General features: G+C 36.4%; 10 protein-coding genes across 10 annotated transcripts; 3 read left to right on the top strand and 7 right to left on the bottom strand.

Annotated features, from left to right (window-relative positions):
• Nucleotides 1-6,948: 6,948 nt before the first annotated feature.
• Nucleotides 6,949-8,616, bottom strand: LOC146138384 (uncharacterized). The gene is made up of 3 exons (XM_083394585.1): nt 8,391-8,616; nt 7,939-8,053; nt 6,949-7,064 (listed from the first exon to the last, which is right to left on the bottom strand). Exons 1-3 carry the CDS (start codon nt 8,614-8,616, stop codon nt 7,049-7,051), a joined length of 357 nt encoding a protein of 118 aa, XP_083250711.1. The 3' UTR covers nt 6,949-7,048.
• A 7,218-nt stretch (nt 8,617-15,834) lies between these two features.
• Nucleotides 15,835-19,580, bottom strand: LOC146138385 (uncharacterized). Its single transcript, XM_083394174.1, has 4 exons — nt 19,322-19,580; nt 17,209-17,323; nt 17,014-17,128; nt 15,835-16,324 (listed from the first exon to the last, which is right to left on the bottom strand). Exons 1-4 carry the CDS (start codon nt 19,539-19,541, stop codon nt 16,118-16,120), a joined length of 657 nt encoding a protein of 218 aa, XP_083250300.1. The 5' UTR covers nt 19,542-19,580; the 3' UTR covers nt 15,835-16,117.
• Nucleotides 19,581-24,953: 5,373 nt separating this feature from the next.
• LOC146138386 (arylsulfatase G-like) lies at nt 24,954-32,761 on the bottom strand. The gene is made up of 9 exons (XM_083393386.1): nt 32,673-32,761; nt 31,246-31,379; nt 30,565-30,752; nt 30,184-30,366; nt 29,429-29,627; nt 28,826-28,993; nt 27,100-27,379; nt 25,789-26,013; nt 24,954-25,372 (listed from the first exon to the last, which is right to left on the bottom strand). The coding sequence occupies exons 1-9, from the start codon at nt 32,751-32,753 to the stop codon at nt 25,223-25,225; spliced, it is 1,608 nt and encodes a 535-aa protein (XP_083249512.1). The 5' UTR covers nt 32,754-32,761; the 3' UTR covers nt 24,954-25,222.
• A 5,895-nt stretch (nt 32,762-38,656) lies between these two features.
• On the bottom strand, nt 38,657-47,669 carry LOC146138387 (arylsulfatase G-like). The gene is made up of 9 exons (XM_083393382.1): nt 47,262-47,669; nt 46,582-46,715; nt 45,949-46,136; nt 45,088-45,270; nt 43,604-43,802; nt 43,205-43,372; nt 41,427-41,706; nt 40,037-40,261; nt 38,657-38,868 (listed from the first exon to the last, which is right to left on the bottom strand). The coding sequence occupies exons 2-9, from the start codon at nt 46,680-46,682 to the stop codon at nt 38,698-38,700; spliced, it is 1,515 nt and encodes a 504-aa protein (XP_083249508.1). The 5' UTR covers nt 46,683-46,715; nt 47,262-47,669; the 3' UTR covers nt 38,657-38,697.
• Nucleotides 47,670-48,370: 701 nt separating this feature from the next.
• Nucleotides 48,371-50,174, top strand: LOC146138388 (KICSTOR complex protein kaptin-like). Its single transcript, XM_083393909.1, has one exon. It carries the CDS (start codon nt 48,478-48,480, stop codon nt 49,738-49,740), a length of 1,263 nt encoding a protein of 420 aa, XP_083250035.1. The 5' UTR covers nt 48,371-48,477; the 3' UTR covers nt 49,741-50,174.
• On the bottom strand, nt 49,824-54,297 carry LOC146138389 (SET domain-containing protein 4-like). The gene is made up of 8 exons (XM_083394586.1): nt 54,167-54,297; nt 52,491-52,604; nt 51,992-52,081; nt 51,190-51,556; nt 50,898-51,087; nt 50,668-50,786; nt 50,252-50,477; nt 49,824-49,847 (listed from the first exon to the last, which is right to left on the bottom strand). Exons 1-8 carry the CDS (start codon nt 54,216-54,218, stop codon nt 49,824-49,826), a joined length of 1,182 nt encoding a protein of 393 aa, XP_083250712.1. The 5' UTR covers nt 54,219-54,297.
• On the bottom strand, nt 54,268-55,025 carry LOC146138390 (succinate dehydrogenase cytochrome b560 subunit, mitochondrial-like). The gene has a single exon (XM_083393325.1). It carries the CDS (start codon nt 55,011-55,013, stop codon nt 54,486-54,488), a length of 528 nt encoding a protein of 175 aa, XP_083249451.1. The 5' UTR covers nt 55,014-55,025; the 3' UTR covers nt 54,268-54,485.
• Nucleotides 55,026-61,580: 6,555 nt separating this feature from the next.
• Nucleotides 61,581-97,879, top strand: LOC146138391 (complement C3-like). Its single transcript, XM_083394587.1, has 38 exons — nt 61,581-61,688; nt 63,253-63,406; nt 64,648-64,894; nt 66,533-66,603; nt 68,284-68,426; nt 69,380-69,520; nt 69,996-70,143; nt 70,775-70,969; nt 71,731-71,844; nt 73,361-73,504; nt 74,127-74,237; nt 74,861-75,014; nt 75,959-76,074; nt 76,724-76,934; nt 77,437-77,577; nt 78,377-78,572; nt 79,179-79,313; nt 79,706-79,808; nt 80,300-80,449; nt 80,756-80,926; nt 81,407-81,619; nt 82,173-82,285; nt 83,235-83,350; nt 83,563-83,684; nt 83,911-84,032; nt 84,751-84,844; nt 85,754-85,863; nt 86,674-86,761; nt 87,141-87,305; nt 87,774-87,879; nt 89,191-89,348; nt 90,594-90,746; nt 91,328-91,481; nt 91,968-92,143; nt 94,069-94,228; nt 94,855-95,055; nt 95,858-96,074; nt 96,976-97,879. The coding sequence occupies exons 1-38, from the start codon at nt 61,624-61,626 to the stop codon at nt 97,133-97,135; spliced, it is 5,538 nt and encodes a 1,845-aa protein (XP_083250713.1). The 5' UTR covers nt 61,581-61,623; the 3' UTR covers nt 97,136-97,879.
• A 1,827-nt stretch (nt 97,880-99,706) lies between these two features.
• On the bottom strand, nt 99,707-110,705 carry LOC146138392 (solute carrier family 2, facilitated glucose transporter member 5-like). Its single transcript, XM_083394054.1, has 11 exons — nt 110,617-110,705; nt 110,405-110,536; nt 109,908-110,039; nt 109,345-109,480; nt 108,082-108,203; nt 107,643-107,743; nt 105,837-105,984; nt 104,272-104,466; nt 102,609-102,756; nt 101,071-101,228; nt 99,707-99,937 (listed from the first exon to the last, which is right to left on the bottom strand). Exons 1-11 carry the CDS (start codon nt 110,671-110,673, stop codon nt 99,728-99,730), a joined length of 1,539 nt encoding a protein of 512 aa, XP_083250180.1. The 5' UTR covers nt 110,674-110,705; the 3' UTR covers nt 99,707-99,727.
• Nucleotides 110,706-115,754: 5,049 nt separating this feature from the next.
• Nucleotides 115,755-125,370, top strand: LOC146138393 (solute carrier family 2, facilitated glucose transporter member 5-like). Its single transcript, XM_083394588.1, has 11 exons — nt 115,755-115,811; nt 115,892-116,023; nt 117,673-117,804; nt 117,978-118,113; nt 118,750-118,871; nt 119,217-119,317; nt 120,432-120,579; nt 121,099-121,293; nt 122,162-122,309; nt 122,946-123,103; nt 125,167-125,370. The coding sequence occupies exons 1-11, from the start codon at nt 115,755-115,757 to the stop codon at nt 125,368-125,370; spliced, it is 1,533 nt and encodes a 510-aa protein (XP_083250714.1).
• Nucleotides 125,371-128,040: the final 2,670 nt, after the last annotated feature.

Genomic DNA, 128,040 nt, shown 5'->3' on the forward strand with positions numbered 1-128,040 from the left:
GACCTCTGGCGGGAAGGGACTAGAATGCAATAAGGCAGGTGGTCAAGTACTACCATTATTTCATTTATTTTTCCATATTTATTTCTCACTTGAAATTTAAAATTTAATAACTCAGTTTTGTTACTGTGAATTTCGTTACTATAGAAAAAAGTGGAGGTTTCCAGAACAGTGCCAAAAGTTCAGGCATATTATTACATTTTAGGCCGCTGGTCTACAATCCTTGCGTAGCGTTCAAACAATTACAAAAATCAACGCACATTGGGTTTAGATTAGGGGTTGGATATGTGGGTCAGATATTATTATTTAATAGTAAAGCTTGACCCACACAAACCAAACGCTAACCCGCATCCTTACCCAAATAACGGCGCTCTTTCAATATTGTACATGAAAAGTTATGCAAAAAAAAAATAATAATAACACCGCATACCACAACGCATATTGTTTGGGTTAGGGTACGGGTTTGCGTTTGGGTGAGGGTGGGTCAAGTAATATTATGTTTATTATTAATAATAACTTGACCCACCCTCAACCAAACGCTAACCCGCACCCTAATCCAAACAATATGCATTGTGGTATGCGGTATTATTATTTTTATTTTTTGCATAACTTTTTACGTACAATAGTGAAAGAGCGCCCAAATAACATACGTTGCGGTATGTCGTATTTTGTAGACCTTTTATGTGCTAAATCACAAAGCCTTAAACATTCAGCAATTAAAATAGATTAAGGTTTATACACATTTTAGGTAATAAATCCAAGGGAAATAACTTGTTTTGCCCTCTCAATAAAATGTCAACAAACCAAACTAGTAAGTAGTAACTACACGTAATGATATTTAAACACGTGACAAAAGTACTGACCGTATCGGGCACTCATGTGTGACGCAGTATAAGATAACTTAGATAATTAGCCTTTAATTAGGGCTACCATATTTTTAGCACCCAAAAAGAGGACATTTGTTTGCCGGAAAGTAAAACGAAAGTAGAATTGTTACGTTTGAGTTTGATGATGTTTTACATTTCCATGATAGTTACAGGCAAAATACAAAAACAAAGAAAATAAAAGGTTTCAAAAACAACAAATCAAATTATTTTTCAGATTCAACCCATGAATACTTTCCGTTAACCTTAACTTTTGCCAATAAGGAATGATTATTTTTAACAAGATCGCGAAATTATTTACCCGAAATATCTTTGAAATTATATACAACTATAGCAACCACTTCGTTAATTGTTGTTTTGCTACAATTAATTTTTGTTTTAATCGCTGTGTCGTAACGGAAGGTTTCGGTAAAATTCCGCTGCCTAGATTTATTGCACCCGCATTACAATGTATGCGTTATTTTTGCAGCCAATGTGCAAACGAAACATTGTTGACACCAATTTTATGCGTCAGATCAGTTTTGAAGCAACGTTACATCCGTTTCATAGAAATAACATGTGTTTTTAAAGCGCCGTCCAGCGCCGTCGTGCAAGCAAAGTTTATGTTTTCACAGAAGCCATCTCGAGGTCCAAGAACACCACCCTTGATCAGACGAATTTCAGGATCCAGATCGCCCAAAAGATCTAGATCACCACCAAGCAGAAGATCACCACCAAGGAGAAGATATCCATCGGAAACAAGAAGCACTTACAGAGGAAATAGCCACGAACGTTCTCCTGAGTACGAAGATTCTTACGAACTGTATTTCCCGCCAGCTCCAAGACCTTCGTGGCGAATTCACGTGCCGTTCTGTGCAGGCACATCAAGAGAGCAAATTGCTTCCGATCGTCTACTTGAAAATCAGGAATTGTGCCCTTTTGTCGATTCGTATTTCAAGGCTCGTGCAATAACTACTCAACAGATCAGACTACAGGCTAAAGATCGATTTTCGCAGGGCCATGACTAAGTCCATGAAAAGTGTTTACGATACCACCAAACATGTAGAAACTGGCCTTGTTTTCGCTTAGCCTATGTATTTTAAGGAAAATAAGCCGCGGGCCAGATTAAATTGCTTGGCGGGCGGCCCGCGGGTCATAGACTATGTTGCCCAGGTCTGGTGCTCGAAACTGACCCAACTAGTTTCTTTGCACCATTGTAGCTACATCAAAGAAAAAATGCGTTCAACATTTGAATTATGAGCCAAAATGCTTAAGTAAAATTACACGATTTTTAACAGTTTTTTTTTTTCTGGCGCAATGTTTGCAACAATGTTTGCAATAACAATTAAGAATAAGGTAGGACTGCTAGGGTAAATTGTTGAAAATCCTTTTTTAAACCAGCAATTATGCATGTTTCATGGCTATAGTAGTTTTTTTGAAATAAATACGTCTCGCCTAAAAGTTTTGTTAAAAGTACAAACAACTAACTCGAAATGCAAAAAAAGAGGACATTTGGGCATTTTTGAGCGTCATCTGAGGACCGTTCACTTTTTACGAAAAAAGTGAACAAATCCTCCTAAAAGAGGACATATGGTAGGCCTACTTTATTAGTTAGTTATAATTTCTTTGGTTGAAAGAGTTCTTAATTTGAATTAAAACTGTTTGGTTGGTTTTTCATTTGTTTATAACAATGATGTACAAAATACGGGATCACTGTGACGCACCCTTGTTTACTTGCGAAACCCACCATAACGAACTAATTATTATCTTAACGCCCTCTAAAAAAGTCCATAAAACAGACATATGCAAAAAACGGACCGTGGCTCTATTTTTTAAGTACTTTTTCGGTTCAACGGCAAACATAACCAAAGAAATACCAATATATCGAGAATTGTTAATATATTTTTTCTGTACTCAATGCGTCACGTCAACTATGCAAATAGTTATGTGTATTATTTTTAAGAAATTTAAAATACCCACCTGTTTTGTCCGATTTTTGCAAAGCAACAATTCTGTATTAAAACCAGGGAGTCGAACCGTTTGACATTTTGGGTTCTGTTTTAACGATCCGGTTCAGTTCCGGTTTCGGTTTCGAGAAATTTAAAAGTTTCGGGTCAGTTCAAGTTCGACCATCGTATCAAAACCGGTTCAAAAAGTTCCTGTTCGGATATAATATAAGTTGCGTTAAATCTAAAAATGTGTGTCAAAAAATGTAGAGAACAATCTTTGAATTGTAAGTCATTTAATCTAAGTTACGTGACGTATTAAAAAAACAGCAACTCATTATTAAAATATTATAAAAATAAAAAAATCCACGTTTTATTCAATCAATACCCCTTTTTTATAACATTTCGAACATGGCATTAATTTACACTGTAAAATAAAAGTTGTGACGTCATGCTGGAGTGAACCGCTTTTGTGTACAGGTTTGGGGTTCGAGTTCTTTCAAACTGTTCGGTTCAGTTCCGGTTCGGCTCCTTAAAATCTTTACAAAAAACAGATTCGGTTACGGTTCGGAAATAATTGACCCAAAACCGGTTCATAAAGTTCCGTTTCGAACCCGGTTCGACTTCCTGATTAAAACCTATTTGTATTGTCCGATAGTCGAATTGCTGAGGAATTGTTCGCTAGGATAATTTAGGTTGCGCCAATAATGTCCTTTTTGTGAGTGGCAGTTCGATGTAGCCCTAGTAATTTGCACTACAATATGACTCAAACACTACTTGAGGCGGCTAAGCTTTCTTCGCTCGTCATCCAGCGGACAAACCTATATAACGTCCCAACTGGTTTCAAAAGCGAAATTTGATAATCGAGTATTCAATTCCGACATTTTGCAGTCACTAGAACGTACCTAGGCCTACTGATCCGAATTAAATGAAAACAATCTTGGTAGGGTTGTTCTAAATCAGCAGTTCACGAACGTTTACGACTAGCTGATCCCTTAATTTCTTATGAAAGACCCTGATGAAACCTAATGGAAGTCCGTGGTGGTTTTTAAACAGGACAAAATGAAAATATCACGTTAGGATAATTACACCAATACGAAAAGCAGTACATATACAATTGCCTTTGTGGTATTTTTTAGACTTATAGTCAGCATAAAAACTCAAGTAAGGTCTGTAACTATCTTGTAACATTTCTTATGCATTGATTAATGATTAAACAAAATTGGTGTTAAACATATTTCTAAATCGACAAAATCAAACGGGGCATAACTTGTCTCTAAAACTATTCGTTGAGGCTCTGTATGTTGTGATAAACCGTTTGTAGGTTGGGGTTAATGACGCGGAGTCGGTTTAAACGACCCGAGTGGTCAACTCAGTCCAAAAATAGGGCGAGACCGTATAGACCAACTCAAGCCAATACTTCCTAACTTGTCGAATCCAGTATTTGGCGCCATCTCCACGTTGGTTAAGCATTCATCCACTGAAAAGCCTTAGCGGATACTGAAACAGTCATTGAATTGCTGCAAATAACAAGAATTGTAGGAAAGGTCGATTAGCGAACACTGCCTTAGCCATTAAACTTTGTACGTTACAGTAGGCTCATGTGTAGGTTAACAGCAATGTTAAATATTTAGCACATAAGTGAAACAAATTATGAAATAATCCCGACAAGTAACATGTTTACAAATATCAAAATATGTTTCATAAAATTGATATTCTTGTTATTTTTTATTGCTATCTTTTCGTAAATCACTTAAAATTAGTCTACCCAAACATAATTTCTATCACTTGTAGAATAGAACATTGCGATAAAACACACGTCTTTGGCTCCAGTCTTGCATATATTATTTTGTTTAGCATAATAGCTTATTGTAACCATGACGAGGTCAACAGAAGGGTAAAAAATAGTTACGATTTCGTCATAAATGGTAAAATGTTTTGAACTGCTACGGCAGAGTTGTTCAACGATTTTTCTCTTGAATTTTTGTTTGGAAGACTTTTTTGACGTCACGAAATTACGTCATAAAACAATTGATCTGAAAAAATCTGTGCCAATCTGGAAATATTAATAGTCTATTTAAAAGAAATTGAACTGTGTACCCTTATAAGTTCCAACACCACAGATTGCATAGCGTCTTTCAGAAAATTTTCTCAAAACATTTCTCAATTTCTTAATTTCGCGCAGGAAAAAAAATTGTATTTGCATGGTTAGCTGACTCCTGACTGCATAGTTTTTTGGGGGCTTAGCCTATAGTGGCCCTACAATGACATAATGGGTAAAAATCGTTCTTAGCAACACTCTTTAAAAAATACAATAGGCCTACAAAGTGAATATATTATACGGCTTTCCCGCAGCCGACAATACATAAAACTGAAACAATACAAAATAGCACGCGGCCCACTAAAAAGACCCAGATGTTTGACCACTGGAAACAAAGTTGTTTTGCGTTAAAAGTTACCAAACAATATAGTAAGAAGGGCTTCGACTGGTTTTCCCCATATATTTGACCCTGTTGGAGGGTAAAAATTAACATTAAGCTGAGGAACACATATTTCTTTTAACAGATTTTCCTAGCTCTTGGCCAAGTACACATTGACTATAGAATAGCGTTTTAGTGGATATGTTTTAAAGCTGTAATCTTTATATCATAAGATTGACAACCATATGAATTAAGCTATAAATTAAAAACATGCGAGCTCTGTGTTTCGGGATAATTATTAGGAACCATAAGGAAATGACAACATATATTTATGTGCCTGTGTTAAGGCGATTGCAAGAATTTTGCAGTGATCCTTCATAATATATTGACACATGTTGCAGTAAAACGTTTACGACACATACAACCTTTAGCTCAAATGGATCGTACTATAGCAGGGGTTCTTATACTGGGGTCCATGGACCCCTTGGTGTCCGTGAATTAGTTTTAGGGGATCCATGAAGGCCTAATTGAAATATTAGTGTATAATTAAAAAGTAATCATTTTTTTCAAAGAGAGCAGTTTAATTAAAAAACAAACGGTTTTGCGGTGACTGTATTAAAACTTTATTTCACTTTTACAGTTTTTAGAACGAAATCAACTGATTTATGAAGTTTATTTGTAATGTGACGACAACTTATGACGTCATTTTTTGAAAATGTTTGCCTATCGTGGTCCACGTAAAACCAAAAAAATTTTAGGGGTCCGCGGTAAAAAAAGTTTAAGAACCCCTGTACTATAGCAATGGTGCTTAACCTATCGGTAGCGACATAAAATTAAGTCGCCCGTTGAATTGGTTAGGTCGCCGACTGCGGTACTTCACATAGTTAGATGTATTGAGATAAATCCTGAGCAAGATACACGTTTTTTTTTTACATTAAGGACATTAGGAAAGGAAAATAAGACAAGGCACATAATTATTTATACTCTTTGTCTTACAATCAGTTCACTTTAAACAAATAAAGGTAATTTTGACAGTTATACTTACGCATAATATTTGGGTCGCTGCGAAAAACGTTAAGAAAAACTCTACTATTATGATATTTTCTACGCGGTCAAACAAACATAACATTTATTTCTGAATACTATTCGTAAAATCGACGATATAACGGATTGGTAACATGATACTTGGTTATGTAGTCACCAAAAATAAGACGGCATAAATAGTGAAGGGCGTGACTTTAAAAATAGTGATATTAATGATGTCATAAATACGAAAAACGTAGCAGTTTACTTAAAAAAACATTTTAGTCCACGTGAAACAGGATCGGCATGGAATTTCTAGAGATGACGTCATAGATCATAAAACAAGCGGACTTAACTCTTTCCTTTCGAATATATATTTGATTGGCAATTCAGTTGTGCTTTTCCAGTTGTTCTCATTAATAAATTTTAGAAACGCAACCTAGATGACTGTCGTTTCAACCGTATTACATATTAGGGTTACAAAAATTAGTACCTTCCACTAATTAACGCAGTAAGGTTGTAACAGACAGGATCCGGTGCAATTGAATATCCTAAAACCAGTCAAATATTTCGATTGAGGTATACAAATTCGGTATAAAGCAATAGTTTCACAGTTTCACGCAAACAAAATTCCTCGTTGTTATTCCGTCCTTGTTCTTGTAACCAGAAATAACATACTCCTCAACCCTCTTCATTAAACCAATACTTTCCAGCCGCAGTAATTCTTCTTTTAGCCGGTCATCGTAGTCAGTTAAGTTGCGATTTTTTAAATTGAAGATGAAGTGTCCTCCCGGTTTGATCACTTCGAAGATTGGCTGCAGGGAAAAACATGTTTTATATTACTTACACTTATATTTTTTTGAAGACGACCCCAAATTGCAATCCATTTCCAGGTATTTCTTAAAGGCAACCAAAAAGGTCGCGTAGATCGACATCATCTTGATTAAGACGTTTCGATACGAGCTTGTATCATCATAAACTGAACATTAACTGAAGATAATGCTATAGCTCGTATCGAAACGTCTTAATCAAGATGGTGTCGAACTAGTCAACCTTTTTGGTTTGGCAAATTATTATCAAGCTACATTACAAATCCGTGTAGTGTACCCAGTTTTACTATATTTTAGTAAAGCAAATTTTATTAATAAATGGTACCGAATAACAAAAAAATGTATTTTAATGAAGAGATCACGCAATTTACTAGTTTTTTCTCAAAAAATCCTAAATATTTCAAAACTAAAAACATACAACTTTAAATTTAAAGTTTAAACTAACTACAGAACTTAGTAAATGAGATTTATTCGAATTAAGATACTGATGATGCCTTATAGCGAAATATATTTACCTTTCTATAACATACAAACAAACTGATTTTCGGTTTACTTAGTTCTGTACTTAGTTTAATCTTTATCATGTGCAACCAGAATCGTTTGTGTTCACCATTCGGATTCAGGCAGATTTTGTTATTCGAAAGAATACTTTGAACTTTAAATTTACTTCGAATACTTTCGGTGTTAGGTGGCTCTCAAAGAAGCACGCAATTGCAGTTACAGCGTCGTAAGATTGTTCAAATACTGGCAGTTTTCCGTCAATTTTGTGACAAATGATGCTTCTAAAATTAAGTTTTACATTATTTTCTGCATGAATTTGCACAACACTATATTTAACTTTTAGTTAGTCTATATCTACCTGAAATCAATAGGTTTTTTGCTCGCTTCGTAGAGCATGTGGATATTTGCATCCAATATGTCGATTATTCCTACAAAGCCCTGATCGCGTAACTGCAAGGCTACGTTTCCAGTACCTGCAAAGACAAAGAAATTGATAACTGCGTTAAGTCAACGCTGGGCAGGTAAATTAATTTAAACTAACTAAAAAAATAATTGAAACTGCCGGTTGAAGCACACGGCCCATTTAACCGAAAAAACGTGTTTACTGTTATAAACAACGCTAATATTTACGAAGAAAGTCAACATCGAAAATAAGAGAAACAAAATTTTTCATTATTCAATTATTATCGTACTTAATATCCGTGGGGAACATCGTCAAAAAAAAAGTAGAACAAAGGTCAGAGAGTCGATTAATCCTAATGAACGCCATCTTTTATCTTTTGTAATCATTTTTTTTTTGTAATTAAGCACCTCCACAGAGATCCAATATTGTTGTGGATTTATTGTTCAGGGCATATTTAAGGCAAGCCTTGGCTGCTTCCTTCGGCGGTATGAAGCCCAATATTTCATGTTGCTTGTCATACGAGGTGGAACGTGCACTGTAGTAAGCCTGTGCCTCAACAAATGTTCGACTATTAACGGTGTCGTCGGCTAACTGAAGTACATCGTTTACTTCGGTCGGCTGTGTCGCATTCATCACACAAGTTTTAGTAAATATGCAGGCAGATATAAGTTATCTGAAAAACATGAGAAAGTACACGCTAACAATATATACTTTGCTAATACTGTTTTTATTTGTAACTTTATGATTTCAGAAATATGCCTGAACTGTCTATATAGGTAACTAAAATACCAGACAAGGGCAAAGTACACATTAACTGCAGATCAATGTGCCAGCTCCACGACTTTCTAAACCACCAATCAATGGTCAATATATGAGGGACAACATAGTTCGACGCCCCAAGGGGCGTACAGAGCCTGATAAGGAAAGTATAAAGCAGATGCATATAACTGCGACGTTATTAATTCCTACTGACATAGGTATTTATAAGTGCCTCCCGCCTCCCGACAGGAAATTATAGAGAAGTCTACATATATATGTAAACTTTACGTAGGCTATAGGCTACGACATTACGAAAGACAACTTGCAAAACGATCAAACGCATGTAACGCCTGGTTATGATATGAAACTTCGATGACCACAAGGCACAATGGCATAAAAATACCTTCATTGACACGGGGATTACTAATTTGATCTACCATGTAGAAAATTACGACATTGTTAAGTCGTTTTTCTTAGGATAAATTCGGATAGTCGACCGACGACTTGTTTGTGTTGGGCGGTGGTAATAATAAATTGAATCGAAGTAAGCCTACTAAGCATTACAGGTATGGAAATTGAGGTGTGTAACACTATAACATTAGCAGGAAAGTTAATCGGCTATGCTCATATAAGAAACACATCTTTTTGAAATAAGAAACATTTCTTTCTTTTCTCTTCTTACATTCTTTAGTTTCAATAAGGATCACCCTGAATTTCGGTTTTTAGGCAAACTCTTGTGAAATTTAATGGTGAAAATAACGGCCCAAATAGACGTAAAAAGCGACATGCTTTGTCTATTTGGGCCGTTATTTTCACCATTAAACTTATGAACATGTCCGTTTATAGTGTTGTTGTAACATTCTTATTTAAAAAAAAGAATAGTAACTATTTGTTCCTACTGCATGTTTGGTACTTAAATAAATTAACCTGGGCCAGAACGTTCTTGTCTTTAAAGCCATTATTTTATGTTATAGGTCCTCGCGTTTAAAGAACGGTATCTTAGTTTCGTATAAATTTAGCAGCTTTACTAATAAATTCTTGCCCATAACCATTGCCTTTATTTAAAAAAACTTGGCTTTTTTTCTAGTTTTGTTCAAAAAAGAAAAAAAGGGAATATCGTGAACCAGTTTATCAATCGCGGTCTCCTTTTTTTTTATTATTTAAAGTCGTTAACTTATTTACTTACTAACAAAAATATGCGCCACGATTTCAGTCTTCAATTTTTCGAAAACCATTAACAGTTAACATGGCGCAGTAAAATTTAGTAGGCTGACGGTACCTAAATACCATTCAAGTTAAATCTATTGTCCTGGTTTATTGCATGGGTGGCAAAAATACAGCGCTCAACAACCATATCTTTGTAATCGTGTATTTTGTTAAGTATAAAGAGCCACACCTAACACATGGATTGAAACGAATGAACTCCGAAAAACTTACAAACACTGACCTTTAGCTAAACTTATAAACTTTAGTTTATTCCAAGTGATTTGTTAAGTCTCGTAATTTTTAAGTCAAGTCAAGTAGTTAAAAAAACAAAACATTAGCCTGACAAAGATTTCCGACAAAAAATTCCTGGCAGCCACATAAAAAAAAGCAGGAAAATTATGTTTGTGCATTTCTCCGCCTACCAAGTTCGTTGCTTCAATCCATAGTTCCGACCCTGACAAGCAGCTAGATTATTTGCTTCTAGACAGAAAATGCGCAAAACAAGAGCAATTCCAAGAGTTCTTACTATAGTGTTGTTGTATTAACCAAAGCCAATTACTAAAATGCAGTTAAGTCACAGTTTTAAAATGACTTGACTAAAGGTTTTTGGGCAAAATGACAGAACTCGCCTCAATTCGTTCGAATAAATGACTTAATTTGGTTGAAATAAAGTGATTTCATTAACGATTTGTTTGTAAAATTGGGTTAGTATCTTAATTTTTACGGATAATACAATTTGCTTGTTATGTGTTGCGTTTTTGTTTTTTTTAGTTGAGTGACTGCTCATCATCGGAAAAATCGAGGTTACCAATTTTACTATAGTTTAACGTTAGACAAGTATTTGACTTACAGTAACTTGCTGTTACTATAACTTGACTAGGACTTGACTATAGAGCAGTGTTTCGCAACCTTTTTTACACTAGTGCCCCCTTGGGCTCAATATTTTTTCAAATCGCCCCCCTCATCTTGTTTTACAGTAAAGTGTTATATTAATCGTTGTCTAACATCATATTGACTTCACTTTCGTTTCGATAAGCTGTCAGTCATATTTTAGGCTGTCTAACATACATTCACTATGGAAATTTATAGATACATTATTTCACCAGGTTACGTCATTACCAGAAAAATTTTAACTTTCTGCACCAAGAATTTAAATCAGGGGTCGGCAACCTTTTCTGGTCGCCAACCAAACTCAGAAAGGTCTCCGTTGGCCGCATTTTTTCATCCATAATACTAATCAAAAGTGTAATAAAGCTACCTTGAGGAAACGTGTTAACCTTAATAGATAGTGTAGTGTTTGGTAATGTTTTTAAGTCCGGGCGCACCTAGCGAGCGAAGCGAGCGCGATTTTTGGGGGGTATACCGGCATTTCTTTTAAATTTCCTGCTAGTTTTTATTATTACATAGCCAAAAAAAATGTTAAAAAATATATGTGTAATATTTTTTAAGACATTTTCCGTTTTTCCGTGACGCACTTGGTAGCCTTTCACGGCGCAACGGTAAAGAAGCGCTGATCTAGTCCAGAAACAGCTTAAAAATGTGTAAGCAAACTGGGCGTAGAAAGATCATTCGCGCGAAGCGCGAAAAATTTTCGACGTACTAAAGGTAAAATAGTCAAAAAGTATTTTAAATGAACTCATGTCTAGTTGTCAAAAGGGCGCGGATGGCCGAATCCGGCGACGACCCCTGCTTTAAATATGCAAACATTTTGCCGCGTATAAAACGGTGAAACGCAACAACAAACTTAAACATAAGAAAGCCAATTATTACGTAACAATGGTCGGAAAACTACTACAAGTTCGCAGTACGGAAGTTGCCATAAGATTAAAAGTTACCTACAATGCTGTTTGTCACTATTTTTATGTGAACCTTTTACAAAATTTTTCCATCAGTACTTTCATGTAACGCCCCCTTATGTGCGTTCAGCGCCCCCCAAATTAGAAAAAGACCAAAAACGCCTCCTTGTAACTCGCCAACGCCCACAAGGGGGCGGTACCGCCCACGCTGGGAACCTCTGCTATAGAGCAACAGATGACTGGGACTGGGAACTTGACTTGTTAATTATTCCAAAAGCGTGACGTTGGCTTAACTTATTTTAAAATGACCTTTTTCAGTATTGGTGCTAAGTAAAAAGGTAAATTGACATGCGAAATTTAAGCGAAGGCAAAGCACAACGCCTCTTTGATATTGCTTATTTTAGCACTACGGTTCTTTGATATTGCTTATTTTAGCACTACGGCTCTTTGATATTGCTTGTTTAAAATTTTGCTTAATTTATTTTAAAATGACTTTTTTCAGTATTGGTGCTAAGTAAAAAGGTAAATTAACAAGCGAAATTTAAACGAAGGCAAAGCACAACGCCTCTTTGATATTGCTTATTTTAGCACTACGGCTCTTTGATATTGCTTGTTTAAAATTTTGCTTAACTTTCTTTGCTTGTTTTTTCATACGATTGCTAGTGTACGAATAAAGTGCGATAGTAATGAAGTAAGGTTTTCCTTTTGTAAACAGTTGAAGTGATCTGTTTCAATTTCGTTGTGATGGGCGCCACTTAGCGAAAGTGTTAATAAGACTGCCGCAATCTATTTACCCTTTCCGTTTGCTGCTGTCTTTTGAAAGCTTCAAACTATGCTTGTGAAGTCTGAATTCAATTTTCTAATATATGGCGGTGAGCACTCACAGTGTTTAATAGGTGAATATATAATCTATTTTCTGTAGAAGGGGCACAGAAAACATGTGCGTTGGGACGTTTGTTTCTGTGACTTATTCCAAAGGTGAGTGTTTAAACATCAGTCGATCGCAATTAAACATAACTGGGTTTCACATGGTAGATCTAAACTCTTGCAAATCTTCCAGTCAAACTAATGCAAATATATCAGTTTTATCACCCGAAAAGATTAATTCCGATTTTATGTCACAAACAACAGAAAATTTAGACGTATTGCATCGATAACAATTATGCCTATACACTTTTCTATGGCAGCATTTTTTTATTCAACAGAATACCGCCACATAGATCCAAAATCTCTGTTGTTTCCTTATTCGGGGCATACTTAAGACAAGCCTTGGCCCCTTCTTTTGCTGGTATGAAGCCCAGTATTTCATGTTGCTCGTCGTAAGATGTTGAACGTGCACTGTAGTAAGTCTGTGATTCGCCAAACGTTTGCGAAGTTATGGTGTCGTGGGCCAATTGGACTATATCGTCGAGGTCGACCAGCTTTTCCATTTTTTGACACAAATTTTGTTGTAAATCTAGGTACATTTTATAGTCTCCCAATGTCGAAACCTTTACGCAAGAAACCTACGCTTACACAGTTTACTACCGGACACCAATGGCACGAAAAAAGTGCATGTGAGATGTCACGACTGTCGGTAGCACTGTTAAATCTATATGATATATAGCTATAGCCTATATCAGTGGCCCATATATAATTGTACAAAGAATGTGACAAATATTTCCACATATAATTATTTCCTTGTACGTGTTTAGATTTTGAATCCGACTAAATCACTGGAAAATTGGGCTATTTTTCAAATTTTTTTTACAATACTAAAATCTTTGCTTTTCAGAAAAAGGTCTGGTGATTTAACCAACAAACATGATTTGCTTTGAGTGCTTTTTTTCGAATATAATTTTATCCCAAAATCATATTCCTGCGATAAGTCTCTTATCAAGAAAAGTAAATACTTACTTTACATGAATGCATTTTTTAAATATTTGGTTTTCGACCTTTAAATGTAAACAAAAAATCTGCTCAGCTGTATTTAAATCATGGAGTCGAGCCGTTTCACTTTTCCGGTTCAGGTTCGGTTCGGGTTCAAGGATTTTTTTGGAATACGGTTCAGTTCCGGTTCGACCATTGTTAATTCATGACCGGTTCATAAGGTTCCGTTTTGAATTAAATTAAACTGGCGTTAAATATAAAATGTAATGAATAATGATTACATTTAACTCCCATTAAAGCTAAATTTCGTGACATATTAAAAACCAAGCAGCTCATTATTAAAATATCTGAAAAAATAAAAAGCACATTGTATTTAGTAAATAATTATTATTTTTTTAAATAAAATTTTGAACATGGCATAACGTGCATGACTCTGTAAAATACAGTTTGAGACTTCATTGAGTTTTTTACAGGTTCGGGTTCTTGAAGGTTTAAGTATTTTATTCGGTTCGGAAAAATCGCCCAAAACCGGCTGATAAAATTCAACAGGTTCGGTTCGACTCTATGATTTAAATTGCTATTTTTGTCGTTCGTTGAGTCTATTAAAACAACTATTAGTTTAAAGTTTAAACCATAGCCATTGGGTCAATAGTGAATTACCCTAACTAATACATACTGTGGAGCATAATGGTTGGAGGTTGTAGTAAGACGTAATAAGAATATCAAAGCCCATACAGAAGTAGGTATCATTTTGGACGTTTCGAATAACTCTTTATTCATTTTTTTTTTTTTTTTTTTTTTTTTTTTTTTTTTTTTTTTTTTTTTAAAAAATGAATAAAGAGTTATTCGAAACGTCCAAAATGATACCTACTTCTGTATGGGCTTTGATATTCTTAATACATACTGTCATTTCACAAAAACATATTGATAAATCCTTAATATCGAACAATGTGCGAATCTTTGTAGGATCAGTTCTACGGGCTTTAAGCCTACCTAATGACATAGTATGGCGTAAATTTGTGACGTCATTTTTGTAAATTTTATCCCCTTTAAGAAACAATACGCTTGATCGGCCAATGCAGTTAAACTAATTTTGTTAGAGGGTTCACTGCTTTTAGCCAAACCATCAAAAGCGTAGGCTACATCACGCTGAACAGTTTTGGAACCGCTGGTCTAAAGTATTTGATGCCTTTTGTCTCCAATAAATGTCCTGTCTCAGCTGTATTTATGCTACAATTGGGCATGTCCTACTGACCTGCTGCCATCATCTAATATTTGCGGCTTTGAACATTCAAACACACAAGACTATAGGCGCAATGATATTATCCTTCTACAATCTCTACAAGCGGAAATCTGCCGAACAGGACGGCAAGGTTTAAGTACATTTTCTTTGTCTTTTTAATATCAAATCGATTATTGATTATTGCTTAAGCAAAAATATTACTATTATTTTTTAAATCTGTCAGACCCCGAGATTTATTAAGATGCACGGTGTTAAAGAAATTTGTGCAGTGCTCATCCTTCGTTCTTTCAGTATTACACGGCGTCATTCAGTATCATTGTAATTAATAACCCAGTAAAACTGAGTTACCAAATATGAAGTATTATAAATATACACAATAATAATACCAATCGTATTTTAATTTCCAGAGAGGGGACAAGTGCCCCAACGACCTTTTAAGCTAAAAAGGGATCTTACAATAGCAGTGTTTCTCAAAATCTCTGCAGCGACATAAAATTGTGTCGCTTCCATTACAGAAAGGCGCCGAGTAGGAAGGAAATGACACCAGAGATGTTAGTTCTGGCCTGGCCGAAAGCCAGGGCGGCTTTCACAAAAAGAGTAAGTATAGCCTACAAATGTTGCACGATAATATGACAAAAATATTAGAATATAACAAAAATATGATTGCTACCGAAATCACAATTTTAAAAACACAACCTATAGGACTTACGTTTTAACCTTATTAAATATTAGGGTTAATCAGTAGCTTTTATTAATTAACGTAATAAAGCTATAACTAATGTGACTGAGAAGCACATCACAGATCCGCGCATAGTGTACCCAAGTATATTGTTTGGTTTTTTTGTCATTGTAGTCAGTCAAGTTGCGATTTTTTAAATTAAAAATAAAGTGTCCTTCCGATTTGATCACTTAAAAGATTGGCTGCAGGAAAAATCGTGTTTATGTCGCATATACTCATATTTTTTTGTGAAGACCACACACAATTCCAATTCATTTATTTTTTAAAGGCAATTTTACTGCATTTTAAGTAAAGCAAATTTTACTACTTATTTTGTCCTAATAATAGACATTCTTTGCAGGCTAACATTACGGTAAAAAAATAAAATGGTATAGCTAATGACAAAAACATTTTAATAATACGCGTTATAATCACGCAACTTAATGCGAATCATTTCAACCAGGGGTTTCTTGCTATATTTTTGTTCCGTTATGTTTGACGAAAGGTTTCAATTGTCCAGGTGGCTAAATTTCAATGGATTTTTTAAAGTTTTACACAAACAAAATTCCTCGTTGTCAATCCTTCCTTGTTCTGGTAACTAGAAATAACATACTCCTCAACTCTCTTCATGACACCAATACTTTCCAGCCGCAGTAATTCTTCCTTTAGCCGGTCATCGTAGTCGGTCAAATCGCAATTATCTAGGTTAAAAATAAAGTGTCCACCTGGTTTGATCACATCGAAGATTGGCTGCAGGAAAAATAGAAGTTTACTTACAGTTTTTCACTTTTAGTAAACACATTATATCCAAAAGTAAACAGATGCATTTCAGTATACGTGTTTTTAAATATTTCAAAAGTCTGGCAAAGTTAAAAAAATGTATAAGGTACCAAATTGTGCGATGTTTAAAATAAATGAAAAAGCATCTGTAACCTGAGGGCGCGGTAGCAGGATTTTCGTTTAAGGGCCATGGATTTTTTTAGACGAAAGGTCACGAAGTTACGATATAATGTGAAAAAATGACGTCAAAACGTGACGTCACTAAATTACATCCTAATGTGACGTCATAAAGAAGCAACATTGAAAATACCACACAATAAGTTATTTTTGCTAAAGTTAAAGGGCCTCCCTAGGAGGTGATATTTTCAATTTTTACACTATAAAAAATGGTCATGAAAAAACGCCTTATAATCGTTAAAGTTGCCTAAACTTTCATTTGCAATATTGTGATAAGACGCACGACGCCTTACGTTAGGGCTTTAGCGATTTTACAACATGGGCGAATGTATTAGAAACACGATTCAGATTCGAACAAATCGCAAAAAATGCATTTCAGTTAAAATAAGCAAAAAAATCCAGTAATGGGGGGGGGCCTTGGTCGTGTGACACCCCATCCCTGGTATAATAAATTGAAATCGGCCATAATAATAAAAATTTACTTGGAATATTGTTGGGGGAAGATGACTCTCGAAGAAGCACGCCATAGCAGTTACGGCGTCGTAGGATTGTTCAAAAACAGGAAGTTTCCCGTCAATTTTGTGACAAATGATACTCCTGTTATTAAAAAGTTTCAAGAGCAGAAATTATGTCTAAATCATGAAATAAATCACGAGAGTTAGTTAGGCTAAATCTACCTGAAATCAATAGGTTTCTTGCTGGCTTCATGAAGCATGTTCATGTTCGCATCTAAAATGTCAATTTTTCCTTCAAAGCCATTTTTGCGCAATTGCAATGCAACGTTTCCAGTTCCTGTACAAAAAGACTAACCTTGGTCGTTTTGTGTTATACCAAATTTGAGGTTATTTACAGGGTTGTGTAGCCTGTAACTTAGGTTCATAATGAATTTTAAAAACGTTTTAATCGATCCAACTAAGAAAGAATTAAAAAGTCAAAATTGCCGAAGGTTTTAGGCCTCGAATATAACAAAACAAAGGTTGTCAAACTGTCCGTCGTTTCACTTTTACAAGGGCGTCGCAGAATTATTCCGTTTCGTTTATCTTAGGGATGACCAAAAACGTCGATCGCGGTCGACCGGTCGAGCCTACCAGCTTGTATCAATATTCAATATGATTGTTTTATCATACCGGTTAAGGCAGGGGTCGGAAACCTATGGCTCGCAAGCCATATATGAATGACTCTCTTACTGACGCCCCATCCCAGGGAGAGCCGCATGCGGCTCTCCGGCATGTTTTTTGTGGCTTTCTAGTTGAATCGTAAATTCCAAAAAAAAGTTAAGGTTACCAAGAGTATAGCCTTTATGAACGCTTCTTTTTTTTACTTTTCTTTAATTAGGTCAGAATTTCGTTTATGACGTAACAATAGACAATGGACGTCCGAAGACTTAATTAACAAAAGACTGATTTTAATAAATAGTATGCGACTATGAGTGTCATTTCGCTATTACAGTTATTATTATTGAGTTGATTATCACAGTTTTGTTTTGTCATATTACAATTATGTTGGTATATGCCGCTGACTTTGCATTATTTACGGTTTTTGTATGGAAATAATTTTTAAGGCTCTCTGGTACTTGTATTTTCTGGAAATGGCCCTTCCATCGAATACATTTGCCCAGCCCTGCCCTATCCTATGGCACTTTTGATGATGAAATCTTGCTCGCAGATAAATCTAAGCTATATCATTTCTTATCATGACCAGTGGCGCTCGCAGAAAATTTTCAAAGGGGGAGGGGTCTATATTAATATTTTCACTTAATTTAACTTTACTACCTATGATGATAATACGTACAGACGACTTTATATCAGTAGAAATTGATATACAAATTACCATTGTTCCATAACCTTCCAAAGTAATACATATTATACTTATAAACAATAATAATATTCGCATTTTGAAATTTCAGAGGGGGACAAGTGAAATTACTAATTTTTGGCAACCTAAACAATTTTTGAAAAATATTACACGCCTCTCATAAAAAATACAACTAAAAATATTCGGATTTTATGGCCTCTTTTTATGGAAAACTAATTTTATGGAAACTAACCCTGGGGTCACAACTTCATATATGACGCCACAATGTAAAATAATGTAGGAGGTAAACTGGACGAGGTTCATCAACAAAATACCTAGTTTATATAGAAGGTTGGGGTCGTGCCTCCCTGAAATCTACCCAGAGGACGGGTTTACGTCATATATATTGACACATGACGTCACAATCAACAAAATTATAAAAGTAGGGGGTGAAACCGTTCTAAGTTTCATGCAAAGGTTACCCTGGGTTAAGGTCTGGCGGTTTCGTTATGTGGAAAAATGTTAACGTCATTTAGTAACTGTCGCAGACATGCACGAAATAACAATGACCAATTGTAACGTCCGGGCAAGCATAATGAACGTATTATGACGTAACAAATAGACCTCATCTTTGGCTTGAAATGTGGACTGACAGTAATTTGCCGTTATACAAAAAATAAGTAAAAGGGAACAAACATAAACTACACTTGAAATTACCGTTCATGGCGTTTAATAAGTGGAAATACAAATGTATTTCCTGTAGAAGGGGCGCAGAAAAAATGTTCATTGCGACGTTTGTTTATGTCACTTTATTATTAAATCGAAAGTATATCTCCAGATGTACATTTCAAATCTTTACTACGAGAAAACTACAGCGATTCATTCCGATTTTATGTTACAAACAAACAACTAAAAAAAAGTAAAATTTAGACACATTGCCTCGATAACAATTATGTAATCTTCTATAGCAGTAAAAAAAAATATAAAATAGAATACCGCCACATAGATCCAAAATCTCTGTTGTTTCCTTATTCGGGGCATACTTAAGACAAGCCTTGGCCCCTTCTTTTGCTGGTATGAAGCCCAGTATTTCATGTTGCTCGTCGTAAGATGTTGAACGTGCACTATAGTAAGTCTGTGATTCGCCAAACGTTTGCGAAGTTATGGTGTCGTGGGCCAATTGGACAATTTCGTCAAGGTCGACCAGCTTTTCCATTTTTGTCACAAAATTTGTTGTGAATATGCGTAAAAGTTAGACTCTGCAAAAAGTCGTATACGCTTTAAGACTGAAACGTAAGCCAAGATAGTCTACTACTACTGCTGGTGATCAATGGTACGGAAATAGTGCATCTTAAATGTCACGACGTTAGCAGGACTGTTAGAAATATCAGCGACATACAATTGTATGTAAAACTTCACCTAATATTCGCACACCTCAACTGTCTAATAGTAGACTATTTCCTTATTAGTATTTAGAGTTTTAAAACGTCTAAAACAGGGTTAAGTTATTTTCAAGATGACTTGACTGGAAATGGCTTATGATCTATTCAAAATGTTTAACTTACAAACAATTTTAAATTCTTTCTGTTTAGGAAAAATCTAGTTATTTACGGGACAATTTTTTTGGTTTACTCTTTTAAGAATTTTTTAGCCCAAAGTCATAAGCGTACGTTTTATCTGTCAAAAGTTTTACATATTTATTCTATAAAATGCATTTTACTAAGGGTCCTGCTTAATGACCTGATATGGTGTAACTTGGTGACGTCATTCTTGCAAATTTTATCCCCTTTAAACAAAACGCTTGATCGGCAACTTTTAACTGGTTTCGTTAGAGGGTTCACTGCTTTGAGCAAAAACATGAAAAGCGTAGCCTACACCGCACAAAAAAGTTTATGCACCACTGGTCTAAACTATTTGGATACCTTTTGTCTTTAATTTGGTGCCCTGTCTCAGCTGTATTTATGCTACAATTGAGCATGTCTTTATGCCATCCTCTCATATTTACGACTTTCGAACATTTAATGGCATAATTTAAGTGGGCCTGCAATAATATTAGCTTTCTGCCAAAAATTGGCATAATACGTATGGTTCTTTGTCTCGAGTTCTATTATTAAGACGAATATTGCCTAAGCAATAATAGGCCTATTAATATTATTAATTTTGAAACAGTCTAACGCCAAATTCCATAAGCTGCACGTACGTCACACGGTCTTGACGAAATTTCTGCAATGCTCATCCTTTGTTCGTTCTCATAGCATTACACGCCGCCATTCAGTATAAGCAAGTGAAAGTTGCCGTACGCTGACGGCTGAAAAAAAGGAAACAATGCGCCGCCGGCAAAAACGTTTCCTACTTCTAAGAACAAGCCTGCATAAGTGCATAACATATGGCCATCCTATGCAGCGCGCGTAAGGCGGTCGATGTGATAACATTTTTAAGTTAAAGCTTATATTTTATATGAGTGCGGACATTCTTGTGTATTGCGTGAACACTGAACAATGAACATATTTAATTGTAGAAAAAACAATCAAATAATTGCGCTTTTGCTGTTAGAATGGCTAAAATACACTTTAGGTATAACATTGGTCCTAAAAACGACGCGTTCCACTTTATATCTGCCAATTGTTAAATGTTAAAATCGTTCTAATTAGACTTAATAAACTTAAGAAATTGTAAGTTAAAAATACAAGATATAGTTCGAAAGGGAATAGAAAACAAATATACCGACGTGTTTGCCATTTTCAAAAATCCAAAAAAAGGTTACAATAGTTCTAATAAAAGTCCTGTGCTGCGGCAACTGTTTTGCGACTAAGTATTTAGTCATAGATCAAGCAACAAACTGCAACCACTCCTATAGCTTAGGAATAGCGCAAGGGTCTGAAACACGCGGCCCGCGAGAACATTTTGTGCGGCCCGCGTCGAAATTTTTGATTTCCAAGTATTTGACAATATTTAGGTGCCACATACCATTTTTTCAAATTTGAAATATTAAAATTTACACTAAAATTGCTCCAAAAATGAAACTGCTGATTAAACTTCACTATCACATCTCCTTCAAACGCTACCATTTATGCGGTAAAATATCAACTATTACGTCACATTGCTTATTCACATCCGAACAGTTGTCACAATAACGCTTTAAATTGCGCCAGTCAGGTGTTAGTGGAATTGGTCATTATTTAAATTAATTGTCGAGGTGTAGGCTAGCCTTGTATTGAATAAATTGCTATAGTTTAAAAAGCTGCAATGCTCATCCTTTGTTAGTTCTAACAGCATTACACGGCGCCATTCATTATAAGCAAGTGAAAGTTGCTGTACGCTGAAAAAAAGGAAACAATAGGACGCCGGCAAAAACGTTTCCTACTTCTAAGAACAAGCCTGCACAACATATGGCCATCCTTTCAATGCAGCCCGCGTGGCCGTCGATGTGATAACATTTTTAAGTTAATTGCTTATATTTTATATGAGTGCGGACATTCTTGTGTATTGCGTGAACAATGAACATGAACATATTTAATTATTATCGCATAACAGTTAAAGACTTATAATGACTATACGTGTATAACACTTTAACGAAAGACCAATTCAACGGATGTATTGCAGTGTGGTATTTTTTTCTCGCCATAGTACATACGAGTAGTCTGATGTGGTGGCTAAATCACAGTGAGCTTGTAAAAACATTGAAACGAAGCGGAAAAGGGTCACCAGGGTAGGTGCGTACCTGGTCAAGCCCCAAAAGCTATATTTTTGCCAAGTTTGTTTTAACAAAATAATTTTTGTTTAACTTTTTGTTTTTTTACTATGTTGTTGACTGCGAAAATTCTGTTAAATCAGACTATAAATTCCATTACTTCAAACAACATCTCTATATGTGCCTAATACGACATTTTCAAATTCTAAAGTTTCGACAGTTTAAACCAGGGAGTCGAACCGGAACCGAACCGGAACTTTATGAACCGGTTTTGGGTTAATTATTTCCGAACCGTAACCGAACCTGAACCGTTTTTTATAAGATTTTAAGGAGCCGAACCGGAACTGAACCGAATAATTTGAAAGTACCTTAACCGAACCCGAACCTGTAAATTAAAGCGGTTCGCTCCTGCATGACGTCACAACTTCTATATTACAGAGTCAAGTTACGCCATGTTCGAAATTTTATGAAAAAAATATGAATATTGAATAAAAAAATCGTTCATTTTTTTATTTTTTAGATATTTCAATATTGAGTTGCTGTTTTTTTAATAAGTCACGTAACTGAGATTAAATGACTTACAGTTTAAAGATTATTCTCTACATTTATCGACCCACATTTTGAGATTTAGCGCAAGTTATATTGTATCTGAACCGGAACTTTATGAACCGGTTTTAAAATAACGAAGGTTGAACCGGAGCTGAACCGGAACTTTTAAATTACTCCGAACCGAAACTGAACCGGATTCCGAAAAAATCCTTGAACCCGAACCGAACCTGAACCGGAAAAGTCAAACGGTTCAACTCCCTGGTTTAAACCAAATTGAAAGAAAAAACGCTGCGTAACCTTCGACTATCTTAAGCAGAAGTGTAGTACACATACCTAAAACGTTTATGTTTTGCACTGTACGAAAACGCTAGAATTCGTAGAAAAAGCCTTGACTTGTGCTAATAATTTATTGGTGCGAGAAGTTACACAGAGCGCCTCGCTTTTATAAAACTAAATCTTCATACTTTCAAAAAAAAATTCTTGAGCCAATTTGCTTAGTTAGTTTACAGATTTTTATATTTTTGATAACACTTACTATTCTTATTTCTAGGCTAAACTACAATACACAGATTCCTTTTGATGATGCGATTTATTGCATATGTATTTTTACTGTATCACATTGGTAATTGGTAGATAAGACGCTTAAACAAGTAAAGCCATTAACAAAGTAACATTTTACCGAAGATATGTACACGTTTTTTTGGATTGGAATTTTTTTGAAAAAACAGATTTTATTTTACGATGTGAAAATCTTTATTTTAACCCAGAGCTTATCTCAGTTTGGAAAGCGCAACGGGATTAGGGGTTACGAGTAAAAGGCTAACATCCATTTTACACCATTGTTACAACTTCACAAGTTTTTCTTTAAATTTAGATATTCAAAACACTAATACAAAAACACAATCCCAAATGAGTTGCACATTACCCAAAAATAGTGGGTAAAAGCAGAGAACGAAAAAGCTTGGGTTAATCACTTTGTAAGGGTCGCACAAAGTTGGAATGATTAAAATGCAGACCGAATAGTTTGGAATGCTTTGGATTAAATAGAATGGCAATAATCACATATTTTGGAAGAATCAGGTGCTTTTACTTTTATGCACTGTATCTACTGCAACTATACTGCACACAGAATATACAAATAGCAAAAAACATTCAACACAGTGACGATATTATGAAGACATTAGAGCGTTACCAGTTATTATGTAAAAAAACGTTTGTGCCAAGGACATATGATAAATTAGGCATAGAGTTAAAAACTGCATAGCAACTTGTAAAAAAAGAATACTATATGCCACATTTGCCATATAGCGTCACAACCCGCATAATCGAGCTATTTTTCGACAGCAATTTAATTCCAATTATGCCTGATATTTGCAGGTCATATTGAGAGAAAGCGACGAATTTATAAACATTGACAAAACACGGAATGGCTGAAATAAGTTTATCACAATATCAGAAATCTATCTTATAAAACAAAAAAGGACCAAATCAAAAGCAAGTAACCATTTTATTTCATTATTTTCTGGTTTTGAGAGTGTAAAGGGCAAAAACCTGTTTTTGGACTAAATGGCAGTGTTGTAATGACTTTTGACTTGACTTAAGTGCACTTAAGTCACTGATTTCAAACGACTTGACTTGACTTAAGTCATTTGGGAAAAATGACTTGACTTAAGTCTTTCGGACAAACGACTTGACTTGACTTAAGTCATTTAGACAAATGACTTGGGTTAAAATGAAGCGTTTTTTTTCAAATATTTTTTTTATAAAATTGAGCTATTTATCCAAATTTTAGCACATAAAACAAATTGCTTGCTATATGTTGCGTTTTTTCTCTTATTTTTTAGTTCAGTTATTGCTCATAATCATACAAATTTAAAACTTTTAATAGTTAAAAATTTTACTTTTTAACAAAGACATGACTTGAAATTGACTTGCTCTAATTATGACTTGACTGGGACTTGACTTGCGCAGCTGATGACTTAACTTGTTATTTATTCAAAAACACTTGACTTGGACTTAAGTTGTTTTACAAATGACTTGACTGGGACTTAAGTCAATTTAAAATGACTTGTTTACAACACTGCTTAGGGCATAGCGTTATTTTGGATCCGATTGCGAGTTTGAGCTGTGCTGGAGTATTAATTTAGATTATGAACGAAGTTTAACAAAATACACGAAATAGTTTCCAAGTTTAAAAATTGCTTTACTAAATCTTGCTGAAAGTGAGCTTTGATCTCGAATTTGCTCGAAACCTTTTTTTTTAAGATTTAGATCGCAATAAAAGTTTTTTTAGCAATTTCAACGAAAACATAGAAGCCAAAACTTAAAATCAACTACATATTAAGTAAATGACATTGATGATTGCAAAAAATATTGCGATTTACGTGAACATTTAACGAAAGAGAAGAATGTCGATTTTAACGATGGTCTTGCTTTTTTTATTTAAAAGGTATAGTTTTAGTTTAGTACAGTGAAAACTTTTTTTTCAATTGCATTTCACCTTTTATAAGTGAGATTTGGATAGATTTCAGTAACAATAACTGATGATGATATACGTGCGTATCGAAAATTATCAAGAAAACTAAATTACTGTGGAAAAACCTTACCCATCAGGTCAGCATGTAAGAATATAGGGCATTGGAGTGCAAAGCCTGGGGCTAATCGTCACGTTTGCACCGGCAGTAGAACACGTTTGGATCGCAGCACGCAAGAGCCGATGGGTCATGCGAGTAGTCGGCTGATGACGTATTGTCCGCCTTGACGTCATCAAGGAAGCTGGCGCGCAGAGCAACCGCGTCGCTGATAATCTGCACATTTTCAAACGGAAAAAAACGATCAAATAGTTGCGCTTTTGCTGTTAGAATGGCTAAAATACACTTTAGATATAACATTGGTCCTAAAAACGACGCGTTCCACTTTATATCTGCCAATGGTTAAACGTTAAAATCGTTCTAATTAGACTTAATAAACTTAAGAAATTGTAAGTTAAAAATACAAAGATATAGTTCGAAAGGGAATAGAAAACAAATATACCGATGTGCCATTTTCAAAACTCCGAAAAAAGTCTACAATACTTCTAATAAAAGTCCTGTGCTGCGGCAACTGTTTTGCGATTAAGTATTTAGTCATAGTTCAAGCAACAAACTACACCCACTCCTTTATTTAATTAGCCTAGGAATAGAGCATACCAACATAACAAAACCATACCATACCCTAACCTTACCTTTTCAAGGCCTGGAGTCATTGCTTTGGTGAGAAGAATGCTTTCGGCGGGGTCATTTTCAACGTTGAAGACAATTGGAGGGTCATGAACCACCAGGGGCGCCAGTGCACCCCCACAGTCGGGCCATGTGCCCCCGGTTTTCCAGTACACCTTGTATGGGCCCATTCTAACAGTGTCAATCTCCCCCACTATTCCAGTGTCGAAGCTGTTTGGGTGGAATAACTCCTGGTAACAAACACACGTAAGGAAAACCTGACATTTGGGTTAAGCAAAAAAATGGTTACATGTCATTCGAAAACCCCGCCTACTTAATATTATATATATATTGCTTATTTAGGCGGATAAACAATGTTTATTTTAACATTGCTCGTTAGGTTGTATCTTGTCAGATAAAAAACGAAAAAAACAAAAAAAATGTTTTATTTTGGACTCAACTTCCAAGTTTAAAGGTAAGTGTTATGGTTTACTTTAAACAACAGCCTTAAGCGTTCTAGAACAGCAACATTCAACTATGAGCTTATTATTACGTCAAGTCGTGTGTGTCCGAAGTGTTCACGCTTTACTGCGTTTACTTAGAGACTATTCCATCCCTATATTTTAAAGGTAGCGCAAAAACGCAATGGGCCACTTTCGACCTTGCCTAAACAGCATTAAGGCCGACTACAACTTGACAACACAGTTTTTTAGACAAAACTAAAACTCTATAGCGATGAAAATTAAAAAAAAACAAGGTGAAAAGCAGCGTTACCGGAGCGCACCTAAAATAACTGAGATTGAGGTGAAAACAGTCAACGGCCCTTTTCAGCAGCTCACACAGGAACGATACTGAAAAAAATACTTTATCATATCACTTTTTTTCATGATATTTGTCTGTGGTCCGAGGGTTGCATCCTGTTCTAACCCGCTCAATTCGGTAGTAAGCGTACTGTAATTATCACTGGCAGTTAAGGTTGTGTAAAACATTCCACTGCGACCAACAAAAAATCCTGAAGCGACTCTTTGTAAAAAAAAAAACAGACACCTTAAATGACAAGACATTGTTTTAATTTTTTGAAAATGTTTTGAATCATTTTCTAATTCTTTACAAAGAACCAACGAATTGATTTTCGCTTGAATTTATTGGCAGTTTTATTTGGTGATATATTTAATGATGAATTTTAAATCCTACTTTCTATAGCGATGAAACACATTACACATGGCGTAAGGCTGCTTCAAACACTTCGCATAGAAAAGTGAAACAATTGTGGTTAAAACAGTCGAAAGCCCTTTCAGCAGCTTACAAAAGAATGAAAAACCAAAAAAAAACTTTACCGTGTGCGCCGTTTTCGTTTCTCCGCGAAAAAACGGCACCAGGTCAATGCCGTCGTATTTTCGATTGGCAGGACGAGGGGCGCCGGCCGCCGACAGAAGGGTCGGGAACACGTCAAGAGCTGACGTCAGAGCGTCGCTGACGGTGCCGGGGGGGATGACCCCGGGCCAGGCGACCACCGTAGGTTCCCGGTGGCCCGCCTCCCACGTGGAACACTTGGCCGTGGTGCCGCCGCCGTAGGTGTCTTTAAGCCAGGAGCCGAGAAAAGGTCCTTGACTTCCCCTGGTTGAAAATTAATTGTATCCGTTAACGTTAAGGCATATTATATTTTGACAGATAACAATGTTTTTTTATAACGGAACTTAATTTATGAAAGTTTTTTTATTGCATTGTAGTCACTATATGGGCAAAATATTAAGTTTTGGCAACAACGTGGTATTTGTTTTACGTTTATTTTTTATATATTTATGCAATTCAATTTACACAACTGCTTTAAATGGCAGTTGTTTATAATGTTAAACATTTGGAAAATTATTTCATATTACAAAATATAAACACATGTTAGCAAATGTTGTGCGATTAAATGCTTCCACTGTACGGTATATTATGATTTAAACCTGCACCCACGTACCCCAAATAAAATAGAAGTTGAACATTTAATACAAAATATACTAGGATACGATTTTATAGATTTGTTAGTCTAGATTTTAAAACTAATATTCTAGAATTCCTTGGGATTCCAATTTAAACTTCCCTAATCACAAGTGGATGTTATAATCACTTTAAAACGAAATATTTCTCTGTGGTCGAGGGTAGCATCCTCTTCTAACCCGCTTAATTCGGTAGTGAGCCTACTCAAACTATCACTGGCGGTTAAGGCTGTGTAATAAGTTTTAGCGCGACCAACAAAAATCTTGACGCGACTCTTAAACAGAGAACTCGAAAGACAGCACGATGTGCGGGTTATGCTTTTGTTTAGGGGACCATAAAGCGTTGAAGACATAATATGTCATGCAATTACGTCAAAACGCGATGTCATATAACACAAAAGAAACGTTTTCCTTCATTCCAAGTCGAAACTCGAAAATATCGTGCGTGAATCTTGTTTTTTGAGGAATGTTTAATTTACAGCTCCGTTTTGCTTCTGTGCACTAATAAATGCAAATCATACATACAACAATACGTCGCTATAATAAGATTTTCAGATTTTCGCGACCCAAAGTAAACGGTCACGACCCTTTATTTGTGGACCTCTTGCGTAAAGGACGGTTAATAGACAAGTTCGAGTTAAAAAATAAAAAAAAACAAGAACGGAAATATATGACTGGGACTAGAGATTTTCGCTTCACATAGAAATAATGTGTTAAAAAACACGTGGAACATTTAGACGCAAAACTGACACCATATGGTGATCGAAACATACAGGCTAGCTCACATACAGACACTACGCAGAAAACTGTGACAAACAACAGAGCTGCGCAATTTGACTAGAACAATTGCAATCTGCTTTGGAGATCCATCGATGCATGTGGCGCTTCGAAACTGGGTTACTCAGGCATAAGCGTGCAAAGGCTGAAAAATAGACGTTTAATCCGCCAGATGTCTTACATGCGAGTTTTGCCGAAAGTGAAACCGTTGGTTAAATATCGCTTTTTGTGTGTACAAATACTTAAGTCCTTTGCTACGGTAAACCTTATCAAACATAACATCAAATTGCGAACATCTTACGCATATTGGCATTTTCCCGACCAAGGCCCATTGTCTCCGGTGAACCAAGTCAGTGTGTTGTCGTACAAACCGTTTGCTTTAAGGGTATCTATAACTCGACCCACTATATCGTCCATTTCATGCAAAGTATCGGCATAGACAGTTTTCACATCTGTGGAGTTCGAAAATCTGTAAAAAAACATCGAAAAAAAAAACTTATCTGGCTTTTTGTGTTAATTACCGAAGCCATGAGAAAATGATTAATATCATTATAATAGTAACGAGAAAACGCTGTTTTGCAAAAATAATGTCCAAATATAGGCGGTACAGTACAATACTGCTTTGGTTGAGTTTAAATAACTTGTCACATGTTATAGTTTACAAGTTGTGGATGGGGTAATCGGTTGGCACTATATAAAGACAAATTTTAATTTGCCGTGCTTCATCAAGTCAAAGTGACCCTATTTACAAAGTTAAAGATAAATATCATGATACAATCAGAAATAACAAAAAACTGTATAAATTAAACATCCACAGCTATATACATAATAGCAAACTATCTACAATGTTTTTGAAAAACCTTTTCACAAACATAACTCTGTTTAAAGTAATTTGACAAGTTACCTTTTAGCATGGGCCTGAGGCGCATGCATGTGGGCAAATGCAATGTAAAGAAGAAAGGGTTTTCCCGTTTTGGATGCCTGTTGGATAAACGACCCTGCTTTTTCAGCATAGTGGTCGCCAAGATTTACGAGATCAGCGGGTTGCTCTACAATTTCATAGTCCTCGTACAATGGTAAAGCAGAGTTGTAATTCCTGCATTCTGAAGCAAATACAGAAATATTTTTTTTTTGTATTCAATATGAGTATGCCTAGGTTTAAAAACTCAACATATACTTAAATACCGGATTGAGCCCAGACCTAATATGGTTATACCAATTTAACTATAAAATGCTTTTGTAAAGCTTAAATCGCACTTTTAAGCAATATTAGAATAATGACAAGTTATACATATAGGTTCCCAATTTCTGTTTAGAAATTTGATTTATAAATGATTTGATTCTACCCAAGTGATTTGTAAAACACACGCCAATTTAAAACAAACATATTCTGTTTATCTTGTTTTAGGTCAAAAACTAACCTGAATCCGACTTAGGCCAAATGTACAATTTTACTTAGTCCGGTGGCTGATATTCTACCTTACAGTCTCTATTTCACCCATTTTCAAGAAAATGCTATTTCACCTTTACAATTTACAGTTTGTGGCCTTTAGTTTCAAATTTTGTTACTGTGCACATAGGATAGGACTCAGGCTTGAGTGGTCCTACCAGTCAAGCCCTAGATATAAAAATCTTTACAACAAAAAGCCTCATACTTACTGACTGAGTCTTCCTTGTTGGTTTGAAAGGCCCTTGGAGTTTTGGGACATAATTTGCACTCAGGAAGATTCCAAGTAAAGACATCTACACAGCCCATATCATTACTGTATGGCAGCCCATAGTAGTAGTCAAAGCCCCTGGATCTTGGATGGAATTTGTGAGTCATGCCAAGATGCCATTTTCCTGAAAAATACCCATATTGCAAAATTGCAGAAAAATGAAAAAGATTAACAAAATTAAATAATAATTTACACGTAACAGACAACATACAAATTTTGCACAAAAGAACTATTTATTTTGAAAATTGTAATGTTACTAACTTTTTACATCCAACTAACATTAATTTATTAACACAAAAATACTTATTGCAACATCACAAACCAATCATCCCAGTTGTGTAGCCGTGGTCATGCAAAACTTCAGCAACTGTGGTTTCATTTAAAGGCAAACCTCCAACTGAATCAGGTTCAAAATTACTGATGACACCAGTACGTAGCCCGATTCGCCCAGTGAGCAACGAAGCACGACTCGGTGTACACACTGAAGCTCCAGCATGAAAATTTGTCAATCTGTAAAATCAGGTGTGTTGTAACATAACTGCTTACTTACAGGTTATAATATAAAATTTTATAATTGTAAATCAGAAAAAACTGATGTAGATGAAAAATCGTTTTATGAATATAATTATATATAACTTTAAAATTGGTACACAATGGCTGAATCATTGAATAAAACTAATTAGGTATCTCATTAATAATACCAAAAGGCAGATTTTGCAAATCTAGGCAACCATTGTTGCATTCGTGATTTATACCCATTAATCTCCTTTTATTTTGTTTTTTAATTTTAAAATGGTAACACACTGCTTGGAATTATGCAAGAAAGAGTGAGGGTCATAGTTTATGAAATATAATCACCAATATAACATTCAACATTAGGTATTTATATATAAGTACACTATCGGCTTTTACTAAGTCACTAGTAATTGTTTTTTTAAACATACACTGGATAACAGCAAGTCATGTATAAGTCAATACAAACAATAATGCTAGCAATAAAAACCTTAATCCATTTTCTGCAATTTTGTTCAGATTAGGTGTAACATTTTCATTTGGAATCCAGTTGGCTCCCAAATCACCCCAACCAATATCATCAGCAAAAAGCACAACAAAATTTGGTTTTGAAGCTTGCTTTTCCTGTGCATGAAATATCGAAAATATTTTTTCTATTTCTTTCCTAATATAAAGTGTTTAATTGTGTTTAACATTTAGCAGAAAAATATTCCTTGTTAACGTCAATCATGTTATACATTTGTTAGCAAAGAAAATGAAACTCAAATAAGACAATTATTAATTCCGACTTTAGAGTAATATTATTTAAAAATATATAGCAATATACACCATGGCCCACCTAAAACCCATAATAAAAAATGTCGGTGAAGTATAAGTTTTCTGAATATGTATTTTTCACTGCAGGTTCAATATCTGAAAGAGGTATTATTACTGTGGATTAATTGTAACTTTGAATAGTGCATGAGGTATATGATTTAACAGCTCAAAGTAACAAGGCTGTGAAGTTACCCTGTAAAGTTACAAAATTTGCATGGTTGTATTAATCTAACTTAAAGAATTGAATTGTTACCAGGGAGTCGAACCGTTTGACTTTTCCGGTTCAGGTTCGGTTCGGGTTCAAGGATTTTTTTGGAATTCGGTTCAGTTCCGGTTTCGGAGGAATTTAAAAGTTACGGTTCAGCTCCGGTTAAACCATCGTTATTTCAAAACCGGTTCATAAAGTTACGGTTCAGATACAATATAATTTGCGTTAAATCTCAAAATGTGAGTCGATAAATGTAGAGAATAATCTTTGAATTGTGAGTCATCTAATCCAAGTTATGTGACTTATAAAAAAACAGTTACCATATTGAAATATCTAAAAAATAAAAAAATAAACGATTTTTTCATTCAATATTCATATTTTTTTCATAAAATTTCGAACATGGCGTAACTTGACTCTGCAAAATTGAAGTTGTGACGTCATACAGGAGCGAACCGCCTTTATTGACAGGTTCAGTTTCGGTTCAGGTACTTTCAAATTATTCGGTTCAGTTCCAGCTCGGCTCCTTAAAATCTTATGAAATCCGGTTCAGGTTCGGTTACGGTTCGGAAAAAATTGACCCAAAACCGGTTCACAAAGTTCCGGTTCGGTTCCGGTTCGACTCCCTGATTGTTACTGCCAGGAATTGTAAAATTTGGCGTTTTTCTAACCAATGAACCAATTCTACAAGGATTTTCCACAAAATAAATGGCTGAAGCTAAATTACTATGCAAACTTTTACTTCGAGCATAAGCATCAGTTTGGGTGTCTGGCAATATGATAATTAATATTGCTGCGCAAGTGTATGCTTAATGCTGAGTACAGTGAGATTTAAGTTCATTTGTAAGTGGTAGTACAATAAAAAGAAAAACAAATAACCAAATTAATACCATTACTTTTTGGAATGTAAAAACTTGAGCAGCGTAAACGTGTCCATAAAGGATAATGAAAAAAGTAAAAACTTTTGTAAAAGCCATTTCAGTTTTAAGTTGTATAACGTAAAACTTGGTAAATAGTGCCAAATGAGCAGCGGCGCGGAACGGGATACACTTTGCGTACGGTATCGTACTATTTATTTTTATCGGGACTAAAAATATATTTACATTAGGCAATAAATGACTTATTTACGGATTGGCACGCTGATTTTTTTTAAAGTCAACAAGGGATTTCGGTTTATACAAAACCAAACCAAACAGATTATACTCTGATGTCTTTTCGTCTTTCTTGGTTTTCATTATTCACGGAACGCCAAAGAATTTTATAATTATTTCACGTGCAGAATATGATTGATTGATTCTCTCAGTAGTCAGTTCCCGATGTTTTAATGACTTTAAGTCAATGACTTGACTTAAGTCACTGTTTTGAAATGATTTGAATTGACTTACGTTATTTTGGTAAAATGACTTTATATTTATTCAAAAATACTTTACTTGGATTTGAGTTATTTCACAAACGACTTGACTAGGACGTCATTTTTAAATGACTTGTTTACAACACTGTGTGAGTGCAACACATCTCTTATAAACGTAGAGAAAACAAACAGTCAAGCACATATAATATAAAACAACACAGGAATGGGCTGAGAGCTTCATCAACTGCAACGCGATTAGGAGACAAACTTTTTTGTCGCGGCCCAAAGTACTCTTATCAGAGCTATTGAAGGCCCACTATGTAAAACAGTGACGGATTCGGATATTCGTTTGAGGGTGAAGTATTAAACGGCGCTTTGATGGACAAAATACTGTGACTGCCATCATAATGTAAAAGATACTGTAACACAAAAAATATACGCGCAAACACAAAAAATATACGCAAGAAATTTTGCGTTTACATATAGTTAAAGTTGGCCAAAAAACATAGTTCGACAGGTAAGCCTACTTAGGACCACATTTGGCACGTGGGTCTGAACCACGCTGAGACAATATAAAAAATTTAAGCCACATGTAATTTTAAAACATGGTGCAATTGATGTACGGCTATCACGCTGCCCACAACCACATAATAACACTAAGCTATTCAAAAGTAACTTGCGGCCCACTAAAAATGGCTCTGCGGCCCACATTTGGGCCGCGGCCCACAGTTTGCCGACCACTGGTGTAATGAATTGAGTCACTGTTTTTAATCGAGTTGACTTGACTGAAAATTTTTGAGCTAAATTTATTGATTTGACTTAATTTATACTAGATCTTGCAAGCCAATGACGGGCAACTGATGGCGGACTGCAACTTGACTAGAGTTATTTTAAATGGAAGACTTGACTTGGTCTTAAGTTAGTTTACGAATGACTTGTCTGGGACTTTAAATATTTTAAAATGACTTGTTTGTAGCAATTTTTTATCGTTGCTTGATGTGGTAGTGCTTCATAACCAACGGTGCCCTCGTTGCTTCAGATTAGCTTTGCAATCAAATCAGCAGTGATGTATACAAATCATTTTGAACTGATTTAAGTCCCAGTCAAGCTATTCGTAAAATTTCTCAAGTCAAAGTCAAATATTTTCGAATAATTTATAAGTCAAGTCCCAGTCAAGTCATCGGTTACTTAACTCAGGTTCCAGTCAAGTCATAGTTGAAGCAAGGCAGCTACAAGTAAAATCCTTGTCATAAAAGTAAAACGCTACTACAACTCATAAACTCGTCCGATTATGAGCAATATATAACTCAGATAAAAAACAACATTAAAGAATTATATGGCAAAAAGCAGATTGTTTCATGGGCAAAATTTAAGATAAATATTTCATTTTACCAAGAAAATTGCTTAATGAAAACACTATAACTCAAGTCATTTATCAAAGACTTAAGTCAAGTCAAGACATTTGCCAAAAAAAATGGAGTCAAGTCAAGTCATTTAAAACAATGATTACAATCGTTTTGGCAACCTGATTTCGGTCCTAACGCTATACTTATCTAGTGTCGTTCTAGGTAGGGTTGCAAGATCCGATCGAGCACACGGCTTGCTCACAATGCCACCAACCAACATTAGTGTGGCCACCATGAGGTATAGGGAACACAACGCTAGAGTGAGAGAAGTAAGTTGTCGCCTAACTTTGTTGGTTGTCAGTTTATTTTGTTATAGTTGTCAGTTAGAGTTTGTTATTGTTCATTAAGTTTAGTAGGCTGATTTAAATTACCTTCAAGCTGCCTCTCAAATTTGTATTTTAACGTTTCATGTGTATTTTAGTTTGAGTGATTATACGAGCTACACTCTGTCCAACTGAAAAGTCTTAATTTTGTCGTTTTCCTAATTGTTATCGTGTAAACTGTGTTCAATTTTGGTAAACGTCAGCAAGCTGGTTAAAAAAGCTCTGCGTTCTGCAGAACTTAAAATCTAAATCTATCACAGAAAAGGTTAAGGTTAACACTAACAATATGTAAGATAAATAGGTAAAGTGTCACAACTTGTTGTACGGTTATGAAAGTAGCTCGTCTGGTAGTTATTCTCGCTCTCCATCGTTTTGAATAGTTGTATACGTGAGCTAATCTTACGTATTTCAGTTGGACATTTTTGGCTAAAAACATATATTACCACATATGCGTTGACATATGTTGATATAAGAGATATAAGTTCTAACGATATGCAGTGAATCTGGTTAAGTTATATTTATACCGAGTCTTTGCGTTGTCATACTAATGACAACTGACTGCTTAGAGTTAAAATTGCCCCGTTTTTCAGATACTTTATACTGGTGATGTCCGATACCTGACATTTTAATGCGATACCCGATATTGTAAACAAAAAGTATCTGAACCGACACCAATAACGTCAATAGCCTACTATGCTCAAACAAGCAAAATAGATTACATGAAAACGTTCAAAGTTCATTTTTTCCCGGTTATTAAGCCAAATGTTCTTAAGCGAGAGGTTAATTACCATCAGTTGTCAGAACCTACTTTTTTTAAATAGAGAAATCAGGTGGCACTGTATAAAGACAAATTGTATTTGATTCTCGACAAGCTTTCGCACAACCGTGCTTCATCAGGTCAAAGTACTTTTTTTAAATAAATGTACCTTTCAAGATCGAATCCCTGCATTATATCACAAATCATGGCTAAATACCTATATTTATTCGGTATTTGATTGGCACCGATATTAACCTACAGTATCGGAAGAGTACCGATTACCACTTGGCATTGTGTTATGGGCCCCTATCCGATATTATCGGCCATCCCTTCTTTATAACAACAAATGCTGTAATTTAGAGGATAATGACTTTATCAATCTTTCTCCAGATAGCTCCAAAGGACCAAACCCTCTTTTTCAACCTCAAATACGGCTGGGGCTCGTTGTGCAAGCTTTTAGGGGTCCCGGTTCCTGACGAACCCTTTCCCCACCTCAACAAGAAGGGTGCTCTGGTGGATGAAACGGTCGAGAATACACCGACGTTTATTCAAATCGCAAAGCTATGTCAGATGGGTCGCAAAGCATTTCTAAATGTTACAGTTTTCTGTTAGATCGGGAAATTATTGCATTATTATCACATTACGTAACATTTATGCAACAATGTGCGTAAGAATTAGATGTATTGTGTCGCATTTAAAATTCCAGTACGTATTTACATTGTTTTTCTTTTTATTAATTTGTTTTTGGTCGTTTGGTCATATCTCATTGTGGGTCGCACGATAAAACTTGCATTAAAAGTGGGTCGCGAACTGAAAAAGGTTGGAAAACACTGAATTAAAATTAAATAGTTGTAACAGCGTTACCTTAAGACTTTTAGTCTAACAGACAGCCTACGTGACACAAAACAGACAAATATTAAGCTGGTATATTCAATGCTTATAGCTTCTGTCGTTATTCCGGCGATTGGCTATATGAAAAATCTATCGTTTAATATCAACAATATGTAATGGAAAGTAATGTAAATAACTACACATGGTTTAAAACAAAGGAGCTGACCCGGTCAGTATGGATTTTGCTAAATTAATAGATTGATAGTTTACTGTCAAATGAGAATATACCGCCTAACTTTGTAATTGTTAGAAAGGTGGGCTTTATCAACTCTCTAGGTGGGACAGTACCGATCTGTAGGGCTTTGTTCCGGCGTCTCTTTTTAGTCAGCCAGCATTTTCTGTAAATTGGTCAGATATAGGTTTGCTGGAAAAGTCTTTTTTGCTAACTGGATGGAGTGCGTTACCACGATGTGCGTTTTACTTGTAATTGGTTACATAGTGTGTAATTGGTTCAGTGGTTGGGTTGATTGCTTGCGCATTTCCTTGTTCAGTTTTAGTATATACTATATAGAAGGTGTTGTCGGTTGTGTCCCTGATAATAGAAAATTAAAATAGTAAAACTGTGTTTATAAGGTAACCTTAAACCAGTGCTCCGCAACCGGTGTGCCGCGACGTTCCCGGAGGTGTGTTAGCCTACTAGCGTTTTTAAGGGTAAATTTGTATAAATTAATCAATAAAATTAACGAAAAAGCTGGATATCTCATCATGGCAATTATTTTAAACTTACGCTAAAATCCAGGTGTAATATTATGGCCTTTCCATAGTATTTCAAAAAGTTTTTAAAACCTATGTTACCTTCTTTTATCGAAAATTAAGTATTAATATGGGTTTTTTGACTGACTTAACTTCCAGGAACAACACCAGGAGTACAGACTTACGACAAATATTTTCAAACATTACGCGAAAGTGTAAAATGGAGATTAACCATGCGCTCGAAACCTATGAAACATCATTATTGGCAGTATGTGACTGTAAAATTAATAATTAGTTTTGGCAGCTGTTTCGAAAAATAAATTAGGCAAAAAAATACAAAGCACCAAGGAGGTCAGGTTTCATTTTTCGAATGCTATTTAAAACCCTCTGCTCCAATCAGGTATTGCAAGGGGGTACAATTTTCAGAACTTTGAATGGGTTAGAAATTTTAGGAAGTCTGCAAAACCGCAAAATAAGAAATTAAAGGAACATAATACATAAAATTTTCGTCGAATCGATATACAGTTCGTAGGTGTGCCTGCAAATTGTTTAAACTCTGTTGGTGTGCCGCAAGTGAAAAAAGGTTGCGGAGCACTGCCTTAACCTAAGGCTTATATTTTTCACCACAATGACCCTTTTCGAAAATATTCTTTCCTTATAGGCGTAAGAAAGCAATGAAATAATATACAAATATACGTGCAAAAATTGTCCCACATCACAAAAAAAATACTAAGTCTTGTTGCAAAATGAGAGTTAACTACAAACTCCTATAGGCAAGTATAGCCGAGTTCTTTGCAATGCATGGTTTTTCAGCAAAAACTAATTCCCGCCCATAGCGTACGGCATGTTTCAACACTCGAAAACTCGTGTATTTTACGCTTACAAATGTTACTATAGTCTGGCAAAACGAAGTCTTATATAATTGCCTTAAAATGTTTGAATGCCAATTGTATTTTACATTGAAATACATGTACTGCGCAGTTCAAATCTGTATAAAGGTTTAACGCACTAAAGTCTGGATATATTCTGGTAGTGTACACACAATGAATGGTGTTTTGGCCTTACAGGAACTCATCTACCAGCGGTACTTTTTTACATTGCGAACAAAAAATAAATATCGTATCGACGTATCTGAAGTATGGTTGTCCTTACATATCAACTTATATATACACGGCGTCGTTTTACACAAACAATCTTTCAATCGTGTTTCTGGTGATATTTGAAAAAGGCTTAAATCACTTTGATGGAAATCTTTAACAATAAGCACAAAAAGTGTTTAGAATGTGACACAATCCGACTGGAAGTTACATTTAAAAAACAATTTCCCGAAAAAAACCTCACCATGCATAAACTCCCTAAAAATTGCAGTAATGCAACCATCGCCTAGTAAGCTTACAACTCAACTAACAACTAAATATCCCAAATCTACTTTTTTTCATCTTTTTTTTTTTTCGGTAACTTTAAAACATATGGCTTTAGCAATGCGGATGCGAATTTGGGCTACTTGCTCGGACTCCAACCCAACTCGTCGCGTTTGCACCGGCAGTAGAACTCGGACGGGTCGCAGCACGGGTAGACTGACGGGTCCTGCGAGTAGTCGGCCTTTGTGGTTTTGTCCGCCTTGACGTTATCAAGAAAACTGGCCCGCAGAGCGCTCGCCTCGTTTATGATCTGCGCATGTTCAGAAGATTTGAAAAACGTGGGCCGCGATAAACACAACATAAAACTAGATAGACGTCGAGAGCTACAGAGAGCTAAAACGATGACGTCACAATATTTTAGGTTTTTCGTCCCCCAATTAAAGGCCCCAGGGGGTGAAGACTCCTCTAAACCTGTTGTATGCACCCACATAAGCACTCTACGCCATGTCTGAAAATTTAAAAGTTCTAGCAAAACCAAAGAAGAACAACGGGAAAAACAAGATATGTCCTGAAAATAAATTTTCAGCCAATATAATTTCAGAGAAAGAGAAAGAAAACAGCGTCTGTGACCCTGATGTTAAGTAAACGTTGGATTCAAAACACACTATATAGCCAGAATTGCTGTTTTCGATAACATTTTGTCTGACAAAAAACAATGTATACATAATAGGGCGCACAAAAATAACAGCTGTTTTCGTTTACAGTATAATGACATTATATTAAAGGGGTCAACATTTATTCTCATAAAGGGCCAAAACACTGAAAGGCCTGATAATCGCGGGCCGACAAAAATGTATTGTTTCAACTTCATCCAATCGGTTATCGTTAAACGAAGAAAATATCACCTACCAATACCATGCTGCAACAAAAAAACAGTTGTGAGCTTTGATAATTTGTCGATCAGTCTAAAATTGCATGCTACAACATTTTAACTGTACTTTATCTTCATTAAGGAATATGCCGCGAGAAGGTAGGATCAACTGTGTTGGCCGTAGTTTGGTGACCCCTGTTAGAGTAACTTCACCTCACCCCCTAACCTTATTCGTTTCTCTTGCGTTCTACTTTTGTGGGATGTGTGCTTTGGCGTAACAATAGTTCAGATGAAATAATTTGTTAGCTACTCTTGGTAGTACAGCGTCCAAAGCTGTGTATTACTTATTGTTTAAACAATTCTGCTTCGAACTGCTGAAGCACGGTTTTGGAACAGCTTATTAACTAGAAAATACAAAAACTCATATAGATTCGCCGAGAAATCAATTTTTACCAACGTATTATGGGCGCTTGAAAGTGTTTTAGTATAAAGTAGTGAAATCTTGCAATTTGAAACGCCATTATGAAGGGATCAACATTTTCTTTGTGAAACCCTTTTAACAATTCGGAGTGGCTCTGAACTATAAGTAAATAGGGTGCTGGCTTACCTTTTGAAGTTCGGGAGTCATTTCTTTGGTGAGTTGAATGCTTTCGGCGGGGTCGTTTTCAACGTCGAACACAATTGGAGGGTCGTGATGCACCAGGGGCGCCAGTGCACCCCCGCATGACGGCCAAGTGCCCCCGGTTTGCCAGTGCACCTTATACGGACCCATTCTAACTGTTTCAATCTCCCCTTCGACTCCACTGCCCGCGCTGTTCGGGTGAAATAACTCCTGGTAACAAACAACGTGAGTAAAACTTGATTAGTATGCTCAGGCTCCCTCATTTGGTATCATTTTTTTTACAAAAAACAACAAATATATTTAACTAAAATACACCTAATTGTGATTTCTCAAGAGAAAAAATGTTTTTCGGAAATATAATTTACAGGTAGCACAGTAGAATACTCTTACAAACCTAACTAAAGTACGTTTTCAAACTTGGGTTTAGAGAACTCTAGGGGTCCGACACGAAGTTCTTTTCGCGCATCATATTCTAAATATTTTATTTCGCTTTTGTACAGCAATTGGTTTGTACGAGTACTGATTTAAATGTTATAATAAATTCACGACGGAATTCTTTTAACAAGGAGGTCCGCCACATTTTTAAGGCAACAAAGAGGGACCGTCTGGCAAAACAAACACGAGTGCAAATTGCCCTGGCGAGTGCTGAATGACACCCACTGACTGGCGAGTGGCTTCGGCGAGAAATTTAACTAGTTGGTGTAGGACAACTTGTGTTGAGCACCACTACCAAGCTAAATATTACTAAGGGCCAGTTATTTCCCTAAACAATGGCTACTAAATTGTCAGTGTTATTTTTTCACTATAGATTGTAAAAAATAATTCGCTAAAAACATTGTTTTAAGCGTAAACTGCTTTATGGGTCATTAATTTGTTCATCCATGCATGGAAATAAACGACAAGACTTTTATAAAAAACACAAGACAGAATAACGATAACCCAAGAAATGACCGGGCTAGGACGAAAACTTGCAGACGGCGTGCCAACAAATTTGGCGAATGTTATTTCGTCCGGGCGAGTGCTGATTGATAGCTGCTCGCCCGACTGGCGAGTGCAAATTTTTGCTTAGGAACAACCCTGGAGTGATATTAACTAATCCGGGCGTTTTGTGCTGAATAAAAAGGAGATTCACATACTAAAATACGAGGTAAAATTCGCCCTTAAAAATTTGGCATTTACGAATTGAAAGTTGTTGAAAAAACATAATTTCCAACTTGCTAATAACAGAAAACGTTTAGGAGGAACGACGGTTAAGCAGAACTGATCTAAGGAGCTAAGTTGTAATTGCATTGATATCAATAGCAAAAACATAAATTCTTTAAAACGAATTCCAATCTACAAAATTGAATCAAAAAACGCAGAACTGTCTTCTTACGGCGTGCGCCTTTTGCGTTTTTCCGAGCAAAAAAGGCATCAGGTCGATTCCGTCGTACATTCGGTCGCCAGGCATAGAAACGCCGGCCGCCGAAAGCAGGGTGGGAAAAACGTCCAGTGTTGACGTCAGAGCGTCGCTGACGGTGCCGGGGGCGATGATCCCGGGCCAGGCGACCACCGTCGGTTCCCGGTGACCCGCTTCCCATGTGGTAAACTTGGCCGTGGCGCCGCCCCCGTAAGTGTCTTTAAGCCAGGAGCCGAGATATGGACCCTGGCTACCGCTGTAAGAAAACCAAAGCTAACTATCATGGTAACATCGCTGCTCAACTGATAATAGCAAGTTATTGGTGTTGCTCCGGTACTAAATTAATTTCACCATTATAGCCATAATTTTTTTTCCTCGTTGAAAGATAATTTACAGTCTTGTAAACAAGATTTTTTTAAATGACTTAAGTTCCTGTCAAGTCATTTGCCAAAAAAAAAATACGTCAAGTCCAAGTCACGACTTTCAAAATGAATAACAAGTCCAGTCTCAATCACATTATAGTCACGTCCTTGTCATGAAAGCTTAAACGTTAAACTATTAAAATTGATAAACTGGTCCGACTATACTTAACTAAAATTAACAAAAAAACGCAACAATAGTGCAAGCAAACTGTTTTGTGTGCAAAATTTAAGATAAGTAACCAAGTTTTATAAAAAAAATGCTCCATGAAAACACTTCATTTAAAAGTCAAGCCATTTTGCCTAAAAGACTTTAAGTTAAGTATAATTTAAAAACAGTGACGTTTAATAGTAAGTAAGTAAAACACCGGTAATCAAATTTCAGGAAATGGCATATTACCAATAAAACTAATGAATTTTAAAAAACGAAAGCAATTTTTGGCTTAACAACCCGGAAGATACACCTTTTTATTTGATCAATTTTGCTTATTTGACCATATTTATGACGTCCGTTGGTATCGGACAGTTTGGGACAATCATAACTTTTTTTCTAGACTTTCGGATATCGCTAGATCATAATAAAATACGAACTATTGAACATTCCCAGGCGTTGCTTTGACCAAACAAATTAGGTTAGTATGCCTAAGCTTATCAACATAAAACTTTACAAATCGTCTTTTAGTGTAAATCCTACGTTTGCGATTTGAGAAACAATTCTGTTTGAGCGTGCATGTTTTTTTTCTGGCAATTCAGGCACGCAATAACAGCATTCTAATTAAACGAAATTTCTTACACAAAGCGAAATCAGTGGGTAAAATATACTATTTGAGTGCAATACTTGAAATTTGCGTTAAGACAGAAGTTCGCATCAAACCTCTAAACAAAAAGCGAAAATGGAATATTTAAAGGGTAACTAAATTTACTGGTTATTTATTAAATATCTCGGAAAGAAAGTTTGCTCCTACACTTTGGTAAACCGTTTGTCCGCTTTTTTAAATTATTTAAAGCCAATTCAAGCATTTCGCAAAATCATATGTTCATCATTGTTTTTTTTTTCAAGGTAGTGCAGATGGAATGAAGGAAGTGCGGATGATAAGGAAGGAAGTTGAGGTAATAACGAAGGAAGTGCAGTTTGATGGCGGATATTACGTTTTTCAAGTTGCGTTTTTTCAGGGTACGGATGCGGATTACTGACTGACAACAATAATGTCTAGTGCAAACTTACAGGCGCTATACAATTTTAAACAGGACTTCAATACAGATCTAATAAATATTCTCTGAAACCATTTCTAATTTAAAGAAAACGAACGTTACAACGAATGGCAAATTTCTTACGTGTATTGGCACTGTTCTGCCCACGGTCCATTGTCCCCAGTGAACCAAGTTAACGTGTTTTCGTACACACCGTTGTCCTTAAGCGCTTCTATAACCCGGCCCACCACGTCGTCCAGTTCATACAAGGCGTCGGCATAAACGGTTTTAACGTTTGAAGAATTCCAAAATCTGGAAAAATATTGTCCAAGGGTAAGACTAACTATAAATCATGCTTCTGGTTTTAATGTTGTACAATTACACAATACACATGTAAATCTAGTTATTTATACTTTTACAGCATACATTTTAGTTTGTTTTTGCAAAACCATAGAGGCTAGGTTCGTCGCTTTGTGCAATAATATTCACTAATAGTAAACAATTAACATTATACATAAAAAATATCTTAAAATACAAATTTACCTTTGTGCATGGGCTTGAGGTACATGCATATGGGAAAATGCAAAGTAAAGAAAAAACGGTTTGCCTAATTCAGTAGCTTGCTTGATAAACATTGTGGCCTTCTCGGCATAGCGGTCGGCAAGAGTTCTAAGATCAGGTGGCTGCTCCACAATTTCGTAACCCTCATACAGTGGTAGAGCCGTGTTGTAATAGTCACAAACTGTCATATACAAAACACACACATTTGTTTTCAATAGGACAGATCAAGTAAAAAAACATAACAATTTTTTTAACCAGGTTTGGGCATCATGAGCAATAAAAATATAGAATTATTATGTTTATTTTGAGTAGTGACTTTTATTTTTTGGTAGTGACTTTTAATCATTGGTAAATGTCCAACCAGTGGTGTGCCAACTTGGATTTTTAGGTGGTACACAAGCACTCAAGGAGCTTTCACTACTCATGTAAAGAAATTAACGCAAAAAAGGTAATATCATTGACAAATTAGGTGGTACACAACAGTCAAGAGCAGGGCTGCGAAGTCGGCAACCCGAGTCCGACTCCGGCCAACTGTAAGATTTTGTCGAGTCCCGAGCCCAGCTCTGACTCTACAGCCTGTATTTTACCCATTTACGCAACTAAATTAAGGTGGATTTTCAGCATTCCACTCATATTGGTGTCATAATTGATTCACCCGCATTACATGGTTTAAAAATATTTCACCATTTGCTATTACACTTTTACAACTTACATTTTGCCGCCTTAACAGTTATAAAATTAGATACTGCGCATGCGCATGTCGGACTCGGGTAGTTTTACGTGGTCTTACTCGAGTCCCGAGTCCGACTCTGGCAAAACAAACCGACTCCGTCTAGTCCAGAGTCCGACTCCGCAGCCCTGGTCAAAAGTTACTATATTGAATGCGACCTTATGAAAGAAAACAACAGATTCAATATGTAATGACTAAAAAAACATATCACTACCATTTTTACTGTCAACCAAAGGGTTTTTAGGAAATGGTACACCTATCACAAAACTTTAACACATTCTAGTTTAATGCCATTAAACTCTTTTCAATCATGCTTTTACCTTGCGACAGGCACAGGTTTGTTTGCGATTTTGTAATTATAAAGCAATTAGAATAACATAGTCAACATTTCCTTCTTTAAACTTTTTGGGATTTTTTTAATAGAGTTTGACATCCTAATTGAGGAATTACATTACACATGACATCACAAACAAAGTAAAAAACAGAAAACTGCAAAGGATTTCATAAGTGCTATTGTAAAACTTGTAATTGGATATTTAGTAAATTGGATATTTAGGTGTCTAATTTTTATGGATTTACAACAAGGTCCAGAAGTAGATATTCAATTCATATACGAAGCACAGCTCTAAATTACACAGCATCAACTATTCAAATAAATGTCTACATATAACTAGTAGATAAAAAGTTTGACATGAAAGGGTGTATGGAATAAGCCAATTAAAGGGGAATGGCTTACTGACTGAATCTTGACTCTTGTTTTGAGCTGCCCATGGAGTCCTAGGACATTCTCTACACTCAGGAAGACTCCAGGCAAACGTATCTATACAGCCCATGTCATTACTGTATGGCAACCCATAGTAGTATTCAAAGCCTCTAGATCTCGGATGAAATTCGGGAGTTATGCCGAGATGCCATTTTCCTGCAAAATGTTACCATCATTTGAAAACAAAGAGGTTACAATAAAAAACAACCTACAATATAGGTAAAACATTTAAAAACTAGTACACCAAAATCCATGGCAGGCTAACCGAATCTGTTGATGAATAATGCAATCAAGGCAGACTAAAAAAACAACTAGCCTGCAAAGAGGTTCGAACTCACAACCTCTGGCAGTTTTTGGACACTTACGTGCGTGTATCTTATAAAACTATTATTAATAACAAATCACAGCTCCTCTTTGTAATTATATTTCTTCTTCATGAGTTTCAGCAACCTTTTCAAGTCACCTTCTTTCATGTTAGAGAAGAAATACAATAACTAGACGACCTGTTTTTTGATTAAATTATGCCTGTTAAAAACAGTTTATATATATTCACATATATATTAGAATCATAAATGAACTCCAAGCACAAAATACACTTTATGTGAAAGCCATTTATAGTAATTATATCAAGGAAAGTAGTCCTGCTTTGGTTTTATAGCCTCAAAACTAAATAACAAGTTAACAACTACCACAATTACCAATGCTTACAATCATACTTCGCAAAAAAAAACATAAACCCAACTTCACGTCATTTTACAGTAATTTAACCACCAAGTAATTTTAGTGTGTTAACATGAATAAAGCTTTATTACTTATAGGAGCAACCAATTTTACCAATCATCCCAGTTGTGTAGCCCTGGTCTTGCAACACTTCAGCAACTGTGGTTTCATTTAAAGGCAAACCTCCAACCGCATCAGGTTGAAAATTCTTAATGACGCCAGTTCGAAGTCCAATTCGCCCAGTGAGCAGCGCAGCACGACTTGGTGTACACACTGAAGCGCCAGCATGAAAATCTGTTAATCTAAAAAATAAAAAGCATTTGCAATTAGCTGATAGATTTTTGACAAATAACAAAGTAATAAGTTGAAGTGAATTGGGCATAAAAAATGATCTGTATGATTCCAATATACAAAGACTTTCTTGTCTTAGTCAAAATCAGTTATCAATCAACAGGCAATAAAGTCTAAAGTATATTGCTACCATTTGAGGTCATTGTTGGCGAGGAGATATCTTCATATTTTACATATTCAGTTTGTCATTGTATGATTCCTTTAGGTTTATTTTGTGACATCAACTACTCAACATTTTTTGAAAACAATTTTGTATTTATCTTTGACTACAAAAATTAGCGATTAATTTGGTTAAAGTCTGGTCTGGAAGTTAATGTATAAAATCAAAGTAATACTCTTCATGGCAAACCCTTGCTAGTTATTATCAATATGAAAGCATGCTAAAACTAATGAAACCTTAAACCATTATCTGCAAGTCTGTTCAGATTGGGTGTAACATTTTCATTTGGTCTCCAGTTGGCTCCAAAATCACCCCAACCAATATCATCAGCAAACATAAAGACAAAGTTTGGTTTTGATGCTTGCTCCGACTGTGCATAAAATAAATAAAACAAATTTATTTTGCATATTTTAATGCTGTTCACTATTAACAATAATTGAAAGATAAAAACAGAATAGTTTTTTAATTACAGATTTAGTTTTGTCCCTATAATTAGATTAGTCTAGTTGAGAACAGTGTATTATAATTGATGTAAAAGTTAAATAAAAAATCACAAAACGTACTTCAAATAATTTATAGTAAAATGTTGCATTTTATAAGAAGATACATGCCTATGGAAATTTCAAAGTTGTTCAAGCATGCATTCTTAATACTCTACATACTTCAAATTTAACTATGAGTCATTAAGATTCTATAAGTCCCTTGGACAGTGTCAACTTAGTTAAATTTATTAAAAGTTTTTTACTTTTTTAAATGTGTGAACTTCTGTCGCAAAAACGACCTGTCCACAAAAAAGAAAAATGCCTAAAACTTTTAAAAAATTCATTCCAGTTTCAGGTTGTAGCCACTGTAAATAAAGCCATGATCAGCAGACTAAAATAAGATCCTAAAAAAGTACATTAATGAAGCTATGCACCTTTTTCTTTTTTTCCAATCTCTTTCATTGTTTTGACAGCGGCCAGACTTTTTCATGGAAAAGATCTCAAACATCTGTCCATATATGGCTGTAAAGAATGACATGACATGTTGGGAGTAGGTTGTAAATTCATTGAGTTCAGAAAAAACAATTTTACGTTTTAGCTCTTTTAGCAGAAATCCTAAGACAAGGTTAATTTATAGGTCATATGGTAAGGGATTTTATCGAAGCAAAACGATGCATAAGCTTTATATATTAAGAGTTTTTGAATGTTTATTGTTATACCCTTTTTCCAGATTTATTCTAGACAGATTTGCATATTGTCTGACTCCACAAACCAGCCCTACATCATACAAAATTTGTAATAAAATAGTTTATATTCAACTTAAAAAGGCGTATTACATTATCAGATACTGCTACTTATGACAAAGTTTTTTACAGTGTTATATTTGTGATGTTTTTCTTCTTTAATTGACCGTTGCATTTAATCAAAGTCATTTTTTAAAGATTCTACGTAAATATCAAGGGAAAACATTATCCTGATCATAAACTGAAATGGTAGAAACTAAAGGCCTGTTTACACTACAACTGCACTGAGCTGAGCAAAGAGTAATTTGCTTTAAATTCTATTGTTGGGAGCGTTTCACGCTTTGCTAAACTCAAGCCCAGTGCAGCTATAGAAACACAATACACTGCAGCTGTAGTGAAAACAATTTCACCTTAAAGGCCCGTTTACACTACAGCTGCACTGGGCGTAAAAATCGTGACAAAACGTAATGCTTTTCTATAGCTGCACGGGGCTTGAGTTTAGCAAAGCGTAACTTTAAGCTAGCTGCAGCTACTGCACGGAGCTTGAGCCTTAAGGCAGATAAAAACAGCCAAATTTATATTGGGAAAACCCCTGTTTTGCCACTTCGCTTTTGACTATTTAAAACCCTGTTACCAAGCAATGTAACTAATGATTTGAACATTATTTTTGTGTTATTAACTAAAATGTTTTTGGTTGTTAAATTTCAACTTGAGGAAACTTATTATGAAAAAGTATATTTCTCGGAAGATTATTAAACTATAAGTATTCTATGAGATTCGTACAGTTGGTAAGCTAGAAAGTATTTGAGAGAATTAATGCTCTTGTTGAAATCAACTGTCCCAGTACTTATATAACAAAAACACAAACCGTAAATAAATAATCGAAAAAATTCATTTTGACCTTGCCATGACAGAGGAGAAAAATCCTGTCAACAGCGGAAACGATGGAAAATGTTGCGACTTTTACGAGCGAAACTTTGACTCTTTGCCAAGTCAAAGCAGTATCTACGGTGTAACGAGCATCTCAGGCGTGCCTGAATGGCACAACACCCTTCTAGTTGCCCTAACCAAGGGAAAAATCTATGCTTGCGAGTACAAACCCACCAGCTCAAATAGCGATCTGAGAGGAGTCAGCAGAGAAATTTCCTTCACCTACATTCCTGGAAAGTGCTGTCTAATAGCAATAGATAGTTTTTACTGCGCCGCTCGAGGTCTCGTAGTTGGAGTAACTTTGTGCAACGTCAGTTCAAATGAGTTTTTTCTAAACATTTACTGCAATTATGGAGATGAAATCAACAAGGATCAGGAATGGAACCTCAACAATGTGGCCCAAAATTGCCGCAGCCTGGACCTTAATTTCGTTCCTTATCAGCTGACACATTGCAAAGTTCAGTGTCCTGTTGATAAGGAGCATAGAACAGTGTTCATTTTACTAGGGGGTGACAAAGTTTTTCATGTTTATGCCCAAGGAATTGATGATGCCCTGTTCTCAGAAGTTCCAGCAGCTGAGTATTTTAACGAGCTTAAGGAGGGAAAAGAAACTCCTATGTTTTTGGAAATACAAAACCTTGCAGGAAATAAAAGGATTTCAATAATCGGCTATGAAACTGGTAAAATCACAGGCTTTCTTGTCGATAAAGTGACAAACAAAACTATTTCAAGTTGGTCAGTTCAACACGATAGTCCAATTGCAGAGATTAGACTATTTTCAATAAACATGTTAAAAGAAGAAACAGACAATATAGGGGTTTACCATGCTTGTGTTGTTAGTACAAGAGAACCAACATTAATTTACCGCAATATTCTTGCGAATGAGTTTTCAAATCCTTTGATTTTATCGCAAACTTCACAATATGACTGTGTAACCTGCTGTGAGATTTTGCACAACAGATCAAGTAACCTGAATCAAATTCTAGTTGGAACTTATGGCCAAAAAGTGCTGGCATTTAATTTAGATGATGACATTAACGGAATAGTACCATTTACCACTATTTTGCCTTGTTGGACACGCGATTTCACACATCCAATACTTCAAGTAAAGTTGTCTGACATGACAGGCGATGGCATTGAAGAACTGGTTGTCGTAACAACTGGTGGGGTTCACATGTTACAATACGATTTAAATGCCATTTTGCAAAAGCTCAAAGGTGTTATGCAACATATGAAGTAAACTAATACTTGTTTATTTATCTACTAACTTATTTTTGTTATACTTAAAATACTCACCAATGCAAATCATTGGTATAAAATAAGTCATTCTTTCCAATTTATTGTTGTCTACAAAAATTAATTAAAACACAAGCCAACTACTATAAGGCATTGTGATAAAGTTAACCACAGAAAAATTCTTCAAATAAATTATTTTCTGTGATATGAACAAAACTCCTTTTAAGCAAGTGCATGTAAGTTGTCCACAAATCTGAGATCAATGAAATTGATTGTTTTTCATTATCACAAGCTTCATTTGCAAAATGCATTTGGCAGGTCTTTATCGCATTTTCAATAGTTGCAAGTTTAACATTGTACAATTTCATGATGATTTTATGTGCATCAACCTTAAATTTAAAATAAATATGTTAGGACTAATATTATCGAATAAAATTTTAGTAAAGATGTTTTCTATGCAAAATGATGGATAAAGACAATTATAATATAGTATATATATATATATATATAATTACCTGGAAACGATTAAGTGTTCTAGTAACTGTTGACTGCCAAATACTGTGGTAAAGCTGTCTTAATCGTTCCATTGTATTAAGATTTAAATTTTGTGACATCAAAAGAAATAGTACTGTTCCCTGTAGAGCCCAAGAAGGGCCATTGTAACCAAAAAACATTTCTTTAATCCAATTTGAATTGTTGAGAATTGAAAAAATCATTGTTTTAAGATGATGTGGAATGTACCTGTAAGATTTCAGTAATGCCAAATCTGTTGCATAAGTCTTGAAAACAGGAAAACTCTGGTGTTGTAAGAAATAAATGATTTTACCCCTAGTTACAAGATATATTATTTCAACACCTAGTCACTATATCAAATAATTAATTCGGTTATTTTAAACGAAAAGTTTCTTTTTATATTTTAACTTTAATTAACCTTTCCAAATCTTCAAGCTTAACCCTGACCACGTCATTTAAGTTTTCATCATTTGTTGACACAAATCCATACTCCAGCAACAATTTATCATTTTCATGAGCACCGTAATTTATGAATACCTGAAAATAATTTATCATCCTTGTATAATATACTAAATCGTATAAAGTTATACAGTGCTAAGAGATACACGTCATAAGTTACAACCACCCTTTGCATTTTTATACGCATACCTGTTCATATTTTTTACAAGCTGTGAGAGAAAGAATTTCAAAGCAGGAATTCTGTTTGTTAAACTTCGTCTCAACCTCCACATTGGCAGAGTGATTTAGCATGTCCAGAAAAGGCACAAGGTAGTATTGATTTGCTTTGCTTGGTAAAATAACAGAGGGGATGTCTATGTTATGCGATGAATAGACACATCTGAGAGAAATGTTTTTAATTGTTAACCAAGCAAAATTATATATAATAGTAAACATTTAAATGACATTAGTACTAATGATATACATATATATATTATCACACCTTGTATTTACACAGCACCATGCCCAAATATATTCATTCCAGCTGATGGGTTTACATAGAAACTGTGTTTCAGGAGTGACTGACCATTTAAGCAATGTGTTTAGAACATTGTTAACTTTTTTAAATTGTTTTGAAATCTCTGCCACCTTTTCCAAAACATTCTGGTACAAATGAGCTGGTAGAAACTGTAGTATTTCGCTACCCCAACAGATTGGATGGCAAAACTCAGTTGGAAGTGAAACAATGTAAGGCATCCATTTACTGATTGGGATTGGGCATGATTTGGAAAGTTTGGCCTTGCGCTTTTCCTCCACTAAAAAGATACACAATGCTTCCAATCCAGTAAGATTGGACTGCTTGCACCTGCCTGTTAATCACAAATATACTTTTATTATTTGTGTCCTATTTAAATTGAAGGTACTAATGTTTTTTAACAATAAAATTAGTGAGGTAAACTATGCTTTGTGGCGACAGAATAGTTTATCACCCATAAATATTTGAAGCACACAATAATACAAGGCTTCAAGATAAGTTCTAAGGTTAATTATTAAACTGCAGAGTTTTTAAGATTGTATTTTTGGGCTTATTTATGCTATCATCAAGCTAAGCAGTTGCTCTGGAGAAAAAGCTAATTTATATATAATAAATAGGCTAGATTTAATTTGATTTTATATCAGCAAATAATTTTCTATATTTATCTTGGAAAATATGCTTAAGACTGGTCTTATTTGTATGTAACTTGCACCACATCATGTTAGAAATACAATTTAGAAAGATTTTTCACACTCAATTAAAAAAACACCTTTCAACATCATTTGTAAAACCACAGATTCTTCACATGCCGTTTTCACGCCAATCAAACCTTTTTCAGGAACTGAAATTATGACATCACCTACAGGAAAACAAATAAATAAACATACAACAAATGCTGAGCTTAATAAAAAAAGTGAAAAGCAACAAGAACATTATACAATAAAATATGGTATGCACATAATTATGATGTGAATTAATAACTGTTTAGTTTAATGAGAGTTATAATTTGACAACCACCTTTATTGCAAAAAGGTCCCATAACTAATATCATCAGTAATCTTAAAGTACAGAAATCCTGTATGCTTGTACTTTGTATCAAATAAAGTGACTAGGTTGTTTTACAAAATTACATAAAGCTCACTCAGTTGCAGATTCAATGATAAAAAAATGATTGAAAACTGAAAATATGTACTGGCTATGCAGAAATTGAAGTTGCTTCCAAAATTACAGTTAAATACCCGTTTTTATTAATTTCTTTGTTAGCACACCTCTGCCGGTTCCATTGAAGTTCACAACATTCAGATTCCTACATTTAAATGCCCATTTAACCTTCATCCATTGCAACAAATTGATGATATCATGATTGGATGTTTGTGAATAGTCTAAAATTGTAAAGACAATGACTTTTTCTGGATTTGCTTCATAAAATTAAAAAACACAAATTTTTGCTCCAGGCAAAATAATACATGATGTAAACAGCCTCTAGATTTATCTCTAACCCTATTGGGGTTAGGAAAGAAAGGTTATGCTTGTTTTACAATATGTACCTTTCCCTAGTTATAACTTTACATACCTATAGTTATAAAAAATAATTGTAAAATCCCACAAATGCACAATACTTTCCATTCGTTCTAAAAATTATATAGTGTAACACCTTTATTTGTAAGAAGGTCCTACTTTTATTTTAAGAAGGTCCTTATTTTATTTTAGAAAAAAAAAATTTCTAAATTGATTTTAGAAAAGTATGCACTGCATGGTCAGTCTTAAATTAAAAAAAATAAATTGGAGGTGAATTTGTCACAAACCATCTTTAGATGTATGATAATTGATAACATTCATTTAAATGTTTATAATGAAATAGTACATTTATTCACTTTTATGACTCCGGTTGAATTATTTTTATACATTCAATATGATGCTCTTTGCAAAGTCAGACCATTTTACTGATGATGCTTCCTAATATTTTGCGTTTCCTGGCAGTATGTTTTGTTTCAGCCATCTGGCATACATTTTATTTTTCTCCTCTTTAAAGCTGCTAAATTGTGATTTAAAATCCATTTTTTTATTTGGCAGTTTACTAGATTATAACCAAAGTGCAGAACTAAGTAAACTGAAAATCAGTGTGTTAGGATGTTATATGATGAATATATTTCACTACTAAAAGCATCATTAGTGTCTATAATACCATCCAAACCAACTGAATTTCGGTTTACTAAGTTCTGTACTTGCTTTAATCTTTATCATTGATGTTCAACCAGAATTGTTTGTTTTTACCATTCAGATTCAGGCAGATTCTGTTATTCAAAAGAAAATTCTAGTTTCTTGGGTTATTATATCGTTTTTTACTTACAGTTTCTTAAGTTGTGTCAAATTTACACTGTCAAACAGTAACAGGACATAACACATTCTGTAGTCTGAGAACTGTTTTGTTGAATTGAAGTTGTTAAATTAATTTTATTCAAAATCACAAATCCAATACTTCTAGATTTCATTAGATATTACAAATATGAAAACTAGTAGCAGGGCTGTGGAGTCAGAGTTGAAACTCAATCGTCAAATTATTTCACTTTAGTTGGACTCAGGACTTAAATAAGACTAGCAGAGTCTGAGGTGCACATGCACAGTACTAAGTTTATAACCAAACAAAACTTTGAATTGTAACTATGTAAAATATCATTACATGGTAAAATATTTTCCCACCACATATTGCAGTAGATGAGTTTTTTGACACCATCTATGAGAGGATTGTTATATATACGTGCTATTTTAGTTACTTAAATGGAAGGAATATAGGCTGTTGAGTCGGAGCTTGACTCGGTCAAGTTGATTTATGTGCAGCTAAACTCTGGTTCTTTTTATCCGACTCGGCAACCCTGACTAGTAGTTTTTCCATGTTGTTAAGTGGTGAATTATAAATATATATATATAAGTTTAGGCTTCTTACCACTCCTACGATTTTTTCGTTTTCTTGATGTGCGACCCTTTCTTTTAGGCATTAAAACATAACCTTTTTATCCTTTTACACAGAATAACACAACAAAATAGTTAGACATGCCCTTTAAACTTTACTTACACACATAAATATAGCAAAATAGCAAAAAAAGTGGGAGAATCATACAAATTATAAAAGGCAGAGAGATTTTTCAGCATGAAATTCAACAAAATTACAATCTTAACTAGCCTCTCATGCTGCAAATAAAGCTTTGCAAACAGCAATTATATATCAGATATCTGTGCGTTTTTTGTCACTAATTGTTAAGCATTTACATTTGAAATAAAAGCGGAAACAGTGCAGCCAGTACAATGCTACTTCCAAAAACGAGCCATCCAGATGTATAAACGGATTTGATATCCAGTCCCTTTGACCTGTCCCACATCAGATGTCGCACTCCGTTGCATGCATGGAATATTATAGGCCAGGCAAGTGCGAACTTCAGCTCATACAGTACCAAGGATCCAAATGTAGTTTCTTTTAGAGATGCAAGAAAGAGCATCAAGGAGTTGGCAGCCTCCGGCCCAAGAAGGGTACCGAATGCGAAACATGATGTCAAACCAGCTAATGCTATTCCTGTACCACGATGCGTAATTGACAGCATTGATGTTAATTGAGGTTTGTAGATGGTTAGGTGGGGCGACATTGGACGATTTGCCTTTTGGTTCCTTGCGATAAATTCATCTATTTGCTGTTGGGCTGAGCCAGAGGTTTTCCATGCTACAGACACTTGGGATGGAATCTTTACCCTCGCAATGTAGGGCAAAGGTCTAGTTACTATCCGTGCAAGCATAGACATTTTATTTACAAAATTAACTGTAAGAAAACAAAAATTTAATATTTCTTTTATGGCCCCAAGACTTGTAATTGTTTTATCAAAATAATACAAAATGGTAGCTGTGAAAGACAAATGGCGTTGCATGTAACTACATGTTTCCAACAATCCATCATGGAAAGTATGGCAAATTCACCTGCATTTTTTACACACAAACCTGCAGTCGTCCACCGTGAAAAAATGAATATGCACCCGATTTTCCAATATGTTACGGGTGCACTTTGACCTTTGTTACACATAGTCACCCCAATTTTATCGGCTGTCCCAAAGAGATCTGCAATACTTTGAAGATGGGCCAACAATGTCAACAGCTGCACCATCTTCTAATCAATTAACGTATATTAGTGCAATAAAAGGGAGCTAGTCGGCTCCATGTTTTATACTTTATTGTACATAAAATTGTAATCCACTATTAACTTAAAATGAAGTTTTAAGAAACAATTGAAGTTTAAAGAAACATTCATTTGTATGAAAGTTGACGCTATTCCAATACTAGGTTATCCGACCAATCCAAAATTAAGATGTTAAAGCCTTAAAGGTGACCTTGGTTAGCTTCTTTTTCTGAATCTTTTTCTGAAAACTATCTTTTCTGAATCGTATATCGCATATAAGGAGGCATGACGATGACCTATTTTTCGAGAAAAGGACTTTGACTTTGAGCTATCTTTAAAGCTTTACCCCGATTTGCCTACAAAACGCGTCAAAATAAAACAAAATTTTCAACTTATTTCTGCAGCAAGCAGTAAAAGAGGATTATGCATATCAACTTGTAAGTGTTGTAGGTAAAGACAGCACAATAACCTGACCTCCCTTCAGCGTACTTGATTAACTGTTTTCGCAAAGGTAATGCAAAGTTGCATAATACTCATTGCTGTCAACACTCAACACGGTCGGGATTATTACAAATCTATTAAATTAGCGCCATCATGCTGAGAACATTTGCTATTAAAATAGTCGTTAAGTGGCGCTTCAACTAATTTAAGATTATAACATTTATCGTTTTTTTGTTAAATACACAAACACAGTGAACGTTTTGTTTGGTCTACTTTTATTGGATTAAAAAAATTAACATTTTGACAGATTTCAGTTGGACCTCCAGAACAAATACATCATTGGATTTACAAAAGCACCACAAACGATAAATTTTTATTTTATTACTGAAACAAAATGTGAAGTTTTTTTGTTTAGGTTATGAGTTCGAATCTCAATTTTTATTGGTTCGTAATTTAACGAACTTTCATTATATTCATATCTTATGGAAATCCTCATTTATGAAAAAAACATCTCGTCATTCATGATAATTGATGTCCCATTATTAGTTAAGTTTACTGCCAGTTGCAGGATAACGAACATCGCCATATCGCAAGGTATAAAACTTCTCTCGCCAAGCAGAAGTCGTGACCAATATACCGCAAAACGTTGGTGAATTTTAAGACACAAAATTTATTACTTTTTAAAGATATACAAATATTTCAATAAGACCTTCATGGACCACTTAAGAACCCCTGCCCTAGACAGTGGCGTAGCCAGCCGACATTATTGGGGGCCAAAAGTTTGAACTTTTGTTGTTTAGCTTTTGTCATTGTATTAACTGCCGCAATGAACACAAATAACAAAGCTAGCAAACCGTTTCGAGCAGCAACTGACTGAGTGTTAACGTTATACTTAAAAACCATTCAAAGAGCAAAATCAAAATGACTAAAAGGTACTGTAGAACTACAGTAATGTATAGAAAACGTAATATTAACTACATCGTTTGTGACGCAACAGTGCATGACATTTGAAGGTGTGGCTTGCCTGTGATCGACTGTTGTGGTACAGCTCATAACGTGGGGCGCCTACGTGACATGCAGGTGCGAGATAATACTCCCGTGCCCAGGAGTAGATTCCCCAACGGGATGTGACACGCATGGCCGGATTAACCGTTAGGCTACTAAGGCTATAGCCTTAAGACCTAAAAAAATCAGCCCCTAAAGGGTCAATTTTTGTATGTACTTTGATGTCTTTTAGTAGTTTGGTTTGCAAAATTAGGCCCTTCTCTAGTAAACAGCCTTAAGCCTACAGTGACACGTGCGACAGACTTTATCGTCTGTGCGATGCAGCAGTCTCTGGAACCCTTAGCAAGAAAAGTCTTGCCCCAATTGCAAAATCCCCTCTCGCAAACTCTACCGGGTTGACAGAGGTTGTCGGGCGTGGGTATTGAACCAAAAGGATGTGTTCCATATTATCCTTATTTAGCTATTTACGTTTTTCCGATCTTTTAATTTACATATATGCACGTGTTTTTGTTTTTATTTATTATCACACCCATTCCGCGCCGATCGGTAGTAACAGTTCTCATTGGCATGTGTTACTGTATAGGTCTATGTATCGTGTATATAGTAGTACAGTATACGTATATAGTAGTATGCTATACACCAGGGCTTCCCAAACTGGGGGTCGCGACCCCGCAAGGGGTCGCGTAACGAACTTCAGGGGTCGCAGAGGGTATACCAAGTTTTCAGAAGTTTAATTCGAAACACGGTTGCTAAAACTGGTGTAGTTACGCAAAACATATTGTACGTAAATAGGTTAAGCTCTGTTACTAAATAGTGGGACTTCGTAATTGACAGCGGACGAACGTTATCACGTGGCACAGCTGGATGCATAACTTTTTGTTTCGTCAACTCGGTTTATGACGCAATAACTCTGCGGGTCGGGAGGCTAGCAATGTTACTAAAAACACAGTTTAAACTAAAGCAGTGCATGCTAGTAGCTAAATATTAAAAAAATAATCAATGGATAGCTGGTTAAAAAAATCGAACGATAAGGGTAATAAGCCTACGGCAGATGGTGTTGAAGCAGCGGTAGAGGCAGATACAACAGCGACTTGCACATTGAAAAAGCGCAAGTTCAATGAGAAAAACGAGGCTAGTCATGCCAAAAAGAGAATGTATAACGAAAGTTTTTTGCAATATGGTTTCACTTTCATTTCGGAAAACAATGAACACCGTCCATTTTGTTTGATTTGCAATCAAGTGTTGGCAAGTGAGAGTCTTAAGCCTGCGAAGTTGAAACGACATCTTCAAACCAAGCATGATTCTCATAGCAACAAGCCTGTGGAGTTTTTTCGTCGCTTACTGCGAACATCGGAAAGACAAAGACAATCATTTGAAAGTGAATTTGTAAATGAAGGGAAGTATACAAGAGCATCGTTTGAGGCTTCCTTGTTGATTGCAAAAAGCAAGAAACCTTACAACATCGGCGAAGAACTAATTCTACCAGCTGCAATTAAAATGAGCGCAATTGTTCACGGCAAAAAAGAGGCTAATGAAATGAGAAAAATTTCATTGTCAAACAATACTGTGTCAAGGCGAATTTCCGAAATCAGCGAAGATCAACGCGAGCAACTCATTCTACGAATTAAAGAAAGCCGTAAATTTGCCATTCAACTTGATGAGTCGACGGACATTACCAATATGGCATATCTTTTGTCATATATTAGATACATTTACAATAACGACATTCACGAGGATTTACTGTTTTGTCAACCATTGCATGAACGTACTACTGGGATGGATATTTTTCAAAAAGTTGATGATTTTTTCACGGAAGTGGGGCTATTTTGAACGGACTGTGTTGGTGTGTGTAGGACATACAGCTGGGTTTCATGCACGAGTGCGCGCTGTGAGTGATACGCCTATTACTTTTACACACTGTATGATTCATCGAGAGGCCTTATAGTAGCTAAAAAAATTTCTCCTGATCTAAATGCTGTTGTGCAAAATGCTGTGAAAATTATCAACTTTATTAAGAGTCGTGCACTCAATACCCGTATTTTTGCAAATTTGTGTGGTGAAATGGAATCGGAGTTTAAGACTCTTTTACTGCATTGTGAAGTAAGGTGGCTTTCAAAAGCCAAAGCTTTAAAAAGGCTATTAATGTTGAAAAATGAAGTCGTGATTTTTTTAACGGAAAAAAATTCAGACTTGGTCTGCTATCTTCGCAATGACAGCTGGCTGTTGAAATTATGCTATTTGTCAGATTTGCTTGAAAAGCTGAACGAACTTAATTTGTCCCTCTAAGGAGAAAACACCAATATTTTTACACTGAAATCTATAATTGAAGCGTTCATCAAAAAATTAAACATCTGGAAACAAAAGGTTGAAACTGATTCATTTGAAATGTTCTCATCAACAGAAGAGTTTTTGGCTAACAATGATGTGGAATCAAACGTTATTAAGCCTCTTGTAATCGACCATTTGTCAAATCTGTTGAAACAGTTTCAGAAGTATTTTCTTCCAGAATTGAACAATACCAAATTAGATTGGATCCAAAACCCATTTGCAATGCAAAAACAAAGTACCGAGCACCTCACTCTTAAATCTCAGGAAGAGCTTGCTGATCTATCTTCTGACTCGAAGTTGCGGCTTGAATTTTCTGGAAAAAAGCTTCACACTTTTTGGCTTAGCGTTAAAGCGGAATATCCATCATTATCTGACTCAGCAGTAACCGCACTCCTACCGTTTGTCTCGACGTATCTGTGCGAGTCAGCGTTTTCAACATTCACAGCAATCAAAACAAAATACCGTTCCAGCTTGAGTAACATTGAAACCGCCTTGAGGCCAGCATTAACAAACATTGAGCCAAGGCTGGATTTGCTTTGTAGCAGAAAGCAGTCGCACCCATCACATTGAATTATTATGTTTGTTTTTTTGTTTTGTTTGCAATAATTAAGCTACCATCGTGTAATCGTAATGTAGTAAGCTTTGAGCATCTGTAGCTTGTTTTCAGTTTCTGCCTTTCAATAATTATCACAAATGCATATTTCGCACTGTTTATCATTTTAACCGTGAAGGGTCGCGAAAAATTTTAGGAGATTAAAAGGGGTCGCGAGCGAAAAAGTTTGGGAAGCCCTGCTATACACGATACACTATACGCCCCATCAATACCCGAGATCCGAGCCTGAATAAAAAATAAAATAAACATTCTGTACTGACTTCTGTGACAGCCTTAATGTAGGCTATTCGTTTTTGTTTCTAGCTTAATCACGCTAATAAAGCAATGCATTTAAATGCATGAAACAAATTAATCGAAAAGTATTTTTTTTTCAAAACCAAGGTTTAAAAAGATTTGACAACACATTATGTAATATGCCTGCAAAACAAATTTTGAATTACTTTTTTACCATGCATTCAAGCTTAACAAAAAGACCAAGAATCGTATATCGTTGCAAATGACCTTAACTGATGCAATACATTTTGTTGAAAACTTAAAACAAAAAGTTTTTATTCTGCAAAAGTTTAAATCGTCTATTTAAGGGAAAATGTTTTTTTTTCTCATTGCCAAGCGATGTCGAATACAGTATAGCCTACTATCCAAAACAAACAAAGAACTATTTACTTTTGCGTGTTTTAAATGGTCTCACAGTACACTGGGATGCTATTTACTTTCGTTATAGACTGCAAAAAGTAATTGAGTTGTTATACAAAGATTTCCATTTTCCTTAATCTGTCTACAAAACGAAAACTTGAAAAAAATCCGGCATACTAAATGTAAACTGAAAGTTTTGTCAAGTTTCACACTCTATTTTCGATGCCACTGATTTGTCCCACACAAAAGTGGCTTAATTTGTGCGTGGAAAGTTTACTTAAACGCGCACGTTAACCCCCCAAGTAAAACGTACGTCACAAGTTTCCCCAACCAAATTATCGGCCTGGATGTAGCTTGCGCAATCCTTTACACCGTACGACGTGCGTGTAAGCTGCTTCATGCAGTTTGCTGCACGACGTGCAAGACGTAAGCAGGGTTGGCATTTCATATTTTCGCTGTCTGCAATACAAGCCGGTGGTTCCTTTTTTCAACAGCAACGCCGGTGAGTGAAGACGCTCTGCGACTTTCAGCAGTAGTTTGCATGCGACTGACTGACAACGAATACAGTTGCTGCTACTGCACACGCGTTCGAGACGGGCGCCGGTAGCTCTTTGTTGTTGCCCCTTATCGATTGGGACGGGCGTTTAAAAGCGATTTGTCTGCGATTAAACTGCAGATCAGGATTCGTGATTTGGCACCTCGACCTGATGACGTGCAAGTACCTTTTTCTCAATGGCAGCTCGTTAAATTCGCCCTAGTCAAGTGCAACTGGACAGCGTAAGAGTTTTGTTGAAGCTGTTTATCGAGGAGCAGATAAAAATACTTTGTAACATGATTGTTTTTAGCAAATTTGAAACTTTTCGAACAATTTAATAAATAATAAAAATAATAAGTATACTTATACGAACTTTATACAACCTTTAGCTGTAAAAAAAACTATCACTTAACAGAACGAAGATATTTCTTTGTAGAATAATTCAGATAAAGAGATAATGTTTGTTGCTCAGAATAGTAGTTTAAGCTATAAAATCTTGATATCTAGGAGTATATTTTAGCATTTAAAACTCGTTAGTTGTAATGTTGTATTGAATAACGGTTAAAGTTTGCCAGATGGTCCATGTTCTGATAAGTTTCTTTTTTTGGATACCTCGCCTAAATTTTTTGTGTTACTATTTTGACAGGAATAATAGTTTGAATCCTATTAGTTTTTTTACAGTAAACGATGCAACGAATATGTTTTTACTTGTTGAGTTTGTTGCTGCTGTGTGCCACGACTGTAACAAATGGGTAAGTTTATTGTAAATGAATTAGATTGTGTTGAGGTAACGACTTTGTTTCGGGATAAGGTTTTGTATTTAACAGGGTTAATGCTGATTACTTTCTGTTAGTATTTTAAAAGTCGCGTAAGGTGCAGTAACGGGTGCGTAGCACTCTTATTCCGATACCTATATGCATGTATAGCCTATAGTCAACAGTGCACATTGCCGTTCTTGGTTAGGCTCCTTGCAGCAAAAAAATCGTTGTCGCCCCAACTGGTTAGCACAACACACAAGGACCGAGCGAATATTGACGTGAAGGCCGCCGACGCATCACTTCTAATGAGCTCACCGCCGTCCGCTGGGACTTTTGCGCTTTATTTGTTGTATCGCGCTTGAACCTAAAATGTTTCGTACCACATATGATAAAGAGCGACTAAATGTACCGGGCGGCAAAACTGATACAACGCACACCATGGGAAACAAATTGAGGTAGCGGCCCAAAATTGTTCCGCTGTTTGATTTGGTCGGTAAATTATATTTCGCATGGTTAGATTTATTGACCTTGGTTCTGGGCAAGATTTCTCCGAAACACGGAAGAAATACGAATATGCATTCCCCATATTTAATAAATTTAAATTAACAAAATGCTGCTGATTTTATGTTTGTTCACTTTAAAAGTTGCAAAAAGTTGAATGAAGAGAATTTGGTGGCCAAAGCTTTGCGATAACACTTACGCTTATAGTATAGTAATAATAATAATAAGATTTTCAGCGGTAGAAGACCGGTCACATTAACAGGCTGTTGTTCGTAACGTCGTTTAACTATACTCGGTCTCGTGATTATGTCGGACATCTTTGCATTATTTATCTGTAGTCAGAAAAGCTGGGGCAATTGCGTCGCGTTAAGCAGCTATCGGCAATCGCAATCGCGTTTTAATGAGAACGTCGTGAGGCAATTCGTTCTTCGTCCGCTATTGCTTGCAAGCTTCTACCCTGACGCACACAACCTAAAATAACTTGCACGAAAAGTATGTAACTGGTCTTTGTACGGGTTAAAATATATAAGAAGTGCTTACGGCCATAACATTTCTTTGAATATTTTTGGTTTAGCGACATTTGTGACAATAATTTTCTGTTTTTCAAGTAAATAGATCACCAACGTAGGCTATAAAACGCAAATATAAATATTGGTAACAAAACATTTGACCCTAAATTGCGCCCTATACTAGTCACGTTTAAAGTGTTCCTACCACTTTCGCAATTTTGCTTTCGTTCTCCTTATTACCACCAACCTGTGGTTAAAAAATTACATCAATTTCCAAGCACAAGACTTTTTACAGCTAGAATGGTAAGTATTCTTTAAGAAAACCTAACACCCCGTATGACTGTATTTTCGCCAGAAATGCTATTTTTTGTTACACGGCAATATTTTATGCCAAATGACGTCACCGGTGGCGTTTTTTGCGAACATTGCGCGTCACGCATCATGTAATACCTTTTCTGTTCGGGATATTTTCACGTTTGCAAACCCCAAACCCAAAAAATCAAAACGTACGATCCATTACGCAATAAATGTATACGTGACGTCTTTAGGCTGGACATCGTTTTCGATCTGCCGGCCCAAATGCGACACAACACGAGCCAGAACGTGATTCTCACCACGTTTAACGCGCTGGGAAACGAGCACCTTACGATAAGGATTCGTGTGCGAGTGAGATCTTCGAACCGGCTCATTTTTAACGAAGAGGTAAGTCGATCACGTAGAACGAAACTTTCCTTCACGACACGTATACGTTTTATGTTTTTCCAAGTATTGACTGTATGACAATATGTATAGTAATAAGGTGTTGTAATTGGCAAGTCGAAATACATTTTTAAACGCTTTGAAGCCACTGATTTGCCGCAGGAAAGTGAAAAGCCTTTAGAAATTTTCCTTTAGAAAGTTCTTTTTATATACAGGTCGCTAAAAGTAGAATGCAAGTTATTTATTTCCAAATGGTAAAAAAAGATGTGCGCACCCCCAGCAGTTTTAAAACGTCACAACTATAGAATCGCTTGTCGATTTCATAACAAACAAAACAAGTCTAGAAAAATGCTCGACCATATGTAAGATTTAAACTCTTGTACCGTCGCTCTAAAAACATACAAAATGAAGCTCTGAAATTTGACTTCAGTCGGGTCAGGCCACGATTTTAACATAAAATGGTTTAGTGCAACGCTTCTCAACCGGGGTCCAGGAAGCGAATCTTTATTTACCTTATTATGTATAAAACATTCGGTTTCGGTAAATAAAAGTTCTGATTAAAAAAATTAGGGAGGTCTGTTTCTGCTTCAAAGGCACCAAAAGGGGTCCGCCAAGACAAAAACGTTGAGGACTACTGTTTTATGGTCTTAAATCGAGTTGATTTATTACTTATGTTTTCGCATTTACAAGGGGGTCACCAGCTAAAGTCGCCAAACTTTTAGCCTATACATGTTCAAAATTAGCATTTCAAATACAATCAGTATTATAAACAAGCCTTTTTAAGATGACTCCCTAGTCAAGTCAGTCGTAAAACAAGTTAAGTCATAGTCAAGTCTTTTCGAAAAAATAACAATTGATAATCATAATCAGTTGCCCAAGTCAAGACCCCTCAAGTAATAATCAGGGCAAGTCAACTTTTAATCAGGTCCTTATCACAAATTAAACTCTTGGAACTGGCAAACTAGTCCGATTATGAGCAATAACTTAAGTAAAATACACCGTAAACGCAAAGAGTTTTTTTGTTTTATGTGCAAAATTAAAAAAAGAAGCCAAATTAAAAAAAAATGCGTGAAAAATTTAATTCAGCCTAATGAAAAAGATTTAATGAAAAGATTTGATTCAACCCAAGTCATTTGTCCGAACTTAAGTCCAGTCAAGTCAAGGCAAGACATTTTCCGACAAGACTTAATTCAAGTCATTGACTTATGTCCTTACACAACTGACTATCAATTAATAACTTTCAGCACAATCGTATCGCGACGGGCGCAGTGGAAACACACGGCTTCGCGCTGGCGCTGAACCCGAGCACTTCCCAGTGCCAGAAACCCAACGGTGTCGTCACCGAGACGCTGTGTGATTGCGTCATCGACATCGAAGTGACGTCATCGACGAGGAACAGCTGGGCGACCAGCCGTAACGTGCCGCTGATGGCCAAGAAAGCGCACATATTTTTGGCAACCGACCGGCCAGTTTACAGGCCCGGCGATAAAGGTAGATAACCTCAAATAACCGCATACGTTATGTATTTTGGTCTCTAGGCGAACTTTTTGGCGTTATGCATTTGTGTATGTGATAAACTTGAGTTTATAAAAGACTGACGATTGCTGTTACATTGAATTTCTCCACCAAATAGAAGACAAGATAAGAGCAAATTCCGATTGCAAAACGTTTGACATATTGCACAACTTGTAGAAAAGGTCAATGTTTGTTTATTTTACTTTATAGGATACAGTATACTTTTTAATATTTTTTTAAGGCATTTTTTGATTAGTTGCAAGTCACAGGGTTTAGACTTTAGAAGGGTGCAACATTTTTTACACGACTTTAATTATCTTTATTTTTCCTGTGTCAAAGGCATACCCAAGTTTGGAAAGCTTATTCGCCGTAATGCTGTTCACTTTATTTTATTGTTTTCGATTCTTTTAGCACATAGGTTCGTTTCCACCTAATCTTTACAATAGACTTTTTTACCTCAGTATTTCCAGTTGCTTTCACCTGACTTTACAGCAGACCTATGGGTCGCGACCCAAAATTCGCCGTTTGATTTGGTTGGGTCGCCGACTGAAGTAGCTCACATGCTTATACTAATTGAGATTGGTTCTGATAAAGATTTTTCAATTTGGAAAATTACTGAAGCAATACAAATAATGTCTTATAATAATTGTTAAAATTCGAAATTCTTTATGCCAATGTCTATTTTTTGTACGCTTACAAGAAAAAACATTTGGGTCGCCAAAGCTTAGTTGTCCTATACTTACGCTTAACATTTGGGTCTCCGCGATAAAAGTTTAAGCACTGCTTTACAGTTTTTCGTTTACACTTCTTAAATCTAATCGTAATACAACCCTTTCTCTTGGCCTGTCGTTATTGCAAGTAGAAAGCCTTGCATAACAACCGATTTATACCGTCAATGTTTAGATCGGTTTCAGTCGATAACCCCTTGTGTTTCTCAACCGGTGCACCGCGGCGCACTGGTGCGCCATGGAAGGCTGCCAGGATGAGGCGCGAGCAAAAGGAAAAAAATAGTTTAATATATAAAACATGTATTTTTACTTTTCTATTAGGCTTAGCTCATTGATTCCAAAGTACTTTTAAGTAGAAAACACAAGAATACCTACAAAGCAACAATATCTAAATCCGATTTTCCATAATACCATATTACTAAGACCTCCGACATTATAACGCCAAATTCGAATTAATGACCACGACAGAATAAAATCTAAAATAGTACCGGTATAGATAATACCTAAACATGTCGAATTAAGCTCCAAATTAATCGGAATAAGACAAAATTACTCCCAGGATTGTAAGGAAAGGGTATGGGAAGATTGGGGGACACATGTCTGGCATTGGCCGTTTGCATTCGACATTTGGGCGCCGCTGCTTTAGCACCGGATTTTTTGCCTCTGTTTGGGCTTATAGGCGGTAGTTGGTGGTGTTTGCAATTGGGCTAGGGTTAAAAATATTAAATGGCAAGCAATTTAAGAGAAATACCGGTTCACCTAAAAAATTTCGCGCTCGCTATTCTCGCAATTTGCGCCGCAACGTTTTAAAATAGCTCTAGATGCGCCCCCAAGCAAAAAGGGTTAAGAAACACTGCGATAACCCCTTGTGCTGTATTTATCGCAGTTTATGCAAGGTTTATTCCCGTCGACGACCGACTGAAGCCGCTGAAAGCTTCGATGGCGATGACAATCACGGTGAGTTTACACGTCGCAGTGTTTTCCATAATTATATGATACGTAAAACTATTCCAGAACTCTACTTCACGGCCTGTCGGCTGCCAAGCGCTACAATGCGTGTCTTTTAATTGCATTAAAATAAGCGACAGTGAAATAATAAAACACTAAAACAACGAAAAGCGGCCAACGCCTAAAAAGGTGACAGAAACGTCAATTCCCAGGGTTTCTATAATGATTCTCAAGCTAGCCCCTAAACACGAGACTGCCAACATTGGTTTTCGGGTACGCCAAATACAACAACGGAGGAAAAAAGGGTGTGTGTCAAACGTAACTAATTATTAGGTGCCAACGGAAAACGTGATAAGATAAGAAAAAAAGCGTGAAAGGTTATGTGCAAAAGTGGAAAATCGATATAAAGTGAGTGAGAAAGAAAGAGTAAAAAGAAAAACAAGAGTACAAACGATAAAACAGAAACAATAACGCACACACAAACGAAATCGGTGCAACATATACACTTTCGTTTTTCGTGCCTATATGCAACCTTTGTGGACTATTGCGGTCCCGACCTATTAAACATGGCGCGAAACACTCTACTCTATATACTGCATGCAGTGTGTCCAACTGTATCCAATTAGAGTAATAGACAACTTCGTTTGCGTCAATTTATGGCTACTTCGAAATGTTTTTGGTAGGAAATAAGTTTAATAATACTGAATGTTAAGTCTTGAGAAAGTGAGTAGTCCAGGCGCTTGCTCTGATCTTCTTAGACACGCCGCCTTTGCAACATTTTTGTAATGTTGGGCCTAAAATGTGACATCCCAAATATTTGCATACCGTATGCATATGTTATTCAGTCGGTTTGTGCAATCTTCTTCGAGTAGAAATGCATGCAAATTTGTAAATGTACCCATCAACAGATCGCAAAAACAAATCCCCTATATGGGAACGTGAGAAAGATTGTTTACCATGTTCCATTGTAACCGATTTTTCGAAATGAAAATGAATGCCCTTTCTGTTGTACATATTCCAATTGAATCAGTACCACTGAGTTGTAGTAATCACAGTCCAATGTACGTCAAAGATACGCTCGCCATGTGACAGAAATATACAAGTTTCAATGAACTCAACATATCACAGCATGTTTTATACCTCTATTTACAAGAGAGATATGCTACCTTTCGGAGTGACATTCGCGCATAAGGAAGCAATTCAGGCTTGCGTCAACATTAATACCTGTCACTGCGCTTCTATGCAAACGATGACGCATTTTAACAGGTTTGCTTACGCTGCTAAAAATTGCCCAGAAAAGTAAGATTCGCACTATTCTCAGTTATTTCGGGTCTTTTCTAGTTTTGAAATTTTTGTTTACTTTCTCACAAAACAATAATAAAGAAATATTAATTCAAGATTTTTTTGTAAGTTCTTCTATACTGAACTCTTTACGTTTTCAAACTAGAAAACATATGGAAGAAGCCCATGTTACAATAAAAAAGGCTCTGGCTGTCCTGCAGGCCAGTAAAAACAAGTGACCTATTACCTTTTTTACTATAAAATTGTAAAGCGCTAAACACAACCGTGCTTTTTTTAAATCTTCAAGTGCAAATTTGCATGTTCGTGTTTATCGTTTTTGCCTTTTTAGTTTTCGTTATCCCTTGACGTATAGCGCGAACTAATTTTAGCCGTATTCACGATTTGCAGGCTCCTAACCCCACACCAGGGGGCGCTAACCTTGAATCGTGGTCCAAAAACAAGGCTCCCAGCAAAGGAGTTTTTGTTAGGTCTTTTCGGCTCCCCGATACACCCCCTATTGGCGAATGGAAAGTCAAAGCACGTTTTATCAGGCGAGTAACTAATTGTCGGGTCACTGGTTATATGCTTATTTTATTTAACAATGCTGTTTTTTCACAATCTGTGTTTCTATAAAGAAGTATTGCACTTAATTGCTTAACACTCGTGATTTAAAAAGAGTAGCGCGCTTTTGTGTCTCGCTTGAAATGAGCTGATACATTAGCGTGTCTAAATGCTTTCCATGAAAAGTGTTTGCGGCTATAGAACCTTTTTGGTGAAAATAGTCAATGATTAACTTGATGGAAAGAATGATTGATCCTGAGACTGCTGTTTCAGCGGTTAAATTAAGACTACTTATGTGCAAAATTATATTTCGACTTACGAACGCTGCGATTTTTGAAGCAAAGCCCAAATGATGCGCATGTTACTGGGTAAAATGCATATGAACACGCCATCTCATTCAATAGAGGTGGATTGCAAAACGATTTTGTTTACCTTTTTAGGGGAATACTAAGTTACACAACATCTTGATCTATTCGTTACCATTACCATTCATCTCTAATCTATCAATAAGTTAGGTACAATAATACATGGATGCTCTAGTTCGATTGGTTGAGATCAATTGAAGTGATATAGGTGCACCGGAAAATGATATTCCCTTCATTTAAAAACCCTTCTGCTGTAAAAACAAATGAAGCAACCTACCTCGCATTACCACATTTGGATGTTTTTGTATTAGTTAGACTTACACCCAGCTTACATCACTAATATGTATTACATTGAAAGCAAGTAAGTAATGTTTATTTTCCGTTGGCGCTGAAATTTAAATACTCAAAATATAAGAAAAAACAAGTTGATGCGCGATACGACCGAGGCATCAATGGGTCCAATGGACCTTTCAGTCAGCTGCACGGTAAAATTTGCTATTGGTTAGTTTAGCTAACGAAAGCACACTAAGCATTTTCAAACAAATTCAAGCCAATGTATGTGTTTTCACCCTTTGCAGCAATCAGATAGAAAGCACCGAATACACGAGCTCGTTCTATGTAGAAGAGTACACCCTACCGACGTTTGATGTAAGCATTCGACCTGAGAGTTCCTTTATACTTCCTGACGACACTACCTTCACGTTTGCAGTTGCTGCAAAGTGAGTCAAGTTGTATTTTTATGCTTTGAATCGATTAGGGCCTGACACTATCACTTTAAAGTTTTAGCATTGATAATAATCATTCTTATATCTTACCCATTTGTAGATACGCCTCGAATATACTTTTAGCTCATTTAAAGTTACGTAAAACCACACTTTTAAGTTAACTTTTTACCAACTATTTGTTGTATTTTCTTAAACTGTTAACAAAATCATTGCCGAATTGGGATTAAATTTAAGGCACGCTTATGAAACACACCCAACGTTGACCTTGATTTGAGTGCGCACAGAATTGAAAATGCACTTTTACCCTCACTTGTTATCTAAAAAATAGTTTGCAACGTTTCACGCCGCTTGTGTTGTTATTTGTAAACATATAGTTAAAGGTCAGTTTTGTGCTCACTTTTCTACTAAAAAGGCTTTGAAACGCATTACGTCGCTTGTATTTTCCTTTTATGGCAGTGTTTTAACCCAGGTATATACACGGGGAAACGCTGAGGGGCACGGCTCACGTTCGATTCGGCTACCTTGACCAATCGGGAAACCTTTTGGAAACCACGCACATCGAACAAGTCAAACAGTTTGCGACCAGCCATACGTTCAACGTGCGAGTTTCAAATTTGGTAAGTTGATTCATCCGCGATCGATTGAAGAGTGTGGATATTCGAATTAGTGGGATTAAGCTGGCAAGTCACCACAGGCGCCCGCAGAAAATAATTTTTCAGGGGGCAATATGAACATATGCACATAATTTAACTTCAGTGCCGGTACCTACGATTTTATATAAGTATGAATTTATCTACAATCAATATTATTCCATTAGTAACTTAGTAAAACTGAGTTACTAAATATGAAGTAATATAATTATAAACAATACTAATATTCCCATTTTGAAGTTCCATAGGGGGGGGGGGGCAAGTGCTCCACTCTATCAACCCCTTTGTCCATGGGAGCGCCCATGCAAGCCACCAAGGCTATGATTAAGAATAGATAATGTCATAAGTAGGTAATCTAGGTATATAGCTTTCGATACGGCCTGTACTTTGTAAAATAAAAGGCATATTTGGTGCGTATTACGCATAAGGCTATTTTCGTTTAGCAGAACTCGCGTACGGTTTGCCATTATGAATATCTTGTTTACCGCAAAGCGAATAACATAGACAACATTTCCTATGCCTCAAATGTGTAAGTCAAAGACTGCAAAAGAACCATAGAATTTTACGTAGCATTAAGAGTGTCTTCTTCTTTTTAAAGGTCGGTCATTCCACCATCTCGAACCTCGTCAACGCCAACGCGAGACTTTTTATGGAAGCCTCAGTCACGGACCACGCCCAAGGAATGACCAGAACAATCCAAAACACGAAAGTCATGTTTACCGGCGCGCCTTTTGTCTTGAGTTTCGGCGATACTCCCGGATATTACAAGCCAAGCTTGAATTTCAACTTACAGGTATCGGCAGCTTGAGTTTAAACTAAAAAGTTGGACAGATTTTGGGTATATTCTTTTAAACAACGAATACCATGCCACGGCCAAATTAATGTATAACGTCTAAATTAACATACAACAGACAAATTCTGCTGATGTTGTATTGACTAAAGTGCAACTATAAGTTAATTGTTTAAATAAAGTATTTTGTACAAGTGGCTTGACTTGGACCGAAGTCAATTTAAAGATTACGTTTATTCAAATTTGTGTGGAACAGTTTGCTTGCTATGTGTTTTGTAGTTTTATGGTTTATACGTAAAATAATGCTAGAGTTAAATATAAGTTTAATTTTGTTATAAGTTTAGGGCATCAAATTTAAAAGCTAACTTGACATGGAAATGACTTGCTATGGAATGATACTGACTCGTCTTGAACTTAAAGTTGTTTAGCAAACGACTTAAGTCCGTATAGTAAGAGTGGTAAAGCTCATACCTACAGAAGTGGGTATCATTTTGAACGTTTTGAATAGCTTTTCATTCATTTTATCAGTTTGATGTTGAAAATGAATGAAGAGTTATTCGAAGCGTTCAAAATGAATCAAGCATGGAATATTTCCACCCCTTTAAAATCCACCTTTTCAGTTTACAGTGTGATACATACTTATGCATGGCCTTTGATATTGTTACTACGACTAGACTAGAACTTGGGTCATTTCAAAATCACCTGTTTACCAACACTGCATGTCGCACGTCCTAAGCGGCTTTTGTCATTCTTTTAATCGACAGGTAACTGCCAAGTACGTGAACGGGAGTGAGGCTTCAAACGTCGCGGTGAGAATTGAAGCGACTGAGGAAAGAAACGATGGAAGATTCAGGAGTGTTCACCAGGAAAGACAAATGGTTAGTATAGCTGTAGCTTGAGTCTCCCTATTTGCCTGCTATTTCATTTGGAATGTTCGTCAAGGGAACAGCATTAATGCTCTTATTTTGTCATTATTTTTTCAGAAGCACTAAGATTGAGACAAGGTGATGCACCAAAGTGCACTTTAGGGAAGACACGCAGTTTGAAACAACATATCTTCTTTAAAAATGTAACTTAACAAGTCAAGTTCTGCAAAACACTCTTCCGAATTTGCAGCCAATGTTTTCCAAAAATATATATATTTAGTATTTGTTATACCAGTCGTTCTCAACCGGGGTACCGCGGCCGTCTATAAGGGTGCCATTTTTAACGTTCAAGGGTGCCGAGAGATATTTCAAAGCTTCTTGATACAATATTTTGAGTACGACAAAAATGCCAAAAATTAACAAGTTTTTTTTAACCTTGTTGCACAGTTAATGTGCAGTTTCAATCTCGTTTATTGTAACGTTGCATCTACAATAAACGAGACGTTGCACCAATCAGCAGAAATACGTGCAAGGGTGCCGCGAACTATTTATAATTTATTTAAAGGGTGCCGCAAGCCAAAAAAGGTATGGAGCCACTGGACTATACCTTTAGAACCGGTGTTTGATTTGGGGAGATTTCAAATTTGCCAAAGGTTACAATCAACTACTGATTCGTCAGCGTAGCAAAATTCCCGCTTTACTGGCATGACGCATCGCGGGGAAATTTAGCCAGCTACTAACACCGAAAAGCGGCGTCAGCGAAAATCGAAAGGACACACGTGCAGAGATGCGTTGCGGTGCACTTGCCTTTGGGCGAATTTTGCTGGCGCGGCATGGGTCGGTCGTAATGCAATTAAATCGGAAGCGATTGTGCGTTTTATTGCTCGCGAAACTGCACGATGACGTCAAGCAAAATCACCCGGTTGCCTGTCGGTGTCTGCAATGCCTAAGCGACGGCCAGACGATGTTTGTTCTCCAAAAAATATAGGTGATAAAGTGACGAAACAATCGAAATAAACAACTAAAGTTTAAAAAAGCACGCGTTGTTCCAGCTTGCTTTTTGAACGAATAATTATGTACATTACTTAGTGTGGGATGTTCTTTGGACAGGGTGGCATTTACCATTGGCCCTCGGCAAGAATTAATTTAGGGATTCTTTTAGACTGAAAAATTAAACCGAGTGAAAGTAGATACACTTATCAGTGGTTATTTATTTCTTTGTCTTTCCCTAATTTGATGTTTTGTGGGGAAAAACTGTTGTTTGCCCTCATAATTGTGTTATATCTGACATAAATTACTTAAAATGTCTCACGGTAGTGTTTTTGTATTAGGGAGGCAACGTTATTTAAGAAAATATATAATTTTGAGTAAACACAAAATATAATAAAATACCGTTTATTGGCTGGTGCATTGTCAACAACTGGTACATAATGCTTGTCACTGCTGTATTATCTGATAACCCCTTTGACGTAGTGTTGTGTCACCTGAGTTAAAACTAGTTCTAGGCTAAACAGTGGAATTTTGTTAGACCGGCAAAGAAGGTGGATCACTTTCCACTAGCTTCACTGCGCCCGCGAATTCGCGCAACATGGTGATCATCGCAGCAGCTGACTACATTTCTGCGAACGGAAACACTTACCCTTCGTCCATTCAAAGAACCTTTCAACCACAGGTGAGGGTACACTGCCTATATCGCCTTAAATACCAATGTACAAATAAACTGTCTATATAGTTTGCTACTCTTAATCGATTATGATAAATTTTATTGTGTCCTGGACTGTTAAGAATGCAGTAACTCACACGCTCGAAGGTTAATTGTTCATTATAACCCTAGAAAATAAGTCACGGAACTCTAACAAGGAACCTGTTATTGTGTTAGCAACATTATTGCTTTATTGCTCAAGGATAGTTTACATGGACTTTATTTTAAACATCTCCACATTGGAATACTCTTCGGCCTACAGGGCGGGTAAACGTCTACCATCTTACTAAAATCTTTATTTTACTTGAGACCGAACATTAAGCTTAACGCGTGTTTCGCGCCCGCTTATTTTAGCAATTTTAGCATAAAACAGGCTAAATTCATTACGTGATTCTCACTACCCGGCCTTTGACGCATATGTTATAGTATGTTATGTTTCACTTCCTCAAATATTTGGAATGCTTATGTTAACCCCACGCTATGCCCGTTACAACGCGTTTTACGTTTGGCCAGTGTGGCAGAAATTATATTATCATTATCAATGTTGTTTTACAATTGAATAGCAACTCTAAAAATCTGTGCTTTTACTTAGACTTCGACGTACGACGAATTCCTTCAGATTGTTCTGCCACAGGGAAAGCTTCAGGTCGGAAAAATGATCGCCATCGAAATCAACGTCACGCCCTCAAGTCGTTACCGAACCGTACGTCACTACTTGATTGCGCGTTACGTCACATATTGCGGCCGATAAGTTTGCTTTGATTGTCCATCGCAACGTTTACGTCACACAACTGCGACCTGTTTGCCACGGCCAGGCCAGAGCAACTCTCATATATTACATTATTACGGAAAATGTAGTTGTATTTTGTGAGTAAACCATTGTAACCGGCAAATATAAGTAAATAAAATCCGTTGAAAAAAAAATTAAAAAATATTTGCTTAGTCTATTTTACATTTTTATTATATTGTATTAGTAGAGTCGGAAAACAATCACTTGAATGGTTGTTAAATTTTAACCGTCCGCTCAGTGATATAAACAAAAACTAAACAGTCTGGCTGTCATCCTAATTGTCAAGTGCTTTTTTCGGAAAATTTACTAGCAGCGAAAAACTTTTAGGCTCCAATTAAAAGTACCGCAAAGGTTGTACACAATTCATGTTAACAGGTTAGATTTCTGTATGATTTTTATAACTTTTCAGTTACCGGAAGAAGAAAGTATAGTGGACTTTAAAAAAGTCAGCCCTATTGAAACCGAAATTGTGTATAGATTTCACCCTGACGTTTGGCAAATTATGTTTTTTGTGCTCCACATACATCTCTTCGCAGATCGTTTACACCGTTACCGGTCGAGATCAGTTGTTGGAACGAGGGAAGGCTGCCGTCTCGCTCAACCGAAATCGCGTCGCAATCAGCTTCATCGTCACTCCTGAAATGTCCCCGCTCTCGCACATCACCGCGTATTACGTAACTCCAAGACACGGTAAAAATGAAATAGGACGTATAGGCTAGTTTACCAGGTTGAGCAAACCTGTGGTCAAGCCACGGGTTCCTTAAACACCCCAGTGTGAAAATAATTTTTCTTTAAATTAACTCACCCAAACGAAAAAGAGTACTCACCCAACGAAAAAGAGTCTTCTAAAGCCTGAAATAGCAGCACATGAAACTCGACCGCTAAACAAGCACCAGAATACTCCTGGAGGTTCACGAATTCCACGTTGGGAGATCGATAGATAAATAGATTTAAATTCATTTTGGAACAACGGTAAATACATGGAAAAGAAAAAAAAACTATAAAATAAGGAAGCGTCCGTAGTTCCCAGGGGGCGGCGAAAGACTGTTTATTCATCTAGTCAGCCGCCCCCTGGCCGTGATTCATTTTGAGTTAAGCATTGGAAACCACTAAATTAGGCGATGATTTATTGCTTGTTGGACGCAAGTGCCTTTTTTTTCTTACGAACGTTATTAGGTAAAGGCAACTTTTCTCTTGTCAAAATACCGAACTCAAATACCGAATGTCTCATAAAAATCCACAAATAGTCCAATGTAACTTTCATGTTTTGTATGTTTATATAGCCACGATACCATCTTTGTTGTATATGTAAAAGGGCGCATCTTTATGTAATCCAAAACCATGCGTAAATACATGAATTACTTTTTTATTTCAAGATCCGTGGCATGAACAATTCTTATTATTCAGGGCGTTACGTAAACACTTGTCCCACGCTAAAAACACATTTTTTGGTTGCCAAGGTGAAATGTTCACTTAAATTGAGTATCTAAATTTAATTGCGTATAATTCGTGACAGGTGGCAAACGGTAAAATGCTGCTTGGCTTAACTAACTGCGGAACTATCTACAAAAGGGACATTCGCCGATTTTTGTCATGGTAATCACGTGAAGTTGTATTTTTTTTTTAATTTAAAGCTTCGTCGTACATAACCGCGGACTCAGCACTGTTGCGTGTGGCCGATTCTTGCCAGGGCGTCGAACCCAGAATGCAGGTTGTCTTGGTTGACCAGGTGCCTTATCCTGGACAAGAGGTATTTAAGATGCACTCTATGAGGCTACATGCTATGTGGTTTCGTTTATATTACAGACACTGTAAAACTGTACATTTGGTAATTATTTCTACACTTCTACACTTTTTAGTTTAACGGTGTCCAAAGTCCTACTAGGTCATAGTTGCATGTTACTTTTTCGCTCTGGATATATTTATAACGAGCCCTGAAAACGTCTACCAGTTGGTCCGAAAAAACGACCGAAGATCTTTACAATCTCTTACTGTTTGAATAATTTTGGCCTAAAACCAGGCCAAATTATATATTTTAACACGGTGTAATGCTGTAAATATTCGATTAAATAACTTATGTCTTATCAAATCACTGCGTAATATAAAATTACGAAATTATTGCATTCCGAGCAGTATTTTAAATATACAGCTTTAAAAACAAAGCAAATAGAAAGTTAGATCACGCGCACAAATTGATGTAGATACCGCAACTTCATTTGACATGAGTTGGACTAAAACAACTAATTTTAACCCAAATAATTAGTCGAAATCCTGTAATTCCTATTTGAGTCATTTGTTCAAAAGAATTTATTCAATTGGAAGGAGTGTACTCAGTGTGCTTATTTCTTGTATGTGACTTTATTGAATAACACACTAACACAAAGCATCGTTTTGTGCAGTTAAGCATTGAGATTCTCGGACAACCGACGGCCTTTGTCGGTATGACGGGCGTTGACGCTGCGGCCCTGTCCCTCAGGAAAGATTACTTTCCGGAAAGCGATACCGGCGCTGCGACCACCAGGAAAAATAGCTTCGAAGTCTTGCGCAAGTTTGCCTCGAACTGCCAGTCCTTATCCATGCCCTCTCCCCAGTACGCTTTCAACGCCATTGGTTTGTGATGGCTGTTTTACTGTGTTATTTTTCTAAACAGTTAATTCATTAGAATATTTTCTTCTTTGTCGATTATTGGCTTTAGTGACAATAAAATTTGCAAGGGATGTTCAGCACTTCGTGTGCCATTCCGTTATCGAAAATATAAATAAATGGTAATTTAAGCCACCAAAAAAACTTGTTAACCCATAGGAGTGTTTATTATTTTTTTAATTAACACCAAGAAACCACACCTTCAATATTTTTTTATTACATGCGAAATAATCACTAACAAAAGGGTGTTATCGCTTGTCCTTGTTTAGATATAAAGTTAGGCATTAAAATGACACCGATATCACGCAAGTTTCGGTAGATTACCAATAATAACGTTGTGGTTTCTGCACTGACACCGGAAAACCAGACACTCGTTAATACCAGTTGTTGTGTAAAGATAACCATATCTTTTGTTGGAGAAGTGCATTTTACAGCAAACTTTACAAAGACTTGTTTTTAAACGCTACAGGCAGGAACCTTGCCTCGTCGGTCGCAAACGGAATGACGACACCTGGCGCCCCAGCTTGCAGCAACGCAACTACTACTAGGAGTTCAAGGAGAAGACGGCGCAGGAGTGTCATCGTCGATGCATCCCTGCTTCTTCGCAAAGGTGCTGATCGCAGTTGATAATTTTGGAGCATGATGTTTGGAGGTTGTAGTAAGACGTTATAGAAATATCAAAGCCCATACAGAAGTAGGCTATCATTGTAAACGTTTCGAGTAACTCTTTATTCCATTTCAACATCAACAATTAAGCAAAATCAGAATATGTTAAAAATGCGACTAAAGATTTTTTCCGAAACATTCAAAATGATACCAACTTCTCTATGGGCTTTGATAGTATTATTACGTGTTGTTATTTTACTTTCTTTCAATTATACGACCAAACAATTCCGACTAAAACATTCTTTTAACTTTTTTTGATGTTTGCTTGACAACTTAAAATCTTTGTAAAACGCGCTTGTGTATCATTAACCTGCTCGGTTATTTTTAAGGTCGAATTGAGGATCAATATCGACAATGTTTGATGTCGGTACGACTTTAAACAAATGAAGCAATTATCAGACATTTGCCAAAAACTGAAACATGCCATAATTTACTATACGCGGAGTATCTAAAGGACTAACATACCGTGTGTATACTGTGATCCGTATGCCGCCGTTATGATCAAAACCCTTTAGAAGGGCTATATCGCAATGGTTGTACACGTACCGTACAGTATGTGTATGCATTTTTCATTTACCGTTGTGTCTCTTTGAACTAAAAACAACGTTTTCTAACCATGCACAAACTAACACAAAATAATGCCGAGCTAAAAAAGTGACATTATTCAAACACACTGATTTGAACTTGCAGCAGCATATTAATATACACCAGCAATGTATTTATTTCGCCCATTTACCTGTCAGGATACAGCGGATTGAACTACGACTGCTGCGCGGTCGGAGCCAGCAACATTAACGATGTTGTAAAGTTCCCTGACGTGGCCACATACTGTGAGAAGCGAATGAAGCACGTGAAGGACCTGGATTGCCGCTCCGTCTTCTTCGAGTGCTGCGTCGAGGCCCAGTGCAAGAGGGGCAATTTGCCTGCAGCCGGATGCGGGTAACGTTTCGGTGTCTTTATCTGTGAAAATAACATTTTTTCTTGGTGTTTGATTTCACAAATATATTTGTCAGATTCGACTTTGTTGGTGTCAGAGTTGGATCAATTGTAATTTGTAATGTAATCAGAGTTTTTAATGTAATTATAATTGTAAGGTAATTGAGTCATTTTCATTCTGGGTAATTGTAATTGTAATTTGCTAAAATTTTTGCTCAATTGGTATTGAGAAAGTTGAAGTTTCAATTATGTTCCACGTTGTTTATTTTCTTTGTGAAGTGATGAGACTTTAACTGTTTTCCATATTTCCTCAGCAATAGAATACTTAGACCAACTGTAATTTGCAATTGGTGTAATTAATTGCAGTTTTTAATGTAATTGTAATTTGATTTAAAATATCCTAACTAACAACAGAATAACCAAGTAAAAGTCGAAGTCACCATCATCAGATTGGCATACTAAACTGTTTAAAAAAAGTAAGATTGGCTATGCAATTATATATAAGAATGGAGCACATGCCAAGTCTGTATCACAAAGGCTGGATTTCTTCGACAAGTCTAACTTTTTATAAACAACTTTTACCAACGAAAATCTGCTTTAATCATGCAGCATTGATCGGCGCGTGGTCTCATTCGGAAGCATAAACCCGACTGGAGGCACAGGATTCGAGGTTGTTTACAAAAAGGCCACAAGATTGCGGAGCAACTTTGATGATACCTGGTTTGCGATCGATTTTCAACTAGGGTGAGCCTTGGTGTTAAAAATGTCCCTTGCAATTTTAAAATTGATTTCACCGATTTAAAAACGCAACTTTCGTTTGTTAATCGAGTACAAGTCGCAAAACACGTTAGGCCTAATTTCATAGAAAAACAGAAAAAGTTAAATTGTGTTTCATGCAGCAACCCAAACAGATACTAATCACTAAGTATTTTTCAATATAATTTGATGATTTTTATGAAAAAAATGGTGAATTCGGTTAAGTTGTTTTCAAGTTTAAAGGAATTGGATGGTTCTCATTCGAGTCCAATTTATGAAATATAAAAAACTTCCAGTTTTGCAAGGCTGATCATACAGCCCAAATAGATTCAAGCAAGTAGACATGAAAAATCGTCAAGTATATACGCGTACAATTTTAGATCAAGCGGTCAGAGAATCTTAAACAATGCTTCTCGTCCGGGGATTCCACCTCTTCCGCACAGCATTACGTCTTGGTCTGTGGAGATGTTCAGCCTTTCGGCGGTAAGCTTCACATTCTTTCTTCGTTTAGTTTAGGCGGTCTATATGTTCGAAAGCTGCTTGAGACAGTGTTGATCTACAAAGCTTGACTGCCCACTTTTAAACGTATAAGTTGATATTGAAGTTGGTTTTATACCTTTTGGATCTGTGTTGAATACTAAACAGAGAAGATTTAGAAAGCTTTTGTACGAAAGCAAGTTAGTCAATAATATTTCCTAATTGGTTTGCGTTTTAGTTCTTATTAATTTTAGGGAATTAAAAAGAAAAGAATTGCTTCAAAGTAATTTAAACATATGAATAATAGATTTTATGCCAACTAACACTCGAGTGATTATTCGTCGAATCTTGTTGATCTTTTAAGAAATGATAGCTTCCTTTTGGGGAATGCAAGAAACGGTAGTAAAATGCGAAACATACTGGTACACGCGCTGCTGTAAGATATACATAATGCCCAACACGGACGAAACCTTAAAACAGCTGTTGTTTCTGTACAGGACTATGGCATGTGTGTGCTGAAGCCGTTCCTCTTTCCAGTCCAGCACGAACTCTACATAGACGTGAACGTTCCTTCGGTGCCCGTGATGAGGGGAACGCTTGTACATATCGAAATCACCGTGTTTAGCTATATGGGATCAAGAGTTGAGGCAAGAAAACGCTTACGTTGGCTTTTGTTTTCCATTTCATCGTCTTGTGCGATCATTTTGATCTCGTTAATGTCGAAAATCCGTATATACAATTCGAGTTTTGTATTGGCTAATATAGCTATATTTTGCTTCGTTAAACTCTTACCACTTTATTGCAGATATGCACTTCAGTTATAGTCGCAAAACGATATCCTCACAAGTTGAATTATATCCTTTTAGTTTGTAATGTGAAAAATACAGGTGCCCATTATGTCACAAACAAACTAAACTTTGAACAAAAAAAACTTTTTTGTATTCATTATAAAGGCTACGATAGTCTTGGAGGAAAAGGAGCACTTATGCGGCAGCCAAGACCAAGCCAGTCCTGGGGGTGTTACCAGGAGAGTTAGTTTGGACCCTTCCAGTCGGGGAATACCCAGTACGGAGGTGGTGCGGTTCAGTTTAATGCCGCTCAAGAGAGGAAAACATAAAATAAGGGTAAATTTAAACTCCTCTTGGGTAGAGGAGAGTTTCGTTGAAATTTGTTTCTTAAAAACTTTTGTTTTGGTCGCATATTTTTACACAAACTGCATGTATTAAAGAAAAGCGTAAACTTTAAACGTTACTCAAGATCTAACAAACCTATGCTTTTGGGGGAACTGGGAAGAGTATTGAACAGCGATAAACAATTAGTAAAACACGAATTTTAACGAAATAAATGGCACAACACGAAGCAATATTTGTTTATATCTTTGAAGTGTTCTTAGTTTACCTTATCTTGGTTAATAGCAGCTCTTCGTTTTGTTAGCCATATCACAAAGGCGTTTCCTCGAGCCAAAGTACGAAGTTATGTTCAAGTTAAAAACTCTTTCTCTGATTAACCTCATAGATAAAGCACATCCAGCGGAACTTACTCGAAAACAAAACACGGATATAAGTTACTCCTGCCAGTTGATTAACAGTTCTATTGAATTCCAGGTGACAATGAGCAGCTATATGAATACTCCGGAGCCGTCGGTGGTCGACAGAGTGGAAAAGGTTCTCGAAGTCGTGGCGGAGGGCGAGATGAGAAGGACTGTGATGTGGAAGCTGGTGGGAGAGCGACCCTCTTCCGTAAACAGGAGGAGTCCAACCAGTATCAGGAACCTGAAGCTCGATCTTCCCTCCGAAGTCATCCCCGGAACCGAAACGGTGATGTGAAACACGCGTTAGTTTGCTTATTATCCGCAACGTTTTAACTATAGTTGGGTTGAAATGATAAACAGCCAAGTCGGAGCAATGAGGAAAACTCGATCGGGGTTTTTAAAGGGCCGAATCATCTACTTCCAAATTAAATTGTGGGTCATCCAATTAAATAATATTTTTCAGTTTCTATTTCGTTTCATGTATCTGTCAAAATCTAAAATTATACACAAATTTCGCAAGAAAATGCATTTTAACATACTGTTTGTTATTAGGTTTAAGTAGATTAACTTGAATAATGTTATTCCTGTTCAACACTGAGGTGAATTCTGCTCAAAATATTTATTTCGAGTAATCTAAAAAAATGACACTATATAGGTAGAGAGTTAATAATTATGTCAAAAATTTACCACAATATCTGGCTGCAGCTGAGAACAAAATAAATAGTAGTACAATAATAAAAAGATGAAGAAAAAGGTTTTCATTCATTGTTGTTTGTACGCAATGCCTCACAGATAGTCCAGTTTCTTGATCAACTATACAATATTTTATTTGCACATAGGCTTCGGTGACTCTCCACGACATCGGTTCAGCAGCCATTCGTCGTCCTAGCCTCGACGCAGACGACAATACGATTGCGCAATACGTTTACTTGCTGCAGTACGCCGTTAACAGGTGCGTGGTTGATTGTACAGATTCACTACATCGGTTAGTTTCAAGTTGATTAAACCTCATTCTGATCTCATGGTGCCAGCTATTGCATTCCAAACCAGAGCAATAAGTTCAGACCACACAGAATGCTGTATAAGTCTGTTGAAAAGGCTGTATAGGGTTTCCCGAACTTTTTAGTCTTCGACCTATTTTTATATCATTAAAACTGTTTCAACCCTATATGATTGACCATTTTAAACAAAACATTTATCGTTGTCTTCTGAACTCATTTATTGCAGTAAATAGCGAATAAGTGGGACCGTAATATTTGCATTAGTTGGACCGTATTTTGCATTAGTTTTACATTGGAATGTATGGGTTCGGAGTCCGTTTAAAACCATTCGATTCCGACTTCCTTTTCCATCTTTGACTGATGAAATAATGTCGAGTCCCGAGATCGACTCCAGCCAATTTAATTAACTCCGTCGAGTCTTCCGACTCCACAGCCCTTTATTCCGTCCATCTACGTAAATAAACTAGGGTGTGTAAGGAGTATACCAGGACTCACTCATAGGGTTTTCATAGATAACTCACTCACCTACAATACGTGGATGAAAGTTATTCTACTCAACTTGATACTGCAAAGGCTCACATCGTAGCGAAATAATCTAACTCCGTCTAGTCCCGAGGTCGATTTCGATTTCGACTACGCAGCCGTAACCTATTTAAAATTCAGAAGAATTAATAACATTTAAATAAATGTAACGCTTCGTGTGAAATTGACACGAACGACCAATACTCTTTGCGGAAACCCCTGGTCAGCCGCGAACCTCCAGTTTGATAAGCTCTGGACGAGACCATTACTCAGCTTTATCGGGCGTTTTTATATTTACCGTTGTATTTTCTTTTTTTGAACGAATCATTATGAATAGTTGGTGAAATGTTAATAATTCGGCTTTGTTTTTCTTGACAGACTAAGATTAGCGAAAGCAGGAAACCACCTCACTGACAGCCAACTTATCAACATCACAAATGATGCGCAGAGCGCCTACGTCGGACTTCTTTCTTTCGCAAACGACCTGACAAATGGTATGATTGGTCTTTAAAGATTTAAATAAATGTGCAAGAAGCGCAAAGAGACCACGTAGGCCTATATCATTACCCGATAGCCGACCGTTTTGCTGGTACATTGGTGTTCCTCCGGAATTATAAAAAGTTAAAAATTCTTATAAATTTATATTGTTAACTACTCGATCAGGTAACCAGCATCATTTGTTAGTTCACAATATGCTTGACTTTAGGTTCCCTTCCGCAATACGCGTTCTCTTACATTCCTGCACCCCAATCAAATGTGGATCTTTGGCTTACAAGCACAACCTGGCGACTGCTGGTCGAATCTGCTGAACTGCTGGCGCCAGACGAGGTTTGCACTTGCTATAATGCTTACGCCCACTTGAACAATTGTCAATAGAAGCCTAAAACGTTAACACGCTATACCTGTCTTAGTTTTATTGGTCACAATTGAACAAATTAATCATACCCTAATTCTCACTTGAAGTTACGTATATGGCTATGCGAACATCTTGTGTTTGGTGCATGTCTTGTTTTAGTTCTTTTGAAAGCGTAATCAGTTCGTTAATTGTGTTTAGAAAATACTACAAGGCTGTCTCAACTGGATATTGAGGCACCAGAACATGAGAAGCGGGCTCTTCGATAACCAGCCAAAAGCAGCCCCGTCAAGAACTAAGAGGTCGTCCTGTCAAGAATTAAGGTAATATAATAGTTTCAGGTAACACTCTGTATCGGGAATATACAATAGTACAGGGATGTCAAACCTTTCAGCAGAATGGGCCGCACTGGCACTTCAAAAATTTCGATAGGCGGAAAAACCTATTAAGTTAAATGGGTGACGTCATAAGTTACGTCATAAAACAACTTAACTTATAAACACCCGCTCTTCAAGAGTGAACTCGTGCGTAAATATGCAAGTAATTAAAAAGATCCGCAAAAACACACATTTGAAAAAACACCAATCTTGGTTAGCAATAATGGTGCACAAAAGTGTTCGACGGATGTTAAAATACGACATTAGACTAGATTATACCGGTAGTCTTAAAAAATATAAAATTAGGGCATTAGGCCTACATCAAATACTGCGAGTTCTACACGTTTTGATAATAGTGAAAACATTGTTTTAAATAAAGGCTACTGAAAGTGAAAATTAGTGGTGGGCCGCACGGAAACATCAAGCGGCCGCAATGCGGCCCGCGGGCCACGGGTTGGACATCCCTGAAATAGTAGATTAAAAAAACATATATATTTATTTATTTAACAAATAATTGATCCATAAAAATTACTATTTTATTCTTGTACGATTTGGCGATAAAATGAATTTTTTAAGCAAAAAATAACCAAATGAAAGTATAGGCAAAATGAAAGTAGGAAATACACCATATACGCCCTTCAATATCAAAACCGCGGTTGTTTAGATCAAAGCTGGATCGCAATAGATGTCGCATGCGTCGAAGTGTGGACAAAACCAACCTGAGATTACCCAAGTTCAAAAGTTCGAGGGACAGAAAGGTAACGAGAACCGGATCTGTAAATCATTTGGTGTAGCACTTCAAAGAAACAGGACATGTTTTAATCTAGGATTAGGTTGACAAACCTTTTAACCTTGAGCTATTTGGTAATTTTGTTTCCTATTTCAGTCGAGTCTGCTTGCCTGTAAAAATGACGCTTTTACACTTTTATTAATGTGTCTTAATAACAAGCATCTTACCCATTTAGGAAATGTTTATTCAATATAATATTCCACATATTGCTTAAATCTCGGCATTAATTGTTTGGCAATGGTGTAGCGTTTATTTATTTAGTTTTAACGAATCCTAATACATTCTAACAAGTTCCCACAATCTTTAGTATTGAAAAAGTGTTGACTCGTCTGCATTGTTCTATTAGTTTGTGTTTGGTAGTGTTTCCATATTGAGATAAAGCTTTCGAATCCAGTTTCTCTTAAAAGTTAAAGCGTATAACCCAGCGGTTCCCAAACTGGGGTCCGTACAACACTTTTATAGGGTCCGCAAGGAGAATTAGTCTTAAAGTTTTAACGCAACTTAGGCTTTAGCGAACGTTTTCAGTGTTTTATGATGTCATGTCATAATGTGACGTCATAAAACACTATTATGCTGTACTACCTGCTATCAGCGAATCGTTTGCTTTAGTCAGAAAGTTGTTAAGTTACATTAGAAAGAATCGTGACTGCACTAGCGTACTACAAGAAACATGGTTTAACTAAACCTCAAATTTTTATAGGGCGGCGAAATATCAAACTAATTGTAAAGGGTACGCCAGGCTAAATTTTTAGAAAAGTTTGGGAACCGCTGGTATAACCCTACATAACTCTTTTTTGCAGTCATTACGCAAAACAATGCACCCTAACACATTTGACAACGATCTAGCATTTAAACATTTGTGAGAACGCATTTTTAGGTCTACAGAACTTCGGTAATCGGCATCGAAATGCACGTGGTGCGCAAACGAGTCATTGAATGGAGTGCGGGAGGGCTGCATCCGTTATTGCCAAACAACGAAATCAGCAGGTCAGTCGGATTCCTCAACGTTCACAGTCCCTAATGGAGATTTCGAAATACAGCCGAAGCCGATATTATTTCATCGTATCGGTCTAATATTAGGATGTCAACGGCACTTTAACATTAAGAAATTATTGTATTTTGCTTAAATTAGCTGCCCTAATGTAATTTTTGATTATATAGCATGTTTTTGCGCCCATATGGGAAGAGTATACTAATACTGGTATTGGTTTTAGGAAATCGGCTTCAATACTGAGCGATTTATAACTGGAAAGACACTTTTATCAGAAAATATTACTTTCATAACAAGTTTAATACATTGAGTAACGTTAAAGCAGATTTTCGAACCAATACCATGGTTTAGGTGCCTCTTACATGATTAAATTGTACATTTTTGTTAACCATTTTTGAGGTTCTATCCAGATGGCTGTATTTTTTTGCCCAAAATACTGTGGGTAACTAAATAAATAGGAGATATCGGATAATTTTACTCTACCCATACCAGGGGTTCTTAAACCAGGGTCCTTGACCCCTTGAGTATACGACGAATTAAGATGTTAGTATATAATAAAAGAAAAAAACATAAAATTTTTTTTAAATAAATAAATTTTAATAGAAAAAACGCTTTAGCGAGTTTATTTAGACTTCATTTCAGTTTCACATTTTTTGGACCCACTGGTTTTATATTATGACTCATTTCTAAATTTTCATGCCAAGTTTCCGCGCGAAACCAAAACGTTTTTTTATGGATCAGCGTTGAAAATATGATTTATGAATCCCAGATCTATACCATTATTTAAAATAACGATACCTTCGCAGGGATAACCGACTTAAGAGCGTGAAGCGTTTGAAATTGGACTCGTCGGTGAGGTTGGCAGCAGCATTCGTTTTGGGAAGAATACGTCGAGTAAGACATATACGTTTTACGAATTATAAGCAAACTGTTTGACAGATTTATTTGTTTTTTTCGCTGCTTGATGGCCAGACAACCACTAAAGTTTCCTGTATAAAACAAAGTGTCAGAAAGCTTATTTAGAAATCTCAGGTTTCGCACATCTTTTGTTGACGGTTTTATACCAACTATATATAAGCCAACATATTTACGCTGCCATACACGTCAGAAAACTGTAAAGCGGTTTTGGTTGATGTGTGGAATTTTGCAGACATATGTAATCTTCAGCACGAAGTCTTAATTGACTAAATGCTTTTTCTAGCACAGCAACTACTGATAGTATATTATTGATAACGTTTTATTTCCAAAAATTGATGACGTTTCATTTCCAAAGTTACACAAGTTGAGAAGTAGTGCAATTACGCTCACTTCATCCTCACTGTTCCTTCAACTGGCAATGGGCCGTAACGCGCACAGGCTTCTCCCAAAGCTGACTGCCTCCACTGCAAAGTTCATCAGGCCCGAGAATAACAACCAGGCCGAAGTAAAATGGATTAAAGTGAGTGTGGACCTGGCAAGTTAGGCAAATGCAGGATAGAAAAATAATAACGAAAAACAGATTTGTTAAATAAAATAGTTGCTTATTACGAAAGCACTTTGAAAAAAAGAATATGTTTAGAGTTTTCATCCATCACTTTAACCAGTTTGATCGTGCTTTTCGTGAATCCAATAACATCTAACCTAATATTTTAACAAAATAAACGCACAATCATGGTGTTTTGAAGGTTGCGTCGTTGATGTCATTATCAAGTTAAATTTGTCACATCACGTTTGAACGATACGTCGAGAGGTCGCCTTTTTCGAAATGTTAATGCCCCTCCTCAAACAAAAAGTCTGAATCCGCCACTGCATATATGTTGTTCTATATTTCATCTGAATTAAATTTTACCTAACTTTTTATAGCTTTAACTTACATTGGTGAAAAAAAATAAACACCATATCTCCGAGACTTACATCTTTCTTTAAGGCTATTACCGCGGACGAGAGCACCATGAACGAAAACCAACGGATTCAAGCCAAGTCAGCCACTGTGGAAGCCACGGCCTACTATTTGAACAGGCTGGCGCTCAGAGGTAAGGCCGTCACCTTAGTATAACTGTCACAAAACATTTTGCATCATTTTGTTGAAGTGGTACGCTCTGATATAGTTTATGGGAATCGTTACCTTTAATCTGCTTTTTCCTTTTTTATTCCCATTAAAGGCTAATTTTTAAACTCACCCATTACCCAACACTAACCCCAAACAGGGGTAAACAACCCCATGCTATAATAGCGGCGCCGTAATCGAGGTTCAAACAAAAAAGCCGAAAAGTTGACACCAAAACATCCAACGTCAGACCGATGAGTCCGATTATTTCATACCATTTTCTTACAATTTAGGTATTATTTTGTCCAGTTAGACCTTATTTCGACAGGTTTAGTTGTTTTTTTAGACGATGGTTGGAAAACTAGTGCTGTATATTTATACTCCTGGTATGGGGTAAAAAAGCTGTTTTTAAATTCGACTTCCGGCGATTGAACGTAACATAGGTTTTTGTTTTAAATATTTAGGAAAAATAATAAGTTACGCATTATTGCATAAGGTTGAAATGCCTGCCTTGAATAACCATTTTCGTTGAATTCTGCTGTACAAAATACAATTAACAAAAAACGCAAGTATACACCGTCGAGAACGTCGCGGCACACCTGGCATGGTCTTGCGGCACACCTGTTGCGGAGCACTGCCCTAAAGCACAAACAGCGCCTGAGATAGCCTACCTAACCTGTGCATTGAGGAGGTGTATTTGCCTCGTGTTTGACATGCATAAAAGGAATTTTTTTGACTGTTTAGAAGTTATTCGGCCACAAAAACAGCTTGCGTCTAATCAAAACGCGATAATAAAACAATGACATACATGCATGGACAAGCAAATTCGTTTTCTATCAAGCAAGAGGCATCGCGATTCACATAAATAAACAAAAAAGGTCATTTTCTTTCCCAAAAATCAACCAAAAAATAAAACTTTATTTTGTGCAACTTTCTCTTTTAAAGTTAGCGGGTTAAAAGTAATTTCTTCTTACTGTATGTTTAACCTCGCGAAATTTAGACTGATTTTGCAAAATAGCGCGTTCATCGCTGCTGTTTCAACATTAAGAAACTTTTATTGCCAAATTTTATGCTCAGTGTTTTTTATACAAATTGTATGCTAAGTTCTTATAAGAAACACTCTATTTAAACTTGGACAACGCCTTGAATTTCATCTGATCATTAAATAAAACGAACATGGGATATAAAAGGGGCGATAACGGTGGAAAAATGTGCACAAACAATGCGAGACAAGTTACAATTCGCACGGATCGAGTACCAATTTTTGCTGATGCATTTTGTTGTTAAACGAACTTAGACGCCCGAACTCGAGACGCCCCAAAGTTCTTCAACTACCTGGTGGAGCGTAACGACCGCTGGGTGTCTTTACGCGACAGCCTGGCTGCGATGAGAGCCGTCGGAGAGTTTGCGATTAGCGATGCGAACAGCCAGCGGCCCAACACTTTGCGGGTTCAGGTGAGATGATGTCTTTATTGTAGAGGTTCTTAAACCGGGGGTCCATGTATACAGGTTTTTTTTTTAAGGTTTGGTTTGGGTGACTGCTAAGTAGTTTTAAGAGACCGCAAGTGTTTCATTTAAATACTAAAAAGTTACAAGTCCAAAATTTGGGAAACCGATGGAGAAATTATTCAAAACACCTTAAAAAAAACACTGCATGTATACCCCTTGGGTGTTCGTGAAATAGTTCTAGGGGTCGGTAAAGGCCTAACTAAAATATTTGTATATATTTGGAAATCCATTTATTAAGAAGATAGTTTAATTAAAAATAATACGTTTTTGCACTGAATGTATTTTGACTCTATTTCACTTCCACATTTTTGGGCCGGAAACAGTAGATTTCTGAAGTTTATTTGTATTTTGGCGTTAATTTATGACGCCATCTCTTTCTTGATTGCCCTGGACCATGCGAAGCAAACAGAATTTGTAGGGGAAGGCGTTAAACAAAGTTTAAGAAACACTGCTTTATGGCATAAGGTTGCCTTTGTTATGGCACGAAATTTTAGCGTCGTCTGTGAGATGGCACACACGCATGTATAGCTTAACCGTGTAGGTAGCAAATAGACCGTTGTGTGCAACGAAAACTTTTTTAACCTAAACCTCCAAGAAAAATATTTCTAGTTTAGCTTCATATTTAAAAAATATCAAAAATTACATTCGCTTAAATTCGTCGATAAGGCAACTAAAACTAACTCAAATAAAATCATCTTGTTGTTGTTGATCAGTCTAATTAGACAACTATTTGTTGTTTGGACAGTCTCGACAATGTTTCATTGACTTAAATAATTAAGTTTATGCAAGTATTTTTTTTAAATGACTTGATTAGTATTTTGGCAAAACGGCTTTACTCGACAGTTTATTTTGACGACTTGACTTGAACTTTTTTAGTCATTTAGACGAATTACTTTAATAATCTTAAGTGTTTTAATAAAGATAACTTATTTTACAATAAAAACACATTTCTTATTCTAAAATAATGCTTGGTACGGTATTTGTTTAGTTTTATATGTTTGCTGTGCGATATATTGTTTGAAACTATTTCAATTCTCTAAATTTTTTTGTAATTATTGAACCTAACGCGACAAGTTGATTTGCCAATGACTTCTTGACAACACTGGTTATCGAAAGTGTGGTATTTCACAAGCAGAAAGATACTACCTTCTTTATTAAAGCAGCTAAATAATGCCTTCTTCATCTTTTCAGATAAGCACGCCTACAGACCCAGCCACACCGATCATATCACCAGCGACACTCGGCGACCAAGGACCCACAGTGAGTAGCGCCACCTTGCCCCTGACGAGCGACAGCCTCTCGGTTACAACACTGGGAGGAACTGGACAGGAGGCTTGGTTAGAGGTGAGCGAAATAAATACTCTTGTTGACCGACTCAGTTGCCCCTTTTTGGGTGATTTTTTGCGTTCGTGCGGAAGTCAATGCCAGTTTTGGGACGGAAACACTTTCGTGTAACTTCAATACAATACCGTACGAGCTTTCAGTGTCATTCACCCTGACGAAGGCGACTTGCACATGGTTGCCAAAACGTTGGTAAAGAATTACAATTACCAGAAGAGATGGTTGTTTATTTATATTACTAGGCCTGGTAGCAACAGTTTATATATGACGTCACGTTGTGCAGTCAAAACGTAACGTCGTAAAGAAGTAACCACACGAAACTTTTGGGCTCCACACGATTTTATGAAAATGAGCTAAGACATAACACAAACAAAACTAAGATTCGCGAAACCTTTTCGAAAATACATGATCAAAGTAGGCAAAAATACATTTTTGGTGGCATGATCACGCCCCCTGAATCCGCCCCTGCTCACCATTTATTTATTTTCTCTCGTCTGCTAACGACCCCTCTGAAAAACTACACTCCATTAAAAAAAAGCATTCCGGTTTCTTTTTCCCGGTTAACAAACGACCTTCGATTTCAGCTCAATTTGGAGTACAATGTTGCCACGCGGTCCAGTCCTGTGCCAGGAGGAGCCTTAGCAGCTTCAACCGGAGCTTCGACAGTTATCCGGGATCTGAACGCGTGTCCCTACAACGCCACGGTGAAGGTGAAGTCCGTCTCGCCGTTTATGGCGTGTGAGTATGCAGTTTAATTTACTTTTACGTCTTTTTATGCTGGAGGTTGTTGTAGAGTGCGGCAAAGGGCAGGTATATATTTGTTTTTCATAAACGAGAGCGCAGCGGTGCAGCTCTTTACTTTTTCCACAAACATTGTCCTCAACCAAATATAAATCCAACTGTAAAATAGCGGAGTTCAATATTGTGGTCTAATCATTATTCCTGGAGAACGTTCAATATCCATGGAAATGCGCAAAGTTTGCCCTGATACGTTTCGGAAGTACACTAATATCTTATTTGACTTTCCTTCGATTTAAAGAGAAATGGTCGTTTTCAATAAAATTTTGACTTTTTTGTGCCGTAATTTCTATGGTGTTAATCATAAAATTGACATTTTAATGTTGACCTGTTGTTAGGCAAAAGATACTTTACTTTAGGCACACGTCCATCCTCGGGGAGAAAAAAACGTCAAAATACAACTCTTTTACATTCCCACATTTATAGTTTCAGTGCACGGAGCCAGCACGCGATCGTCGCAACGACTAAGCAAAGAGTTTTACTCTGTCAACCTCGTGGTCAAGTTTAACGAGGGGCCACTGACTGAAGTGGAGCAGCAAACCTTCGTCGTTGACATCGGCCTTGGAACTGACGTCACGCCGTTGGAGAGCGATTTAAAACTGGTAACTGCTTTATTTTGGATGAGACCTATAAACTGGGTTGGCATGCCGTGCTTATTTGTAAGATTTGTGCTTATTTTGGGTTGCATCGTCATACTGACGTGATTAATTTTTAAGGAGCGTGCTTATTTTTGAGTTGTGTGCTTATTTTGTCTTATTTAGAATTTATTAAGCCTCACTACAGTTTCTATCTCATGGTCCTTTGTTTAACGACCATCAAGTTATTCAATCGTAAATCTGGTCTTTTGTTAAAAAAGTTCGTAAACCCTGGCCGAAGGCGTCACGTCTCCTTTTGTATTGAATGTTCTGCCAATTCACCCAAATAAACGAATTTTTTGGGGATTCGCCCGATTAAACTGTACTTGGCGCAAAGAACAAAAATTTTTTTAGGATTATCTGTAGTTGGATTCCCTCCAAAAATGCTGGTTTCTCCCCGATTATTAGTATCGTGCTTATTGTATGGTCTTAGCAGATGGTAACCCTGTCTATAAAACCAAGAACTGTGCAGTTTTACAAAATTTGCATGCATAGGTCAGTTAACTAGAAAAGGTCTGAGCCTTAAACTTACAACAAAAGGTTTCTTATTGCATCTTTGTAAAAAGAACTACCAGAAACCTTCAAACAAATATGGAAAAATATACACTCCAAAAAAATTATCCTGCAAAAGTGTTTCCACGGTATTATGACGTCACTGACATTCGTTATGGGTATCAAAAATGATTTTAAACACTCGACGTTTAGTCTGACATTTTAGACTTAATATAACAGAATAGTGCAAGTTATGACGTCATCAATGTGTCAACAACAATAAAATGCTTTACTGGCCTTGTGAGGTCACAAGAGTGGTCACTATGGAATTGTATGCGTTTGGATTGCGTATCGTTGGTAATGATAAACTACTGCTCGTAAGAGTGATGTCATTTATTATTATTATGTTTTTGTATGAGCTTTCGAAGTTTTTTAAAGTGTAACGTATTTGAGTTAGAACGTTTAACTTACTAATCGCAATATAGCCATGGTCCGCCGTGTGACTCGTAAACTATATAACGTATAATTTCTGTTTTATTAGAGTCTAAGGATCTAGATCAGGGGAACCTTTTTACGTATGTTTTACTATCTCAATAGGCTATAAATGAATATTAAATTTACCCCCAATATATAATGTGGTGCCAATTTGAAAAAAACAAAAGTAACAAATTACATCAGTTATATTCAGTGCGACGACTGCCCTTATTTTTGGCAAACGAAATGACGCCGTGGGGTAAATTTACCCCAGGTTAAGAAAGGCTGGTATAGACTATAAATGCCGGTATTTTAAGCGATTGGCTAATCTCTGTCATGTGCCAAATGCGAGACGTTTTTTTTTAATTAAAAGTTTTATGCATTTTTTTCGCGCTTCATGCAATTAGATTAGACTGCAGCTGCATGTTTGCGCACGCGAGTTTGCCCGAGAACCGCAAGATTATTGGCTTTAGAACAGTGGTTCTCAACCGCCGGTCCGCGTCAACCTTCCGGCCGCTCCGCCAAATATATCACAATTTTATATCTCGATTGCAAAATGGAAGATGTTGCAGGCTTGAATCAAATTTAGAACTTCGCCAGTTGCGTAATTTGCAGCATTGTGACGTAACATAAAGGTAATGGCTGGTTTAAGTCAACTTTAGGACCAGTTGTATGTAAAAAAAAAACATTCTTTGCTTTTAAGTTGCATATTTTTGTCGTAATTAAATTTTGGGTTGATTTTGATTTTTGAAGGTCCGCCTGTCCGCGAATTCTGTTTTGAAATTTTACCGGTCGGTAAGCTCAAAAGGTTGAGAACCACTGCTTTAGAACGTAACATTATAACGTAAATTTGGGTTGTCAAAACTAAATCGTCAAAAAATCCTGACTTCTTACGTGTTATCGCGCTACTTTTCTTTCACGTACAGCTCACCAACCCGGTGGAATCGTGGATCGACCATTACCGGCTCACCAAACGCGCCGTGATACTCTACATAACCGGGGAGTGTGACATCTCCTTACGCTTGAAAGCGCCAGCAGGAACCTTGACCGACTTTCCCGTTCGAATTTATCCGGCCGCATTTCCAGGTAAATTTTGTTGCATTTCATATTCGATATTTCCAGTAGCATATTTTCGGTTTACAAATCGATTGTAGCCAAATGTAGACATAAATCCACTTCCGTGTGAGATTTAAGAATAAATGTTTTTTTCAGTTTAATTCGAAGTATTTTTAAAACCATCTTTGCGTTATAAATATAATTATAGGTAATACGATCGTATCCTATGCAAACCTATTTTATTTTGAAATTAGGCATGAATAGTTTTTTTTTATTGAATTATAAGTTTCACAACCACCTTTGCATTATGAAAATGATTGTAGGCTACTGCTAAGAATAGTATATGGTAAAGACCAAGGTTATCATAAAGCCACTTTTTACTGACAGATAATTCAGTGTTGATAGCCTGTTTTGGTTTAGGCTTTTTTATCAAATGTCCCGATTTGAAATAATTGGGGACCACGCAAAATAGCTTGCCTGCTTTAATTAAAGAATTACATTTTTCTACAAATGACTTGACTTGGAGTTTAACTTTGGAGTTTAAGCTTAAAATGACTTTTGTTATGTAGAATGCAATTGTATTACAATAGCTGTTGAAAAATATTTTACAGGCTTTTCAGGGTGACGTTCTTAACATTCACATTTGCTGTTCACAGACCAGAAATGTACCGTGTCGTATCGCTTCACCCAACCGCTGATCGCGAACCTTTGCGCCGAAGCGGACAGCACGTCGTCAAGCAACATGTGCGCATGCGCAGTGGGCCACACCTGCCCGACATTCATCAAGAAGTCGGTTTCGGTTGGACGCACAGCGAACGACAGGGTGGCGCTCACTTGCAGTTCGGACACGACTTACGGTGAGCAAGCGATAGTGCTGTAATGACTTAAGTCAATTACCTGACTTAGGTGCACTCAATCCACTGTTTTTAAATGACTTGAGTTGACTTTTTGGGTGAAATGACTGGACATGTTTTAAGTCTCTTGGACAAATTTGTCAAAATTCGGCTTTAGTTGTTATGCTTCATGACGTCGGTTGGAAGTTTAAACAGATGTTAAAATAGGGGCGTCAAACTAAAGTGCTGTACTAAGATTCGCGTGAGATAATTTGAGTGCGTCGCCCCAGCGTAACTAAGAAACGAAATCTATTTTACAACCACACAATGTAGCCTATTTATTCCATCTGCTATAGGTTAATTTTTAATATATATGCGACGTTTTAGTAGCATATATAAAACATAAGGGAAAGAGTGGCATGGACAGCGGGCACCAGCATACATGTTTTCAATCGCGAAAGTACCACGATTTAAAAAAATGCTCGCAGTGTAACGACTTCAACTTGCGCACCTGGTTGTCAATTAGGATTGTTTTTTAGTTTTCATACACGTGTCAAAAAGCAGCTAATGATTCCATTTAAGACAATATTGGAAACAGCCAAACATGCACAAACAGGGTCGCCAGTGTAACAACCCTGTATTAAAAAATTTAAAAGTGTCTTTTAAAACTGTTAAATTTTTTTCGAAAGAACGAGCTGAGTAGAAAATATATAACACCGAATACGCTCAACGTATGGTTATTGTATTTTATTGCTATATGCCAAACATGGGTAAATTTTTTAAACTCTTTTTTACTTGAATCCAAAAACGTTTGCTGATGTTGCAGCCTTGCGCATCCACATCGACGTTGAGCCGGTAGAAATGAACAACTGGTTAGTGCTGAACGCCACAATCATCGAAAATTACAAAAGCTGCGGCGCCGCCAACGGCATTACCAAGAACAGCGTCCAGACCTTCTGGATCAAAGACGCCTGCGACAGAGTATACAGGTCCAACAAGGAATACCTTGTGCTTGGAAAGCACGCAGTGCAAAGCAACGGACGGTAGGTTATTTGTTTGTTGCAAAAAAACAGCAGCTAATAAACCCTTTAAAAGTGATTCCGAATCTGATTCCCTTGTATGTTTCAATAGACTATTTGTAGTAGGCCTATAATGGATAATTCATGTTCAGTATAGTAATTTTACAACAAAAAATAGATAGGCCTATATAAAGATTGAATCGCATGGAAAAATTCATTTCGTTTGGGTCGGTTCGTAATGATAATTTAATTTAATTATGGAAGTTCAAAGAAAAAAATATATTTGACGCATTACATTGAAAACAAAAAAAAAATCTTTAAACCCAAATTGAATTATTTATTTCGTTTTTACTGTATTGAGTTCAACATTAATTTAGTGAAGAAGTAATTTAGTGACGCCTCGTGCCCCCGGATAGCCTACTCTTCATATTAGTTAGACGAGGCTATTTAGGGCAGTGGAATTTCTAAACTGTGGGCCATGACCCGGCAGTTGGCCATGAGACTACTTTAAGTGGGCCATTGAGACTACCGGTATTTTAAGTGGTGCTATTTAAAAATATTGCAACTAGACATTTGTTTTACTAGAATAGTTATTGGCATAAACTGTGCGCGCGAGTTGTTTAACATCGATAGAGTGATCAGAAACTTAATAAAGTTGCATTTGTTGTCAAACAAATGGTAATAAGGAATAAAAATGTTTGCAATATTGAAAAACTTTTGTTAATCAATATGCACTAGTCATAACTAGAGGTAAAAAAACACATATATTTTATAAAAAACATTGCGCCTTGGAATAAAATAGTTTGTTAACCACTGACGTAAGGTATGTTAAAGTCTGACTGTTCCTATATCGAAAATAAAAGTAAAAAAACACAGTTTGCGTATGCTATGTCGCAATTCCCGTCACTTCTTTGTTTCGCTGCAGAAAGCACAAGCTTCTGCTTGACGCCAACTCGTCGGTGGAGTGGTGGCCTGCGTCGAGGTGCACATCCTACACCGGCACCAAGAACACCATCTGCAACGCGCTCGACTTCTACCACTACCTGATGTCCGACCCCACCTACCCTTGCCAGCCGAGCTGCTGAGACGAGGAATTCGTTTTGGTCAATTTATAGAGCACCATATCAAGGCGTCTGTTTCGAATCGAAACAATCTCCAGAAGACAAACAATCCTATATTTCACCAAACCATTTCAATTTTTTTTTTGTATTTTGCTTATTCGGATTTGTCCCGTTCGGAAGTGACACAGTTCAAGACGCTATAAGATGTTGACATATTTAGCAATATTTTTCGATTGTCGTTTTGCAGAACATTTTCCCAAACGCTTGGTTTGTAGGCCTAACTGTCACAATGCAACTGCTTCTGGTTTTCAAGAGCAAAATCAATTTTACGCTGTCTCCTAGTTTTTTTCATTTATTATTTCGCAGTACTCACACGACGACAACGCAGTTTATTTGCATTTATGTGCGTTTTACTAAAAGCTTTTCGCAAATACGGAAACTCTTCGGAGTACCTCCACTACAGTGATTGGTGAGGTAACTTTATTGGATTTTGAATATGATCTAACAGATAGTTGATTACGTCCAAAAGAAAGATTCTTGATCGCCATATTATGTTGATGACTGGTTAAATCAATATCGGACATAATAAAGTTTTTTTATAGATTCGGCGTCAAAGAGGTGCCTATCGTATGTGGAATTATCGCAAGTAGTTGTCGAACTATGCTAAGGACCATTTGACCAAATGTGTAAAACTGAATGTAGACCACGTTAAGTGTAGAGAAACCTTGTCACACTTTTGACTTCAGTACATTTAAATAAATGACTTATCTTTTTTGGGCAAATGGCGTGACTTGGGAGCACTTCTGTCACTGAGTCAAACGACAAATAACTGCACTGGGACTGGAGTCATTGCAAATGACTTGTTTACAACAGTGCTACACAGAGTTCTCTGAATGCGTATATTTTGGTCAGCAATCCGTATAAAGTGTAACGTTAACAATAACAAATAAACCAATAAAAAAGTGGACTAATTTCAAACGCATTTAAGGTATTTTGTGTAAAATTTTATATGAGGTAAAGTTCTATTAAGAATCAGAAAAAAATCCTCGAACAAATTAATTTTCATAATGTTGTAAAAAAATCTGGAAAATGCAAACAATCACTTTTAGGAAATTTTAGTATTTTACAAAATTAGTCTGCGTTATGTTATGGTCATATTATTTTTTTTTAAATGTAGAAATAATAAGTATGAACGAAAAATACGAAAATTGCAGACTGTTGTTATTAAATTATTTCGCGGTCCCTTACACAAAATCTATAGAAAGTTAATTACGTCTTTGGGGATTTTATAGAGAAAAAAATATACTACATTCAACCCACAATCATTAATTACGATGCAATGCTGTACGCGATTAAGTCGAAGTTATTGCAAAAAACGAATTTCGGAAAATAAGGAAGCTGACAAGATAAAAAACGAAATTTGTTGAAACTACAAACAAAAAGAGTTTTTTTTTCAGGAACAGCTTAAAAACGAAAAATGTCCGCCATTGATTGCGCCGTTAAGGTTATCAAGCACAGACATTGAAGAGAAAAACAAAGTAAAACTAAAAGAAAACAACACCTTAAAACACCTTCGCTAAAAAAAATATATAAGTTGCACAGCCAATAACTAGAAAACAACTGACCCTTATGTGTCTTTAGGTAGTTAGAAGAAAAGGTAGAATATAACAGTATCGTTCACATAACGAGGGTATTAACACATCCTAATAAAAGTGTAAATCGGTGTTTTCAAATGTTTTGAGACTCGTAACACTTAATGCAGTAAAACAATTTTGCGGAACACCAAACGAAAGTTGATAATATTGCGGTAAAACAAACAACGCAACAACAGTTTTTTAATTCTAGTGTTCTTAGTGCGGCGTCTGGGCATTTTTGGGTGAGCACAAAATTGATATCGCACTTACGCAGCAATACAATTCCTGTTATTACACACCGAGTCTTAATATTGCAAAACAATAAATGAAGCAAATCACGATGAAACATTTCAACTGGTGATTTTTAAAATGTGCTTCAAGGAACAGTAAAAAAAATCTTGCGTAACATCTGACGATCTTTCACGGAAACACCAGTTGAAAATAACTGTTGTAAATTAAAAGGTATAGCAATATTTAATGAAGGTATTTGGCGCTGTCAAAAAAAACACCAACAACGTTTTTGAAAAACACGAGTTTGAATCGAAAGGCAGCGTTATCCAATAAGCAACAACTTTATAAACAAATTCACAATAGATGGATTCAAAACAAACAACATGTGATTTTCATACCCACTATTAGAAAATTTCCGATTGCAAAACGCACCAGTTAATATTGGCACGAAATAAATTCAATCCAGATATTCTTACAAGGAAAAGTTAGATTGCGTCAAGTAATCTCCACAGAATTGAAGACATGATTGCAAAATTATTTTTTAACAGTGCACTAAAGTTTAAGGTATTTAAAAGTTGTGTTTTAATGCAAAATTAAAATTAAACGCGAAAACGACTTGCGTAAGAAGATTATCAACATCTTGGGCGCATCGCTTTCAAATCGCCTTCAATCTAGTTTTTGGCACATTTTACAACAAAAACGACCATCGAGAAATCGTGCAAGTACGAGTGAAAACCACACCCTGCTATTCTCAAATCACGGTTGTACCCTGGGGTATTATTTCTTCCTCACCAGCTTCGGCGCGTTTTTTCGCTAAGCATCCGAGGCTCCTTGACTGAAATGCACGTTGTGTTTCGATGAAGCTCCTGTTCTTGGTCTCCGGTATCGCGTACAGAACAAAGGAAGCCGCCAACAGCGCGTTTAAAGCGAACGGAAGGTAGGCATAGCCGCCCATCGAAGTCTGCGAAAAATCGACGCTAAATCTAAAGTAGACCCGAAGCCATCGCAGACAAACCGAATCTGTCGATGGACGTCAGCCATAAGACCGAGATAAGAACAATATCAACGTTGAAATAAAACCAAAAGTGGACTAATACTCGGAATTAAACAAAAATAGCACTAATAGAATCGGGCCTATACAACACTTTACCTAACCGCGAACCACATCCTTAAGTGCATCGCTAACTTCCAACTCTAACCCATTTTCTAACACCACCCATTACCCAGCAATATAAAACGGCAGATGCCAGACCGAAGGCCCCCGATCGTCCAATACCCTCTATAATTTGGCCATTTATTTTGTTATTTTGGCCATTTAGGTCTTGTTCGGATGAATTTAGGAAGTATTCCGGCAGATTTAAGGTCTTATTTAGACGATTTCGATCTTCTTCTATACTGCATATTACTGCGTATTTGGCTATATTATGTCATTGGTCTTAATACTACGGTTTTATGGATTATTCAGTTTTAGGTAATGCTGCTTTTTAGGTCTTATTGCATGTTCCCCTGTCGATTAATGATGCAAGCAAGGCAGGCTAGAATAAGAACTAGCCTTCAGTGAGGTTCCAATTCACGATTTTCGGCCAGTCGCTAGTTGTTTCCCTGTCCAGCCTGCGATGGCATTTGGTGTAGTATGTAAGTGCAGTATGATACGGAAGGCGTTATCGTTGGAAGGGCTAGATCACAGTTGTTGAACACGTATGTGTGTGTTTCATTTTTTCTTATTGAGTTAGTATCAATTTTTGGGGAGCAAATCATGTCCCACAAACTAGACCTTTATATTTTTGCCAATTTTTACTAATTAAGAATTTTTTTAGCATTTTCACACATTTTGTCTGTTTTCAGGAATTATTTTCAACTCAAACTGTGTATGGCTTGGTATGATGTATGGAATGATCTACACTATTGGCAATGCGTTTGACGGAAATAGACTTAACATTATAGTTATACTTAAGCACGCGTTTGTTCGACAACAACAGGTGTTGTTATTATACAGTAAGTTATGAAGTAACATAGTTTTTTTTACTTAAAAAAAAATCGATAACAATAAGTTGTTTTATTGGACAGCACCGATATTAGGTTTAAAAAACTCACCTGCATGTAAGGCCAGACAATGGTGGTGATAGCGAAGCCGGTAAATACACACGCGGTGCCCACTGTTATGGCGGCGGGCCGCGAAGTCTGCGGGAAAAATTCGGCCACCATTAGGAACACAACCGGGCCGGGACCGATGGCGAAACCGATCAAAAAACCTGCAAAGTTTAACGATTTACCGCAGGGGTCGGCAACCTAAAAAAAGCTAGACACAAGGCCATGTCTCATACTTTTAAGTATGTTGACAACACGAAAATGCAACAAATTTTCGCGCTCCGTGCGAACCGTATTTTCGAAGTAGATTTACGTTTTGAGAGAGCCTTCTCAGACCAAAGGTGACGTTCGAACGAAAGTTTTATCCAAGTGGAAATTTCTCATAGCATGGAACTCCTAAAATCAAGGTTTCTTCAACTTAATCTATAATTTTATTTCGCTGAAGTATTCCGTAATTTATAATAAACAACAACACGAGTTAAAGGAATATAGGCATATTTTATTTAATGTGTTGTGCCCAATGTGTCACGTCTCCTGCAAATCAAAAGATTTGTCAATTTTAACCAAACATAGGCATGTTTTTCGCGCTTCGCGGGTCGCCACCTTATTTAACCCAGTTTAGAAAGCATGAAATATTTTTCGCCCCTGATGAAGAATAACTACTGTACATCGAAATGCTTGAAAGCCACACGTTTTTTAACAAAATTGTTGGTGAAAATTTTCATTACGGCCCGCCGAGAACTTGCTGAGCTGGTTTGGCCAGCGACTAGAACCCTGATTCACCGGTTACTTTTATAACGATCGACTTTCTTTATTATTGTTTTTCCTTCGCTGTTAAGCTTTTGCGTTTTTTACACCACGACAAACGAGTAAAAAACATTTTCTAGTCTTCAATAGCATATCGCGAAAATTGTATCCATGTATTTTTTGTTGGATGGTTTGTAGTTATAGTGTAGCAATTAAAAACAACTCGTGCACATATATTTGTCATCTTTCCATTTAACGAACATATATAACAATGGATTTAAATAAAATATTTTAGTTCTGTGGAGTCATAATGCAAAAAAATGCAACGTATGACCCAATGCATATTACAAAACGTAAATTAAAATACGTATCATGCAAATGACATTGTGCTGCAGGTGGCATACGCCAGTTGATCGTTAACATTAATTGAAACTATTAGGCGATGGGAGTTGCGCATTAGTCAAGTAATAGATTGCCCGAAAATGCGCTCATTTAAAAAACGTCTGACTGACGAGTTACATGTTCAATACAAGTAATGTGAATGTTTCACTAGGGCTACAGGAAGTTCTACAAATTGCCTCTCATGCGCAACCATGTCACGTAATAACACCGCGAGTCTAATTAACTTTCAAACCCTAATCAAGCAGTTTTTATAATAATATTTGAAATCTTGTTATTTCAAAATCGCAGCCATGTTTTCAGATATACTTTTAACTGCCCTAGAGTTAAGGTCAAATAACACAAACAAATTATATTATAACTTTGTTAAGTATAGGTTAATATCGCAATTTACTTACAGGCCGCGAAAACGAGAGAAAGGTAAGGTAGCCAGGCAGCAGATGCCTGTAACTCAACGGTTACAGTCAACAAAATCAGCGAAATTACTTCAATTATCAGGCCAGACAGAAGAAGCGGTTTTCTTCCTTTTCGATCCAAAAGAGGCACCTAGAATATAAACTAAGTGTAACCAATTTTTAAAGGTTGATACTGGTAAACTTCAAATATACGTAGAAACATGTGGCACAGACGTTGTACAACACTAAAGTCTGTGACGCAATTACAAAAAACACGATTTGACAGTTTTAGGCATCCTTGCGTAAATTATTGACTTATAGACGCAGTAATTCATATGCAGTAAACAAAAAGTGCATATGCACTAAACAAAACATAATTGTTATCAGTCGTGATGCAATTCCGCGTCGTAAACCAAACGTGGTAAAAGGTTGTTTTTAGGTTAATGAGAACCTAACCCTAACACTAATTGACGTTTTGTGTAAGTTTGTAAACAGTAAATCAAAATTTGTAGAAGTGGCGTGGCAGTGCTAAAAATGATTTATGGACACTTAAAATACGATGTGATAAATAAATATATAAACACAATGCAGAATGGTCGCGGTATGTAATTCACATGTCTAATGTTATTGCAATGTAATTCGTTAACGGTTAATTTATGCTCAATAGAGTTTATATTGACATTCTTATAACAACAACAGGGCGTCAGAAAAAAAAAACGTTTTGAAGGCAACAAACCAACGGTTGATCTGTTAAACACTCACAGAAACCATTAAGCGGAGTACTCTGGTCGTGCACGAGACTGCGAATTTCAGCACGATTCCGACCAAGAGACAATTTGAATGCTTGTAAATCCGTGCCAAAGCATTTCCCATATATGGCTGTATATTACATGATCTTGTACCGGTTAACCAGTCGTGACAAGGACCTTTTCTGCTCGGTATATTAGTTAGGTACGCCACAGAGACACTACAGCAAAAAGGCGGCATCGCAAAGCGGAATTATCCGAAAACTAAATGATATCCAACCACTTCTTGCTTTCCAACCTAAATCCTTATGACATATAGCTAAAAAACAGATATAGCTAAGAATCAAACCGTAATATAGAATGCCTCGGCATAGTTTATTTCACAGCAATAGCCCGTTTATGCCCTACGCGCAGTCAATATATCATGCGTATTTCCCAACCCTATTATCTACTGACACCGCTGACATTTATTACGAATAGTGATAAAAAATGTTTCATCAGATCAAATTTGGTTTAATCGTGATTGTGATTTCGTGCTTTGCATAAACTCATGCGTTGTGTTGTTGGCGTTACGTTCTAAACTGTACCGTGCGGTTATTTTGTAATCGTAAATTGTATAACGATGAAGGCTACAAGGCGAAGCGGTTCCGTTGCCAAATTGCGTTTCATGATTGACTATGTCCATGAAATATGCCATGTTTGTGTCGACTCGCATGGCCAATGAGTTATGCTAATAGTGATTAAGCTTTTTTACGAGTGCCAAGCTTTCAATATTAATATTTCGCCTCTGCTTAACTCCTATTTCCTAGAAAACTGCGGGTAAACAAAGGAAAAGCTGAGCGAGACAAGTGCAAGATCTTGATAATTCCAGTTCCAGGTATATTTAAAACTTTTTTAACAACTGTTTTTGCGCCACTTACCGAACACAGGGTGACGATAGCCAGTAGGGCCGTGACCCCGATAGAACAGTAGGCAACTGCGTCTGGTGGCACACCTGCCTGAATAAAGAGGTTGTTCATGTAAATGATGACCCCGTTGAGTCCAGTCAACTGCTGAGAGCCTCCCAACACCATGGTCGATATCAGTTGAAGCCGGAGAGAAGGAGAGCGGAAAAGCTGCGAGTTTAATGGAAATAATTACGAATAAACCTCAATCTTGACCTTCCCGCAAAACACATCGTGACGAATGTAGTTTGCCACATTGTGTTTCCGCTTGTACTTTGTGAAGGATTGTGGGCTGGGTTAATTGCAGCAGGCAATTTATTCTTTTTTTAATTCAGGTGAATTTTTTAAAACTTTTTTTCGAATATTTATCGATTCTTTTTAAATTTTACTCGCAGAAATATGTTAAAAAAACTGTTGATAATGTAGAGCAGGGGTCGGCAATCTACGGCTCTCAGGCCGGATCCGGCGACCTGAATGTCGGTGTTGCCAAAGTGTTTGTTCAACTTTTTGGTCGATTCGTTTTGATTGTGCTTCAGTCAAGTGTTTTTCTTTACAAGCCTATGTTATGTCACCTATAATAGCACAGAGATAAAATTATGAAATTGAGATAAAATTATGAAAACTCATGCCTGGCTCCAGCTGCGAAACCGCTTAGTAGGTAATCGTGTGTGTAATCAACTTTTCAGGCAAAAAACTAAACCAAGACGGTGAAGTATGTGTGATTAATATCAGCTGCGCAGATTATTAATTTCCATGTACGGGACCAGGGTTTTTTTTAAGGTTTGGTTTGGGTGAACGCTAAGTAGTTTTACGAGACCGCAAGTGTTTCATTTAAATACCAAAAAGTTGCAAGTCCAAAATTTGGGAAAACGCTGGAGAAATTTGGGGTACCGTTTCGGTCCCCCAAAACACCTTAAAAAAACACTGTACGGGACTACGCTAAATTACAAGCATGTTATTCGCCACCTACAACACTAAACGAAGATATTTTGACAGGTGTGATTATGCCACGATTAACATCTGCGCCGAACAGTGTGCCAAATCAGCTAAAATACAAGCTGCGTTTGAGGGAAAATAAGTTGCGTCAATTGGACACTATACAAGTGGTTTTATAATATGCTTAAAGAGAATATTTTTGCGTTCACTATCATAACTTAAAAATGGCAACTTTGGAACGCGCACGACAGCAACCATTTGCCACCTTTTAACGATCTGCTTCGGCTAAAAAATGCCGTTCTTACACCAACATTGGATATTAGTGCAGACAGCAAATAGCGAGGAACATTTACTGCGCCTAACTCGAAGTTTTTTAGCGAGAAAAACAACAAAAAAGGTTTGACGTTTGTTAAACCCTGACAAAAAAATTGAAAATTCAGTTATGTACAGTACACGGCTATCACGCGGCCCGCAACTTCATGCTAAAACCGAAATAAAAATAAATAGCTCACGCGGTGCACTAAAAATTGTCAAAAGGCCCGCATTGGACCTGCGGCCAAAAGTTTTCCGACCACTGCATCACATCGCGGTCAGTGGTCACCCACCTGTAAGATGGTGAGTTGCTCGGCTGAGTCTTGCTGCTCCGCCTCAGCCTGAAGGGCCGCCAGTTCGGCGCCGACATCTGAGCTTTTGCGCAGCCTTTTCAACAGCACTTCCGCGCCATCACGATCGCTACGCGTCAAATACAACGTTCTGCAAAAAATGATTAATGATGGGTTGGGTTCGCCGTTGTACAGGCATTCTCCTTAAAAGGCATGAATTAATTAGTTATGTTTATACGGCATGCTTATACGGCATGCTTATACGGCATGCTTAATGGCCTTTTTGCAGTAAAGCTAGGAGTATGGGGAATCTAACACCGGAAATGTCTGTTCGTGGAATCTGCAGACTAATTGCAGCAATGTAAGGCTGCCAAACCTGCGGCCCATGGAGCCATTCCAAACTTGCCAGCGAGTAGATAATTAAACTAGTGTTAAAAAAGTTTCACATCGTAGTATTAGAAAAACGTTTTTCGTTTATTTATCTTTGATTATCAAGTTACAACTTATTAATCTTAAAATTCAGTTGTTAGACACTGCTTTTTAATCAAACAGTAACAGGGCGTCAACAGCACAGAAAATTAAAAATTGAATTATACAAAATAAACAACAAGTTAATCAGACTATTGTTACTTACCTTAGTCAATGGTATTACAACTAGGGATGTTCAAAGTAGAATCCCAAGGTATTCTAGAATAATAGGTTTCGAATCTAGAATAACGAATCCAGAATAGCGAATCCTAGTATATTTTTATTAAATTATCTAACCTTGGTTTTGTTTGGGGAAGGGATTCATCTTAATCTACCCCACAGGGCCTACAATCACAGCAATAAATCGCCCAAACAATTTGCTAACACGTGTACATTATAATAAAAAATCTCCGATATGTTTAACATTCTTAACATCTGTCGTTTGAAGCAGTTCGGTAAACTGTATTATGTCAACTGTCCAGGTTGTTGCCGAAACTTATATTTTTGCCTATAGTGAGTACAATGAAACACTGCACACAGAAGTCTTAGGCAATTCGGTCCTGTTTTTTAAAGCATTGTTGGGTTTTAGTGCTTGATTTGTTATGCAGTCAAATAATGTACTGCAAAGAATACAAAGTTACTACAAAGTTACTATATAACGAATTCTTGACAATTACGCTGTGCATAACTACATAATCTCGCTGAATATTGGCCTAAAGTTGACCTTAAGTAACCCTATAGCACATTTTGTAGACGGCCAGCACGTTTTACAACGTAATATTACTTTTGCAACTTAACGCATTTAGGGCAATTGCGAACTCCACACCAGACATTACACGTTAGTCGCTCGCCCAATAATGCTTGATTGACACTTAATTATTAGACGAACGTATCGCGAGACGCGGTAATTGGTCGCCCGAAAAAACGCTGACACTGCACAATGAGGCTACGTTTAAAGCAAGCATTATAAATTGGTCACCGCAGCGACAGGCCAACTTACCACACGCGTTTGTACAATTAGGCGCAACAATCGGCGGGAAAACATTAAATTATATCGGTTCCAATTACCCGAAATAAACGGCAGAATTGGATTCGAATCCAGACGAGGATTCGACATTCTACTTTGAACATCCCTAATTACAACACACCAGTAAAAGCTATTTAACCATGTTATTTATGTGCGGCAGTTGCTAGTCAAAACCCCCAGCCACAAAAAATAGCTTACTTTAAGTAAGTATTGTCAGACAATAGGTAAGATACACTGGGCTAGACTAACTTTAAAAAATCTCGCATATTTATGTTCGCCAACAGACTACAGAAATATACTACATAAATATATACCTCGGACTTTCGGCAAGGAAGCGACAAATGAATAAAAATGCAAGGGAAGGCGCTCCGTTTAAAGACAAGAGAAGAGGCCATAGAGTAGAAGTGCCCAAAACCTGTGAAATACAGTTCAAATCTACACGTATTAACACTTCAATAGTTGTAAAACATAATGCAGTTATAAATGATAATTGTATAAATCCTTCAGTTGAACTAAATGGTTTACTTGTAGTATGTTAATAAGTAACATGACAAAAATTTAAAAAGCTAGATTGATCAACTCAATTTGTGGTATAATTTGTTATTAATGTTAACCACTATTAAATAACAAAAAATCCAGATAAAATATTTACCAGTTACCACACAACATTTAAACGAATTTGGTCATAGTAAAAATGCAAATATGTTGATGCTGACGAATGGTCATTCCTAAAGGAAACCTAATTGCTTTTACCTGGGGATGACCAAGAATATTTCCTATGATGAGACCAAAACCAATGTGAAATGATAGAAGACCTCCAAAGATGCCTCTTGTTTTTTGTGGAATTACTTCAACAATGTACATTGGCACCATACCTTTGCAGTAAAAACAATTTAATAAAAATGTTGTGGGTATTATTTTAAGCTTTAAACTGGGGACAATCAAATTTACATAGATACACTGATGGCCAGTATGGCAGAATGCTGGCGACTTGGCGACTATGTCGGCCAAAGAATCAGCCAGAAAACCCAAGAAATTGGTGCAAAAAAAATTTTAAGTAACAAAATAAAATTTGAAAAATTTTTTTTTAAACTTTTTTTCCAACATTCAATTTACAAAACACCTTGTGGTTGTTTCCACACATATTTAATTACATCTATTTTACAATTGGCAGAAATTAATTTTGTTGTGTCATTTTGAAAAAAGTTACGGTAGTGTGAAGCATGTTGTTTAGTGAGAAAAAGCCAGTGTAAGGCATATAGACTGTTTATTATTTTAAAAGTACACACTTTTGATCATACAATTGTTACGTGTTGGCAGTTTTACTTTGAATTGGCAAGTACTTCTATATTGAGTTGATTTCCTGTATATTGAGTTGAATTCCCCATTCCTGTTAAATGTACAGGTATAACATTCACATCGGCATATTAAGGATGTACCAGGCTATGCTTCTCCCCCTAGGGCCTGAAGTATATTTTTGGTTGTTTAATTACGCAAATGCAAAAATTTTTTGGTGCGCGAACTTTGGCCTGGTTTTGCTAGGTTTGTGTCTCTGTTTTAAAAAAATCTATCCCAAAGTTAATATGCATACTCTGAGGCATGTTACACTATGACTGTGACAATTTCTATTCAATTTTATTATAAATATCATTATTTCGAGCAACATAAATTGGAAATTTATCCAAAGAATATTTTTTCCTGCTTTTCAATCTGGCTTTGAGCAGCGCGTTTTCACACAAGTTTGCCTGAAAAAAGCTATTTATGTAAAAAAAAAATTTTGTACGTTTTGTTGTCTAATTTACTTATTAATAGCCTTGTTTATCGTCAAAACATGGCAAGGTTCATACATTCCTTAGGCGAACACATCATTTATGCTTAGGGGCGTGACCAAAAACGAAGAATTTTCGCCAAAAATGCTTGTCACCAGAAGGCTGGCAAGATTCTGCCAGCCTGCTGATGGCCATTACAATGCAATGACAATTCACAAAAAAATATTTGAGTTAAAACAGTTAGTACCTGTGCCAACTGAAGCACTAACAATTCCAATTATAGCCCGGGCAATTATAATGACCTCAAAAGAACCAATGACATGGCTGAGTCCCATCAACAGACCTGCGATCACAGATGCTGTTTGAAGCAGCCACATTGAACGCTATAATTTAAGTAAAATAAAACTCTTGCATTGTTTAACAAATACACTATGAGTAAAGGAGGTTACAAATTATATATTAGTAATTCCTTTTAAATGACAAATTTGCATCACAAATTTTAATCATTAAATAACTATTATTAAAAAACTAAATTATTTATACAATTGTAGTCAGTGTTTTTTAAAGGTGTGCACAATATATTAGTAAGAGAAATATTAGTTCATTTCAGGAATTAGCAACTATATTTGGGTACACTATGCACGGATCTGACGTTTCAATACAACATTAACTGAAGATGATACAAGCTTGTATCGAAACGTCTTAATCAAGATGATGTCAATCTACTCAACCTTTTTGCCTTTGCATTATCAAGCAACTATATGTTTATAAAATTTTTTTCCTATCTCTTTACAAGCTATTATAGTTTACCAATTTGCCAAATTTTTTGACTGCAGGTACGACAAGAAAACATCCAACAATTCCACCCAATGGAAAAGAAGACACCAAAAAAACCCAAATTACATCAAGTTCTTCTTTTTTAATAGTTTGATTGTATCTCACCTGTAAATTGTAGTTGTTTGTTAAACTCTGTTTCTGCGAAAATAACGAATAAATAGTGTAACAAGTCTATACTAAACAATCAACAGAAGTGCCTAATTCTTTTTTCACATAAAGCTATTTGACAAACTCGTTAGCGCACATACTACTCGACTTTTTATTACGAAAGCAGATATTAATAAATTAATTCGATAGTATATTTACTGAATGTGGAATTATGTTATGCCATTACTACAAACAACATATTTCTTCAAAGAGCCTTTTCTTCATTTATTAGTCGCCTATAATTACTAACCTTATACTTTATATTTGTATAAAAATACACATGTACAAGTTATAAAACAAATATATGTAGAATAATAACAAACCACATATTGTTTCTGAATGAAGTTTCTTATTGGAATGGAAGCAGCATTAACTGAACCAAGGGCAAAGCCATATTGAAAACAGCCACAAAATGTGGCAAGTAACACAGACATAGCAGCCCATACTGTTAGTTTCTGGAAAATTACATCCTTTATTATTTACTTACAATGGTAGCTTTCAACATATATTCAAAACAGTGTAGAAAGGCATTTACCTGTTTAATACCTGGCTTTTTGGGTTGGGAAAGCCCATTGATTTCTTCTACTTCCATTTGTTTTTTTATATTCTTATTACCTACTTTCCTAGGCTAGAGAATTTTGAAACAAAAGCTGTTAAAACGATTTGAACATACAAAAAAATACTGCAACTTCAGCGATGAGAGGGCTGTAGTTACGGGTAAGAAGGCGCTGGCTCTTAAGATGAGAGCCGACGGCTGCCTATGGTCTTTTACACGATCTTAGTCAAGACTGACTCCAAAGAACAGGCGCTAAATTATGTGTCCTTAACTACTTACAAAAGCAGTTAAAACAATTTGAACATTTTTATTTATTAGTAAAACATCACAATAGTTTCCAAAATACACAATCTCAATTATATCAAAAAAATGTTAATACAGTTGCTCAACAATTTATAAACATCAAGATTTCAAGTGGCGATCGACTCATGACTGTTTTTAAAAAGCAGATTGGTGTATAGGTATCACCATGTGTAAGTCAATTTCTGCACGTTTATTATTTAATTCACATTTTAATAATATTTTTTTCATAAAAGTCTGATTGCCGCCTGCCGGCAAAGTTAGGTTGCTTCAAGTAATGTGTAAAAATTTTTGATAAATCTTTCCGGCGCTGATCTAGAATCCTATCACAGCGTTGAAACAATTAATAAAGCAACGCATAACATGTGGGTTAGGCCGGTGTATATAAAAGAAAATATAAAAAGTATTATTATTAACAATATTACTTGACTCACCCAAACCCACCCGCACCCTAACCCAAATAATGTCTGTTGTGGTAGGATTCTAGACCAGCGCCGCGTCATCTTTTTTACTTCCGGATATATCACACGGTATAAATTTTTCGCTATCTTTGGTTGGCACACTACTACATATTTATCTCTTTTCCAGTCTACTGTTTACCTCAACTTTCATGCATGCGTAACATTTTAAGGTTCGCTTCACTGGTTATTGTAGCTGTCAGCTGATAATCTTGGTTAGAACTCTATGTTTGTAATTAGCAGTACGAAAGCAAAGAGTTAAATTTTGCGACCAATGAATAACTTTTCACCCGCAAAATTTCATTTCGCTTAACTCAACAGTGAAGCAAAAAGAGTTTTGTACCACAAGCTCGTGAAACCGCCTTGACATCAAATGCGAAACTAATGGTGTTTAAACGCGACGATATGACGTTGTTCTAATAAGTTCCGGTGCCCATAGATCCCGCGACCTCTTTCACAAACTAAGCCATTCCGAATTTTGTTTTGGCTACTTTAAGAGCGTATATGCAAAAACTTTTTCGTGTTTCGCGCTAAAAACTTTTTGATACATCTAGTTCAGTGGTTCTTAACCGGGGGGGGGCGAACTCTTTTTATAAAGCTTCATTGGTCCATGTTGCGTTTGTTTGTTGTTAAATCTGCTTGTATACTGTCCTATGCTAAACATCAACCTTACACATGTGTAGATAAGTAACTGAAGAAGAATGGTTCATGATTTTGCGATTTGCAAGCTTTTGGGCTATTATACTTTTTCTTGGTTCTTTGATAATTTGCTACTTATAATGTACAATTTGCTACATATTATGGCAATTTGGGCTAAGTTTAGTCATAAAAATATGTGGATGATGGAGATCTAAGTTTTGCACAGGGATTTGCATGGAACCATGACACCTCTTTACAAACTGTGTTTTTGCCAACTTTAACAACAAAAGTGCGAAATATTTTGCGCTTCTGCCGAACCTGTTATTCGCATATCACGACTAATTAGCGCCGATGAACTCTTTGTTGCGCGATTTTTGGTGTTATTTGCAGTATTACCATTGCATTTGTGTGTCATCACACCCTTCAAAACACGATTAACGCAATGTTTAATTTTTGCGCTTAGGGCGACATTTTTAAGTGGTTTCCATACAGCCTTATAACTGAATAGTTATGTCTTCACAACAGGTTTGTCGTGCAAATTTTTTGCGTGCCCAATGCGTCCTCCTGTAATAAAGTTTACCCAATTCAAACCAAATAAACACTATGTTTTTCGCGCTTCGCGCGCTTAAGTTTAAACTTTGGTGGGCCTATTTTCATGTTGTCTTACTGATATATAGTTTAGAAATACCTAATTTATTTTAGTATGATAATCATTCAATGTCTAAGGGAGGGCGAGGCGCAGGGCAATTACCAAAGGGGGTCGCGGGAAAAAAATGGCTAAGAACCTCTGAACCATGTGTGTTTGCGTTTTGGGATTTTTTCACCCAATTTCGCCATTCATCCCCTGGAACTATTAGCAATTTACCCAACAGTGTTTCGCACGAATTTATTGTGTATTTAAATATAAACAATATAACAGCTCTATATAAAAAACTATAAACTATAAGATCAGCGTCGTCCAAGTAGGCCTAAACCGTATATTTTGTCGCGGGCCATCAGAAGCAACTTGTTTCATATGGCGGCCAATGTTGTTTGAGTGAGCACATATAAAATATTACACATGATGTTACAAATTACATCATAAAGTTCTGTCATAATTCAGGTAATCTTATGAAATGTGCTGTTTTTAAAATAACTGGGGTAGGCCTATAACTAGATGTAACTGAAGCTAAATTAATCGCGCGAATGGCGAATCAATTGCTTTTATTTGTATAACGTTTTGGTTTCATGCAGTTGGCATAACGATAACGTAACAACTTATTATAAGTCAACTTTACGCATAGGCGCATAAAAAGATGGGCACCATATCTCCACACCTGGATGGCTGAACAAAAATCATGTAAAAAGTTTATACTAAACAAAAAGCGTATACATTGTGTTGGTTTTGTTTTGAGAAGTTGGATGGGTGTTAGGCTACTCACGATACTATGGCCATGTTGTAAAGCTGTATTAGTGGGCCGCTATAGCTATATTTTATTATTTTAGTGTTATCTTTTAAAGTTCTATGGGACGCTTGATATCCGTATAGGCCTATACGTTGTTTGAACTGTACAGAGTATTTCACAAAGTTTTCGTGGCTTAGAATTTTTATTTTGGTTTATGTTTACTTCGGCGTGTTGCGTCGTATGTCCTGTAAACGCTAAAAGCCCAGCTGCATATTCGCGATCTCGCTCGAGAACAACAATATTTTTAGGATTAGTTGCTTTATACCGTTTAGTAACGTTCTGGGCGCGTTGGCGAAGTGGTTAGCGCCACTGACCAGCAATCCTCAGATCCGGGGCTCAACTCCCGGCTGAGCACTTTACGCGCGGTGCTTGTGGGCTGAGCACCTGAAAACCGTAGCCCGAAGATCAAGCAGAGAGCGCAAGTCGCGATCAAGTTAATACACCCCAAATCCTGGATCAAGACATATGGAGGTACTTCTGCAATATCGAAGGTTTCTTTACATCAACAAGCTCCCCAACTTTAAAAGATTCGAGGATTCCTCACAGGTCGTGCAACTTTGAACCCACTTCGCAAAAAATTCGTTGAACTTCACTGCACAAGAATTGCCACTTCTTTGCTATATCTGATATTGATACGCGGCGAAAAGGGTTTGATCAACTAAAATCATTTATTGTTCAACAAACCATTTTGTTCAAACAAACCTAAAATAAAACAGAGCCTATAAAGCTGCCCATTTGAGTTGTTGTGATTATAGAAAGCACAACCGACATTTAATTGCTTTCAGAATTGCATTTTAAATTTGTATACACCAAACGTTTGTATACACATTTATTGCAGAGAAAAATCTTTTACAAATTTAACCCCCCAAAATTATAAAAACACCCTAAAAACGTTGCTCTGTTGAGTTGTAAATATATTATATTTTTCAATGCACCATTTATGTTTTTCGCTCCTCACCTTGTGCATGCTATTTCTCTTCGTATACCACAGTTTTTTTTACACGCACCCAAGTTTTTTTTATTAATGATCAACGGTTCCTACGTCTGACTTGTTTATTAGAAGGGAGATTCTGTTAGGTCTACCATATGTCCTCTTTTAGGAGGATTTGTCCTCTTTTCTCATGCAAAGTAAATGGTCCTCCGATGACGCTCTGACATGCTCAAATGTCCTCTTTTTTCGCATTTCGAGTTAGTTGCTTATACTTCTAACAAGACTTTTTGGCGAGACATTGTATTTGTTTTCAAAACATTACTATAGCCATAAAACATGCATAATTGCTCGTTTAAAAAAGGTTTTCCAACAAATTGCCCTACCAGCCCTACCTTCTATTGATTTGTGGCCCATAATGCAAAAGTTTAAAGTATTTTTTCTTTCATGTAGCCACAATAGCGCAAAGAAAGAGACAGCCTATTAGTTGGATCAGTTTCGAGCATCTTGGCGGTTGAATATAATTTCAATGATATTTCGTGTAAACAATTTTACGATCTTTTTAAAAAGGATTATTCCTTATTGGCAAAAGGTAAGGCAAACGGAAAGTATTCATAGGCTAAATCTGAAAAACAAATTTGATTTGTTGTTTTTGTAACTTTTTCTTTTTATTGTTTTTGTAACTTTTGCCTGCAACTACCAAGGATTAAATGTAAAACATCATCCAACTCAAACTTAACAAATATACTTTCGTTTTACTTGCAGCCAAAAAAATGTCCTCTTTTTGGGTGCTGAAAATATGGCAGCCCTAGTTTCTGTAGCATGTAACATGCAACATTACACGGTATTCCTAAATTGACGTCACTATGCACGTGACCGGCGTTGACTGAGGCGTGACCAAGAGATGAGCCGAGAGCTTTTAGCGTTTTGCATTTGATTTTACTTAATGCTATTCTATGGTAAACAGCTATTCTATTTAATACGTCTTATAGACTAGCGGCTTGAATTCCTGCGTTACCTTATCGTGTGTACTGCTGAATTTGTGAATCTATATCTATACTCAACGAGCAATATCAACCATTGAGTGAAGTCACTTTGTCTATGGTTCAAGAAGTTAACGACAGGTAATTTAGCGCCTGTTCTTTGGAGTCAGTCTTGATTAAGAACGTCTAAGCGACTTAGGCAGCCGTCGGCTCTCGTCTTAAGAACCAGCGCCTTCTTACCCGTAACTACAGCCCTCTCATCTCTAAAGTGACATTCTTTTTTTGTATGTTAAAATTGTTTTTACTGCTTTTGTTACAGAATTCCTGGGTTAATAAAGTAGGTAATTAGAATATCAAAAAACGAATGGAAGTAGAAGAAATCAATGGGCTTTCCCAACTCGAAAAGCCAGGTATTAAACAGGTAAACGATTTTCTACACTTCTTCGAATATATGTTGAAAGCTACCATTGTAAGTAAATAATAAAGAATGTAATTTTTCAGAAACTAACAGTATGGGCTGCTATGTCCGTGTTACTTGCCACATTTTGTGGCTGTTTTCAATATGGCTTTGCCCTTGGTTCAGTTAATGCTGCTTCCATTCCAATAAGAAACTTCATTCAGAAACAATATGTGGTTTGTTATTATTCTATTTTATTTTTTATTTATTTGTTTCAATTTTATTTGTTTTAAGTTTCAATTAATTTTATTTGCATTTATTTGTTTCAAGTACATGTACATGTGTGTATATACAAATATGAAGTATAAGGTTAGTAATTATAGGCAACTAATAAATAAAGAGAAAAGAATTAGTCACGTCCGTTGATTGTTTAGTATAGATTAGGTACACTCCGATGTCATAGGAAGTATTGAAACCGCATTAACCACTTAGCAGTGGCGGGTTTCGACACCACCCCTTTTTTGTAAGATATATTATCATTTTTTGTTCGTTTTTGCCAGGATTTAACTCGCTGTCCGAAGCGGCAATGTATTTAATGTAATTATAGGTCACGCGTCTTAAGCCAATGCGAAACCTAAATCAAACGCAAAACGCCTTTTTTGTTTCTTGTTTGGTCGACCGTAAACGCAGGACGTTTTTCCTCTCGTTTTTCGTTCGGGTTGCCTGATTGACAAGTGTGTATTGGATTCTTGCTAAAAACGTCAAATTGGGCGCAAAACTGGTGTTCCTTGCTGTTCGCTCTCTGCGCTATTTAGACGTGGGTGTAACAACGGCATTTTTGTAACTGAATCAGATTCTTAAAACAAGGTATAATAGTTTAAGGTCTCCATTTTCAAGTTATGATAGTTAACGCAAAATTAAAATCTATAAGCTAATTCCAGGACCACGTGTTTTGTGTGCAATTGACACAACTTATTTTTCACCGACCCGTTAGAAATTAGTGCAGTTCTAAGCAAAAGGGTATACGACAATTAGGGCATCCAAAGGAATAAAAACTTTTTAACCATGAGATCCTAAACAATGCGCTCATTTGACTTAAATCTACATAAGAAGAATAAGTTTAAAAATACTTGACCCACCCCCAAATCCAACACACTAACTCAAATATTGTACGTTAATTTAATAATTGCATAAACGCTTTAGGACCCAATACATCAATGTGTGACGTAACAAGTCCATATACACAGGATCTTATGGCCACCCGAGTTTCGTTTTTTTCCCAGCGGTCAAAAATTATTGAATTAACGCACATTATTTGGGTTGGTGTTAGCGTTGCACTAATCGTGGCACAATAACACCCGGGACAAACATCTTCGTTTAGTATTGCAGGTGGCGAAAGACGTTACTGTAATTTAGCGTGGTCCTGTACATTGAACTTAGGAAATTGCGCTGCCGATAGACGAAGTATAATTCTACCAAATCAATCAAACATATTTTACGGTTTGGCTTTAGTTTTGCGCCTGAAACAATTTCACACTAAGCGGTTTCGCAGCTGGCGCCTGGAAGGATTGTTAACGACGCACGTGTTTGCTTTGCGTCTAAAGGTTCGCTTTTGCTGGGGTTTAATTGACTGTTTCTGATTCGTTTTTTATGAAGTCATAACAATCACTATTTTATGACGTCATACCCGTTACAATTTACGACGTCAAAATTCATTATGTCAGACGGAAAATAGGGAATTCCCTAAGTTAAAAATTCGGGACCCCCTTTTGTTTTTCTGGATACGCCCCTGCCCCTTAGCAATATATACATACTCTTCTATTTCAACTTGACTTTTTTTCCGTGTATTTGCAGACACATATATAAAAACAATTATACTTTACAGGTGAGATACAATCAAACCATTACGATACAAGAACTTGATATAATTTGGGTTTTGTTGGTGTCTTCTTTTCCATTGGGTGGAATTGTGGGATGCTTTCTTGTTGTACCTGCAGTTAAAAAGTTTGGCAAATTGGTAAACTATAATACCTTGAAAAACCTGCATAAACATATAAGTTGCTAATTCCTGAAATGAACTAATGTTTCTCCTAATTTGCGATTTAAATTACCTACTAATATATAATTTGTTAACCTCCTTTACTCAGGTGTAATTTTTGAACAACGCATTGTTTTTTGCTTACATTATAGCGTTCAATGTGGCTGCTTCAAACGACATCTGTGATCGCAGGTCTGTTGATGGGACTCAGCCATGTCATTGGTTCTTTTGAGGTCATTATAATTGCCCGGGCTATAATTGGAATTGTTAGTGCATCAGTTGGCACAGGTACGAACTGTTTTAACTCAAATATTTTATTTAAGAATTGTCATTGTATTGCAGTGGTCGGCAAACTTTTTTGTCGCGGCCCAAAGTTCTCGTTTCAGAGCTATTGAAGGCCTTATACGTAAACCCACTACGAAAACAGTGGCGAATTCAGCATATTTGATTTCAAAGTGAAATGTTGCACGGCGTCTTAATGCCCAAAACACTGCTGTACTATAATGTTATTGAAAATTTTTTCAATTATTGGTACAAATATGGTTCGACAGGCTCTTAGGAGTACATTTGGCACGTGGACCTTTCCAAGCTGAGCCAATTTAAAAATTCTATGTCGCACCAACTTTTAAAATAAAGTGCAATGATTGTACGGCTTTCACGCGGCCCTTAACTATACATAATAACACTAAACTATTTAAAGGTAACTCGCGGCCCACTAAAAATGGCTCTGCGGCCCACAGTTTGCCGACCACTGTTGTATTGCAATGTCCATCACTGCCATCAGTATCTATGTAAATCTGCGATGGAACTCTTAGTAATTTACTTGGAACTATAAGTAGTCCTTTGTGATTAAATTTTGGCAACCAGGTTTCAAAAAGTGTCTATTTAGTAACCACAACGTTTTTATTGGTTATTACTGCAAAGGTATTGTGCCAATGTACATTGTTGAAGTGATTCCACAAAAAACAAGAGGCATCTTTGGAGGTCTTCTTTCATTTAACATTTGTTTTGGTCTCATTTTAGCCAATATTCTTGGTCTACCCAAGGTAAAAGTAATTAGGTTTGCTTAAGAATGACCATGATCGTTATCATCAACGTTAGTTGCATTTTTGCTATTACTAAATCCGTTTTAATGTTTTGTGGTAACTATTTTAGTAAACATATCTTTTATTCAATTATGGTCAACACTAATCTTTAACATTAATAACAATTTTACCACAAATTGAGTTAATAAATTTAGCTCTCTAAATATTTGCCATGTTACTTATTAACATACTACAAGTAAACCATTTAGTTTAACTGAAGGATTTATACAATTATCATTTATAACTGCATTATGTTTTACAACTATTGAAGTGTTAATACGTGTAGATTTGAACTGTATTTCACAGGTTTTGGGCACTTCTACTCTATGGCCTCTTCTGTTGTCTTTAAACGGAGCGCCTTCCCTTGCATTTTTATTTATTTGTCGCTTCCTTGCCGAAAGTCCGAGGTATATATTAATGTAGTATGTTTCTGTAGTGTGTAGATCAGGGATGGCGAACCACTGTCCCGCGCACCACAGTTTTTTAATGACCCACTTGTCTCTCTAGAAATACCGAAAAGTTATCAATCATTTTCAGGAAAGTAGTAATGTAAAAAAAAACATTTCCTTCGCTAGATAGCACTATTGTATAAATCAAGGCTGCCCAATCTGTGGGTAGTGCAAAAGTGTTTTAGGGGTGACGAGTAGGCCTACATTAACTGTAGACTACTTCAGCAAATGCGTGCAGAAAAACTGACAATAAGACGTAAAGGGCTGTAAAACGTAAAGGGTGGCGATCCTTTAGGGGAAATTAAGAGTTCACAGACAAAAAATTCTGAAAATCCTAGTTAATCCATGCTGAAAAGCTTTGTGCTGAACTCCTGTAATCCCATAAAAAAATGCTGAAGCATTTGTTAACTATTTAGCTTCTTAATATTCGTGAAAATCCGAATTTAACCCAGACAATAACACTTGAAACGATGCAGCAGAAAAGTTTAGCATATAATTAAATATATGACCCACTTGTGCATTTTGTAAGGATTGACATCGTGTTTGTGACCCGCGCAATGAAAAGGATTGCCATCCCAAGGTGTAGATGAACATAAATGTGGAAGATTTTTATAGTTGGTCTAGCCCGGGGTTTCTTGTCTATTGTCTGACAATACTAACTCAAAGTGAACAATTTGGTGTGGCAGAGGGTGTCAAATGGCGCCAACTGCATGTTTTATTCAAAAGCAGTGTCTAACAACTGAATTTCAATACTAATAAGTTATAACTTGCTTACCAAAGATAAATCAACAAAAAATGTTTTTTTCTAAAGCTACGATGTGAAACTTTTTTGAAACTAATTTAATTACCTAGGCGTGACGACTTTTCCGCGGGTTCAGCCTTCCATTGCTGCAATTAGTCTGCCGATTTCACGAACAAACTTTTTCCGTTTTAGATTGCCGCCGTGCTAGCTCTACTGCAAAAAGGCTATTATACATACCGTATTAACATGACGAATTAATTCATGTCCTTTAAGGAGGATGCCCGCACACCGGCGAACCCAACCCCTCATCATTAATCGTTTCTTTTGCAGAACGTTATATTTGACGCGTAGCGATCGCGAAGGCGCGGAAGTGCTGTTGAAAAGGCTGCGCAAAAGCTCAGATGTCGGCGCCGAACTGGCGGCCCTTCAGGCTGAGGCGGAGCAGCAAGACTCAGCCGAGCAACTTACCATCTTGCAGGTGACCACTGACCACGGTGTAATGCAGTGGTCGGCAGCGCCGCGGATCCAATGTGGCCCTTTTAACACTTTTTAGTGGGCTATGGGCTATTTATTTTTATTTGAGTTTATCATATCTTAAAGTTGTGGGCCACACATATGCTGCATTGAAAAAAAATGCTATCCTTACATACTGTATTTTTAAAAGTGTTGTGACTAACAGTTTCTATTTTGTCTAATTGTCGCACCATAGGGTCACCCGGTCATGGCCATCTTTGGCCCACGGGCCTGCAGTTGGACCACGCTGCTCTAAAGTATTAATAGTTTTTCAATTCGAAAAAAATCTATATATACATTCGAAAATAACCAAAAAAAGATTCACCCTAATTAAAACACTGTAAATTGCCTGCTAGAATTACCCAGCCCTCACTTCGCAAAATATAAGCGTAAACACAGTGTGGCAAAGCCCATTCGTAACGATGTGTTTTGCGGGAAGGTCAAGCTTGAGGTTTATTCGTAATTATTTCCATTAAACTCGCAGCTTTTCCGCTCGCCATCTCTCCGACTTCAACTGCTCGCAGCCGTGGTGTTGGGAGGCTCTCAGCAGTTGACTGGACTTAATGGGGTCCTCATCTACATGAACAACCTCTTTATTCAGGCCGGTGTGCCACCAGACGCAGTAGCCTACTGTTCCATCGGGGTCACGGCCCTACTGGCTGCCGTCACCCTATGTTCGGTAAGTAGAGCAAGAAACAGTTGTCAAGAAGTTTTTAAACAACCTGATGGCACCTTGAGAATGGCTCACTGAAATTAGTCGGCCTGTGGGATCACCTTATACTATACGGCCTGTGCGACCAATCAGGCCCTCCGGTTCAATTCTTTTAGCCCGCGGCATATTTTCCTAAAGTTCCTCTAATACTTTTATTGACAGTTTATTAACGTGTTAAACGGCGTATCACAGTTCAAAGTTAAAAAAAAACAGGTTGACAGTTCTATTTATTTCAGGCTCAGGCAATGGGTTGATGTATATTTTACCGCGACCAAATTCTTACCAGTCTATAAGGTTGGCCTACGTCAGGGTTTACAACCTTTTTTAGACGCGTATTGAAACCAAGCCTAAAAAAGGTTGATTTTCATTAGCGGGCCGTATTTTGCGAGCCGTTTGATTTATGTATCTGCGAACGGACATAAATATCCACGCTGTACGTTTCGCACATTATTTTAGTAAACTGTGTAACTGGTAGGGTTTCTTTATTATAGTTTTTCAGAAGCGAAATTTGCACACTAAATACAAATGTAACTTGATCACATTCCAGGGCATTTTGACACCCTACCAGAAATCCAGAGCGTCTAAAACGCTCTGCACACCACGTGCGGCGCTTATGAAAACGACTGATGGCAATTGTGTTTTGTCTGCTGCATATACACTGAGTTATACTGCCTAACTATAGGAATATATACCAAAGATGCCTGGACGTTTTTTTGTAATTTTGCGTCACAAACTTCGGGTGTGTAGACGTCTGTGCCACATGTTTCTATGTATATTTAAAGTATACCTGTATCACCCTTTACAAAACGTTGGTTTCACTTCGATAATATTCTAGGTGCCTTTTTTGGATCGAAAAGGCAGAAAACCGCTTCTTCTATCTGGCCTGATAATTCAAGGAATTTCGCTGATTCTTTTGACTGTAACCATTGAGATACAGGCATCTGCTGCCTGGCTACCTTACCTTTCTCTCGTTTTCGCCTCCTGTAAGTAAATTGCGATATTACTGCTATACTTGAAGTGATAATTTGTTAGTGCCGTTTAACCTTAACTCTAAACAGTGCTCCGCAACCGGTGTGTCGCGGCGTTCCCGGAGCTATGTTATTGGTGTGTTTAAGGGTAGTTTTTAATAATTAGTCGAACTAATGCGATTTTTTTATCTTACTAAGGCAGGTATTTTAACCTTATGCAATAATCCCGGTGTAAATTTATTAACAGCATATTCCAATATTTTTCGGACAAAAGCCACGTGTAGCAGTAGCACAATGTCACCTGTTTGCATAATACGTATTTTAACTTGCGTTTTGTAAAATACATTGGGTCATACGTTGCATTTTTTGCATTATGATTCCACAGAACTTAAATATTTAACTTAAAATCCGTTGTTATGTATGTTCATTGAGTTGGAAAGGTGACAAATATATGTGTACGAGGTATTTTTAATTGGTACGCTATAACTATATTCATCCAACATTAATCCACGGATACAATATTCCCTATATGGTATTAAAAACTCAAAAATATTTTTTACTCGTTTGTCGTGACCACTACCGGGCAGTTTAAAAGGTATTAAAACAATACGATCGTTATCAAAGTAACCTGTAAACCGTTGAACTTTGCAGGTTTTGTGGTCGGTTTTGCCATTGGCCCAGGCGCGGTTGTATTCCTAATGGTGGCCGAATTTTTCCCGCAGACTTCGCGGCCCGCCGCCATGACAGTGGGCACCGCGTGTGTATTCACTGGCTTCGCTATCACCACCATTGTCTGGCCTTACATGCAGGTGAGTTTTTTAAACTTAATAACGGCCCTGTCCAATAAAACAACGTGTTACCGAACAACAGTAAAGAAACCATTTAATGTGATTTTTGTTTTGAATTAGATGGATAACAAATCTTTGGTTTGCTTCTGAAACCTATAATATAAGATAGCTCGTTATTAGTGGTAAAATAACGCGTTAACATACAAAGAATGCTTAAACTACAAAGTGAATTCAAACCTCACTGAAGGCTAGCTGTTTTTCTAGTTCTAGCCAGCCTTGCCTGCAACACTGATCGACAGAATACATACAAAGAATGCAACTATAGTGCAACAAATTTTGATTAAGCAAATTCCACCAAACCACACACCCCCTGTTTGCTGTAAAAGGTCGAAATTTGAGGTTAAATACTGCATTTATGAAACTATTCAAGCTAAGGTTGCTTGAAAGCTAGCGTATTACATGGGATGCATGTCATAATGCCACGATATTTCCAAATGGTAAAAAAGGAAAAGAAAGTTAAGTAGTAAAAAAAAACTACTGATCGCTTTTCTAGCGAAGGTTTTAGCGATTTGCACTCGTTCGCTGCATCCTCCCAAGAACGCCCATATAGGACTGTAGGTAATAGGTAATTAATAAAAGTAGTAGGTGTGTACCGTTTAACGCAGAGCTACCACCTTCGTTCATTAAGGGTCGAATAACTGTAAGGACTAAAAATCATGGACAGGATTAGTATATTATTACAAACAAAACTTAATATATTACAAATAAACCCACCCAAAAAGTTATTTAAAATTAAGTTGATATTTGCATCAGACGAATATTTCCGTAAATTAGTCACGCAACTTTTTTGACCTTTATTAACAGAAGTATGCCACTGGACGTAGTTTGGAAGCGCCACTGGTTTAGCTTTACAAACGCGATATATAGCCCAAATTCATCTGGAATATATATAGGCCGTAAAAAGATGTGCTCAAATGTAAAACGGAAAATCTGTTGTTTTCTTTAGCCCAATCGTTAACATGACAATGTAGTCATGTTTATCAACATCTACAGCCTATCAAAGTTAATTATCTCACCATTATAAACTGTATAAGGATGATTCGTAGACGATCAATTATGCAAAATCAAAATCTAAGATTCGGTGAGAAATAAAGTCCAATAGGGGGGTGATCGGCCGCCAACCCCCGAGTTGAAAATATTGTGACTGTGACTCACATGAGAAAATACTACCATTATGTTATTGTGGTTTTGAGTAAATTACCAACACCAAAAATCACTTTTGATTAACTGCAAGTTTAAAAAAAAATGGATCAAATTTTGATATTAAAAACATATGTAGTATAGTCGAACAAACGCGTGCTCAAATATGAAACTATATTGTTAAGCCACCAAGCATATTGCCATTATAGTATATCTTTCATACAGCGCAATGTGCACGTGCCATGCATAGTGAACACGGTGCGTTTGGGTTAAACATATTTCCCCAAAACAGACTAAAATTAAGAAAAAATTCTTGATAGTAAAAATTAAAGATAATATAAAAATATCGTTTGGGGGCATGATTTACTGCTCCTCTAAATCGGCCCCTGGAAAGGACACGTCTGACAACACTGCTAGTATGTAAAGTATAATGTATCGTGTTACGTTTAGTTGTCCTACTTTATAATCAATGAAAGATACACACACGTAGAACAGGTGTTTAGCAAGTGTGATGTAGCCCTTCCGAAGTCGCTGTTAGACCAACAATAACTGCTTTCGTATCGTAATAGGCTACACCGAAAAATCATCGCAGACTAACCAATTTTGTCGATCAATGATGCAAGCAAGTAAAAGCAACTAGCCTTGTAGCAAGCATTAGCACCATGGTTATTTCGCGACACTTTGTGTAGTTTAGTTGGTAAAGCGACGGCACTGCTATGGCCGGAAGTCGTGAATTCAAATATCACTGAAGGCTAGCTGTTTTTTCAGCCAGTCTTGCCTGTATCATTAATCGACAGATTCTGTTAGTCTGCAATGGCTTCCAGTGTACTATATAGATATAGCATATAGATTGTCGCTTAAATTGTATTTCCAATGGCACAAAGACTTCGATGGGCGGCTATGCCTACCTTCTGTTTGCATCCATCGCGCTGTTGGCGGCTTCCTTTATTCTGTACGCGATACCGGAGACCAAGAACAGGAGCTTCATCGAAACACAACGTGCATTTCAGTCAAGGAGTCTCGGATGCTTCGCGAAAGAACGCGCCGAAGCTGGCGAGAAAGAAACATTGCGCGGGGGACGACCGTGATTTGAGAAAAGCTAAGTTTGCCGCAAGGTGTGATTTTCACTCGTTCAGATCTTCAGACTGTTTATTTATTAAAACAGATAAAACATAAAATCATTTCTTAAAATCTTTCAGAAATATATTTTACGCCTATAAGGCATCGTCAGTTTCTGTACAAAAACAAACATGTAAAAATGCCAATATTGATAGTTAAAAAGTAAAAATATATAACAAATATAATAAAATTAAAAATAGTAGGATTGCGTATAGGTCTAAAATTATAAAACACCTGCAGATGTCAGATGCAAAACAACAACTCGCGAATGGCATCAAGCGACAACGTGAAAAAAACGGAAAGAAAGAGAAAAAACACGCAACTGAAAAGCATTTTATCAAAAAATAGATTAATGTTCTGGGCGATTTAAAAGCGATGCGCCCAAAATGTTAATGATCTTCTTACACAAGGCGATTTCGCGTTTAATTGTGTTTTGATTTAGCAATAAAACAACTTTGAATTGCCCTAAAACTTTGGTTTGAAAAGAAAGTTTTTTTGAAATCATGTCTTCAATTCTGTGGAGATTACTTGACGCAATATAACTTTTCCTTGTTGGAATATCTGGATCGAATTTGTCTCGTATCAATATTTACCACTGGTGTTTTTTGCAATCGAAAATTTCCTTTTTCTTAAATCCAAACTATTGTGAATTTGGTTATAAAGTTGTTTCTTATGTTTCCGTGAAAGATCGTCAGATGTTAAGCAAGAAATTTATTAATTGCGATAATGTTCCTTGAAGCATATTTTGAAAATCACCAGTTGAAATGTTTCATCGTGATTTGCTTCATTTATTGTTATGCAAAATTAAGACTCGGTGTGCAATACCAGGAATTGTATTGCTGCGCGAGCGCAATACCAATTTTGTCCTCACCCAAACATGCCCAGACGCCGCACTAAGAACACTAAAGTTGAAAAGTTTGTTTTAACGCAATATAATAAACTTTGGAGCATAACGGTTGGAGGTTGTAGTAAGACGTAATAAGAATATCAAAGCCCATACAGAAGTAGGTATCATTTTGAACGTCTCGAATAACTCTTTATTCATTTTTCAACGTGTTGAATGAATAAAGAGTTGCCGTATTCGAAACGTTCAAGATGATACCTACTTCTGTATGGGCTTTGATATTCTTATTACGTCATAATAAACTTTAGTTTGGTGTTCCACAAAATTATTTTACTACATAGAGTGTTTCGCGTTTTAAAACTTTTGAAAAGTATCGATTTATACCCAGCTTATTTTTGGATGTGTTACTACCTTACATTAATACCCTCGTTCGATGAACGATGCTTTTGTATAGCTACCTTTTCATCTAACTACGCAAGAATAATTAAAGGACGTTGTTTTCTCGACGTTATTGGCTGTAAAACTTTATAGTTTTTTTTAAAGTGAAGGGCTTGTAAGGTGTTGTTTTCTTTTAGTTCTCCTGTGTTTTTCTATTCCATATCTTTACTTGTTTACTTTAACCGTGCAATAATTGAAGGGCTTGTTTCTAGTTCTAACAAGTTTTCGTTTTCCTTCGCAGTTTCCTTATTTCGTTTTATGCAATAACCTCGACTTAATCGCGTACAGCATTATATCGTAACTATAACTATTTGATTTTTTTGTAAAATATAATTTAATAACAACAGTCTGTAATTTCGTTATATAATACTTTATATTCCTACATTTTTTTGAAATTAATTTGACAATAAGTAATTTTGTGACAAAAATATGACAATAGAGTAATTTTGCTGCTGATATCGCTTACCGCAAAAGTGATTGGTCGCAATTTAAAGATTTTTTTTTCGATATTATGAAAATTTATTTGTTTGGGTTTATTAAAACGTCAAATTCTTAATATTTCGCTAAACCAACAGAAAGATTTTTATAAAAACATTCTTAAATGCCTTTGAAATTAGTCCACTTTTTTATTTGTTGATTTGTTATCGTTAACGTTATACTTTATGCGGATTGCTGACCAAAATATACGCATTCAGAGAACTTTGTGTATAGCAGTGTTGTAAAAAGTCATTTTGAATGACTCCAGTTAATATTGTCGTTTGACTCAATGACAAAACTCCAAGTGACGTCATTTGTCCGAAAGACTCAAGTCATTTATTGAGGTGCAAAGTCAATTCATTAATTTAAGTCATTTAAACACTGCTGTGTAGCCTTACAAAAAATAAGTGTGGCGAGGTTTTTCTGCAAACGTGGTCTACAGTGAGTTTTACACATTTGGTCAAATAGTCCGACAACTACCATTTTAGGTTCCACTTGCCATATATTCGACATACTATAGAGTCGACACCTCTTGCTTTGACGAGGCAAATCTTTATCTAATTAACTAAAAAACTGTAGCTGCGGAAGGTAATTAAATCAAAAACTGAATTGAATTTTAAATTTAGTAATGTTTTGATATTTAGGACTTCAATATGTAAAACGTTTTTGATATAATAAAGTTTAGGTTTTTACGCAATTAACAATATATGGTAATAAATTAAATTACATTTTACATTATAGGGAATTAAACACGGAACAGGTTAAAACTCAATGCAGCGATTAAACTTTTCTCATGCAACTAAAGATTGCTTTTTATCTCAAAAAACAATGCCACCAGGTTGCCAGGTTTGAGAGTAAAATACGAAATAAAACTCCTTTA

The sequence above is a fragment of the Ascidiella aspersa genome, chromosome 7 (genome assembly GCF_963924565.1).
Source record: "Ascidiella aspersa chromosome 7, kaAscAspe10.2, whole genome shotgun sequence".
NCBI classification, from domain to species: Eukaryota; Metazoa; Chordata; class Ascidiacea; order Phlebobranchia; family Ascidiidae; genus Ascidiella; species Ascidiella aspersa.

What these genes read in the sequence shown, in the direction of transcription:
- LOC146138391 (XM_083394587.1), top strand. Translation starts at nt 61,624, where the DNA reads ATGCAACGAATATGTTTTTACTTGTTGAGTTTGTTGCTGCTGTGTGCC. An exon ending in GACAGGAGGCTTGGTTAGAG is followed by an intron (nt 90,747 to 91,327) that starts GTGAGCGAAATA and finishes CTTCGATTTCAG; the next exon opens with CTCAATTTGGAGTACAATGT. An exon ending in TTATCCGGCCGCATTTCCAG is followed by an intron (nt 94,229 to 94,854) that starts GTAAATTTTGTT and finishes TGCTGTTCACAG; the next exon opens with ACCAGAAATGTACCGTGTCG.
- LOC146138390 (XM_083393325.1), bottom strand. Translation starts at nt 55,013, where the DNA reads ATGTCTATGCTTGCACGGATAGTAACTAGACCTTTGCCCTACATTGCG.
- LOC146138384 (XM_083394585.1), bottom strand. Translation starts at nt 8,616, where the DNA reads ATGAATGCGACACAGCCGACCGAAGTAAACGATGTACTTCAGTTAGCC. An exon ending in AATATTGGATCTCTGTGGAG is followed by an intron (nt 8,054 to 8,390) that starts GTGCTTAATTAC and finishes TTGTCTTTGCAG; the next exon opens with GTACTGGAAACGTAGCCTTG.
- LOC146138386 (XM_083393386.1), bottom strand. Translation starts at nt 32,753, where the DNA reads ATGGCTTTTACAAAAGTTTTTACTTTTTTCATTATCCTTTATGGACAC. An exon ending in AAGTTTTTACATTCCAAAAA is followed by an intron (nt 31,380 to 32,672) that starts GTAATGGTATTA and finishes TTTCATGCACAG; the next exon opens with GAAAAGCAAGCTTCAAAACC. An exon ending in AAACGAAAACGGCGCACACG is followed by an intron (nt 26,014 to 27,099) that starts GTAAAGTTTTTT and finishes GTTTGTTACCAG; the next exon opens with GAGTTATTCCACCCAAACAG.
- LOC146138387 (XM_083393382.1), bottom strand. Translation starts at nt 46,682, where the DNA reads ATGTTTGCTGATGATATTGGTTGGGGTGATTTTGGAGCCAACTGGAGA. An exon ending in AAACGCAAAAGGCGCACGCC is followed by an intron (nt 40,262 to 41,426) that starts GTAAGAAGACAG and finishes GTTTGTTACCAG; the next exon opens with GAGTTATTTCACCCGAACAG. An exon ending in TGACTCCCGAACTTCAAAAG is followed by an intron (nt 38,869 to 40,036) that starts GTAAGCCAGCAC and finishes GAACATGCGCAG; the next exon opens with ATCATAAACGAGGCGAGCGC.
- LOC146138385 (XM_083394174.1), bottom strand. Translation starts at nt 19,541, where the DNA reads ATGGAAAAGCTGGTCGACCTTGACGAAATTGTCCAATTGGCCCACGAC. An exon ending in GATTTTGGATCTATGTGGCG is followed by an intron (nt 17,324 to 19,321) that starts GTATTCTATTTT and finishes CTTTTTGTACAG; the next exon opens with GAACTGGAAACGTTGCATTG. An exon ending in TTCCCCCAACAATATTCCAA is followed by an intron (nt 16,325 to 17,013) that starts GTAAATTTTTAT and finishes TTTTTCCTGCAG; the next exon opens with CCAATCTTCGATGTGATCAA.
- LOC146138392 (XM_083394054.1), bottom strand. Translation starts at nt 110,673, where the DNA reads ATGGAAGTAGAAGAAATCAATGGGCTTTCCCAACCCAAAAAGCCAGGT. An exon ending in TCAAAAAATTTGGCAAATTG is followed by an intron (nt 109,481 to 109,907) that starts GTAAACTATAAT and finishes CTTAAATTATAG; the next exon opens with CGTTCAATGTGGCTGCTTCA. An exon ending in ATATTCTTGGTCATCCCCAG is followed by an intron (nt 107,744 to 108,081) that starts GTAAAAGCAATT and finishes TGTATTTCACAG; the next exon opens with GTTTTGGGCACTTCTACTCT.
- LOC146138389 (XM_083394586.1), bottom strand. Translation starts at nt 54,218, where the DNA reads ATGCCTAAAAGAAAGGGTCGCACATCAAGAAAACGAAAAAATCGTAGG. An exon ending in CTTCAATGGAACCGGCAGAG is followed by an intron (nt 52,082 to 52,490) that starts GTGTGCTAACAA and finishes GTTTTCCTGTAG; the next exon opens with GTGATGTCATAATTTCAGTT. An exon ending in AAGCTTGAAGATTTGGAAAG is followed by an intron (nt 50,478 to 50,667) that starts GTTAATTAAAGT and finishes GAAATCTTACAG; the next exon opens with GTACATTCCACATCATCTTA.
- LOC146138393 (XM_083394588.1), top strand. Translation starts at nt 115,755, where the DNA reads ATGGAAGTAGAAGAAATCAATGGGCTTTCCCAACTCGAAAAGCCAGGT. An exon ending in TTAAAAAGTTTGGCAAATTG is followed by an intron (nt 117,805 to 117,977) that starts GTAAACTATAAT and finishes CTTACATTATAG; the next exon opens with CGTTCAATGTGGCTGCTTCA. An exon ending in AGCAACTTACCATCTTGCAG is followed by an intron (nt 120,580 to 121,098) that starts GTGACCACTGAC and finishes TTAAACTCGCAG; the next exon opens with CTTTTCCGCTCGCCATCTCT.
- LOC146138388 (XM_083393909.1), top strand. Translation starts at nt 48,478, where the DNA reads ATGACAGAGGAGAAAAATCCTGTCAACAGCGGAAACGATGGAAAATGT.